Genomic DNA, 144,179 nt, shown 5'->3' on the forward strand with positions numbered 1-144,179 from the left:
GCAGTGGGCCTGCTGCTGTGGAGACCCAGAAGACATGTTGTAAGCTGTTGGTCCAATATAAAGATGACTCAGCCTGTAGCTTGCTAATCACCCATATGTGAGGACTAGCATCCTGCTTGTTCTGGGATAAAGCAAAATTGCTTACCTTGTAATAGGTGTTATCCCAGGACAGCAGGAGATAGTCCTCACGAAACCCACCCACCACCCCGCGGAGTTGGGTCCGATAAGTTTTATTATTTTATTTTTGGCTAACGCTAATTACTACAAACGAGACTGAAGGGAGACCCCTGTGGCTCAAGGGATCATGGCATGCTGGGCATGCTCAGTAGGCTCAGGATGCCAGTCAAAAGTTTCTAGAAATTTTGACAGAAAGTTTTCCGGAATAGGGCTCTGTCAGTGACGTCACCCATATGTGAGAACTACATCCTGCTGTCCTGGGATAACACCTATTACAAGGTAAGCAATTTTGCTTTCTCTCTACACACCCACACACCCACATACAAGCTCTCACTCTCTCTCAAACACCCCCCAGGCTCCCATTCTTATACACACACAGACGCACACCCAGGCTCCCAATCTTATACACACAAAGCGCATACTCAGGCTCCCATTCTCACCCACATCCAGACCAGCTCCCATTCTCATTCACATATACACATTCAAGCTCCCATTCTCACTCACATACATATATCCAAGCTCCCAGTCTAATCCACACACACACCCAGGTTCCCATTCTCACCCTTATATACAATTTCAAGCTTCCATTCTCACCTACACACACGCAGGGTTTTTTCATCAGGCACAGACAAGCTCCTACTTCCTCCGCCACATGGATGAGATCCCACAACTGCATTGAAGTAGAGATGTGAATCGGAACCGGAATTGGTTCCGGTTTCGGATTCGTGGACCATCGGGAAATTATTTTTCCCACGGTCCAGTCGTTTTTTTTTTTTTTATCGGCTGCCGGTAAACAAAATGGTGCCGATGGCCCTTTGCTCTTAGCATGTGACAGGGTATCCTTGCCATTGGCCGGCCCCTGTCACATGGTAGGAGCACTGGATGGCTTGCACCATTTTTAAAGATGGCTCGCACCATTTTTAAAGATGGCGCCAGCCGTCCATTGCTCCTACCATGTGACAGGGGCCAGCCAATGGCACGGATACCCTGTCACATGCTAAGGGCAAAGGGCCATCGGTGCCATTTTGTTTACTGGCAGCCGACGGCCTGAGAGCGAGAGAACGCTCCCAGGACCCCCACTGGACCACCAGGTACTTAAAAATTTGGGGGGGGGGGTTGGAGGGGTCCGGAGGGTGGGGGGATACTAAAGAACTAATTTTGGAGGGGTCCGGAGGGTGGGAGGATACTAAAGAACTAATTTTAAAGGGTCGGGCTGTGTTTTTGAGTTACTTTTAAGTGCCCTTTCTTCCTGCCTCCCCCCCATAACGATAAGAGAACCCACAAAATTAATCGTGGGGTTTCCTATCGCTATCGGGGACCCCCTGATATCTGACGAGATTGAAAATATCGTCCGATATTTTCAATCATCAGATAAACGATTCACATCCCTACATTGCAGCACTGGCCCTCCTCTTCGCTGTCGCAGGGGTGGGATCCAACAATGGCATTGCAGCTCCAGCCCTTCTCTGTGCCATCACAGGGACAGGATCCCGCGATGGCTTTACTTCTTCTGAGGCCCTCGTCTTCAATGTCATGGAGATAGGATCCCAAGACGGCATTCCTCCAACAGGTCTCTTCTGGTGTGAAATAGCCCTGGTTGGGAGGGGCCTGAGCCCAAAGTGGGTGGGCCATGACCCACCCAGGCCTACACGTGGCTATGCCACTGCTCTCAATGCTAGAGCTGCCAGTTTTCAAGAGAGATTTTGAGTCAATGATATTGAATACCACCATAACCTCCTCCTTCCCCTTCCTCATACGTCCAGTACTGACTTATCTGGCTGTCTTGACAGCTTTTCCCACTGCCAGATAGCTAAATAAGACAGTATCTAACAGGTGCATGGGTTGACTGCTGAAGTTGGTGGTGCACCAGAAAATTTGCTGCTGCTAGGTACCATAGAACACAATCCACCCTCCTACATTTCCTTGTGAGCACTACTTTCTTTGATTGAAAAAGCCTATCAATTTTATGCTCACAGCAACCCAATCCTTAGAGGGAAAATTAACTAAGTCCATCCCTTAAAATAATTACCTAATCTACTAACAGCAGTTACAATAAAATATGTGAATGAAAAAAATATTTTCTGCAAGACATTCAAAATCTTTTTCTACATTCAAATTAAATTATTAAAGTGCAAACTTCTGTTAAAATAGAAATGCCATAAAAGCCAGTGATGATAAAAGTACCATAATTTTCACAGCAAGAATTCCAGTTACACAAGAACTGCACCTTTAAAATATAGACAAACCCTCACCAAATACAAAATAGAAATGTGCCAACAAAATCTGTACTGGAAACCATAAGCCCGACTGCATTATGCAGTGCAACAAGAGAAAAACAGAAAAATCATCATTCCTTGTAAAACATCAAGTAATAATTCAAGATATATAGCATCATTCATAATATTAAAACCATGCTAATAAAAAGAATACATCAACACAGTCGACGGACATCCAATAATTTTTTTAAAAACTTGCATACATTTGTTTTAATATTTCCCAAACATCAATAAGATATTTCAAAACTTCTGATGAATAAAACTTGCAATAATTAAAATATGTTCTAATATTCCCCCCCAAAAAACAAATAAAATATTTCAAAATAATATAAACATCAAATTGTACCCAATAATTAAAATTAATAAGGATTAAAAAAAATCTCCTGCTCTCCATATCTAGGACCTTTTGATTTCCACTCACCCTGAGATCATCATAGATTGAAGGAAGTAGGGCCACACAAACTATCTCTTCTCTCTCTCTCTCATTCACACACATATAAACACATTCTTTCACCACTCCCTCTCTCATATACATGACAATGCTCTAACACACACTCCCTCTCTCTCACACATTCACTCCCTCTCTCTCCCAGGCATGTGCCTGTGAGAGCCTTTGTGTGAAACACAAGGCCCTAGAACACTAATAGACCACCTACTGGGAAAACAGAACAAGCCAGACTGCTACAAATCCCTACAGAGAAAATATACGCTAGCCAAAATACTGCACCTCTGTCACACATGTGCATCACAGACAGACCCTTACTTAATACAGAATAAGGGACTACAAATTAGAAACAGAAATATGCAGGCAAAACTGAAATGGAAAGTCAGAGAAACCAGACTCTGTGGAATACTGAAGAAAAAGAAAATACAAATATATAATAAATGCACATTCCCAAAGATGGCATATTCCAATTGCTGAAAGGCAAAATATTTTTCTTTTACCTTTGCTGTCTGATCTTATTTTTCAAATCGGTTGGTCCCAGTCTCCTTTTCCCCTTGTCTGTCTTTTCCTTATTTTGTTTCAGGGTCTCTTTTATTCCTTCTGTTTCTTCTCACTTCTCCTGTCTTCTTTCCTTCCTCCATACATACACACAAGCTGTCTCTCACATGCGTGTTCTCATACACAAGCTTTCTCTCACACAGGATCCCAGTCTTGCATGCTGTCTCTCACATACACACAGGCTCCCACTTCCACACACAGACTCCCACTCTCATATGGTCTCTCACATATAGGCTCTCATTCTCACATGCAAGCTCCCATTCCCACACACACATTCAAGCTCTCACTCTTATATGCTCTTATTTACACACAGGCTCCCACTCCCACATACACACAGGTTCTCACACTCACATGGTCTTACACGCATGTTCTCATTCCCACAAACACACACAAAGGCTCTCACTCTCACATGCTGTCTTACAAACACATAAGGTCTCACATGCAAGCTCCCACTCCCATACATACTTACACACAAAGGCTCTCACTCTCACATGCTGTCTCACAAACACATAAGGTCTCACATGCAAGCTCCCACTCCCATACATACTTACACACACAGGCTCTCACTCTCACATGCTGTTTTTCTCATGCAGGCTACCATTTCCCTCACAGACACATACATTATCTCTCACACAGCTTTATATTACCACCACACACATAAGCTCTCACATGCTCTCTCTCACATGCAGGCTTCCACTCCCATATTTACATACACACACACACACACACACACACACAGGCTCTCATTCTCACATGCAGGCTGCCATAATTACACACACACATATCCAGGCTCCCACTCTCACATGCTCTCTCTCACACACAATCTCCTACTCCCAGACACCCATACACACCCTCACACCAACACACAGGCAATCACACCCACATGCTGTCTCTCTCTTGCAGACACACACTCAGGCAGGCTCCCATTCACATTTCTGCCCAAGCAGGCCCCCATTCACATACACACACAAACATATCACCAGACAGGCTCCCATTCACACACACACACACACACACACACACCCAGGTTGGTTACCATTCACACGTACCCAGGCAGCTGACCATTCTTTCTCTCACACACACCCAGATAGGCTACCATTTACACACACATATATCCAGACAGGTGGAAGGGGGTGCACAATTGTGCACCTTGCACGTGCCGAGCCCGCTCCAAAGCAGCGCTGCCTTCCCCCGTTCTCTCCCAGGCCGCTCCAAAATCAGAGTAGCCTTGGAGGGAACTTCCAAACCCCCCTCCCCCCACCACCACCTTTTTTGAGTTCTTTGTTTTTGTTGCTAAACTTATTTCAGCCCTGGGGCTGAAGTAAGTTGCCCAGTGTGCAATCCCAAGCACAGCGACAAATGGCCACTGTGCCTGGAGCCTCTGGTCCCGCCCCCAGACAGCACACACCCCGCCCCCTCCCGCCCCTTTTTGCAAGCCCCTAGTCTTACACGCGTCCCGGGACTTTATGTGTGTCGCCAGGCCTTTTTAAAATAGGCCCAGCACGTAACCTTTTTAAAATCCGGCCCTATGGGCACTATGCCCATAGATAAAACTACCTGTGAACTTTGCATCACCGTGGGAAGATTTGAAAATTGTTCACATTGATGCGAAGTCCACTTTGTTAATCATTCTGGGAATTTAAACCTATTCAAATATCAAAGCATTGCTGAGAAAGATCAGAAAGACTAATTACAGTTGATTTGCCTATGTTGCATTGTGCAGGATGCAAACAAGCTTTGGTCTCAAAGCAAATTATTTCATCCTGTATGATTAGGCTTGCTAACTTTACAGCATTGTTCTGGATTCTCCAGAAATTAAAAATTAACCGCCAGGGGACTGCTGCAAGCAACTTTGGAGAAAACAAACAGGGAATTCTGAAATAATAAAAATGAATATTACCAAATGGTGAATCAGATCTATCTTGTTAGTTTCGCATTAGTTTCATATGCTCCTGGAGAACCATCCCAGCTAGTGTTTACAATATCAAGGTTTAAGAAGAAAGTCAACAAAAGACTCAATTACAGCAAACCCTTCTATTGTGAGGTAAATAGAATAACAATTATTTATATTTTTAGTCTAATTAATGCATTTTAAATGTATTAGCCACTTTGTAACAGAATACAATTTTATTTTTTTAAGGAGCTGACTGGAATTAGCACTAACATAATGACACCCCCATACATACAAACCATTTAAACATGCATTAAAAATGTAATGTTCACTACATTTACAAATGATTTTTCAATATTAGTTTGCTTATCTAACACTGAAACCGTGTGTACATAAAACAAATCTGACTCACACACACACATTGGTGCTTATGTCACACTGAGAACAAATGGCAACGAAGTTTACCCGCACTGTAATAAGTGTTTCAATAGCCTTGTCCTTGGAGCAGTGCCTTATGATGAAACCTCCAGGAATAAGTCCAACCAGTTTGGCAACCCTATTTTAAGTTTTGCATTATCTAGAAAGATTTCGGGAGGCTTTACTTCTCTGCTGAAGACCAGTAGGAATTGTTAGCCAACACATTTCTAGGGACAACCACAGATTCGAGGGTTCTCTGCAGCAAGACAACTCTAGGTCTACATTTGATAAATATGTGCAGAGCTTCCTCTGACTATTGCCTAATCCCTGTAGATGTGTTTTCTTAAAATACTCATATCATTAAGTGAGAGCCAATTTAGATATTATTTTCACTGTGTGAAGACCATTAAATGATCTATTCCCTAGGAATTAGTCCTTCAAAACTTCTGTCTCCAAATTCACCCCATCATGATACCATTATATGTCGATGCTATGTGAAAAAGAGAATTAGGAACTGAAGCACATAAGGAAGTAGGGGCAAAGGTACTGTATAAGAGAAGGAAAGCTAAACGTAAGACATCAGCAGGCAGTAGAAAAAAAAGTGTAGGACACATTTCTTATCCTCTTTACATAAACCTGGGGTCTTCATTTATTATTCCAGGTTAGATATTTTTTCACATATTCAGTTTTTATTAACATTACCCTCCCTGACACCTGAATCTAATGGGCGGAGACAGAGAGATTAACTTCAAGATGCTTCTAATTAAAGAACTCACTTCTTTTTTTTTCTTCCTTAGTTCTGGGAGGACTGGCCAGAAATCTCTATAAAAGGCAGGAGATCTTTCATTAAGATGTTCTTATTAAATTCCTTTGGCTGTATTAAAGAGGGATGAAAGAGATTACTGGATCTGTCTTCTCGATAGCTGTGAATCTACCTTGGGAGATTTATGAACAAACAGCATCAAACTTTGGAAATGCTTTTCTTGCATGCTTCAGCTCCTCTTGTTTTCTCTCCAGTCATCTTCTCTTCCCCATTAGACATCAGGAGATTTAGCAAAATTAAAAGTTATGTGTAGCGTTTTGTTTTCCCTATTGGTTTTAGTTACATTACTTGGCCAGTATACTGTGCTATATAGCTGTGTCATGTCAGATCATAATAGTGCTAGAAATATTTTCCACAGGGCCCTTAGCAGAGCAGTAGTTTATGAAGTATTACTCAGGAGACCTAATGAAGTAATTCTTGAGTCTGTGCCTCAGGCCAAATGATTTATTTCTTTTTAATAAAATGACTCGTGAAAAACTCCTTTTATTAGGATTCTGCAGCCTCATTATTTAACATGTATGCAAATAAAATATGTGCATTGTGCAAGGATTTGACAAAGTTCATTCATCTCATTGACATATGAGATCATGTGCATACTGATGTTAGAAAACAAAAATGCCTCTGGTATTAGGCATAGCCAGTGACAATGCAGTTTTCTGTGTTTGATGATATCTTAGAAATGATGCTAGACTTTACTGAAAATAAGCAAGGAAAGTATGCAGAGGCATGGTTTCAGGAATGCTTTCCAACATATATTTGTAGAAGGAGGTATGATGGCGGTAATATACTGTGTACTTATATGTGTGGCGTAGTATGAGGTATATCGGAAGTATATATGTGTGTGTGTGTGTGTGAGTATGTGGCGTGGTTCAAATACTTCTGACGCTCCTTATGACATAGAAACTTAGAAATATGATGACAGAAAAAAAACATACAACCTATCTAGTTTGCCACATATCACCTATTCAGCTTTACAATCCCTAACACTGCCTTGGAGATCTGTGTTTATCTCATGCTCTCTTGAATTCAGATACTATTTTTGACTCCATCATCTCACAGGGGGGGCTGTTCTATGCATCCACTACACTCTCTGTGAAGAAATATTTCCTTAGACTACTCCAGAGTCTAACCCCTTTCATCCATGATCCCTCTTTCTAGAGGCTCTTTTCCTCTGAAAGAAGCCAGCCTCCTATGCCTGGAACCCTTGGAGATATTTAAATGTTTCTATCATATATCCTCTATCTCTTCTTTCCTGAGTGTAGAGTATATATGTTTAGATCTTTACGACTGTCTCCAAATGCTGTAGAATGAAGACCATGGTTCATTTTAGTAGCCACCCTCTGGACCTACTCCAACCAGTTTATATCCTTTAGAAGATGCGGTCACAGAACTGTACACAGTTTTCCAAATGAGGTTTCACCAAAGACTTATATAGTAGGGATGGGAATTCATTTGCAAAAAAATAGGAAATAAAGACAATATTTCCTATTTCATTGCATTTCGGGAATAGAAATAAATGATAGGAAAAATATAACATTTTGTGGGTTTTCCTATCATTTTTTGGGTGGGGGAGCCAAAAAAGTATATTTAGAAAAATCTAAAACCTGCCCCAATTCTTCCCATTTATTTAAATATAAAGCTCCCCCTCAAACCTTTCTCCTAACCCCCCCCCCCCCCCCCCCCAGGATTCACCCAACATTTGTGATGTTCTAGCAAGGGGCCTGGAAGCAACCTCCTGCTCCCAGGTTGGTAGCTGCCATTAGTCTAAATGACCTCAGCCACCCTTTTCCCCTACCATGTGAGATGGGCTGCCCAATGGCACCAGTATCATCTGTCACATTGTAAGGGCAGCCAACGCTATATTGACTAATGGCAGCTGCCAGCCCGGCAGTGGAAGGTCACTCCCAGGCCCTCCTCCCCCTGCTCAACCACCATGGATTTTGGGTGAGTCCTTTGGGGGGCTTTATATTTAAATAAATGGGAAGAATTGGGGTGGATTTGGGGTTTACATAAGAAGGTTTACATAAGAAAGTGCCATACTGGGTCAGTGGAAGGGTCCATCAAGCCCAGCATCCTCTTTCCAACAGTGGCCAATCCAGGCTACAAGGACCTGGCAAGTACCCAAAGACTAAGTAGATCCCATGCTACTGATGCTAGTAATAGCAGTGGCTATTCTCTAAGTCAACTTTATTAATAGCAGTTCATGGACTTCTCCAAGAACTTGTCCAAACTTTTTTTAAACCTCGGAGGGAACGGAGGCAGGCTGCGCGGCTCGGTGCACCAAGTTGCACAATTGTGCACCCCCTTGCGCACGCCGACCCTGGATTTTATAACATGCGCACCACTGTGTGCGCATGTTATAAAATCGGGTGTAGATTTGTTCATGCCGGGTTGAGCGAACAAATCTGCGCCCGTGCGCAGGTTTTAAAATCTGCCCCTATCTGTACTAACCACATTCTCTGGCAACAAATCCCAGAGCTTAATTGTGCGTTGAGTGAAAAATAATTTTTAAATGTGCTACTTCCTAACTTCATGGAGTGCCCCCTAGTCCTCGTATTATCTGAAAGAGTAAATAACTGATTCACATTCACCTGTTCTAGACCTCTCATGATTTTAAAGACCTCTATTATATCCCCCCTCAGACATCTCTTCTCCAAGCCTTTTCTCATAGGGGAGCTGTTTCATCTCCTTTATCATTTTGATCGTCCTTCTCTGTACCTTCTCCAGTGCAACTATATCTTTTTTGAGATGCGGCAACCAGAATTGTACACACTGCACAGTACTCAAGATGCATTATAACATTTTCTGTTTTATTCACCATTCCTTTCCTAATAATTCCTAACATTCTGTTTGCTTTTTTGACTGCCGCAGCACACTGAGCCAATGATTTTAATGTATCATCTACTATGATGTCTAGATCTTTTTCCTGGATGGTAGCTCCTAATACAGAACCTAACATCGTGAAACTACAGCATAGGTTATTTTTCACTATATGTACCACCTTGCACTTGTCCACATTAAATTTCATCTGCCATTTGGATGCTTAATCTTTCAGTCTTGCAAGGTCCTCCTGCACTTTATTACAATCCGCTTGTGATTTAACCACTCTGAATAATTTTGTATCATCTGCAAATTTGATTACCTCTCCTGTATTCCTTTCCAGATCATTACTAAATATATTAAGAATCATTATATTTGCTGGCACTGAAGTTAGGCTCACTAGTCTATAGTTTCCCGGATCGCCCCTGGAGCCCTTTTTCAATATTGGGTTTACATTGGCCACACTCCAGTCTTCAGGTACATTGGATGATTTTAATGATATATTACTAATTTTAATTAAAGGATCTGAAATTTCATTTTTTAGTTCCTTCAGAACCCTGGGGGGCATACCATCTGGTCCAGGTGATTTACTGGACCAGATGGTAGTTTGTCTTTAGTTTGTCAATCTTGCCTACTACATCTTCCTGGTTCACAGTGATTTGGTTCAGTTCATCTGACTCATCACCCTTGAAAAACATCTCAGGAACTGGTATCTCCCCAACATCCTCATTAGTAAACACAGAAGCAAAGAATTAATTAATTTTTTCTGCAATGGCCTTATCTTCCTTTAGAGCCCCTTTAACCCCTCGGTCAACTTATTGTCCAACTGACTCCTTCACAGGTTTCTTGCTTCAGATGTATTTTAAAAAGTTTTTATTATGAGTTTTTGCCTCTGCGGCCAACTTCATTTCAAATTCTCTCTTAGCCTCCCTTATCAGTGTTTTATACTTAACTTGACAAAGCTTATGCTTTTTCCTATTTTCTTCAGATGGCTCCTTCTTCCAATTTTTGAAGGATTTTTTTTTTGGCTAAAATAGCCTCTTTTACCTCACCTTTTAACCATGTCGGTAATCGTTTTCCCTTCCTTCCACCTTTCTTAATATGTGGAATACATCTGGACTGTGCTTCTAAGATTGTATTTTTAAACAATGTCCACGCCTGTTGTACACTTTTAACCTTTGCAGCTGTACCTTTCAGTTTTTTTCTATTTTCCTCGTTTTATCAAAGTTTCCCTTTTGAAAATTTAGTGTTAAAGCTGTAGATTTACATATTGTCTCCCTTCTAGTCATTAGTTCAAATGTGATCATGTTATGATCACTATTGCCAAGTGGCCCCACCACCGTTACCTCTCTCACCAAATCATGCATTCCACTAAGAATTAAATCTAAAATAGTTCTCTCTCTCATTGGTTCCTGAACCAATTGCTCCATGAAGCAGTCGTTTATTTCATCCAGGAACTTTATGTCTTTAGCATGTCCTGATGTTACGCTTACACAGTCAGTATTTGAGTAATTGAAATCTCCCATTATTACTGCACCACCAAATTGGTTAGCTTCCCTGATTTCTCTTAGCATTTCATCATCTGTCTGACCATTTTGTCCAAGTGGACAGTAGTATACTCCTATCACTATACTCTTACCCAACACACATGGGATTTCTACTCATAATGGGGCGGATTTTAAAAGGCGCGCGAATAGCCTACTTTTGTTTGCGCTCCAGGCGCAAACAAAAGTACGCTGGATTTTAGTAGATAGTCGCGGAGCCGCGCGTATCTGCTAAAATCCTGGATCGGCACGCGCAAGGCTATCAATTACGTATAGCCGGCGCGCGCCGAGCCGCGCAGCCTACCCCCGTTCCCTCCAAGGCCGCTCCGAAATCGGAGCGGCCTCGGAGGGAACTTTCCTTTGCCCTCCCCTCACCTTCCCCTCCCTTCCCCTACCTAACCCACCCGCCCGGCCCTGTCTAAACCCCCCCCTTACCTTTGTCGGGGGATTTACGCCTCCCGGAGGGAGGCGTAAATCCCCGCGCGCCAGCGGGCCTCCTGCGCGCCGGGCCGCGACCTGGGGGCGGGTACGGAGGGTGCGGCCACGCCCCCGGACCGCCCCGGGCCGTAGCCATGCCCCCGTACCCGCCCCCAAAACGCTGCCGACACGCCCCCGAAACGCCGCGACGACCGGGCCCGCCCCCCGACACGCCCCCCTCGGAGAACCCCGGGACTTACGCGAGTCCCGGGGCTCTGCGCGCGCCGGGAGGCCTATGTAAAATAGGCTTCCCGGCGCGCAGGGCCCTGCTCGCGTAAATCCGCCCGGTTTTGGGCGGATTTACGCGAGCAGGGCTCTGAAAATCCGCCCCATAGATTCTACTGAGCATTTAGTCTCTTGTTTGATCTTTATCCTGTTGGACTCTTTAGCCTCCCAGACATAAAGTGCCACATCCCCACTAAGTTGATCCTCCCTATCATTGCAATATAATTTGTAGCCTGATATAGCACTGCACCATTGGTTATCCTCCTTCCATCAGGTCTCTGAGATGCTAATTATGTCAATCTCATCATTCACTGCTATACACTCTAACTCTCCCATTTTACTTCTTAGATTTCTGGCATTGACATGCAGACATTTTTGTTATACTTACATCCCGGGCCCAGGCCGGGCCCTCCTCCGGTGCGGGTTTCTGAGGCTGGAGGGCCTCCATTGCAGCCAAATGTCGACACGGGCCTGCCGACGCGCAGAACGCCGCCGGCACCGCTCCCGGCTGACTCCCTACCTAGGCACACGTGCACCTGCTGGGGGGATTTCAAGGGCTCACAGCAGGAAAATGCCACCGGCCCTTCCCCCTTGACGTCAGGGCTCTGCCCTTTAAATTTTCAGTCTGGACGTTCCTCCAGCGACTTGGCAACAGGTCTGCTTGGCTGTGCTTCTGACGCCGTACTTGTTCCTGTGTTCCTGCTTCCAGTGTTCCTGTTCCTGTTTCCCGAGTTCCTGTTCCAGTCTTCCTTGTGCCTGCTCCTGCCTCCTCGCCCGGTTCCCGCTCCTTCTCCTCTTCCTCGGACAGATCTTCCTGGCTTTGACTTCAGACTGGACTTCACACCTCTTGCTCGCCACCTGCCCTAGACTTCAGATCGGACCTCACGCCTCTTGCTTGCCGCCAGCCCTGGACTTCGGATCGGACCTCACGCCTCTTGCTTGCTGCTGTCCCAGGACTTTGGATCATCGCTTATCGGAGCTTCCTCACAGGGGCCCACCTAAGTCCAGCTGGCCCCCAGAACCCAAGGGCTCAACCTGCAGGGAATGGGGTTGGTAGTGGTGAAGCGTCCACCTTCGGCCCCTGTTGCCCATCAGCCTCACCTCCTGACATTGGGAACCTGTGGTGGGTCCTCCTCCTAGGTACCGAACAAGCCTAACTCAGGCCAAGGGCTCACAACCCACGTCGGGGTTGCAACACATTTCAAAGTGTGTTTTTTATTTGTATTAACAACCTGCTTTTCAGTTGATAGGAATAATTTGAAATTCTTTAGCTCAGGTGATTCTTTACTTATAGGTAGATGAACTAGTTTTGCTTTTATTGGAACCTCTCTGTTGGGATGCCCTAACTCTCCTGTTTCATTAGTATCCTTCAAAGATATATTCTTACGAACCATGCACTGCTGAGGGACTGTTGGCTTTCCCCCTAGTTCTGGTTTAAAAACTGCTCTATCTCCTTTTTAAAAGTTAGCGCAGCAGCCTGGTTCCACTCTGGTTAAGGTAGAACCCATCTTTTCAGAAAAGTCTCCCTGTTCCCCAAAAGATTGTCCAGTCTTTTACAAAACTGAATCCCTCTTCCTTGCACCATCGTTTCAACCACACATTGAGACTCTGGAGCTCTGCCTGCTTCTGAGGACCTGCACATGGAGCAGGAAATATTTCAGAGAATGCCACCCTGCAGGTTCTGGATTTCAGCTTTCTACCTAAAATCCTCAATTTGGCTTACAGAGCCTCCCTCCCACATTTGTTTGATTTTGGTTTTTTTTTTAACAAAAGTTTTAACAAAAAAAATAAATCAGGGGTGGACCCGAAATGTCCCATCCCCATTACAAAAACACACACGTACCGAAAAATTTTGGGAGTACCACCCCTATTATACAAGGTCATTATCACTTCTGTTTTTCTGCTGACCATTCTTCTCCCTATGCAACAAAGCATATTTCTGGCTTTTGCCATTGCCTTATCCACGTGTTTGGTTGCCTTAAGAGCAACAGATACAATCACCCCCAGATCCTGCTCTTCTTTCATACTTGGAAGAATTTCACCCCTTTGGGCAAGTCACTTCACCCTCTATTGCTTCAAGTACAAACTGAGGGTCAGATGTATCAAAGAAAGCTTTGACCGTGCGTGCTGAAATTCAGTACACAGTTTCTTAAAGTGCTCACTAAAACATTTTTAACTTACAGTGCAGTAAACTAATGGAATGCTAATACATCAAGAGATAAAAAGTGCACTGACTTGCACAATGTATACACAAACTTGAGTTAAAATGTGCCCTCGGCCTTTTGCATAGGCTGAGCACACAAGGGGAGTCTCTACAATGAACATGTGAGGGAGTATACAGAAAACTCCCTCAGACCACCTTAAGGAACTGAGCATACCAGTCTCGTTTGGTCCTTCTTAAGATTGAGACCCACAGGGTATCCTGGGTGAAGGGAGGAGCCCTTTACCAGAGTATAAGACCTCAGGTCCTAGAAGGGTTAAGCAGACCCCATGGAAGTACTTTGGAAGTACCATGGAAGTACCTTGGTGTACTCATTGACAATGAACTCAGCATGAAGAAACATATAAGCTCAATAATAAAGGATGGATTCTTCAAACTGCAAATCCACAAAAGTGTGAAACCACTTCTCTACACCCCAGCCAACACTGTCAGACCACTTCAACTACTCCAATATGCTACTGCAAGATCACTTTCAAACACCAAAAAATCTGAACACATCACACCAATCCTCAAAAACCTGCACTGGCTACCCATCCCACAAAGAATTCAATATAAAGTCCTAACACTCATACACAAAGCACTATACACTGAAAAATTCGTCTGGCTGAATACTGCCCTTCATTTCCAAATTTTACAGAGAACTTTCTGATCTACCAACACTGGACTCATTCCTACCTCATCACCAAGAATGGCCCACCTGACCTCAACAAGGGAACGAGCCCTAACAGTAGCAGGCCCAACACTATGGAACAGCCTACCACCCCAACTCAGGCTCAACCCTACAACCCAATCTTTCAAAAAGAACCTAAAAACATGGCTCTTCCAAAAAGCATACCCAACGACCACCCAACATACGACTACAAGTGCTCCCCCACACACTCCCCACCCCCTCACTCAACATCTGTTACGAGCGCGCGCGGGCGCGGTTGTCTCGAGCTGGTGGTGAGCCCTTGGGCCACGGCGAAAGCTAGGGAGGAGCCCCAGCCACACCGTGGGAGGTGAGCTGGGCAGGCATGGTGAGCCAGGCGGGTACAGAAGCAGGGAGTCCGACCCTCAGCCGGACCTGCACGCCCATGGTAGCCAACACGGGGAAGTTGACTGATGAACGGTCCTCCGACTGTTCCCGGCCCTTTCGGACCTGCCGCAGGGAACGACAATGGGCAGCAGGCCGGACAGAGGCGAGGGCAGACAGAGTCCTTACACAGAAGACGTCAGACGGGGGCTGAAGCAGACATCCAAAACAGGCTGAAGCAAGACGTTGGAGACATCAGGGCAAAGGCTGAAGCAGACATCGTAGACAAGGCAGGTGCAGACATCGTAGACAAGGCTGGAAGGAAACATGGCACTGTCCATCAGGGCGCCCTACTCAGCCCACCCGTGGGACTGAGTCGCGGACCACCCCGTCCCAGACGCGCCCTACACAGCCCAGGAAGGCTGGTCGCGGACCACGCTGAGGAAAGGAGGGTGCAGGGAAGACAAAGCGGAAGATCCATGCAAACAGGAACTCCGATGCTGGGATACTGACATCCGAAGCCCCTTCGGCTGGCAGGCAGGGAAGCTCCAGAGCCCGGGGGACGAATCCCTCCTGTTGGCCACTCCAGGGCCCAACAGGACAGAAGGCTCAGGAGCCAGACGAGGACATCAAGGAAAAGCAGGAACTGGATCAGGCATCAGGTAACACATCAAGGCAGACATCAGAACAGGACATCAAGGCAGAGACACTGGACAGGGACCCATCAAGGCATAGGCGATCACGGGGGACCTGGATCGGCAAGGTTACAGACAACTGTAGGGCCCGATCCGGAGGCCTGGACTGGAACAGACATCAAGGCAAGGTCAGGAACAGAGAGCCATCAACGCAAGGCAGACCACGGTAGACCTGGATCGGCAAGGTTACAGACGACTGTAGAGCCCAATCCGAAGGCCTGGACTGGAACAGACATCAAGGCAAGGTCAGGAACAGAGAGCCATCAACGCAAGGCAGCCCACGGTAGACCTGGATTGGCAAGGTTACAGACGACTGTAGAGCCCGATCCGAAGGCCAGTTGCAAGTGACAAGAAAGTCCTTATATACTGGAGGTTGTAGGCAACTCCCTGGGAGGAGTTTGCCAGGACCGCCCCTCGCTGGTCTTATAAGTGGTGTAGAGAGCTGCGGGCTGGCCCCTAGGAGAAGGGTGTCGCCAAACAGGAAGTCCAAACGCTGGCATGCAATCCACAGGCACAGCTAGGCCTCTCAGGCCCTGGAGCAAGTCCCGGGTGGAACACAGGCGAGGCCCTGGCTTCGGAGCGGCCTCCGGAGGAAGGTGAGAGACCACCTGTAGCGCAGCAACAGGGGGGATCGTAACAACACCCATATCAAATCCTACCCAGACTAGACCCTCCCCTCACTCACCCCCATGCCCTCCCTACACTCCCTTACTCACTACTCCTACGAGTTAATGGCCATCTGGATCTCGCACCTTCCTGTTTACATGAATCATGTTTGATACGTGAATCGTGTTTATTACTGCTACCTGTACATAATATAATCTTTACCTTGTATATAAGTTCCTAACTGCCCTCTCGTTCAACCTCTTCATATAAATTGTTATCTCATTTGTGAGTTATGCTTTACTTCAACCTGTTCTGCACGCTCTCGTTTCAACTGCACGTTTTGTTCCCCTCCCCCTGCCCTGTTCATTGTACTTTGTTTCTAAGCTGTCCGTTATACTGTAAACCGGTATGATGTTTGCACACTAATGCCGGTATATAAAAGCCACAAATAAATAAAATAAATAAATGTAAAGCCCCGCTACATAATGTCATAAAGCCACCACATAATGTCATAAAGCCCAATATAACATGTTATAATACAACAGGTCACAAAATTAAATGTAAAATGTTCCATGTAAAATATACAATGCAAAATGTTCAATGTAAAATATCACAAATTTCAATGTAAAATGTTAAAAATGTTTAATCGTAAATGACACAATGTTCCATTGTAAAACAAGAAGTCCACTCTAACAGACTCCTGTTTCCAATGTAAACTGGTGTGATATGTCCGATGAACACCGGTATAAAAAAACAAATATATAAATAAATAATAAATGGAAAAGAGAGAGTCCCACCGTAGGAGAAGACCTGCTACGTTTAAGGTTTGAGATTAACCACTGTTAAGACCTACTAGCTTTAAGTTTGGAACTTTGCCTGCAGTCACGGTGAGTTGCATACCAGTGATTGCTTTGCTTTGCACTATCCTTTATTTTTGTGAGCTTCTGTTTTTGGCTATGCACTGCACTTTCATTTGTTTTCACTGTAAATAAACTGCACTTAAGGAACAGCCAGAGTCTGCCTCATGTTTTCCTCTGGCTGTCCCCAAGTCCCTACCACTCAAGTTACCACATATGGTGGCAGCAGTGGGACATCTTGCTTAAGTGGGAAGCATTGTCAAGAACCCACAGCCGCAGAAGGAAAAAGAAATCCTGCAGAGTTTTTTTTTTCTTTTTCCTACGGCCTCCAAATTACACTCACCAAACTTTTTCATAACAGGCCAAGGGGGCTATCTCCATCTGAATAGTCAGGGGTCAAGCAGTGAGTAAGGGCTAGACAAGCTAGCAGTTTTCTTTTGTTTTTTATCCCCTGATCTCAGGAGGTAGCTCGCTAAGCAGCAGAGATGGAGCAGGTGATCCAGGTCCTTGCTACAGAGCAGCAACAATTACAAAATGCCTTGCAAACACAGATTGATCAACAGTAGGCATTGCAAGAGCAGGTGTGCAGCAACAAAGAGTGCTAACACAGATAGCCCAAGATGTGCAAACAATCATAACCAGCCCACCTTCAGTGCCACTGACATTCCTTAAAATGATCCCCGGAGAAGACCCAGATGGGTTCTTGGAAAACTTTGAGCACACAGCTAGCCAGAGGAGAGGAGGGCTACTTATCTGGGGAATCTACTCATCAGGGTTAGTCAAGATGCCTGCCAAACAGTGAATCCAGGAGGGCCACCTACCAGGAAGTCAAAGACGCAATTTTCGAGTGAGCAGGACCTTACCAATAGCGATTTTGGCGGGGAGTTCTTCAGACTGGTGAAAATCCTAGGAACCTCTTCCACAGACTAAAAGACATTGCTTGGAAGTGGCTGTGCCTAGAAGGGAAGTCTGGGGTGGAAGTAGCCAAAATGATTTTACTGGAACAAATCTAGGACAGCCTAGAAAAGCCAATGCAACAGTGGGTCTGCCAGCACCTGGACCTTACGCTGAAAAAGGCCCTGGAAGTGGCAGAGGCCTATTACCAGGCCCAATCCATCCCTGAGGCACCACGGTTCCAGGAGAAGCCACTCGACCTAGGGAGAGGATGACAGAACTAGGGCATCCATTATCTGTAAATAACAGGGACCAAGGATCTAACAGGTATGGAGAAACTGTGGTTAACAATAGAAGGCAATAAATCCCTTTGTAGGCGACTTGGCTTTCTAAGGAGGTAGCATAGAAAGTAAGTCCAAAAAGATTTGCATTCAGAAAATACAAAAAAGAGAAAAATGAGTAGGACTGGCTAAACTAACAGGAAAAATAAAAGAGAGCCAGGGAGGGTAATTAGATAAGCAAAGCTCCAATCAGTAAAAGAGAAGACAATTCTTCAGATATGTATATGACTGGCTAGGCAGTTTGGATAAGATTTTCCTTCTTTATAGATCCGTACCATCTTGGTAGCCATTAACTGCATTTATTTCAGCTGTGCTTCAGATATCAGCTAAGTACTTTAGGACTTATTTTTGGTCACTATTTTATTTGCAAGATTACTGAAAAAAAAGAAAGATATTGCTATTTAAATAGATTATATATTTACACTGGTACATGATTATAATTTATGCTTGAAGCCATAGTTGATCTGTGGAGATTGGTTGGCTCATGCACACAGCTTTATGAGAGTGATAGGACTAGATTTTGACATCTTTCCTTTGTTTTGCCTGACTTGTTTGATTAATGGTATTGGCTTTCTGGTTTGATATAGAGTGTATGGATGTTACAGAACTTGGTGGTAAATAGAAAAGAGCCTGAATATTGAATTAAATAAGATGTGCCATGCTGGGTCAGACCAAGGTCAATCGAGCCCAGGATCCTGTCTCTGGCAGTGACCAGTCTAGACCACAAGTGCACATCAAATCCCAAATAGTTGATTTAATTCACTCCCAGAGATAAGCACACAACACTCAAGATGCAGTCGCACCATGGTTCTGTTTGAAAGTATTATGATATTCTAAGTTTTGTAATCTATTCCTTTCCAAGTAATTCCTTACATTCTTTTGGTCTTTTTGACCATTGCTGTACTCTGAATTGAAGATTTCAGGTATTGTTCTTTTCATGGTTGGTGACTTTTAACACATAACCCAACCTTGTGTGCCTGTAGTCGGGATTATTTTTCCCTATGTGCATTACTGTGCACTTATGCACACTAAATTGCATCTGCTGTTTAGATACCAGCTTTCCTATAAGAATCAAAGACAAAGATAGCAAGGCTTGGAATGGCCTACCAGTGGAGGTGGGAGGGAGGTCAGTATTTTCCATGGACTCCAGACATGCTTGGCTCAGATATGAAAGGCAGTTGTAGGAACAGGGTTGAGAGGCTGAGTAAACTGGTGACACAGCAGGCCATGGGGGAGTAGAGTTGGTACCAGCATGTCACGTCTCCCCAGAAACCGACCAGATCTGTTCCAGAAGGTTAGTGATAGCCGGGTGCTGTCCAGCAAGATCAAGGGGACGTAGGTGGCTGGATATTTGGCCAATAGTCTCGCTGGTTTTGGTGGCTGCTTGGATTGTTATTAGGTAGGGCTTGGGAGTGAGATGAGAGAGGAAGAAGCTGATGCAAATAGGATTGGATGTGGAAACTTGTATACTGAACTTCAGGGAAGGGTAGAGAACCAAAGTAGAAGACAACAAAAACTGAGTTTGTTAGGGAGTAGTATCCTGCAGGAGGTCAAGCTTCTGAGGCTGGTGACAGGGATATAGTCTTAGGCTCGTGGACCAGAATAATCAAGCAGACTGGGTGGGCCTGGAGGCCTTTACTGTCATGTGCTTGTGACTATATGCATGTCTTTTATTCACAGCTGCGGTGCAGCTGCAAAGATGTACTGGACTCTCTGCTCAAAATAAAAACAAATGAGGAAAAATACCATGAAAAAAAGTGATGGTGAAGAAAAAGTAGGTGAAAAGAGGTAAAGAAGATTAAGAACAAACTAAACCTATTCCTATAGCAAAGAAATAAAATAACACACAATGGAAAATTAAGATGATCTATCTTTACAAAAAAAGTTAGTAAGTGTACTTTTCGACGGGAAGATCGGTGAACTGGGCCTGCGCAGCCGGCGCTGAAAGCCCGTCGGGGTAAGGCCTCCTTGTTCCGCCTTCCCCAACCGGGCTCCCACGCCGGCCACCAGCCTTTTCTTACCCGGCCTAACTTACCTGATTGCCCGCAACGCGTCCCGCGATCCGGCCTGCTTCCTCCGTGAACCGGCCTCCTCAGACGGCAGGGCTGCGAGCCCCCACCCCCACCAGACCCGACGCACCGAGGCCCGCCCCGCCGGGCGCAGGGGTGACGTCAGCGACCAGGGACCGGCAGGATTTAAAAGGACCTGCAGTCCACGGCGTCGCGCGCCGAAGGAGCGCGACAAAGGGGCCTGCCCCTTTGTGCGCCCCTTAGTGCAGACCTGAGTGCAGACATCTGGAGCATCACCATCCTACTAAAGCAACCATTGGACAATTGCAGTAAGTACAGAACAACTCACAACATCAACCCGTACTACTGCAAGCCTTCAGCAAGCATATTATATCTTCATCACCGCCAATCAGAATCTACACCCCAGGGTTATCATTATACTATCCTACCACCAATTCAAAGGACCTCATCTAAATTAAGCACAGCGAACCTAAACTATACTACTCACACAACCAAACATGACTTTATCAACTATTCCCATCATCCACAATTTCAGGAGATTCACAACAAAAAAACAAGCTACACCACAATCCTTACAAAAAAGACTCATTCCTATCATCATTTCACCCCTAAACCAACTACTCGGCCTCTCACTCTTCACCTTATCACTGTTGAACGCACAGTCTTTGACTAAGAAAACCCACCTACTGCATGACTACCTGCTAGAAACAAACACTGACCTTTTTGCAGTCACTGAAACATGGTTAAAACCAGAAGACATCGCCATTATCAACCAACTCCCTACGCACTCGCACAACATATTCTCTATTCCTAGACTCAAAAAACGAGGAGGCGGTCTCCTCCTTGCAGCAAGAAAATCATTGGGAATGGAGCTAAAAACTACTATATCATCACACTCCCTGGAATTCGCAGTATTTAAAGCTGCCCACATACAAATTGGTCTCATATACGCTACCCCAGGTTACCTAGAATCTGATCCTTCACCTTTGATTGAAAATATAACCAAGCACATTAATACTGACACACCAGCGATACTCCTGGGGGACTTTAATCTTCACGTGGATGTATCTCCGCTCTCTCCGAGCTGTGAAACATTCCTAAATACACTAAACTTCATGGGTTTTAAACAACTAATTAAAGATCCTACCCACAAAGCAGGCCATACGCTGGACCTCATTTTCATAAATCAGCAACTTTCTTCCTCCTCTCACCCCACATGCCTCACAATCCCTTGGTCGGACCATAAACTGATCAACACTGTACTAAAAATAAACCTACCTACTCCTCCAAAAAAGCTAAATAACACTATCCAATTCAGGAAAATATGCAGCCAGGAGACAATCAACAACAGCCTAACTACTGAACTTAACAATCTGGACCTCACAAACGCGGACTCAGCCATATTATCCTGGGACAACATCACCAAAAAAGTGGCCGATACTTCATGCCCAACTATCACCAAAGCTGCCCGAACAAATAAAGACAAAAAAACCCCCTGGTACACACCACAACTAAAATCCATAAAACAGGAGCTCAGAAAAAAAGAACTTCACTGGCGTAAAAATCCAACAGCTTCTAACCTCTCGACATTCAAGTCCACGATGCACCTATACAGAACATCCATCCTCCAAGCAAAAAGAGATTTCTACTCACAAAAAATACACCACTTCATCTTTGACCCCAGAGCGCTCTTCTCACTTATCTCATCCCTCACGAAACCGCCATCGACAGACATACCAGATGATAAAGCGGCAAGTAAAGCAGAAGAACTTGCAATTTACTTCAAGAATAAGATCCCAAACCTACTAATGCAGTCCAAGAACAACAACAATTTTACACCAGTCACACCACATATTACCTCCCCATCACAAAAGACATGCCTGAGAGAATTCGAAATGACTGCCTCTTTAGAGATAGAAAATATCCTAAAAAAAATCAAACCCTCCTCACATCCTCAGGATACCATTCCCATCAATCTCCTCATCTCATGCGCTAAAACCATATCCAAACCCATTGCACAAATCATCAACTGCTCCCTATCCCAAGGGCTAGTCCCAGACTCTCTCAAAATGGCAATCATAAAGCCACTCCTGAAAAAACCCAACCTCTCACCAGATATACCTTCCAACTTTCGCCCAATAGCTAATCTACCGTTCATCGCTAAAATCCTAGAACGAGTAGCAAATAAACAACTCACAGAATACCTAAATGATAACAACATTCTCTCTCCAGCCCAGTTTGGTTTCCGCCAATCTAGAAGCACAGAAACCCTCCTAATCTCCTTAACGGATTCCATATTACTGAATCTTGAAAAAAGATGTCCTTGTCTACTCATCTTACTAGACCTATCAGCAGCATTTGATACGGTCAATCATAACACATTAATAGATCGTCTGTCAGACATTGGAATTAGAGATACAGCTCTCAACTGGTTCAAATCGTTCCTTAAGAACAGACAATATAAAGTCAAGGTCAACAAGGAAGAATCTCAACCAATCACCTGCGACTTGGGAGTCCCTCAGGGATCATCACTCTCACCAACCTTATTCAATATATACCTCCTACCACTCTGCCAACTCCTGCTCAACCTCAAACTCATCCACTACTTATACGCAGACGATGTACAGATTCTAATCCCCATCACCGAATCACTCCAAAAAACTCTGGATTTCTGGAACACATGCCAACAAGCCATCAATAACTTACTCACAAGCCTAAATCTTATCCTCAATCAAAACAAAACAGAATACCTACTCATTTCTCAAGATGGAACCTACTCACTTCCCAGCACCAACTTATCCACCCAAATAACTTTTTCACCACAAGTCAGAAATCTAGGAGTTATACTTGATCACCAAATGAATTACAGAGCGCTCATCAATAACATAGTAAAGGACGGATTCTTCAAATTACAAGTCTTAAAAAGACTCAGACCACTACTCCATTTTCAAGATTTCCGATTGGTTCTACAAGCGATCATACTCACGAAAATAGATTACTGCAACTCTCTTCTAGTAGGCCTACCAGCAAACGCCTTAAAACCATTACAGATGTTGCAAAACGCTTCGGCAAGGATCCTAACCAAGACCAACAAAAGAGACCACATCTCACCCATTTTAAAAAGCCTACACTGGCTGCCCGTCAATTTCAGAATACTCTTCAAAGTGCTCTCATCAATACACAAAGCACTACACAACCTAGCCCCACTCATGCTCAAAACCCCTCTCCAACTCCACACCTCTACTAGACCAGTGAGACATGCCTACCGAAACAATCTCCAGATACCACCAATGAAATCAGCTTTAAGTAAAAGAGCATTCTCCACAGCTGGTCCGAAACTCTGGAATACGCTCCCGCCGGAACTCAAATCAGTGCAATGCCCCATTATTTTCAAAAAAAGGCTTAAAACTTGGCTCTTCCACCAAGCTTTTCCATAACAGACAGCGCAAGCTTCTCTGCCAAGGTCCCCCTTTAAATCATCTTCTATCAAACCATAAGAGAACTATATAAGAACATCAGCTATTGTCAACAACCTATAAGAGAACTACACAAGAACTAGACAAGTTCAATTCTAAAAACTCTTTGAACCCCTATTCAATACCCCATAGAACAACACAAAGAACTCCATAGATCATCACAAAGAATTCCCCAAAGAATTCTTCAACTTTAACTCCTTGGCAGCCCAAAAGTACAAAATGCAATTCCCAACCTCCTGACAGTCTTAAAAGCTATAATCAACCCCACACAGAAGTTATCTGCCTCTGCCTATATTAGGCTATGTATATTGTATTTCTTTGTTTAACCCCATATATTCATTTCCAAGTTATTCTTCCTGTTCTCTGTAAGACATTTGCTTGTCACTGTTATTGTTCAAAATGTAAACCGAATTGATCAATAATTCTGTTATTGGAAAGTCGGTATAGAAAAAACTTTAAATAAATAAATAATACTTACTCCTCAATGTAATTAGAAACTGCAGATTCAGATCATCGAAGCACGATGAAGAACGATGTTAACTACTAGATGAGCAACAGTAGAGACAGCATAAATCCTAAGTGCACAGAAAAGGGAAAAGGTAAAAGAAGACAAGTATTGCTACAAAACATGCCACACAAATGCATGCTGGGGTCAAAGGAAGCAAATCATCACCATAAAATGAACTCTTTTAGATATGTTTTCATCTTTCTGCACAGTATGATTTTGTGCACATTTTAAATTCTGGCTCTCCTACTGACAGATCCTATCTAGTTTTGTTTTTTTTGTTTGTTTGTTTTTAACCAGACAGCAGTATCTCCCAATATTTCTTCTTTGAGAAAGCAATCAACTGGCAATATTCAAATTTATGAACATTAAGGAAAGCAAAATGTTAACAAGAGCATATGGTTAAAGACAGATTCTTCTTTAACTTAGATTTCTAAGTTCTGATATGACTTCTCAGCCTAGATATGTGCAATGTAAACATATTTGTATGTTCATTGAGATGCCAATGCAAAACAGCCACACTTTATTATAAGAATCAACACTCTCCCAGCATATGTACTGTATTATATTTCATTCACTACACTCGGCACAGTAGAATTATGCCAGCCTATACACACTACAGGTTGTGCTGTAGTGTGTGTAGGGCATGAATTTAAGCAGGATTAGAAGACAACACATAGGGCTTCCAATGAAAGTCAGATAGAGAAGGGGTTATGAAAAAGGTCTTGTCAAGGAAAATACAAAAAAAGAAAAATGTCTAAATTAATTCAGCTTTGTTCATGAGAAAGGAATATAGCCTCAGTTCTTCCAGGCCACTGGCTGAATGCCAGGATCTACTTTTATAAGATTTATTTATTTATTTATTTATTTTCTTTTACTATACCGATGCTCAAGACCAGGTCTTATCGTACCGGTTTACAATGTAACTGAGGGGAAACCAATTAACATCTAGGTAGAAAGTAAAGTTACATTAAACAGGGAACTCTACCTGGGCAACAACAAGCTAGGTGGAGAGAACATTGTCCAAATCTCATCTTGGAGTGAGTTTCCTCACTCCGAAGGCCATCAAATCTTCACAAGAGACCACTGTTCTGTTCGTACGTCTCATGTTGAATGTGAAAGTGGCCCCCAACCCCCTACACTAATACCTAATCCCCACCTCGAGTTACTAGGTGGGCCTCTCATAGGGATACAAATACCTGTCTAGGGAAGAGACACTATAGCAAGTCAGTCTCTCTCTCTCTCTCTCTCTCTCTCTCTCTCTCTCTCTCTCTCTCTCTCTCTCTCTCTCTCTCTCTCTCTCTCTCTCTCTCTCTCTCTCTCTCTCTCTCTACATACCGCAAATGAAAGAGGTGTAGCTATTGGCCGTGTTAACACTGTGGCTGTTTCGTGGCACACGATAACTCTTTCCTACTTTACATATGCTCCGCCCCCTGAATACAATTGCAAATCGCGTTAAAAGCTGTTAGCGTGATTTGCGGAATTATCTCCTGCAGTAACTTCTTGGAAAATGACCCCCTTAGTGATTAAATATGTCTGCTCACAGCAGGGCTGACCCTAGTACCCCCTCCCCCCCAGGCTGAAGAGTTGGGGAGGGAGGGTAAGGTGTGTCATTCATTCCTTGCCTTCTCCCCCTCAGACACAGGGCCAATAACTTGCTGCTAACATGGAAATGTCCGCTGGGTCACAGTTATGAGCAACTCCGCCAGAGGAGGAAAAGAGAGAAAGTGGCAGCAGCTTCAGGCAACCAGCATAACCAAAGTGTAGCGGCAGAAGCCTTGCGGACAGCTCCTGCCATATCGTCTCTGTTCTGGGTGTTGATGAAGGGCCCAGTGCAATCATGCCGGTTTGCCAGCCCCCATGCAGTGTGTATGCACACCTCAAAAACAGGCAGCTTCTCTTACTAACAAACCAGTCAGTACCAGGATCTAATGTAGTGCCTCTTCACATAACAGACTGGGAGAGTTATCTGTCACTAATGAACCATTCACAAGTCTAGTACTTAAGTATGTCTCTATGGGTCATAGAGATCTGGATTCAATTCTTAAGTTTGTTTTCTGCTTTTCGGGGTAATTGGGGGCTGCAGATTCTGTAGCAACAACATTGACAGCCCATGGATGAGGGATCCCCCAACCACTGTACCCCATTGCAGGGCAGATTTTCAGTGGGTGTTAACTGGCTAGGACCCAAGGGATAAAAATTACTCCTCCCCCTCCCTGAAGACTAGCTAAAATTTGATGCTTAGTGAAACTAAGCAGCTAGAGTTAGCTGCTCTAAAAATGGGTAATCCTGGAGGTGGGATTTGCTCATAGTGGGGGAGTTAGCCAGTTAGTGCTGATTCTCAGCTTTAGTGGACTAATTTAGGGCCTGATTAAGAAGCATTGTTTCCCCTAGACACAAAACAGGAGAAAAAAACTTAGTAAATTGGGCCCTTAGCCAGACAAAACTAGTTGTGGCACTAGCAGCCCAAAATCTAATTTTCCAGATTAAGGCCAGCTAGATATAGACAAATTTTCAACCACAAACCTTAGCAGCTAGAGTCTGCTGTAAAATAAATCTTCTTCAAACTAGCTAGTGATAATTTAGCCAGTTAAGGGCCTTGCTTTTTTTTTCATTCTGTGTGTCTGAGAAGAAAGCTTAGTCAGTGAGTCTTGTCCCTGGCAGTCAGATGTAATAAGGCACGCTCAGCAAAATGCACAGTTTTAGCTGAAGCTTTGCATGCAAATGTTACTCCTAATGCAGCAGGGAGTCCTGCTCACAAAAAATGTGCATGTAAAACTGTGAGTTCTGCATAGTGCCCTCACAAGGAAATCTCATGCTAATGTAGTGGGACACCAGTTTGGGTGATGGGCTGCATTCAGGGAGCTACATTGTAGGGGTTCAGCCAGCAGGGGAGAATGAACGTTAACGTTCTGGACCCTTAGCGTGGACATGTCCATAGAGTCTTTGTTGTGATCCTGCTGCTTTGCAGCCTCCTAACCACCAGAGGTACCCGTGGAGCTACTCCTACTCTCGCTCCAGTCATAGTCTCCATGAACCCATGACTCAGCAGGGCTCAGCCTATTTAACCCTGCCTCTGGCTAAGTTTAGGGCCTTATCATTGCTTGGCTCTCTGCTTGGCCTTGTCCTGTCTTGGACTATTCTTCTGGCCTCCAGGCTTTCCAGCCTTGCTTTGCTTTGCTTTGTCTTGTGGCCTTTTCTAGCCTTCTGTTCTTGCCTTGCCCTGTGGCCTTTCAGGTCTTATGCTCTAGCCCTGCCTTGTGGCCTTTTCAGGCCTGCTTTCTAGCCTGTTGCCTTCGGGCTTTTGTGTGCCTTCTTCTGTTCTATTTAGTCCTGTCCTTGTCTTGTCATGTCCTGTCTGTTCCAGTGTTCCAGTCTTACCCACACTCTGTTCTAGTATTCCAGTCTTACCTGTACCCTTTTCCAGTCCTGCATTGTCTTAAGACTCCACCCTAGCCTTGCCTTGCCTCAGACTCCAAGTTCCAGCCTACACTCAACTCCAGCCAAGCCTAAGTTCTGCTAGCTGCCAGAATCAAAGGGCCCAACCTGCAGGGGAGGTGGCTGGTATAGGCCAAATATCCTTCAGCTCTATCTGTGTCTGTCCTGAAGTCCTGGCCTGGGGGGGTTCACCAGCCCTGGCCAGGCCCTCAACCATAACAGTCTTTAATCCAATCACCAACCACAGCTCCTCTTTGCTGTGCAAGGGGGTCTTCAGGAGGGGCCAGAGAGACATAAAGGAAAATAAAGAAAAATGCCAGCACCCTCTCAACTCACTGACCAATGATCCAAAGGAAAGAGTCTCTGAGTTCAACAATTCTTCCCCTCGAAGGGTAAGATATCCCCATTGCAATTCCAGCATCCAAACTGCTGGGGAAAATGGAAAAATCCCCTCAGTCCAAAAAACTAGTCCTTCAGAAACAAAACGGTTCTGGCACCTCCTACTGGAATGTCCAAAAATCTCAAAACTCTCTCTTCTCCAACTCTCTTGGTTTATCCACCTGGGGAATGGCAAAGATCAAACCACAGCAACTTTTTGATAGAGGTGTTTAAAATCATGAAAGGTCTAGAACGGGTAGATGTGAATCGGTTATTTACTCTTTCGGATAATAGAAAGAGTAGGGGGCACTCCATGAAGTTAGCATGTGGCACATTTAAAACTAATCGGAGAAAGTTCTTTCACTCAATGCACAATTAAACTCTGGAATTTGTTGCCAGAGGATGTTGTTAGTGCAGTTAGTATAGCTGTGTTTAAAAAAGGATTGGATAAGTTCTTGGAGGAGAAGTCCATTACCTGCTATTAATTGAGTTGACTTAGAAAATAGCTACTGCTATTAGCAATGGTAACATGGAATAGACTTAGTTTTTGGGTACTTGCCAGGTTCTTATGGCCTGGATTGGTCACTGTTGGAAACAGGAAGCTGGGCTTGATGGACCCTTGGTCTGACCTAGTATGGCATTTTCTTATGTTCTTATGTTTTTACTCCTTTCTTCTTCACTCCTTGCCTTCCCTCTAAATTTGAGCATGTTCCATGGATATTTATAGACCATAGAAACCTCCCACAGAAAGGTGGGGATAATTCAAGGGGAAGATTCCAAAAATTTAAAAAAAAAACAAAAAACACTCCCTAGGCTAGAAAAACCTATGAGAAAACTCAGTAACAGGCAAAGCCGGGTCATACTAAAGAAGGCATTAGCTAATATCCCCCAATGCAGATATGAGCTTTGGCTTAACTCATGGTTTCTTAGCACTAGAAATTGTACTTCTAGTCAAAGATGGCATAAAGTTTCCAGCGCTAATATCAGTCTATGGGTAGAAGCAGGAGTTTTGGCGCTGGGATATGTAATCAGAATTTATGTACAGAAAACATGGAATGCGCACAGTTAAGTCTTTCCAGCTAATTTGTGCAGCCAGATAGCAGCTGAATATCGGCCCCAAGGTTTTTTTCCAGCTGTTCCAGGTAAGTGTTGCACAATGTGAAACTGAAAGGGTTATGTGTGCTGCTGCACATTACCTGACTGTCAATAACCACTGCAGTGACAGCCCCACCGAACACCACAGCTCTTTCTGCAGCTACTGGACTACCTCCCTTCCTCCATCCAGTTCTCGCAGACTAATACTGGGTACATGAGAGTATCCCTATCAAATTCAGGAAGTAGCCATTTTTTCCCCCATATCATTGTGCATGTGAAATTTAGGTTCTCGTACCTTTGCTTATTTATTTAAATCATGTATTAACTGCTTCCCAAGCTTTTAAATAAAAGTAGCTCAAGGTGGTGTACAATTTAAAAACTGAAACTACAAATCTAGCTCGTAACACAAAAAAATAAAACTTTAAAACTAAAAGATAAATTAAACATACATATAGATTTAATCCAAAGCACATACAACAATAAAACTTAAGAGCTATTTCACCATCACAGAAGAACTAAAACTGACAATCAGTAAGACGTACATAATATAATTCCCCACCTTACGTGAAATGTATTCAGCCCCAGGCATATCAGAATCACCCTTTGAATAATGGGAATAGCCACATCTCCATCTTTTTTCTGAAGTGCAAGTAATTCAGCTTCATTCTAAATTCCAGCAAATAACTGTTCCACAAAGGTAAAGCTGCTGAAATAAATCCCCTAACTCATACCTGGCTTTTACAAATAGCCTGCTATGTAGGAACCTGGAGCAAAGCACCCTGTGACTTGAACGCAGCCCTCACCTTGGAGAGAACCATTTCATTCCCCTTCATAAATCTGAAAGAACGAGCCAAAATCTTAATCTTTGCCCGTGCTTGAATAGAAAGACAATGAAGGATCCACAAGAAGGGGGCAGGGCTCACTACTGTGTATTTCAAGGTTTTCCTAGTCTCAAAATTCTATAGTACCTGACGTTTTCTGGTGAGCTTCAAAGAGAAGCCTACCAAAAAGCCATTACAGAATTCCAGATGTGGTTTGAGTCAAGAAAAGGGTGTTACCTGCTTACCAAGCTCACATTATAGTTGGATTCATAGTGTGCTGTGAGGATGAGAATAACCAGAAATTGTGTCAGTGTAGTGTGCTTTTGCCTTTTTTAGGCCATGAACTAAATTATATTTTTTCTTTCATGTTTTTCAAACTAACCCAGACCTCATCAATAATCTAGTTCTTGTCTGGGGATCACAGTAGGGTACTCTCCCTCCTGGCTTTCAAGAGGGGGAGGTTTGTGAATTGTCTCATGCTCTAATGGCTGTTGGAGGGCCTGGAATGAATGGTATAAGGGACAGTAAGAACAGCTGTCGTAGATTCTGCCTGAGCCCAGCTCAAATAGTCTACTGGTATATAATTCAACAACGTCAATATAGCCACATTCAATATATAAATATGTATAGTACAGTATATTATTTATGTAGGACCCACACTTCACGAGTTTGTATGTCATCAAACTCAAAATTAGTAATAGATTTGCGATTCTGAATTGCGATTTTGAAATCAGGTCACGTAAGAAAAATGAGAAGATAGCCGATATTGAGCTGATGGAACATTTCTCCGTAGTGAAGATTTAAAGAAAAGGATTCCCCCTGAGGCAGAACTTTGTGGTTCGAAACATGATCATGTCGGGGTTGGACTATTGATAGCTGCACAGAGATGAGTATTTACCGTTTTGAAATGAGCATCTACTTTGGAATGAAATGAGCATCTACTTTGGAGTTTGTCAGCTTATGGAGAAATGATTTTTAGAAAAATTTATCAAATATAAAAAATACAAAAATTGATGAAAATAAAGCAGAGAGACCTAGTACTAATTTTGAGTTTGATGACATACAACTCAAAACACGGTCCAGCTGAGACTCAGGGGACCGTGAGACGACAACTGCAAGTTCGGCACTCCATGAGTAGCTTTTCCTGAGTTTTTGGGTGAGTTCTTCCATCCTCCACCCAAGCCAGCAGTTATCACCCTTGATACCTTATTGGACCTAATAGTGGGATTTGGAGGCCCTATGAAAGAATGCCAAACTAAGGCTGAGAATCTTGCTACTAAGGTAGACTCTATAGAGGCCAAATATGATGGTCATATTTGTGATCTTAAATCTCAAATAACGGTAACGGAGGCAGCTGTTTCCAAAATTCAGTTTTGTAATGTTAAATTGATTAAAGATCTTGGCAATTGCTACCATAGGTTGGAGTTTTGGAGAATTACACAAGGTATTTAAATCTCTGCTTCTTGGGGGTGGAGCAAGTTGGCCGCTACCCACTAGGTCGGTGAGGAACACCGAGGAAAGGCTGGTTATTTCTTGCTTCAAATTTCCTAAATACCATGCCACACACAAAAAGAAAGGGGAGACTGAGGGGGTAAATGATAGCTTACCTGCCCCGGAGCCCTCCCAGCCCCGAATCGACAGATTCTTTGCCGGTGCAACAGCCTCCACGCCGGTGAGATTAGTCGCTGGGATGGAGGCGCTGGAGCGAGCAATCTCACCCCTGACCTCTGACATCTCCCTGAGTCCTGGAGAGCCGAAGCGGCCTGCACCCTCAAATGACAACGGCGCGGAACCAAGCAGCTTGGTCACAATGGAGGCTCCCCAGGCAGTGTATCTGGGTGGAGCGAGTATGGCGACACGAGAAGGAGAGAACACCGGAACGAGAGAGGAGACAGCCTACCCGGGAAGATCTGCAGTGGAGGCTATACCACGTCTGACGGAAGGGCAACATCAGGGAGAGTTAATCTCTATGCTGCAAGGATCCGTGCAGTGTGAGCAAGGTAATATGGAGGAGGGAGAAAACCGTTTAAGGGCTATGTCTGCAGGGATTGGGATTTCCACAGCAACTACTAACACACTAGAAGGGATTTGGGCTGCGCTGAAATCTATAGAACAATCTATTAAATCCCTTTCACAAATAACTCTGGATACAAGAGAGCAAACAATAACTAACAATAAACTAATAAGGACATTTAATGAAAAAATGGATGGTTTGGAAAAAAGAACATAAGAGCATAAGAAAATGCCATACTGGGTCAGACCAAGGGTTCATCAAGCCCAGCATCCTGTTTCCAACAGTGGCCAATCCAGGCCATAAGAACCTGGCAAGTACCCAAAAACTAAGTCTATTCCATGTAACCATTGCTAATGGCAGTGGCTATTCTCTAAGTGAACTTAATTCTATAGAGAAAATTCAACAGAAGTTAATAATTTCTGAAAAAATAACCAACAAAAGACTAGAGGGAATAGAGAATTCATTGAGAGCTCCCAATTTGAGAGTTCTTAATTTTCCGGTTCAGCATTTAACATCTCCCCAGGATATGTTCAAGATCTATATGAATCGTGTACTAAAGATTCCAGAAGCAGCAACACCCGTTATTGTCAAGGCCTATTATCTACAGCAAAGAGATGCAACTACGGAGCAAGCTATAGCTGGGCCTCAAGTGGAGAATTTGGACTTAACTAACTTTTTGGAAACCTCACTGGATTCAGAGATCAAATTAAGGAAGCCTATGCTTATTTCATTTGCTTTCCTTTCTGAAAGAAATTATATATTAAAATTGTTCCTAAGAAATAGGCAGGTATCCTTTTTTGGTCACCCTATTTGGATTTACCCGGACGTCATAAAAGCAACCCAGATGAGACGTAAGGAGTTCTTATCAATGAGATCTGAGGTTACCCAGCTAGGTGCAAGCTTTGTATTAAAATATCCAGCAAAATGTTGTATAAGATACAGGAATGTACAATACGTATATTTAGAACCAGACCAACTCAGAGCTTTTTTACGGTCGTCCTCCCGGGAAACCCCTATTACTGCTTCAGCTATGTAGAAATATTGGCTTAGCACTAGTGGGTAAGGACCTAGATATGTAATACAGAAATTTACCTATACTTGACGCTCCTTTCTTCCCCCCCCCCCCCCCCTCCATTTCTTATAATTTTGTTGTTGGACATTTTGAAGTTAAATGTAACTGTTATTTTTTGTATTATTTTTACTTTGTAATGACAACAGCTTATTTTCTGTACAAACTTGATATCTTGGGTATATTTTCAAAAATTTGAAAATAAAGAATTAAAAAAAAAAAAAATCTCTGCTTCTTGAATTTTCCCAAAGTGATGGGAGAAGATCCCTATCACACTTTGAAGAAGTATTTTCTAGAAATTTTGAAATTCGAAGTGGAGAAAGTTCCCTCTATAAATAAAATGTTTTCCTCCCGGTTACAAGTAAAGAGAGACAATCTCGTGATTTATGCCCTGATGCCACTGTGAATTTAACTCAATTTCTTGAAGATTCTACAGTTGAAATTTATGAGCGATCAACTCTTCTTGTCTCTTTCATCTCTGAACAAGAATTGAGCGAAGTAATGAAAAGGTACTTTAAGAATATTTCCACTCCCTTTTATGGTCAGTTAGTATGTATTTTCCCGGACTTCGCAAGAGCTACTCAAGAAAGGAGGCGTGATTTTCTAGCTTTAAGATCACAGATTACTTCTTTGGGGTTCTTATTCATTCTCAGAATGAATGTTATGTATTCTTTCTCCCTGAGCAACTTAAATCCCTTATTAATTCCAAGAGTATACTATCTTCTCCTGGGAAATAATAGGTTTAATGATCCATGATATTTGGTTTGCTGTGTACATGTTAAGCTTGTTCCTGGTTAAAGATTTCCTTTAATCTCCCATATTTTGTGGCCCACTTGGCTCTTTGAATTTACTTTTGGAAAAATGACTTATCAATGATTGTAGTTTTCTTATTTGTATATTTATTGTTTCTTTTCTGATCATGTCTTCTTTCTTTTCTGGAAATAAGGAAATATCTTGCTTATATCGTTGAAACTAATACAAATAAAGTTAAAAAAAAAAAAAGCAACCTACACATGTAAATGTTGGCTTCATCCTGGAATGCCCCTAGACCGCCCCTTTTTAGGCGTATATATGTGCACATGAAAGCAAAAATACGTGCATCTGTTTGATGTTTATAAAATAGCAGGTATATGAGAAGATGCTTCTTATGTGCATATATGCTCATTTTTATGCAAATAACTCTTTGAGACTTCATCTCTGTATGTCCATTCTTTGTATCTATGTCCTTTGTGCATGCTGTAGTCTGGTTACCATGTTAGTTCACTTGAATACATGAAAATAAAAATAAACAAAAACTATATAAAATAACCTTTTTGTGGACTAAATAAATTACTTGACTAGCTTTTGAGGATTAACATTCCCTTCCTCAGGCCAGAACATATCATAGCTTTGGTTTTGCATTCTGGACATGGCTCACCGTTGTATACATTGGCCACCCTCCAGTCCTGAAGACTGGAGGGTGGCCAATGTAACCCCAATATTTAAAAAAGGCTCCAGGGGCGATCCGGGTAACTATAGACCAGTGAGCCTGACTTCAGTGCCGGGAAAAATAGTGGAAACTATTCTCAAGATCAAAATCGTAGAGCATATAGAAAGACATGATTTAATGGGACACAGTCAACATGGATTTACCCAAGGGAAGCCTTGCCTAACAAATCTGCTTCATTTTTTTGAAGGGGTTAATAAACATGTGGATAAAGGTGAACCGGTAGATGTAGTGTATTTGGATTTTCAGAAGGCGTTTGACAAAGTCCCTCATGAGAGGCTTCTACGAAAACTAAAAAGTCATGGGATAGGAGGTGATGTCCTTTCATGGATTACAAACTGGTTAAAAGACAGGAAACAGAGAGTAGGATTAAATGGTCAAGTTTCTCAGTGGAAAAGGGTAAACAGTGGAGTGCCTCAGGGATCTGTACTTGGACCGGTGCTTTTCAATATATATATATAAATGATCTGGAAAGGAATACGATGAGTGAGGTTATCAAATTTGCGGATGATACAAAATTATTCAGAGTAGTTAAATCACAAGCAGACTGTGATACATTACAGGAGGACCTTGCAAGACTGGAAGATTGGGCATCCAAATGGCAGATGAAATTTAATGTGGACAAGTGCAAGGTGTTGCATATAGGGAAAAATAACCTTGCTGTAGTTACATGATGTTAGGTTCCATATTAGGAGCTAACACCCAGGAAAAAGATCTAGGCATCATAGTGGATAATACTTTAAAATCGTCGGCTCAGTGTGCTGCAGCAGTCAAAAAAGCAAGTAGAATGTTAGGAATTATTAGGAAGGGAATGTTTAATAGAACGGAAAACGTCATAATGCCTCTGTATCACTCCATGGTGAGACCGCACCTTGAATACTGTGTACAATTCTGGTCGCCGCATCTCAAAAAAGATATAGTTGCGATGGAGAAGGTACAGAGAAGGGCAACCAAAATGATAAAGGGGATGGAACAGCTCCCCTATGAGGAAAGGCTGAAGAGGTTAGGGCTGTTCAGCTTGGAGAAGAGACGGCTGAGGGGGGATATGATAGAGGTCTTTAAGATCATGAGAGGTCTTGAACGAGTAGATGTGACTCGGTTATTTACACTTTCGAATAATAGAAGGACTAGGGGGCATTCCATGAAGTTAGCAAGTAACACATTTAAGACTAATCGGAGAAAATTCTTTTTCACTCAACGCACAATAAAGCTCTGGAATTTGTTGCCAGAGGAGGTGGTTAGTGCAGTTAGTGTAGCTGGGTTCAAAAAAGGTTTGGATAATTTCTTGGAGGAGAAGTCCATTAATGGCTATTAATCAATTATACTTAGGGAATAGCCACTGCTATTAATTGTATCAGGTGCATGGGTTCTTCTTAGTGTTTGGGTAATTGCCAGGGTTCTTGTGGCCTGGTTTTGGCCTCTGTTGGAAACAGGATGCTGGGCTTGATGGACCCTTGGTCTGACCCAGCATGGCAATTTCTTATGTACTTATGTTCTTAAGTTGTGGTATTTGTGCAGAGAATGAGTATCATTCCCAATGCCATTAAAACCTTTCCTATTTTTTATTCCACTGTCTTCTTTTTTCCTCTTTGAAGCCTAAATTTTCTTTTTCAGTGTTTGTTTTATGTATAACATTTGCTGTCTCTTTTTCCTTGCATTTTCCTTTGTTCAGTAATGTCTGGGACATCTACAAAGATCATGCAGCTACCCCTCTAAAATGCCAGTATCTTCCAGTTAAGGGTTTTCCCAAGTGGATTCATTATAGGGATATACTCCGGAATGGAAGAGATGGACCTATTGGATGTGAAGCTATGCATGCTACTTTCTAAAATTGTGTTTGAGCATGAATGATAGATATGAGTGCTGGAGTATGTATGTACGTGTGTACTTGAAACTAGGAATGTGATAATGAGGTTAGATTGAAAGGACTAGGCATATGGGTTAAGCGTGCTAGCCTGGTTGTGAAAGATGTAGAATCTGACAAAGTACTTTTAAAAGACAAGAACCTTGATTCGTTGTCTCTTAAAAGAGTATTTTTATCATAGGAAAGTGCAGCCAGTGGTTTTCTTGCCAAGAAATGGTTTTGTCAACTTTCCCTTAGGGCCTGATTTACTAAGGCTTTCCTCCCACTCTGTGTCTATGGGAAAAATGCTTAGTAAATGAGGCCCATAATTTGTTACATTTGTTACTTCAGCTATGTTTGTTTATCAATTTGTCCATAAGAAGAAAAATAAAGTTATATAATTGCTTCCATAGACTATAATGATCACAGCTGCAATAAGGCACCTTTCAGAAATGATCCAGCCTTGGGCATGAGTAAATATATGTGGACTGAGGGTTTTATGTGTGCATGTTGTAAAATAGACAGACCGTAAGCTTATGTGCATGCAGTTTTAAATGGGTGGAAGCCTATTCCTCTAAATGCCACTTCAACCACGTAAGTGGGGAGGTTTTAAAAGCCACTCTCGCCGACGCCATTGGCCATTTTCCTAGTCCGTTCCCAGTTCGCCCATTTAAAGGATAGGACTTCCAAATCCCCCAGGTTTAATAGCCTCTCTTCCCCCCTGTTAGCTCTGACCCTGAAAACCCTGCTGACATGCCTAGATTTTTTTTATTTTATTACTTAACCGCCATCCATAGCAGGAGTAAACTTACGTGGCAGGGGAACCTGTTATGCGCTTCTGCACATAAGTATTTCAATGTGAAATCCAGGAATGCCTATGCCCTGCTCCACCCCTTTTTTGGGATAATTTTGGTGCGCGTCACGCGTCACGCTTTTAAAATTCACATATATATATATTATATTCAGGATGTGGAAAATGTGGATAACCACCATGAGATTAGTTTTACCCATGCAAAAAGATGAATTTTTTTTAGTCATCCAACTTTTTCCAAGAACTCTTATGAGCTTCTAATTAAAGATCAAACTTTCCACACCATTATTAGAAGTAAGAGACCTAGGTGGTATTCTTGATACCAAGATAATTTTAAATATACATCAAAGTGGCCCCAAAACTAACATTTTCTAAACTTAAATTAGCTAGGCAACTTAGATATGTGCTCAATCAAAATGATTTCCCATCTATGGCACGGGCTTTGATTTTATCAACATTGGACTACTGTAATGCTGTTTATTTTTAACTGGCAAAAAAGCATTTGCAGGTGCTGTAGAGTGCCCGCTTCAGTACAGGATATGAAAGATGGGAACATATTTCACCGAATCTGTTTAAGTTGCATTGGCTCCCTATAGCTGCTCAAGCAAAGTTAAATTTGTGTTGTTACTGTTCAAGGCCTTATGAGACAATGGTCCTTACAGTTTAAGAAAATTGCTGTCACATTACATCCCTTCTCGGGCATTATATCAACTGACAAGTAGCATCTGGTGATTCCGGCCACTAAAGATAACTATTTACAAGTGACTCAAGCACAAGCATTTTCATTTGCAGGTCCACAACTATGGAATAACTTACCACTTGCTCTCAGACTTGTGTAGCCCCCATCTTGGTCAGATCATGAGCCACGGACAACACAAGATCCCATGACTGCCCCAGGGTCCCCGCACAGAGAGAACAAATAAGTTTTCAAGACCCTTAGGGCTTGTTTGACTCATGGGGACTTCTTTACACACCAGTTAGTTAACAACAAAGAATCACTCTTAACTCACAGCCTGTTGTTCAAAATAAAGTTTTTCTCAAAAAAAATGGTGACAAAAACACAAAGTTCAAAATAGTACACTTATGGCCAAATTTTCAAAGGCCTACGCATATAAAAACTGGGGTCTAGCAGTAAGGATAATGAGAATCGGATAATGGAAAAAGCCCTTTATTAAAATTTGCCCGCCTCTGGCCGAGTTTCGCTCTTTAATCGAGAGCTGGCTCAAGGGCAATCAATGTAAGCAGGACTTATTGTACGCCTGCAGGGCCGATGCCACAGTATTTGTGCATCTACTATAACATACAACCTGTTTGATTATAAATCTCTACTTTGAACGAATGGTAATGCCATGTATCACTAATTGTGAAGATCACTTCATTTGATTTATATCGTCAAAAGACAGATAGGAAATATGTGACTGCGGAGTGTGTCATTGAGGATTCAGCCGCAATCGATTGCCAAATACTGTGGCATCAGCCCTGCAGGCATACAATAAGTCCTGCTTACATTGATTGCCCCTGAGGCAGCTCTTGATTAAAGAGCGAAACTCGGCCAGAGTCGGGCAAATTTTAATAAAGGGCTTTTTCCATTATCCGATTCTCGTTATCCTTACTGCTACACAGCCAACTGGATTGGCTTCCGATTTGTTTTCTGGGTCCATCCCTTAAACTGGGGTCTATACACGTGTCCGGGCCTTGAGCCCGCAGTGAGCATTTTATAATGGACCCGGGCATGCGTAAACCCCGGCACATGTACAAGTGCCGGGCCCTGAAAATGGGGTGGGCCGGGGGAGGGTGGTCTGGGAGGGGCAGGATGGAGGCCAGCCGGGACAGTGGCCATTAGCCGGTGCGCGGAAGCTACTTCTGCTCCGGAGGAGCAGTAAGTGGTAAGATAAAAAAAATGTGGGTAGCTAGATAGGGGTTAGGGTCAGTGTGCAGAGAGGAAAGAGAAGGAAGCTTAGGCCCCCTTACACACACACGCTGCCTGCACATGCGCGGTTGGAGCCATCAGATTTTATAACATTCGTGCACTGGCTCACGCATGTTATAAAATTGGTGCTTCCATATGCGCGCACCGGGAACCGTGCACACATGGACGCACATGCGGTCTTTTTAAAATCGACCCCTTAGAGCAGTGCACAGTACTACAAAAGAGCCTTCAATACCAAAATAAAAATCATAGTCTCTTTCTAACACTCCTTCAAACTGGTCAGCTCTTTGGGGAAAGTACCCTCCTCCATCCTGGGCTCTTCCAGTACCTGTTTGGCAGAGAGAATCTGTTTCTCCAGTGTCCTTTTCTCTCCCTTTCACTTTCCTGTGAGTCTTTTTAGCTGAATCAGGTCTTGACTCTGGAGAGCTTTCCAAGTCAGGTTACCTTTTCTCCTGGCACCATCCAATTCACTAGTCCACCAAACTCTGTTAGAACTTCTCTTTTTCTCTCTCTCTCCTGAACTCCCAAGAAGTTCCACCCTGCAATTTTACTCCTCCTCTTAAATCTCTCTGGGAGCGGGGCTCTAGACCCAACTCAGGACTCTAGGGCTTAGGATACTACTCCAAATAATCCTCAAAAAAACTTTCAAATACTCTCCCTACTCACATGGAATCAGGGTTTTTTTACATCACTACTTTACCCCTCTCAAGGGGGAGGGATGCACCTCCTTAACATTCTGACACCAACCTGACATCACCAGCCGGCAGGGTCACACTGAGGGCACTCGAACCAGCCGAAGCTTGTAAAGGGCAGAAACTCCCTGTTACACTGAATACTGGTTGTTTTTAAGAAAAAATTCAAGGATTACCTTTTTAACGATTTGTTTTTCTTATATGAATTGAATTAATCCTATTTTGTTGTGAACTGTAAGATTTTATTTTATTCCGTTTATTATTTTCTTTTTTCATATAGGGGTAGATTTTATAAATCTGCGCCCGCGCATACTTTTGTTCGCGCACCAGGCGCAAACAAGAGTACGCGGGATTTTAATAGATACGCGCGTAGCCGCACGTATACATTAAAATCCGTGGTCGGCGCACGCAAGGCTGCCCAAAATCGGCAGCCTGCGCACGCCAAGCCGCGCAGCCTGCCTCCGCTCCCTCCGAGGCCGCTCTGAAATCGGAGCGGCCTCGGAGGGAACTTTCCTTCCACCCACCCCCCGCACATTCCCCTCCCTTCCCCTCCCTTCCCCTCCCTAACCCACCCCCCAGCCCTATCTAAACCCCCTCTACCTTTGTTGCACAAGTTACGTCTGCTCGAGGCAGGTGTAACTTGCGCGCGCTGGGCCGGCCGCCGGCATGCCATGGTTCAGTCCGGGGGCTGGTCCGGAGGCCACGGCCACGCCCCCGGAATGCCCCCGATGATGCGCCAGCCGCGACACGCCCCCCCCGACACGCCCCCGGAACGCCTCTGATGATGTGACGTCGCGACACGCCCCCGACACCCCCCCCCCCCAGGAAAGCTCCGGGACTTACGCGCGTCCCGGGGCTTGCACGCGCCACCGAGCCTACTCAACATAGGCTGGGCGCGCGCGGGGGGAGATTGGGCCAGGTTTTCAGGGGATACGCGCGTATCCCTTTGAAAATCTGGCCCATAATGTATGTTAGTCATTAACTGATGTTTTATGTTTTATTCATGTAATCCACCGTGCAGAAGGCTATTGATAAAGTGTTTTAAATAAATTAGATAAATAAAATAGCACCTAGGGGTGCAAGACTATAAGCAGAGGCATTATTGGAGCATCTATGAAAGCTCTGCCTCCTCCATGTCCCAGATTTCCTTTCTTAAACCCTGTAGCACCTAAATTGACCCTGGTAGGTAATTTTCAAAGCCACTTACATGCACGAAACCAGGTTTCGTGCATTCAAATGGATGTCACAAAATCAGCCGGGGGCCCCCTTCTCCTAAACGTGCGCACAGACACGGTTTCACAGCTGGAGTTGGGGCAGAGTCGGCGCTTTTGCGCGTATTTTCTGATTTTCAAAAGCATGGCAGAAGTGATAACTGCACGAGTAGTCCTGCCTTCTAAAGAGGAAGCATAATGTTATGTGAATGGATCTCTGCACTTACCCAGCCTCTTAACCATAGGAACTAGGGATGGTAACTTTTAAAAAGAGACACGGGCGCAGGTGTGCACGTGTTTGCTGGCTCGCGCCCATGGGCATGGCTATTTTATCACATTCGCCCATATACGTGTACATGTTATAAAATATGTTGAGCGCGCGCACATTGCCACACAATTTTAAGTGGGTGCACACCTGCGCGCAAATCCCACTTCCTCCGTGCAAGTGGGGGGAGGATTTTAAAAGGGGTGCATGTCCACACCATGCCACTTTCACCAGTTCATTCCCAGTTAGCCCAGGCAAGGGATAGGATATCCAAACCCCCCTAGTTTAATAACCTCCCTTTCCCCCTGTTAGCACCAACTCTTAAAACCTCATTGACTAGCCGAGACTTATTTTATTTTATTACTTACATACCATCCATAGCAGTTGTAAAATTACATGGCAGAGGACCCCAGCACACACCCGTGCATGTAAACATTTATCTGCACATCTCTTGGTCATCCTCCAACACGCCCAGCCCATGCCCGCGCCCCGCCCCCTTTTTAAAGCGTTTGACTTGTGCATGTAGTGGGAGATATGCACATACGTAGGCAACTTATAAAATACACTCAGCGTGTGCCAGTCCCACTTGTGCGCATATCTCTCAGCTTTGCTGCGCACAGGGCTTTTAAAATTCGCCTTTATGCAAGCGGAGTTCACTTTGAAAATCCTCAGTAAAGTCCGCCGAGTCAATGTAGACTTTCGCACCGTGCGAGCTGCTTTGAAATTGCCCTCCCCATGACAGGCGTTGTCCACAAAAGTTAAATGTCCGTAGCTACTTTCTGGAGCCCATAAAGACCCAGGGCAAATCAGCCTTCCAAAAAATAATTTTTGACCCCATAATATTCTTTATTTTTTGCTACCAAGTGAATTTTTCCCACTATTATGATCCTTGTTATTCCCATTAATCATTGCCTTGGTCACACACACTGTTTCATCCTCCTTTTATGTATTATTGTTCCATGGCATCATTCTGCACAAAAATCAATTGCAGTCGTATTAATAAAAGAGCCCCATGGGACATTTCATGGTCTATCAGACACTTTGTCCTTTCTACACCACAGCTGAGCAGTTTCTCAGTCCGAGAGAGACCTTGCTCTGTGCTGGTCCTTACACCACGCTTAGGTGGCCAAGGAACAGGGCACAGATTTATAGCATCACCGGCATCAAATTTCTCAGCCTCCTCAAGCTGGGAAATGAACAACATAAATCACAACAGCTTTAGTGCCATGCTGTGATGGACAGAATCCATGTCCCAGGAGGGCCTTTCATTTTGTAGCAAAAAAAAAAAAATAAAATTCTGGCTGTGCCGTGAACAAACTGTGAAATCAGGGGAAAGTGGGAAGGGACAGGCCATTTCTTCTCTCTTTTAATAACCTGCATGTTGGACAGGGGGTCTCTCGGGGAGCATCATTCCCTGTATCATGTTAGAACAAGTACCGTGAGCCTCCGTATAACAATAATGCCCAGCACTTATATCATTGTTATAGGAAAAAAAAAAAAACAATCTCAATGCATGAAAACTGACTGTAGCCTTTCCCAGATGGGGCACATAAAATGTGAGAGGATCTGGCACCTGAGGAAGCCCAAGTGCCAATCTCTCAGGAGGGTTCATTGCGAATTGCAGTCAAGCAGATGATATAGTGGACCCCGGGCACAGATTTTGAACTGGACAAGGAAACCCACCACTGGAATCTCCTCTCTAGGAACCCTGTTCCTTTCTATCCCAGTTGGTGCTGATCTTCCACACATATACAAAATAAGATCCACTCCAATGTACAGTAAATTCCAAACAATTAACATTTTATTTCTGGGGATAACAGCAATCAATTTTATGAAAAAAAAATAGGAGATGGTAAAAATCACTGATTTAATCTGGGTTCACAGCTTTCACAGCCAAAATACAATTTTAGTAATATTAATTTAACAGTTACCAAAAATTCTTACAAAAAATGCAGACTTGTTTCCAATATTTCAACAATACACTCAAATACTTTTCACACTTCTGCTTCATAGCAAATATGTTACTCACATTGGGGCAGATTTTTAAACGAGTGCGCGCGGGGTACATTTGTGCGTGCTACCCGGCGCGCACAAATGTACACCCGATTTTATACCATGCGCACACTGCTGCGCGCATGTTATAAAATCCAGGGTCGGCGCACGCAAGGGAGTGCACACTTGTGCACTTTGCGCATGCCAAGCCCTAGGGGAGCCCCGATGGCTTTCCCCGTTCCCTCCAAGGCCGCTCCGAAATCGGACCGGCCTTGGAGGGAACTTTTCTTCCGCTCTCCCCTCATCTTCCCCTCCCTTCCACTGTCTAACCCACCCCCCAGCCCTACCTAAATACCCCCTACCTTGTTTTATTTTTTATGCCTGCCTCTGTCAGGTGTACCTTGCGCGCGCCAGCCAGCTGCCGGTGCGCAATAACCCGGCACTGCCGCTATGCCAGAGGCCTCGGTCCCGCCCCCGGACCGCCCCTGGACCGGTGCCATGCCCATGACCCCGCCTCCTTTCCGCCCCTTTTTCAAAGCCCCAGGACATTCGCGCATCCTGGGACTTGCACGCACCACTGAGCCTATGAAAAATAGGCTCGGCGAACGTAGGGGCAGGTTTTCGGGGTTACGTGCGTAACCCTTTGAAAATCTACCCCATTCTGTTTCTGCCTCACATTCTGGAGTTAACATTAGCTCAACTCTTCCATTAACTAGAGTACATTAATTTTCTCTCAATACTCACATCACTTCCTCTATCTCTTTTCCACTCTTCAACCCACTGAAGCACTGGGCATGCTTCATAAGTCTTTATACCCCAAAAAGCCTATTCCCCCAAATCGTGGGATTATAGCAGTGGGAGGAATGTGAAGAGGCTACACCGGTCACTAACTTTATCTCTATGTGATTTTGCTTCCTAGGGGCAGTAGGAGGGGTTTTGATATTTTTGATTCCTCCCATTGCTATAACTCCCACCTTTTGGAGGAAAAGAATTGGAATGGACCCCACACAGGGCCCAAGAATATTTACTGGAGATTTGGAGAAGAGGAGTAACAGGCATTTCATTCTGATGCTGGAAGGGAAATGAGGAGTATACTTGGTGGTGTTCTAAGGAGTTTAGAGGAGTGAATATCAGGATGAGGTAGCAGATTTGAGTTGGGTAGTGAGTTTGATTCATCAGTAATTTCTAAACAGTCTACTTGGTGTCCTTCAGGTCCAGATGATCCCATTCTCTTAGCCTTCCAATGCCTTGTTGAGAAAGAGATTGGTGCGTTGGAATCTACCCAACAACGTTGGTCTATGAATTTATCGTATGATGAACAGGTAGCTCTATGGAAGCTGACCAATGATAACACCATTGTAAATAAACTGGCAAATAAGGGGGATTGCAAGGTAATTTTGGACAAGGCATCATATTTGCAAGAGGTGAATAGACAATTGGACAATTACTGTGTATTATATAAAGTTATATTCAGATCCTGCTCAGTTGCTAAAAGAAAAGATATCCTCTTTACTGTTAACAGCTTTAGCGGAAGGATTTATTACTAACAAACAGGGTCATTTATTTGAAGTCCTATTAAAGACTGTGAATGTTTCAAAGAAAATCTCATCAGATGGACAACATTCAATTGCATATGTGAATGCCTGTTTTCTGGTGTGATAAGATTGTTTGATTGGGATGTATTTGTGAGCCCTGTTTGTTTTTTGTATTTCTGATTTCATTTGTGAATATTTTTCCAGTGAGAATATGTTTGTAATTAATTTTCTATTAACATTTAAATTTGTTATAGAAAGTTTTTATTTGTCTTTATTATAGTGCTTTAATGATTATATGTATCTTTTCTTTAGTGATTTAGGGGTGAGATAAAGACATGTTTATTTACCCATCAAAGAAAACCATATTTGACCAGATATGAATATAAGAAATGGCTTGCAGACCAATTTGAATGTTGATGATGTGGCCCAAAACATCATTACGGCCTATCCCAATACCTTGTGTATCACATGGGGAAAAAAAGGACATTATGGCCATGTTTACAGATCTTATCCAATTTTTTGCCATCTCCAACAGACAAAGATGATTGGAATTCATGAAAATGATAAAGACAATGAAGCTGATATAGGGGCGGATTTTAAAAGGAGCGCGAATAGCCTACTTTTGTTTGCGCTCCAGGCGGAGCCGCGCGTATCTGCTAAAAACCTGGATCGGCGCGCGCAAGGCTATGGATTTTGTATAGCCGGCGCGCGCCGAGCCGCGCAGCCTACCCCCGTTCCCTCCAAGGCTACTCCGAAATCGGAGCGGCCTCGGAGGGAACTTTCCTTTGCCCTCCCCTCACCTTCCCCTCCCTTCCCCTACCTAACCCACCCGCCCGGCCCTGTCTAAACCCCCCCTTACCTTTGTCGGGGGATTTACGCCTCCCGGAGGGAGGCGTAAATCCCCGCGCGTCAGCGGGCCTCCTGCGCGCCGGGACGCGACCTGGGGGCGGGTACGGAGGGCGCGGCCACGCCCCCGGGCTGCCCCGGGCCGTAGCCACGCCCCCGGGCCCGCCCCCGGAACGCTCCCGACACACCCCAAAAACGCCGCGCGGTTCGGGCCCGCCCCCCGACACGCCCCTCGACACGCCCCCTCCGAAAACCCCGGGACTTACGCGAGTCCCGGGGCTCTGCACGCGCCGGTAGGCCTATGTAAAATAGGCTTACCGGCGCGCAGGGCCCTGCTCGCGTAAATCCGCCCGGTTTTGGGCGGATTTAGGCGAGCAGGGCTCTGAAAATCCGCCCCTTAGTGTAGATTTTGACTTTTCATGTAAGTAAAACATAAAAGCAGCCAGCCTGACATACAGAACTGGGCACACCAAATGAAAAATTAAAGGCAAACTTGAACTCAGGTACAGATGTTAGTATTATTTCAAAATCACTCATTGAGTACTGGAAGATCAGTTATACTCCATTTAAGTCAGGAGTAAATAATCAGACTACCTGCATTGGTGAAAATGCCACAGGTAATTTTTATCCATGGGGTTTGAACTAATAAAACAAAACTATGTGGGTAGTTTTGCTTTAATTATCGCACCCTCAAAAATTACCCACAGAGATTTGTGCCTGCTTTTTCTGCAGGTAATTTTTTCACTTAAAACAAAGTGGACATTCTTAATAATCAAAATAATGCATCAGAGCCATAGCTAGACAATTTGGCACTTACGGCCAAGTGAAAAATTGTGCTCTCATCCATTACAGAACACATGACACCAGAGTAGGGAGACTCTGTTAAATGTTGCACAGCAATGCCAAAAGGCCAATGCATGGGTATTAGGTGCCCCAGGCAAATCTTACGGTCTTGCACTCTGACATGCTCTCCCTACATACTATTAAAAGTTATGCATTTATTTATTTATTTATTTATTTTAATTTTTAATTTTGCAAATTTTCAATAATTCAAAAACATATACATGTTTCAGCAAATGAACATAAGTATTCCCATTTGAGGCAACCTTTTACATCATCCATTCTCAATAGTACAAACACAAGAAAAAGGAATTATATTTAAAATGGAAAACAGAAATATAATATTACTACTTGCTCATGGTCGGGGAGAGATCCCTTCTACCTAGAGCAATATTAACAAACATTTTTAACCAAAAATCTGAGAGTAAGGCAGTCTATACATTTAATCGCTGATTTAACCTGGATCTAAAGTCCACTGATGTGACTGTATAAAATTGCCGAGCTGCTCCGGTTCATAAAAAACATACCTATTCCCGGCCACTTTCATGATACATTTGCATGGGAATCTCAGAATAATCTGAGCTCCATGACTTCTAGCTAGAGGCAACAATGACAAAAACTTTTTTCTTTTCCTTTGGGTTTCCTTAGAAACATCAGGGTATATCCATACCTTCTGGTTTAGATATAAAACAGATCGATTTTGTAAAAACTTCTTCATAATATTCTCCCTATCCAATGATGTTGAGAATTTTACCAATAAAGTACCTCTTCCTTCTATTTGCTGTTGTTGCGTAGTTTCTAAGAATTCAGTAATGTTTAATACATTTTCACCAATTTCCATTTGATTCCCAGATGTTTCTTTAAGGTCTGTCACAAAATAAGCTTGGATTATATTAGGTTGTTCCTCAAAAGAGATCTTAAGAACATCTTTCAAATAGTTTTTAAATTGTTCCTTTGAAGATATCAAATTGCACTTGGGAAAATTCAATACTCTAATATTGGCATTTCTCAGTTCATTTTCAATTATCTCTAACCTCCTGTTTGTAACAGTTTCAGTTTATATCAATGTATTTTGCACTGCCTCAATTTTATTTATTTTCTCCTCCAAATAAGTTATTTTCTTCTCTTGTCTGTCCGCAGACATTTTTAAGTTACCAAAGGATTCTTGCATAGTTTTCATAGGTCCTGATAAAGTCATTATAGAGTTTTGAAGTGTGGCTATAGCAAGCCATAAAGATTCCAGAGTAATACTCTCAGGCTTTTCTAGCGGTTTCAGTTCCGGGAAAGCAATTGTTTGAATCACAATGTTTATATTTTCCTCAGCTCTAGACAATTCTGTGGAGGTTTCCAGGGCCATACCCTCTCCTCCTACGGCTCCAAAGCTTTCGGAAGGTTCCCTTCCCCCCTCCGGGGTTGACACCAATAGTCCGCCCTCCATAGCCGGTGTTAAGCTCTCCCCTGCGAGACACCCCTCGGGTAAACTCACCCCATTCAGCGTCTTCCGTTGTTGAGGCGTTTGTTATGCATTTATAATAACAGATTTTACATGAAAAAGAATTTTCAAAGTATAGCCTTCTGAGGTAAAATATCACATGCAATGCTGTGGTGCCAGCCAAAAAACCCTGCACAAAAGTAAAACAGATACTTGGAACCCATATTACATTAGGCCTACTGTAAAACGCCATGGGCATGGGCTTGGCCCTCAAAAAGCCAGGAGAAAACAGAATTGCAATACAATAAACTTTCTATATCAGAATAGCACAAACTGCCAGCATTCAAACAGCAACAACCTCCCTATGAAAAAGCAACACTGCAAATATTACACCAGAGGATGTGGTTAGTGCAGTTAGTATAGCTGTGTTTAAAAAAGGATTGGATAAGTTCTTGGATGAGAAGTCCATTACTTGCTATTAATTAAGTTGACTTATATAATAACCACCACTATTATTAGCAACGGTAACATGGAATAGACTTAGTTTTTGGGTACTTGCCAGGTTCTTATGGCTTGGATTGGCTACTGTTGGAAACAGGATGCTGGGCTTGATGGACCCTTGGTCTGACCCAGTATGGCATATTCTTATGTTCTTATGTTCTTACAAATACACCTCCTATTAGGAAAACAGATTAAGGCAAACTGCTATAGATCCCTCCACAGAAACTGCACTCTAGTTGAATACCTCACTTTAGTCCACATGCAGAACATAGACCTTCAAAAACAGAATAAAGAGACCATAAAATAGAAATAGAAATGTGCAGGCAAAAACTGATCTGGAAATTGCAACAAGCCAAATTCTGTATGCAGTGCAACAATGGAAAAAAATAAGCATTACTATTCCTCATAAAACAATAAAATCAAGTAATATAAATTGAATTAATACTAGTAAAACCACACCAATAAAAATTATAATTTATAACAGCTAATGAATAGAATAATATCCAATAATTAAAGACTCAAATATTTTCCAAACACCAATGAAATACTGTGCAGGTCTCTCCAGAACTAATTCTGCAGACACAGCTTCCAAGGAAGAAGTTACCAGAGTCTTATTAGTATTCATAAGAACATAAGAACATAAGAAATTGCCATGCTGGGTCAGACCAAGGGTTCATCAAGCCCAGCATCCTGTTTCCAACAGAGGCCAAAACCAGGCCACAAGAACCTGGCAATTACCCAAACACTAAGAAGATCCAATGTTACTGATGCAATTAATAGCAGTGGCTATTCCCTAAGTAAAATTGATTAATAGCCGTTAATGGACTTCTCCTCCAAGAACTTATCCAAACCTTTTTTGAACCCAGCTACACTAACTGCACTAACCACATCCTCTGGCAACAAATTCCAGAGCTTTACTGTGCGTTGAGTGAAAAAGAATTTTCTCTGATTAGTCTTAAATGTGCTACTTGCTAACTTCATGGAATGCCCCCTAGTCCTTCTATTATTCGAAAGTGAAAATAACCGAGTCACATCTACTCGTTCAAGACCTCTCATGATCTTAAAGACCTCTATCATATCCCCCCTCAGCCGTCTCTTCTCCAAGCTGAACAGCCCTAACCTCTTCAGCCTTTCCTCATAGGGAAGCTGTTCCATCCCCTTTATCATTTTGGTTGCCCTTCTCTGTACCTTCTCCATCGCAACTATATCTTTTTTGAGATGCGGTGACCAGAACTGTACACAGTATTCAAGGTGTGGTCTCACCATGGAGCGATATAGAGACATTATGATATTTTCTGTTCTATTAACCATTCCCTTCCTAATAATTCCTAACATTCTATTTGCTTTTTTGACTGCTGCAGCACACTGAGCTGACGATTTTAAAGTATTATCCACTATGATGCCTAGATCTTTTTCCTGGGTGGTAGCTCCTAATATGGAACCTAACATCGTGTAACTACAGCAAGGGTTATTTTTCCCTATATGCAACACCTTGCACTTGTCTACATTAAATTTCATCTGCCATTTGGATGCCCAATCTTCAAGTCTTGCAAGGTCCTCCTAATAAGAACAGGAGATTCCATCAAAGCAGGTTCCCCCACTTGTAGAGGAACAGTCTGAACATCTTGAAGCTGCAGAGAGGCCTCTAAAGAACCTGCTGAAGCACGAGATTTCAAACAAGGTGGTGTGCAAGAGTCAGGGCTTTTAGAAATTGAATTTCCAAAAGAAGCGACATGGAAATCCATACTAAACTGAATTGACCCTGTTGGAGTGCTAGTGCTGGTGGGGAGAAATGAACAGTTCCCTTCTTCTTCCCCATTAGACCTGAGGAGATTTGCAATAAGAGAAAAAAAAAACAGAAAGAGAGACTTACTTCAGAGGTTTCAAGATGTCACGTTGGGTAGGCTGAAACAAAATTCAAAGCCACGTGCCCCTTTGGCGCGCGTGGCTTCGGCATCAAGTCGCTGCAGAGATGATTTTGTAGCCCCATCCTAGCATCTCAAAGTAATGATGTCAGACGCTGAGTCTCCCGCAGGAAAACTAACACTGCTGCGGGACAAAGAAAACTCCATGGCAGCATCCCAGGGCTCTCCCTGCAGAGACGGTGACTCCCTTTCTCCGTCGATCCCAAAGAGAAGCTGATGACATCAGATGCCAAGTCCCCTATAAGGAAATCAACATGCTGCAGGACAAAGAAAACTCTACGGTGGCATCCCAAGATTCTCCCCGCAGAGACGATGACTCTCTCTCTCCATCGATCCCTTCGACACACATATTCTATTAGGGATGTGAATCATTTTTGAACGATTAAAATTATCATCAGATAATTTTAAAATTGTTCTAAATCATTAGAGTGCACGATACATTACAATACATTCCACATCCCTGCAATCTGCCTTCAGATCCTACCTCCACTCCTATAAGGAGGCCACTGACAAAGCCAAGAGGGACTTCTATGCCCAGAAGATCCACCACCTCCAATTCAACGCACGGGCCCTCTTCAATTTCGCTGCTTCCCTCACCAAAACCAACACCACCCTCCCCCCTGACACCAACCACCCCACCAAATGTGAAGAACTCGCGCAATACTTTCACAAAAAAATTGACACTATCATGTCACGCTTCCCCCCCCACACACAATCTATACTCCTCCCAATACTATGCTGAATAACCCCTTAGCCCCCTCACCCAGCCCGGCCGCCACACAATTAAGTAACACATCCGCCACCCTCAGCTCATTTGACACCACAACCTACACAGAGATAGAAACTATACTTAAAAAAATCAACCCTGCCACCCACCCCACTGATACCATCCCCACCAAAACCCTTCTCTCAATCCCCAACATAATCTCCAAACCTATCACCGACATTATCAACTGCTCAATCTCCACTGGCACGGTACCTAGCCTACTTAAGCAAGCCATAATTAAACCCATCCTCAAAAAACCCACCCTTGACCCAACGGACCCAGCCAACTACCGCCCAATCTCCAATCTTCCCTTTATCTCAAAAATTCTAGAAAAAATCATCAACAAACAATTAACAACCTATCTTGATGATCACCACCTCCTATTCCCTTCGCAATTCGGCTTTCGCCGTCACCACAGCACAGAAACCCTACTCACCTCCCTCTCTGACCACATCCTAAAGGCCCTCGACAAAGGTCAATCACATATCCTCGCCCTTCTGGACATCTCCGCAGCATTCGACATGGTCCACCACACCCTACTAATAGAGCGCCTAAGAGAAATAGGTATAACTGACACCGCTCTCTCCTGGTTCAAATCATACCTTTCCAACAGGCAATACCAGGTAAAAAGTGGGCCCTGCCAATCTAAACCTGTCAACCTGTTACAAGGCGTTCCCCAAGGCTCCGCCCTCTCCTCTACCCTGTTCAATATATACCTTTTACCCCTCTGCCAACTGCTATCAAGACTCGGCCTCCCACACTTCTTATATGCCGACGATGTTCAGATTCTCATTCCTGTAACTGATACCATACCCAATGCCCTAAAAATTTGGGAAACCGCACTTGCAACCATCAGCTCCCTGCTCACCAACAATTACTTAGCCCTCAATACCTCCAAAACAGAGCTCCTCCTCATCTCACCCCTCCCACATCAACCACCACTCCACCCTCAACCCACCACCCCCTCCACATTCACTCAACAAGTGCGAAGCCTTGGTGTCGTCCTCGATAACCACCACAATTTGAAGAAATTAATTAACTCAACTTTGAAAGAGGGTTTCTTCAAGCTCCACACACTCAAAAAATTGAAACCCCTGCTCCACATCAATGATTTCCGCACAGTACTGCAAGCTACCATCCTTGCCAAGCTTGACTACTGTAACGCCATCCTCATCGGCCTCCCAAAAAAGCACCCTCCGGCCCCTTCAGATGCTTCAAAACTCAGCAGCGCGCATACTCACCAATGCCCACCGAAATGATCACATCACCCCCATCCTCAAGCTCCTACACTGGCTGCCAATCAACTCCAGGATCATTTACAAAACACTTACCCTGATCCACAAAACCACCTACAACCATGACATGTCCTGGTTCAAAGATCAACTCTGAATCCGCACCCATAGCAGACCCACCAGGGCTCAACACCTTGCCACAATGCACACCCCCCTCTCCAAAGCTGTCCAAACTTAAATCCACCAGGGGACGTGCCATCTCCCTCGCCTGACCCACCCTCTGGAACAGAATGCCCCCAAACCTGCGCCTAGAATCTTGTCATAAAAGATTCAAACAGAACCTAAAGACCTGGCTCTTTAAACAGGCTTTCACCTAAACCCCCCCCCCCCCACACACACACACACACACAATCTCCCCATTACCACCTATAATAGCCCGATTTTCCTGTGTCGCCTGTTACATTCATGTCAACCTCCTTAACTCACACGCGACAATACGTTCTCTGCTATACTCTTTCTGATACCTACCCCAATCAGTCATGATGACCTCATTTTAATGTACACTTTGTAAATAGCTCGTTACAACATTTCAATGTACACTTTGTAAATAGCTCGTTACAAAACCTGTTGTGTTACCTGTTTGCATTTCTTTGTTACCTTTATTATTAACCTTCACTCTATTCCTTGTTCTTTGTAAAGCTTGTTGCTATTTTAAGTTATCTGTGAACCGAGATGATGTTCCCATCGTATCCCGGTATACAAAAACACTCAAATAAATAAATAAATAAATAAATGCCCCCGATTTATCATCAGGGGCATTTGTATTGTATCGTTAAATAGGGCACGGGAATTATTTGGGGGAGGGCGGGAAAACCGGCACACCAAACAACCCCTAAACCCACCCCGACCCTTTAAAACCAATTCCTTACCTTCCCCCAACCTCCCGAACCCCCCCAAAATGTTAAGTTACCTGGTGGTCCAGTGGGGGGGGGGTCCCGGCGCGATCTCCCGCTTTCGGGCCATCGGCTCCATTTTGGCTGCCACTAATTAAAATGGCGCCGATTGCCCAATAAAAAAAAAAAACCCACTCGACCCTTTAAATTGACCCCCCTTAGCCTCCCCCACTCTCCCGACCCTTTTTTTTTAGGGAGGCCCATGCCGCTAAAAAAAAACCCCACCCGACCCTTTAAATCGACCCCCCCTCCTGAACCCCCAAAACCTTTTAAAATTACCTGGTGGTCCAGGGGGGCCTCGGGGAAAGATTTCCCATTCCCAGGCATTAGCTGTTCTAAAAAGAAAATGGTGCCGATGCGCCTTTGCCCTTACCATGTGACAGGGTATCCGTGCCATTGGCCGGCCCCTGTCACATGGTAGGAGCACTGGATGGCCTGCGCCATCTTTAAAGATGGCACCGGCTATCTTTACTCATCAGCCCCTATTATACTATACTCTATAAAAGAATCTTTGAGGCAATTAGAGAGGTCAGGTACATCCGCCGCAACTTGCACACTACTTGCACTCACGTTGGATGAATCCTTTCCATCCAGCTGACCTTCTCCTAGCTTCTTGTGTGGTTGAGGGGGAGTTACTGCATTGCCTGGACTCAGCGAGGCTTCAGAAGAATCTCGCAAACTGTCCATCTTTGGCGGTCCCTGCCGACTCATGTGGGCATCCATGGGTCCGATTCTCGTTGTTGTCGTTGCTGGTGAAGAAGTGGCAAATCTAGCTTTCCTCTTATGGCCCATCAATCCGTTGATGATTCCAATTCCCAGTCAAACCCCAGTCAAAGCCGGTCTAAGCCGCGCGCGCCTTCGGCACTCGCGGCTTAGGCTGCGCGCCGGTGTTGCCTGCGCGCCGGCGTATTTCGGGTTTTAAAGACCCGGGCTCCTGGTGATGACGTAGGGACTCGGGCTCAGCTGTTGGTAATTGCTGTATTTCGGCTACTCACTGCTCGCTTTTGGATGGAATTTAGCAAGCGTTTTTACTCCCAAGTCTCTAATCAGGGCGGCTAGTTGTCCCTTCTGCTTTCAGCCGGACCCCGCTGGACTGCCAGCGTATCTCGGGTTTTAAAGACCCGGGCTCCTGATGATGACGTAGGGACTCGGGCTCAGCTGCTGGTAATTGCTGTATTTCGGCTATTCACTGCTCGCTTTTGGATGGAATTTAGCAAGCGTTTTCACTCCCAAGTCTCTAATCAGGGCGGCTAGTTGTCCCTTCTGCTCTCAGCCGGACCCCCTGCACACTGCTGTTCTTACTCAGGCTGTGCTGGCCATGGCACTACTCGTCTTCCTTCCAAGGCCCCACCGGCAATTCCGTGGGCCTTGGTGCTGTTCCTCTGTTTCAGAGCAGCTCCGCTAGTGATTGCAGCGCTCCTCCCTCCTAAGGCCCCGATGGCGATTCCATCAGGGCCACAGTGCTCTTCTTCCTTTTCAGGGCAGCTCTGCTGGCAATTGCAGAGAGGCTGCTGCACTCTTCCTCCAAAGGCCTTGCAAGCGATTCCAGTGGAGGCACGGTGTTTCCGACGACAGCAGAACTAGGGTGCCCTTCCAGTAGCGGCGCCTATGGCTGAGGCCATATTGGCCATAGGCATGCTATGGCTCTGCAATGCACGTTGTTTGAGTCCCCTGCTCCCAGGAATACCTGTACCAAACTCAGAGAAAACTATGCATGTTATAGATCAACTTGTGTATTTTTCCTTGCATTGAGGGTGAGCAATTTTTTTAAAAGACCATCTCTACAGATAAAATGCTTTTTAACCCACAGAAATGGTTTTCATTATTTCCCTCCCTAAATCATAAAAGATTAAATTCTACATTATTGATGATGAAGAAGAAACAATTTTAGGACAATGTGCTTACAGAATTTAGCTACTTTTGCCAAATGAATAGATAATTCAAGAGTCACTCAAGGTGAATTCTATAAATGAAGAAATATTGGGGCAAATCTTTAAACTTACGTGAGGGTGCAGATTTGTTCGCGCAACCCGGCGCAAACAAATCTACGCCCGATTTTATAACATGCGCCCGCTGCCACGCGCATGTTATAAAATCCAGGGTCTTCGCGCTCAGGGGGGTGCACAATTATGCAAACTGCGCACGCCGAGCCAAGCAGCCTGCCTCCGTTCTCTCCAAGGCCGCTCCGAAATCGGAGCGGCCTTGGAGGGAACTTTTTTTTGGTCCCCCCCACCTTTCCCTCTCTTCCCCTATCTAACCCCAAGCTCCCCCTGCGCCGCCGAGCCTATGCAAGATAGGCTCGGCGCACGCAGGGGGAGCTTGGGGCAGGTTTTCGGGGGTTACGTGAGTATCTTACTCGCATACCCCTGTGAAAATCTGCCCCATTATGGGATAGATTTTAAAAGAAGCACGCGCGGCCTTCATGTGCATGTGCTACCCGGCGCGCGCACATGTATGCCCAATTTTATAACGTGCACACAGGCATGCGCATGTTATAAATTCAAGGGTTGGCACACGCAAGGGGGTGCACAATTATGCACCTTGAGCGCGCCGAGCCACGCTGCCTTCCCCCATTCTCCCTAACCTAACCTTCCCACCCTTTCCCCTAACCTTTCCCCCCCAGCCCTAATCTAACCCCCCCAAATTAGTATCTTACCTTTTGCGCCTGCCTCTGGGCAAATTGTGCGTGCCAGCAGCTTGCCGGCATGTGATCCTCCGACACAGCGGCACACTTCGAGCTATTAGATGGTCCTCCTATATGCAAATAAATACTTGACTACTATGAAGGCCTTAAGGATAGGTTCTCTCTCTCTCTCTCCCTCCATCCTACATGGAAATTGTTTAGAGCCAGTCTACCTACCAATCACTTTTGTTGATGTTGTGCTGCTCCTAGGCATCTCTATCCCTTGTTATTTACATATCCCTTTATAAATACTTTTTGGCAGGCAGTATGGAATATTATAAGATTTAGAATTTTAGTTGACCCATTACTTCTGCATCCTTGGCGCCAAAAACAACGGCGCTGACACCATCTGCGCGCACGGTGTCAATGACTTTTGCACACAAGTCGATATATGTGCACAACTTACAACAAACATTGGCACACATGGCGCCGAAGACATTGTTTCACTCGACAGCATACAGATCAACGCACAGTGGACTACAAAAGTCCAAACAAACATATCATTCAATATCACATGGGGTAAAACGAAGACATCAGTCTCGAGATGTACCTCATTCCACCTCTTCAGACTCTAATCCTACAGAGGTGATCACTGTCGGGAGATGGAACCCACACAGGATCATCATCACCATAGATGATCACGCCACTCACATCAAAAAGCGACAAAGACGAGAAATACATGGGCAGTGAGCCCTTCTACTTCTAGGTCATCTCACCCACGAAGTGTAGATTCCTTATCTCATAGACAATAAAAACCACTTCCTCTGCTGCATCTATGTCTTCAGATAATTCTGTTAAGACTACAGAGGGCAAGATGAGGAACAAGTATGATGTGCCAACTGTTTCCCCTAAAATTTCTATGGTACCACCTAAAACAGGTGAATTACCAAAACAATCTGGTCGTTCAGCAATGCCTCCTCAAATGAAAGAGGCATTTCTTCAATTATCCCAATCATTGGCAGGGTTTTATGAAACTCTTCGATCATCCTTTAAGATGTCCAACGAACTATCAGTGAGTTCCCCGGAACACAGTATACATACTTCCAGAGAACCGTCGGTGGAGCCTCCGGCATCCCCAATGACGAAACGACCAATTTCACTAATTAAACATCAAGATACCCCTATAGATTCTCTGTCTCCACAAACATCCCCATCGTCATCTACTGGATTCCTATCGGATCCACAGGAACAACCACAGGAACCATATTCTCCTCCAGAGGACCTGACATACCAAAATTTTTAGAAAAATTGGGCACAATACTACATCTAGAGGTCCAAAAAGAGATAGACCCTAGATCAGAAACCTTTGGTTTTCTAATTTTCAATGCTCCGGGAGAACCAACATCTCTCCCACCACACGAATTATTACACACTGTCTTAAAGAAGTCATGGGAAACACCTTATTCTCTATCAGCGGTTTCCAAGAAAACGGATATAAAATTCCGTATGCGGAAAGCATCGCCTTACTCTATCCCACAACTACCACATGCTTCAATTGTGGTAGAGTCGGCAATGCAAAGATTGAAAAAAGCAAAGTTGCATGCCTCTTATCCACCGGGCAAAGACAACCGGTATTTAGATGACTTTGGCAGGAAGATGTATCACAACTCAATGTTGAATGCCCGCATTATGCACCATCAATTCTATATGGTACAATATCTATATGAGTGCATACAAGCCACGAAAGGTATACTTTTCTCGACGGCAGATCAGATACCACTGCCTCTTCATGACATGGAGGAGTGTTCTCGACACCTTCTGCAATTGATCTATGAAGCATTTGAAACATCTTCTAAGGCGTCTGCGACAGCCATTGCAGCTTGTAGGATGGCATGGATACGATCTAATACGATACGAGAAGATTTGCACGAGAAGCTGGCGAACATCCCGTGTACAGGAGACAACCTGTTCAGGGAACGGTTTCAAGAAACAGTTGGAAAACTAAAAGAAGAAGCTTTAGCAGTCCAATCCTTAACGTCACAATCTCACTACTCGACCACGCGTCATTATATGGGATCTACACGTAGACAATCCTATAACCGTAGGCCTTACAGGTCTTATTAATCCTTTCGTGCACAGACGTATCCATCTTACCAGCGTCCTCCGTCGCAACAAAACAACACAACTCAACGTAGGGGTAAGCCACGTAACCAGAGACAGCAAACACAGCAACTGGCTACTGCAGTGAAATCAACACCGTCTTTTTAATAACCCAGCCACCACCACTACATCAAGTACCACCGGGCAGAATTCATTCTTGCCTGGCAGCCTGAGAGAAAATAACAACCGATCAGTGGGTTTTAGAGATAGTACGACACGGGTACCAACTGCAATTTACCACAAAACCCATACTACCTCACTTTTCCACTCTAAAGAGTCAAAGCTTCCAACCACAACTAGGGGACGAGATTGCTTTGCTTCGCAACAGCAGGCCATTTGGCGAATTTTCCCGAAAACCCAAAAAGCAGGGTTTTATTCCCCATACTTCCTCATCCCCAAGAAGTCGGGTGGACTTCGCCCCATATTAGATCTACGGGAATTGAACAAATTCCTGATCAAAGAGAAATTCAAGATGTTATCATTGAAATCGATCTTACCTCTGATTCAGCCCAGCGATTGGATTTGTTCCATCGATCTGAAGGATGCGTACACACATATTCCAATCCATCCATCCTCTTGGCATTCCCAATGCTTTTGCTATGGCCATCAACACTACCAATACAAGGTTCTTCCTTTTGGACTGTCGGCTGCACCGAGGGTTTTCACCAAATGCATGGTTATGGTGGTGGCTCATCTGAGACAACAGGGTATGACCATCTTTCCATATCTGGATGATTGGCTAATAATAGCATCGACCCCAGACATCTTACTAGATCACCTCCGATGGGTGATACAGTGCTTACAGGAATTGAGGCTAGTGATCAATTTTCAGAAATCACATCTCCAACCAACACAACGACTACAGTTTATAGGAGCAGGCCTGGACACTGTTCGCAACCGGGCATATCTCCCAACATAAAGAATAACACAACTACGTCAACTTCTCTACTCCTTGAACAACACTCAAAGGCCATCGGCAAGACAAATTCTGGTAGTCCTCGGCTACATGGCGGCGGCTATCTTCACAGTGCCCAACACCAGGCTACAATTGAGATGCCTGCAATGGGGACTAAAACGTCAATGGAAACAACACTCACAACCATTGACACAGAAGCTATCGTTGACTTCCGAGATGAAACAGGACATAACATGGTGGCTCCTACACTTCACCCTGTCCAAAGGAGCAGTATTCAGTCCTCCTCCTCACAACGCAGTCTTAACCACAGATGCGTCTCGCAAGGGATGGGGAGCACATCTCGAGATTTATGAAACACAAGGGTTATGGACAATCTACGAGCAAACCCTGCAGATACATTTATTAGAGCTCAGAGCAATTCGAAATGCATTACAAGTGTTTCAAGATCATTTAAAGGGCCGCAGGGTCATGATCTACACAGACAATCAAGTGGCAAAGTTTTATATCAACAAGCAAGGAGGGTCTGGTTCATGGCCCCTTTGCAAAGAGACCCTGACAATCTTCAAACATGCTCACCAACATTGCATACATCTGCAAGCAACTTATCTACCAGGAGTAGCAAATGCAAGAGCGGACAGGCTCAGTCGCATCTTTCACCCTCACGAATGGACACTCAATTCGGAGATTGCCCAAGGCAGCTTTATGCCATGGGGGACGCCAGCGATAGATCTATTTGCAACAGAGATCAACGCTCAGGTTCCCAAATTCTGCTCGATACAACCAAGTCAATTCAGGATCGCCCAGGATGCCTTCCTCATTCCCTGGACGACAGGCTTCCTGTATGCCTTTCCTCCCATACCACTCATAACACGAACAATTCAAAAGTACATAACAGACAAGGCTCAACTGATACTGATAGCTCCAGCCTGGCCAAGACAACCGTGGTACAGTTTCCTTCTCCGACTGTCCATCACGGACCCCATCCGATTACCGAATCGCCCAGATCTTCTCTTCCAAGTTCAAGGAACACTTCTACACCCACTACACGCATCTCTCCATTTGACAGCGTGGAGATTGAGAGGCTCCTTTTAACAGAACAGGGAGTTTCCACTTCATCACAATCCATTTTGTTAGAATCCAGGAAACTCTCAACAAGGAAAAACTATAGTTATAAATGGAAACGATACTCCACCTGGTGCCCTTCTAACTGTGTACCATCATTAGACTGTTCACCTGAATTACTCATGGATTATCTACATACACTGTACATGGCTGGGCTTGCAACTTCATCCATTAGAGTTCATCTCAGCATCATGGGGCATATCATAGAACAGTTAACAATATTCCTATATCCAATCACACCTTACTATCTCGTTTCATCAAGGGGTTAACTCACCTTTGCCCTCTGATCTCCAAACCTCCAATTCCGTGGAACCTCAATATAGTTCTTGAACAGTTTATGCTTTTCCCATTTGAGCCCATGGACTCATCACATATTAAATACCTCACATTGAAGGTGGTGTTACTAGTTGCAGTAACATCAGCACGACGATTCAGTGAATTACAGGCCTTGGTCCATTATTCTCCGTATTTACAGTTTCATCACCAAAAGGTGGTTCTCCGAACTCACCCGTCCTTCCTACCAAAAGTGGTTTCTCAATTCCATCTCAATCAGACCATAGAATTACCCATCTTTTTCCCTAAACCTCATGCAAATGACAGGGAAAAATTACTGCATACACTAGACTGCAAAAGAGCGTTACCATACTACAAACAAAGAACAAACTCGGACTCCCGTGTTTCTCAACTCTTTGGGGTAGATTTTCAGACGAGCGCGAACAGCCTACTTTTGTTTGCGCTCCAGGCGCAAACAAAAGTATGCTGGATTTTAGTAGATACGCGCGTAGTCGCGCGTATCGGCTAAAATCCTGGATCGGCGCGCGCAAGGCTATCGATTTCGTATAGCCTGCGCGCGCCGAGCCGTGCAGCCTACCCCCGTTCCCTCCTAGGCCGCTCCGAAATCGGAGCGGCCTAGAAGGGAACTTTCCTTTGCCCTCCCCTCACCTTCCCCTCCCTTCCCCTACCTAACCCACCCGCCCGGCCCTGTCTAAACCCCCATCCTACCTTTGTCGGGGGATTTACACCTCCCGGAGGGAGGCGTAAATCCCCGCGCGCCAGCGGGCCTCCTGCGCGCCGGGCCGCGACCTGGGGGCGGGTACGGAGGGCGCGGCCACGCCCCCGGGCCGTAGCCATGCCCCCGTACCCGCCCCCAAAACGCTGCCGACACGCCCCCGCAACGCCGCGCGCTCCGGCCCCGCCCCCCGACACGCCTCCCGACACGCCCACTCCGAAAACCCCGGGACTTACGCGAGTCCCGGGGTTCTGCGCGCGCCGGTGAGCCTATGTAAAATAGGCTTCCCGGCGCGCAGGGCCCTGCTCGCGTAAATCCGCCCGGTTTTGGGCGGATTTACGCGAGCAGGGCTCTGAAAATCCGCCCCTTTGTCTCTTTCGACCCGAAGGCGCTTGTACTACCGGTGGCTAAACGCACCATCTCCAGCTGGATAGCACAGTGCATCAAGTTCTGCTACGACAAACAGAACCTACAGCTACATTCTGTTCCCAAAGCTCATCAAGTTAGAGCAGTGGCGACCTCCTTAACACACCTTAAACATGTACAACCCATAGGCATTTGTAAGGCAGCGACATGGTCATCGCTCCATACCTTCACATCCCACTACTGTCTTGATCAACAAGCAGCCACTGATGCGAAGATAGGACATGCAATCCTGCAATCTCTATCCTCTCGTACACAGTGAATGCCACACTTTTCAGGATCACGTACAAACATATATACCATAAACAACGTGATCGGGAGCTTGGGACTCCCATGACAACATGATCGGGAGCTTGGGACTCCCATGCTATCGACGGGAAAAAGCAAGTTTGCTTACCGTAAACGGTGTTTCCGTAGATAGCAGGATGAATTAGCCATGCTGACCCACCCTCCTCCCTGGCAGTCACTGTCTTTCCTAACTACAGCTTAATCACAGACTAAGGAGAATCTGTTACTTTCCTGCACGGGAACACACGCACAGCCGCAGAGAGCTAACATCTAAATCTCTGCTTTGTAAAGTTCCGTCTCCCGGACCTGATTGACAGATCCTCCCCATGACAGCATGGCTAATTCTTCCTGCTATCTACGGAAAACAAGACCTGGTTGTTCAACCAAGCTTTCTCTTAACTCAACTCTCCCAGCACAGATCCCACGGGTAGACCCCGCCCATGGCAAATCTCCAAGTTTTTCCTGTCGCCCAAATAAACCTGCCGCAGTAACGCCCCCTCGAAGTCTGTTCTGACTCCATCTGCTGGACGGGGGACATAACCCACCGTCTGGAATGATCCTGGTATGTACAGGGAACTGGGTATAAAAAACGTTTGGATAAGTTCCTAGAGGAAAAATCCATAAACTGCTATTAATTAATAAGTAATAGTAGCTTGAGATCTGTTTAATATTTGGGTACTTGCCAGGTAATTGTAACTTGGATTGGCCACTTTGGAAACAGGATGCTGGGCTTGATGGACACTTGGTCTGACCCAGTGTGGCATATTTTATGTTCTTATGTTTATGTTCTTTATCTGTCCACTAGGTAAAAACAGCTCAGTGGCATTAAAGGAGTTATGAAAACTATTTATTGACTAATTATTACAGAGTAGGTTGATCTTAAATGAATTAAAGATGGAGATCCTGGTTGTGGGTGATAGGGACTCTGCTTTTACAATTATGGTGGATATTGCAATCAGTAAAGTAGCTCCAGTGGAGCAAGTGAAGTCTTTTGGAGCAAGGCTTGATTCTTGCCTGGATGTTAGAAGGCGATGTTTTGCACTTAATGCAAGTGGCATTTTTCAAAGTTTGTCAGGTGTGCCACCTCATTCATATTTGGACTTAGTCTTGTTTTTGGGTCATAGTTCAGGCATATGTGCTGACATACCTGAATTATTATAATGACCCGCTGATCAGCCTCCTGTTGGAGGCTGATGCACAGGTTCCAGGCAGTGCAAAATGTTGTGTCAAGATTGATATGGGGGATGACCCTGGAGTACGTCTGTCCAACCTTTGCTGCATCAAATCCATTGGTTGCCAATAACATTCAGAGTTCAGTTTAAGATCATATCCTTGATTGTTGGGGGAGCCCATTTCCCCTCAGCTACCTATTTAAAAGATAAATTGCTAGAGTGCTGTGTTCCTCCCAGACTGCAATATTAGCAGTCTCATCATGTATGGCAGTTCAGAAAGCTGAACTGTGAACTGCGAGTTGATTGTTTTCCACTGTTGCTCCCCAACTTTGGAATAAACTTCCCTTTCATATTAAGACTGAGTCAAATTACCTGAGCTTCCAGAACAAGTTGAATGCATGGTTGTATCTGCCAGAGGGTTAAAGGATTTGGATAATATGATTGTTGGGTTATGCTTTCATACTGAATTATTTGTCTGTTTTGTTTATTTGTATTGTTGGCTTTAGAGGATCAGTTATACATTGACCTTTTTATTTCTAAAATTCTCCATAGATGTATTCTGACCATGTCTGTGATCTTATTTCTAGTTATAATTACCACTTCCTCTAGTTCCCCTTAAATAGATAATTCATATCTTTTCTCTGCCTCACCTAATAATCTTGTTAGTATGTATTTATTTATATCTGCACCTGTTGCGGAGCGCTCGGAGAGCGATCCCACTTCCTGAGAGAGGTGTGTCCTTGGGCCGCGGCTCGCCCCAGAGGATTCCGAAGAGGGCCGCGGGAGGCGTGGCGTGCCCGAGCATGGGTAGGACGGAAGCAAGATTGGAGTGATGACCAGGCGACAGGCCCTCCTCCGGACCTGCACGCTTCGGAAGACCCAACAACGCAATGTTGGTCTTGTGAACAGTCCTCCGACCGTTCCCAGCCCTTTCGGACCTGCCGCAGGGTACGGCACGAAGCGGCAGGCCGGACAGAGGCCAGGACAGCGAAGACTGGAACATAGATTCAGACGAGACTCAGAAGCAGGGAACTGGAAGTGCAGACGTAGACTCAGAAGCAGTGTACTGGGAGTGCAGACGTAGACTCAGAAGCAAGGTACTGGACGTGCTGACGTAGACTCAGAAGCAAGATACTGGAAGTGCAGACGAAGACTCAGAGACAAGATACTGGGCGTGCTGACGTAGACTCAGAAGCAAGGTACTGAAGGTGCAGATGTAGATTCAGAAGCGAGGTACTGAAGGTGCAGATGTAGACTCAGGAACAAGGACTGAAGGAAGACATGAGCACAGTCCCTCAGGGCACCCGGCTCAGACCACTCCTGGGACTGAGACACGAGCCACCCTGTCCCACGTGTCCCCGACACTGCCTTGGAGGGCAGGTCACGGACCACGCAGAGAACGGGATAATGCAGGAGAGAACCAGGTGACGCGAACTCCGATGCTGGGATACTGACATCCGAAGCCCCGTCGGCTGGCAGGGCAGAAGCTCCTAAGCGCAGGGACGAATCCCATCTGTTGGCTACTCCAGGGCCCAACAGGCCAGAAGGCTCAGGAACCAGACAAAGACGAAGGGCAGCACAGATAGGACTGGATTAGGAACCGGATCTGGCACCGACATCAAGGTCACAGGGGAGAAGCTGGATTGCTGCGCACTGGCAGCCAAGGCAGGATACAGGGTCAGGAACAAGGACTTCTCAGACTTGGAAACGAGGTACATGGCTTGCATCACAGATGGCCCTAACCAGCCCACCCCGAGGGTTGGTCACAGACCACGGCGTGGCTTGCCGCGAGGTACCAGGACATTGGAGGACACAGGATCAAGGTGCTAGCTTTCAGGAGATTCAAGGCAAGGTACTTAGCTTTCAGGCGAGTTTCAGGAACAAGGTGCAAGGCTTGTAATATCTGGACTGGATCATGGATACCGGATTAGGAATCAGACCTCAAGGCAGGAACAGGGACAAGCGAACATCAGGACTGGAACAACTGGAAACATCAGGACTGGAACAACTGGAAACATCAGGACTGGAACAACTGGAAACATGGAACACTGGACCTTGCAGAAGGCTGGAACTCAAGGCAGCTCCTGGAACGAAGATCTCAGGAGTGACCAACTCCTTGTGAAGGCAAAGACAGACTGAACGTTGAATCCCTTTGTAGAGCTGAGGTGGACAACGCCCAGGGAGGAGCCAGCAGGGGCCACACCTGGCTGGCCCTTGAAGAACAGACGAGAGGCGCGCGCTCACACCCTAGGGAGCTGGAGAGATGAGTGCTGGAAGCTGGTGGCGTTCCCAGCCACGTGGAGGAGCCATGGAAGCCAGGCAAGCATGGGGGCAGCCCTGCCCTGAAGCTGGAGAAGTGGCAGGCTGCTGGAGCGGCTTCCAGCCGTGAAGTCAGAAGCAGGAGAGAAGGTAAGGCTGGCTGCAGGGGCTGTAAGGCTGAGTAGACTGCAGGCACCGGCAGGGACGGCCTCCCCGCCGGGCGAGGACCCGGACTGCAGCACGGGCACCGGCAGGGACGCCCTCCCTGCCGGCTAAGGACCCCGGGAAGGCAGAGGCACGTCGGGGAGAGCTCGCGGTGGGTCGGCCCCGCTTCACGGAAGAGATGGCAGCCAGGGAGGAGCTCGGACACCGCGGAGGGACCGCAGCAGCGGCAGCAGCGGCAGCGGCTCGGCTAGCCGCGAGAAGGTGAGGGCCTGCCCGCGAGGACGGGCAGGATCATAACAGCACCCTTGGTCTGAAATTACCTACTAATGTGTCTTCCTCCTACTGATTCTTTCAATCTCACCTCAGGAATCATCCTTTCTCCTTTGCCAGTGAAGTCTAATTGTTGTTTTTTCTTAAAGGTCAGTAATTTATCATCTTGAATTTTATTGTCTTCCTATGTGATTGTAAAGCATTCTGTGATTTCTGAGGAAGATGCTACAGAAAATAAAACAGCATTTATACAATAATAAGGATGGACCAAAAGTTAGTTCCCAATTTCATGTTTTTTTATTATCACAGATTACATTACGATACAGTAAAACCATCCCACAGGTAAATGCATGGATTGGAGGTAGCATTAATAATCATGGATTGCAATCAGTTTCAGCCCATCTCTATTAACTGAGTATATATAGGAAATTATTCCCTGCAAAATGAGATCTGAAAATCTTTTGCAATCAATATATTTTGCTTCACAGAATCTTTAACCAATTCAGATTCAACTGAGGGTGATGGCTGCTTGTGGATATACTAAGGGGCCAAGTCAAATATAGGCAGCAGTCAGTATGCTATTGATGTAGCAGAAGTGAAAACCCACGCAACATCAGGAATGAACATGCATGCAAAATATTCAAGTAGTGTGATAATGAGCTCATTAATTTTTATTATCCTATTCTATTTCAAATGCTAAATTTACCAAAGCAGTCCGGCCCTGGTAAATGTAGCACCTGCTGCCACACTAAACATTTAACAGGTATGGGGAGGTTGTGTCCTTGGGGTCCTCTATCCCCTTTTCTCAGACAACAAACCTACCTCCATAATCCCTCCTCCCATTTGCTTGACTACTAAAAATGAACTCCAAGCCCCCAATCCCTCTTCCCTATGACAACCAAAATTGGCCTATTGCTCCCTCTTTCCTCTCATCCATCAATATCAAAGTGGGCCTTCAGGTCCCCCTCTCACTTCTCCAAACCAGAAATTTAACTACTCCCTCTTTCTCCAAATAAAGCCTGAAGATTTCATCAGCAGGAAAACATCCATGCACCTCTTGCCATCTCCACAACAAATCACACTGCAGCAGCAGTGATGGCAAGAAATGTCCTTCTGCCAGCAAAGACTTGGCGGTTTCTTGGGAGGGGTAAGTTTCATGTTCAGAGGGTGAGAAGGTGGCTTCGAGGTCCAGTTTTGTGTTGTAAGGTCAAGAGGCTGTTTTTGGTTGTCAAAGGGTGGGTGAAAGGGACTATGAGAGAGACACCATTTTTGGGTGTCTAGGATTGCAAGAGAGGAATGGGGGATTTGGAGACTATTTGTGCTTGAGGGGGCAGTTTGAGTGGGTGGAATCAGAGAAGATGTGCCTGAATGCCGTTTTTGATTGTCAGAGAGGTGGGAACAGTGATTGGTGGTGTAGCTAAAAGGCCTTTAATGCTTTTCAGAAGGTGGATAGACTAACACTTTGAGATAGTAAACAGGGGGATTTAAAGAAACAGAGTGCACACCCATTAGAAGGTTCATGCTCCCTTTAGCACAGCCTTTTAACTTTGCCACTAATGTTGATTTTAATGTTTTTGCTAATAAAGGTTTAGCATACCCTTATGACACAACTTTTAAAGAGTTTTCCCCTCTCTCAGAGCATGTTCTTTTTCCTATCAAAGAAAGAGGCTGTGCAGGTGATTGGTGTTGGGATTTTGCCTTCTATGCAGCCTCATCCTACCCTGCTGCCTCCTGCTATGACACCTACTCACCAGTAGAGGCCTCTAATGAGCTCTGCTCTGAACCACTGGAGCCAGCTCCTCAGTGACCAACCTGACTCAGCCTGTGGTACAGCCTTCTCTCCACTAGGAGTCCTCAGCAGACTTAGCTTCCAGAACTTTCCAAGTTCCTGCTTCCAGCCTCCACCACACACAGCCCCAGCCCTATTTAGACTTGCCTTACCAGAACCTCCTCACTGGCTCATTGAGTCATTCTTTGCTCTTTGACCTGGCCTCTGTTTCTTGTTAATGCTCTTGCTCTGTGGCCTCCAGGCCTTCTCACTCCTTGTCTTGCCTTGACTTGTGGCCTAAGGGCCTTTTCACTCCTTGCCTTGCCTTGTGGCCTAAGGGCCTTTTTGCCCCTTGTTCTGTGGCCTATCTAGACTTTATCCTGTGTTCTGGTCTATCTAGGCTTCACCTTACTCTATGGCCTATCTAGGCCCTTCCTGACCTTGCCCTTTGGGGCCCCTTGCTTAGTGACCTTCGGGCCTTCAAGCCTTGCTGCATTAGGGCTTATATGCTCGGTGTTCTGAGTGAGCCTTATTGATTCCTATCTTGCCCGCCTTGTCTTGGTCCTGCCCTAGTTTGCCTTGTTTGAGTCCTATCGTTGTCTCTTGTCATGCCCTGCCTGGTCCAGTCTCCAGTATCCTGTCCACAGCCCCTGTTTGTTTCAGTAATCGGTCCATTGCTCCCTGCCTGTCCTATTACCCAGTCCTCAACTCCTTGCTTGTTTCTGCACCCAGTCATCAACTCATTGCCTGTTTCAATCTGTCTCTGCTCACTACCTTCAGCCTGTGTCTGCCCGGCCCTGATTAGCTTATCCAGCCTCTCCATCTAAGTCCTACTGACCCCCAGAACCCAAGGGCTCAACCTGCAGGGCAGGGGGCCGACTAGGCAGAAGACAGATCCAGCTCCTGCCTTGAGTTCCTTGTCTGTTCCTGAGAGGGTATTCCTAAACCCCATCATTTCTGACAGTGGGGTTAGGATAGCCTGAATAAACTATACACAAGAATTTCATTTTCAAATCTCCAAGTAATTTGTTACCCCACATGCTTTGTACCTGCAAAGTATGCCATGGTAAAAAAAAATCCCAGCAACCATAGCTATTGATTTTCAAAATTGGCTTCCTCAGGATCCCGCCCCTATATCTTTATTTATGAATGTTAATTATTAAAAGTAGATAAAAATGTTGGTTTGGAATGAAATTAGCAGACTTCTAAATCTATGCTCATTTTATAAGAGTCATGCCATCCTTTTCTATGATTGCACTGAATGAATCTTTGTGTTTTTGGGTTGGCTGTAGTTCAAAGCTGTTAATCAGGAGGCAGATCTCTCTGACTAATGAGGCTATTAAGTGAAACTACAGACACCTTTATTGCTTTTTTAAAGAAAGAATTTTGATAGATATATAGACATATTATGGGAAACTGAATTTAGAGAGGTTGCTTCAGTAGTTTGCTTGACCTGTCTCTGGCAAGCAGCCTGGTAGTTTCCCCAAAAGATACATTATGTATATGTCAGGTAGAAAGGAAGCTCATATTCACCAGACCCTAGCGTCCTTTTAAGTACTATAGGCATCAGGCATGCATGTAAATTCTTCCAATAAAATTGTACTGAGCTTGTATGAAAATCAGGTAATTGGAAATGACAGAAATCTCTTTCTTTATTTTATTGGACTTTCTCCACTCTTTTTTCACTTGTACAACCTTGCACTGTATGCAACAGAGATACTGTTTTGTTGTGTCTAGAATATGTAATATTCAAGGCCACAAGCCCTTTCAAACCCAACATCAGTAGTGCCCCATTAGATGCATATGAAAATCATTCACGTATACTAGAAATGAAACAGGTTGTTAAACTTGTTCATAAAACATGTTGAAAGGATTCATAAATTTATGCAATATGTTTACTTGCAATTTGGCAAGTATGATAGAAGGCACTATTTTTACATACTATAGGGATGTCACTAGATAGCAAACAACCAATGTCCTAAATACAATTGCCCTACCTTGTTGCCAATCCAAAACACAAAATGATAGGAATGCTTGTTACTGCAGCTTGTGATGAGTCTCTTGGAAAAGCTCTGCTCCAGTAGTTGATAGTGAAAAGGGTCTCCCTGCTCCAGGGAGGACAACTGAAGTCTTAACAATATACTAAACTTTAATTGCAAATAAAATAAGAACATCTAGGGAGTCAATTTTCAAAATATGTATGTACTTTTAACCTACAAACATTGCATCAATTTTCAAACAAAAGTACAAGTTTACATTTGCTTTGAAACTTGCCTGCAGTATTTTGCACCTGCTTATAGTGCAGCTGAAATTTTGTGGAGAAGTTCATGCTTAAGAGTTGCAGGTGCAAGAACATAAGAACTGCCATATTGGGTCAGACCAAGGTTCCATCAAGCTCAGTATCCTATTTCCAACAGTGGCCAATCCACGATACAAGTACCTGGCAAGTACCCAAACATTAAATAAATATCAAGCTTCTATTGCTTATTAATTAATAGCAATTTATGGATTTTTCCTCTAGGAACTTATCCAAATCTTTTTTAAACCCAGTTACACTAACTGCTATAACCACATCCTCTGGCAATGAATTCCAGAGCTTAACTATGCGCTGAATGGAAAAGAATATTATTTGATTCTTTTTAAATGAGCTACTTGCTAACTTTATGGAGTGCCCCCTAGTCCTTCTATTATCTTAGAGCATAAATAACCAATTTACATTAACTTTTTCAAGTCCTTTCACGATTTTGGAGACCTCTATCATATCCCCCCTCAGTTGTCTCTTTTCCAAACTGAACAGCCCTAACTTCCTTAGCCTTATCTCATAGGGCAGCTGTTCCATGCCACGTATCATTTTGGTTGCCCTTCTCTGCACTTTCTCTAGTGCAACTATATCTTTTTTGAGATGCAGCTACCAGAATTGCACACAGTATTCAAGATAACGTTTTCACAATGGAACAATACAGAGACATTATGAAATCCATCCTTTTATTTGCCATTCCCTTCTTAATAATTCCTAACATTCTGTTTGCTTTTTTGACTGCTGCAGCACACTGAGCCGACAATTTCAATGTATTATCCACTCTGATACCTAGATCTCTTTCCTGGGTGGTAACTCCTAAGATAGAACCTAACATTGTGTAACTACAGCAAGGGTTATTTTTCCCTATATACATCACTTTGCACTTGTCCACGTTAAATTTCATCTGCCATTTGGAAGCCCAATCTTCCAGTCTCGCAAAGTCCTCCTGTAATTTATCACAATCCGATTGAGATTTAACTACTCCACATAATTGTTTGTCATCTGCAAATTTGATCACCTCACTCGTCATACCCCTTTCCAGATCATTTATGAATATATTAAAAAGCACTGGTCAAAGTACAGATCCCTGAGGCACTCTACTGTTTACCTTTCTCCACTGTGAAAACTGACTCTCTGTTTCCTATCTTTTAACCAATTTGCAATCCATTTCAGACATCGCCTCCTATCCCATGACTTTTTAGTTTTCTTAGAAGCCTCTCATATGTGGGACTTTGCAGAACACCTTTTGAAAATCCAAATACACCACATCTACCGGTTAACCTTTGTCCATGTTTATTCACCCCTTCAAAAAAATGTAGGAGATTTGTGAGGCAAGACTTCACTTGGGTAAATCCATGGTGGCTGTATCCCATTAAACCATGTTTATCTAAATCAGTTTTCCATAATTATTCCCGGCACTGGTCTATAGATTCCTAGATCACCCCTGGAGCCCTTTTTAAATATTGGGGTTACATTGGCCATCTTCCAATCTTCAGGTACAACGGATAATTTTAATGATAGATTACAAATTAATTGAAATAGGTCTGGGGTGTATGCCATCTGGTACAGGTGATTTACTACTCTTCAGTTTGTCAATCTGGCCTACCACATTCAGTTCATCTGAATCATCACCCTTAAAAACCATCTCCAGAATGGGTATCTCCCTAACATCCTCTTCAGTAAACACCAAAGCAAAGAAATTGTTTAATCTTTCCATGATGGCCTTATTCCCTAAGTGCCCCTTTAAGCCCTTGATCATCTAACAGTAAAACTGACTCCCTCTCAGGCTTTCTGCTTTGGATATATTTTTAAAAGTTTTTGCCTCTATGGCCAATTTATTTTCAATTATCTCCTAGCCTGTCTTATCAATGTCTTACATTTAACTTTCCAATGCTTATGCCTAATCCTATTTTCTTCTGATGGATCCTTCTTCCAATTTTTGAGTGAGGATCTTTTGGCTATAGCCTCTTTCACCTCACTTTTTACTCATGCTGGCAATTTTTTACCTTCCTTCCACCTTTCTTAAGGTGAGGATTACATATGGGCTGTGCTTCTAGGATGGTATTTTTTAACAATGTCCACGCCTGTTCCACACTTTTTACCTTTATTAGCTGCACCTTTCAATTTTTTTTTAAACTATTTTTCTCATTTTATCAAAGTTTCCCTTTTGAAAGTTTAGTGCTACAGCTGTAGATTTACTTACTGTCCCCCTTCCAGTCATTAATTCACAATATGGAACAATATGCCGTTAGAAATCAGACTGCAAAGTAACATCAAAACCTTCAAAAAAAGTTTAAAGACATGGCTATTTAAGCAAGCATACCACAAAGCAAATTGAGAGCAGAAACCAGGGAAATGTTGGCTGCAGTCAGTCAAACTCCCACTCACATACCTTGTTTCTTTAAGTGTGTGCTTCTCATTTCTATATCCTAAACTATTCCTTTTATTTTTTAACAACAAAGAACCAAAGTAAAGTAGTACGATATCTTATAGCCGAGTAAGAGGAAACTGGACATGACTTATAACACTCACCAAATAATATTTATTATGAAATTATGTTACAGTAAATTAACGGCACTTGTTTAAGAGTTAGAATTCCAGATACTGTATTTAACATATAGTTTTTGTGCCCTATTGTGAATCATTGTGATGGCACCCGCTTAACAGCGGTATAGAAAAGATTTTAAATAAAATAAATACATCACTATTGCCAAGATTTCAACCTTGGCTATTATCCTTTCATGCATATTCTCCATACATAATTCAAACAATAAAAAATCTATCTAACGTGCTATCTAACATATCTATCAAAGCTTATTTACTTACTGTTGCAGTTGTGGATCCTTTGACCAAGGTGGCGTTGGCTCACCCTGCAGGGTGGAGCTCTGCAGGTACCCACTGTCAGCTGGCGAGCTGGCTGAGCCAGAGGCCCAACTGGAGCTTCACCTATACTAGCCCTCATTCCCCTTAGGTTGAGCCCTTGAGTGTTAGGTTTGGCAAGTCTTAGGCAGGGACCTCTGCTGATGAGCTGAAGATCAGTAGAGATGGTTTGCTCACAGGCCAGGGTCCAGGGCTAGCTAGGTTCGGGTGTAGTCAGAGAACAGGTGAAGGTCGGTGGCAGGCAGAGGTCAAAAGTGTTGAGAGTCCGGCAGTGGTCAGTGGCAGGTGGAGTTCAGGCATGGTCATGTGTCAGGCAGTGATCAGTGGCAGGCGGAGTTCCAATCATAGTCAAGTGTCAACAGCCTGAAGTCAGAACCAGAGATCCATCCAAGGGAAGGCAGGATGGATAGGTAGGCTGGGAGAAAAGTAGCAGCACAGGCAGGTAGGCAAAGACACAGAAGAGCTGAAGACTGACCATGAGACGAGAACCTGACAAGAAATTGGATGCTTACCACAGGACGAAGACCAGGAATGCTGAGGCAACTTGCTCTACTTTACAGTAGTGGACCTATTGCTGAGGCCTGGATTGCAGGGAAAAAGGCCCTTTTATGGACCAGAGGTTGTGATGTCATCTGTGGGCACTGCAGGGGATTTCCCGCTGCAGGCCCTTTAAATAAATGGAAGTCGGGCTCGCACATGCCTTGGAGCAGCCCAAGAGAGTTGGCGGTGTCCCACCACGTGGTACCAGGCTGAGCAGAGCCTGGTGCCACGGGGCTGGAGGTAAACATGGCAATCCGCAGCCTTGCCATGCAGACCGCCAAACGGAACAGTACCTCCCCCCCACTTAAGCCCCCTCCCTGATGATCTTGGCTTCTTGGGATGTAGCACATGAAATTTCTTTAGCAGGTTGGGGTCCAGAATATTGGAAGCAGGTTCCCAAGTGTTTCCTCAAGATCATATCCCTTCCAGGAGAGGAGGTATTCCCACTTCTTGCCTCTGTGCCATGAATCCAAAATTTCTTCCACTTCGTAGACCGTGCTGTCCTCACTGGTAACTTCTTGAGGTTTGGGTGGTGTCCTAGAGGGCTAGGTGAGTATAAGTGGCTTTAATAAAGACACATGAAATACATTGTGGATGCCAATTGTGGGTGGCAGCCTCAGCTGATAGGTCCGGCGAGCTATAGTAAAGGGTCCAATGTATCAAGGAGCGAGGCTCATGTAGGCCACTCTCAAGCAAATGTGACGAGTACTCAACCAGACTTTTTTGCCCACCTTAAATTGAGGAGCAGGCATCCAGTGTATATCCGTTGTTTTTTTGGCTTTCTCAGCCGCCCTTTGAATGAGGGTGTTGGTACAGGTCCAAAGGTTCTCAAGCTCCTGGGTGGACAACTGGGCTGCTGGTGAAAGTACTGCCATGGGGAGAGGCAGAGGTGGTAAGGTTTGCTTTCCATAAACCAACTGAAATGGTGAAGAACCTGTAGCATCACAGATATGGTAATTATGTGAGAAATCCACCCAGGGTAAAAGAGAAGCCCAGTTATCTTGAAGCTCATTGACGTAGGCACTGAGGAATGTTTAGAGTGTGCAGATAATAAGTTCAGACTGTCCATTCTCTTGTGGGTGGTATGCCAATGTGAAATCCAGGGTAATTTTAACTTTTTGCACAGTGAATGCTAGTATTTCACCGTGAATTGTACTCCTTGATCAAATAGGATATGCTTGGGGAGACCGTGTAGCCGGAACACATGGAAGGTAAACAGAGTGCTAACTCTAGGGTGGAAGGGAGCCCGGGAGTAGGAGAAGTGAGCCATTTTTGAGAAGCGATCAATAACACAAATTATGGTGGCGCTGTCTGAGAGGGGGAGGGCCATGATAAAATCAGTGGACAGATAGAGTGAGGGTTCCCTGGGGGCTGGCAATGGCTGTAATAGCCCCCAGGGTCAGCCCAACAAAGCTTTCTGCTATGCATAGTTGGGGCAAGAATCCACATAGGCCTTGAATTCCTGCTTCATTTGAGGCCACCAGTAGAATTGTTGTAACAGTGCAAGGGTTTAGGCCCAGTCAGGGTGTCCTGCAACATGGGAGTCATAGGACCATTTCAAAACCTTTTCACGGAGTCGGGCAGGAATGACCTTCTTCCCTGGAGAGATGGTCATGGACGCAGCAAGTAAAATCTTGGCTGGATCGATGATGTGCCCCAGAGGCTCTGGTGCATCCTCTGTTTGGAAGGAGTGTCAGAGGGCATCCTCCCGGAGATTCTTGAAAGCAGAACAATACCTCAGTTCAAAATCAAAACAAGCAAAGAACAGGGACCAGTGAGCATGTCTTGCATATAGTCACTGGGCATGATGAAGGTGTTCAAGATTTTTATGATCTGTATATATAGTGATTCCAGCAAATGGCTGTTATGAATCCAAACGTGGACCCCTGTTCCGAGGTAGAGTCAGCGCTACCAAAAAAAGGAAGTCAACCCTCTTCGGTCTCTACCGTTGGATGGCAAGGCCTGTTGAAGATGTACCAATGAAGGCTTCACCCTGGAAGCGCGTGATCCCCCCAGGAGGAGCCTGTAGGGCTACAGCCGCTGGGACTTAGGAGACTCCCTGAAGAGTGACGATGGTCTGGATGCAGGCGTCTCCTGCAGGTCGTGGATTCCAGACGGCTGGTACTTCCAGCAGGTCATAGTCAGTCAGGGAGTATACGTCGAAGGATAGTCCCAATCCAGTCCAAGGGTCGAAGTCCAGTGAGAGGTCGAGAGCCGGTGCAGGAGCAGACGGGAGAATAGTCCGAAGCCAATCCAGGAGCAAGAAGGAGAAGGGTCCAGAGCCAGACCAAGTCAAAACCAGAAGAACACCACCACCGGTCCGAGGGTCAGGAGCCAAAGAGTCAGTCCAACGAGGAGAAAAGCAGAAGCGGGACGGAGAGCGAATCCGGAACACAGACTCAGGAACCAAGCACAGAGCCTCAATACCAAGGCAAGGTCTGAGTATCAGACCTTGCCTTATATACAGGAACTGGAAGGAGGAGTCCCCGGGGGAGCCATGACAATTTCCTGTCATGGCTCCTTTAAATTTCCTCTTCAGCCACGAGCGCAGCTCCTAGGAGGCTGAGGGGGAGGAGCCGGACCGCCGAGAACCATGTGGCTGGGTTAGGCAGCCATGAAGAAGCTGAAACAGAAGGCTGCCTGCCACTGCAGGAGCCTCTGATGCTCCCGGTGAGTTTCCTAATGCTGTGGCCGCCAGCCCGACCCTGGTCGCGGCCCGCCGCGGCTGGTGGCCATGACACCCGACTGCGGGGCACCGCGGCCAGCATTTCTAACAATGGCACCACTCTTCTAGGGCTAGTTTGATGGCTAAGAGCTCCCTGTCTCCAATGCCATAGTAACATTCTGTGGGTGAAATCATCTTTGTGAAGAAGAGCAAGGATGAAGCACTCCCTTAGCCGAATACTGGCTGATTATGGCCCCTATACCCAAGGTAAAGCGTCCCATCTACCTCTAGGATGAATGAGTGTGTCGGATCTGGTGATGAAAGCAGGGTTTTTTCAAGAAGGCGTCTGTTAAATCTTGGAAGGCTGTGATAGTTTCAGAGTGGCCAGTCCTTCATGTTATCTTCCTTGTGAGTAAGGACCATGAGTGATGTCACCTTAACAGAGTAAATTGGAATAAGTTGGCGATAATAGTTGGCAAACTCCATAAACATCTGCAGGGCTTGAAGTCCTACTGGATGGGGCCAATCCTGGATGCTTTTCACTTTCTCGGGATCCATATGGAAGCCTTTCCTGGAAACAATTTCCTTCTCGAAACTTGTTCACTTTTCAATTTAGTGAACAAGTTGTTTTTCTGCAGCTGCTGTAACACTAGACATATGTCCCGAATATGTGCACTGAGATCCCGAGAGAATATTAGGATGTCATCGAGATATATGACTGTGCAGACAGAGTAAATCCTGAAGGATTTCATTCATCATTTTTTGGAAGACGGCCGGGGCATTACACAGCCCGAAGGGCATCACTAAATACTCATAATGTCCATCACATGTATTGCGTGCTGTCTTCCATTCATCACCAGATTTGTTCTGGATTAAATTGTAGGCTCTTTGAAGGTCTAATTTGGTAAAGGTACTGGCCCCTTGAAGCCAGTCAAAAATTCAGAGATTAACAACTGCGGGTACCGATTGTTTCTGGTAATAGCATTTAATCTGCGATAGTCAATACAGGACCTAAGTAAGCCATCCTTTTTGGCCACAAAGAAGAAGCCAGCCCTCGTAAGGAATGAAGATGGTCGGACGAAACCCCAATCTAAATTCTCCTGGATGTAGTCTGACTTTGCTCGGGTCTCAGGGAGAGACAAAGGATAAACTCTTCTCCAAGGAGGCTTGGTGTCAGGAAGCAGCTCAGTCCCACAGTCATACGATCAATGGGGTGGTAGAGTTTTACCTTTTCTTTTGGAGAAGACGCCCCGAAATCATTGTACTGAGGTGGAAAACCCAGGAGTGTGGCAGCCATTGGTAAGCATAGCAGAGGTTCCACGTGTTCCAGGCATGAATCAAGGTATTGTGATCCGAGTGGGTGAGCTACAGTGGCCCAGTCAATCTGTGCAGTATGCTTCTGGAGCCAAGGTCCCAGCACGATTAGGTGAATGGCTCTAGTGATGACGTGGAAAGTTATACATTCTTGGTGGAGCACTCTAGTGCATAGAGTCAGAGGTATAGTTGCTGGGGTGATTTGGCTAGGCAAGGGATCTCCATAGATGAAGGATATAATTAGTGATGATTTCTTCTGAATGGTGGGGATCCGCAGATGATCTACCAGTTCCTTCGGAACCAGAGTCCAACAGAGCTACGGTGGGGAAGTTCAAGTGATCCATGGATATGGTCACAGGAAGTATTAGTTGGGGAGCAGGTGTTATGAAGCCTAGGATCATCTACCCACCAGATCCTAGGCGTGGAACTTTCCCGGTTTCACTGGGCATATAGCGAGTAGGTGACTCTTGTCAAGTCTCTCTTCAGTAGCAAGGTGGCCATAGCAAGTTGCATCGGTTCATCCGAGAGTCCGATAGAAAAGGAGGCTGGAGTTGTGGAGACAGTAGTCACTAGAGCAGAGGAGCTAACGTAATGGCCTTGTGTATAGGTTGAGATTCCTTGGCTCATTGCTAAAGGTGACGGTCTATCTTCCCCATCAAGTCAATAAGCCCCTCCAGAGACTCCGGAAGCTCTCGAGCTACCAGCTCATCTTTGATCCTGGGGGACATGCCCTCCAGGAAAATAGTGTGGAGGCAGTCTTCAGATGAGTTCATCGCCAGGATCTGCAACTTGATGGTGCATTCTGCCAAAGAGAGAGTACCCTGGCACAGGAGTTTTGAGCCTATGTTGGCCAGCCAGCCGGGCTCCTCAAAGACCTTCTTGAATGCAATGGTGAATTGCTGTAAGTCTCTTAAGAGAGGCTCCAAGTGCTCCCAGAGGGGAGAGGCCCATGCCAAGGCCTTAACATCTAGAAGCAACAGAATGGAGGTGGTTTTCATGATGTCATCTGGGAATATATCGCCGCTTGGAGCATAAAATGTACATAGCACTGATTTAAGAACCCCCAGCAATACTTGGGATCCCCTACATTCTGAGATGGAGCCAGAAATTATGGAATGGGGTGACTTAGAAACACAGGAGCGGCATGTGCTGTCAGTGGAAGCACCAGAGGAGCTGAAGCTTCAGCTGCATTCAGCCACATGGTGAAACGTTCCATGGAGGCTGGTAGCAGTTCCAGAAATTGCTGCTGCTCTTAGAGCTTGTGTGCGAGGCCCAGAATGGCCTGAAGAGTGGTGACGTCTGCCGAGTCCATAGCCTCAACAACCCTTGGACTAAGGTGGAGTTGGAGCAATCTGCAGAGTGGAGCCATGCAGGTTCCCATTGTCAGCTGGCAGGGTTGGCTGAGCCACAGGTCCAACTGTAGCTTCCCCTTAGCTTGAGCCCTTGGGTGCTGGGGCTGGTAGGTCTTAAGCGGGGGCCTCTGCTGATGAGTTGGAGATCAGTAGAGATGGTCAGGCAGGTCAGGGTCCAGGACTGGCTAGGTTTGGGTGTAATCACAAAAAAGAGAGAATATAGACCCCCTACTCTTTACACAATACACATATACATAGGGGATCCAATGATATTGATCGTGATGAAAGAGATTATACTACGGGGTACGTGTATGTTTGGATGCAGGCAAATCGGAGAGGTAGGAATAGAGGCAGGGATGATTTTTCATCTTCAGATGATTCCTCTGATGAGGATAAGGATGTGTATAGACATAATGATAATGGGAGGAAGGTTGAATTTGAAAGAATTCAGGCCTCTGAAGAAGTGCCGGACAGCGTTCATGAGAATGAGAATTTAGGGGGAAGAGGCAGGTACAACAGAGGCACATACAACAACAGAAGCAAAAGACCATCGATGAATCGGGACCCGTACAATTTCAGGAGGTGAAAAATACTGAGAAATGTGATGCAAATATTGTATTTAATTTGTCATCTAAGGATTTATCGAGTGCTATGGTCACGGTACTCAATAGGGGTTTATCATTCATAAACTGTTGGGCAGTTTATTGTTATATGTAAACCGGAGTGATTTGTAGTCTCTATAAGAACCTCGGTATATAAAAAATTAAAAATAAATAAATAAAATAAATAAATACCAACTTATAAGTATGATCCATTCTCGACTAGGGTAGAACTTAAAAAATTCTTTAGAAGAATCAGGCTCAAGGATTTTTTTCAAGGTCAACAACTTGAACATAGTAAGTTTGTGAAAGCTTCTGGTTGGATGCCTAAGGATCCTATTAATCCATTGATTCTGGCCTTTGAGACTATGGTTTTTCAGGTTATTGAGAGATTAGAATCTTCTCGTGAGCATTTGGAATTTAATATATCCAGAATAGAGATAGATGCTATTCGAGATCTGAAGTCTGATGAGACGTTGGTGATCAGTGCGGCTGATAAGGGTGGGGCAGTGGTGGTGCAGAATAAGTGGGATTATGATAAAGAGGCGTTCAGACAATTAACGGATAATAAATATTACAGTGTATGTCCTATTGATCCAGTGATGGACTTGACTGTTCGGGTTAAGGACATACTGGAGAGCGTTATGCGTCATAAAGCTATTTCTAAAAAGGAATATGTATATATGCTGCCAGACCATCCGGTGGCACCATATATATATTTCCTTCCAAAAATTCACCAATCTTTGTCTACACCCCCTGGCCATCCGATTGTGTCAGGGATAGGCTCTATTTTTTAACCCATTGCCAAAGTATTGGATAGTTTTTTGCAGGATAAGGTTACCAACATCAAATCTTATATTAGAGACTCTACCCAGTTTTGGGGATTTTTGAATGAGATTTATTTATTTCTTTCTTTATTTATTTAACAGTTTTTTTATACCGACATTAAAATACACATCATATCGGTTTACAGTTTAACAAAAGATGGAAATTACAATAAAACGGGGGGGGGGGGTAAAAACAGGATGGGTGATATGGGAGCTGATCAAATGTTTGTTACGGCAGATATAACTGCTCTTACACCAATCTACCCCAGATTGAGGCCTTGAAAGTGGTGACGCAGGTGTTGACTGAAAGGGTAGACAAAAATGAAATTTCTTCAGCTGAAATGGGCTATTTGGTACAACTGGCAGAGGTCGTGTTATGTCAGTTTTATTTCACATTTCAGGGGACTTTCTACAAACAGGTTACTGGGATCCCTATGGGATCTCCAGTAGCCCCTTCAATTGCTTGTCTCTATATGTTACAATTTGAAGAAAGGTGTATTTATTCTAGTCGTTTCTTTTCTCAAATTAAGAGGGTCATTTATCAAAATGCAATTTTGCATGCGAAAATGTGTTTAATGCTATTGCACAGCTGTAATGCTGATTTTAACTACACCTCTCTGGATTGCATTAGGCTGTGTGGTAAGGTTTCATTGCCATGTCTCCTGTAAGTCCTATTTCAGAGAGAGAGAGAGAGAGAGAGAGAGAGAGAGAGAGAGAGAGAGAGAGAGAGAGAGAGAGAGAGACTGACCATGATGTCATGGCCCATAGGTAGGTATTTGTATCCCTATGGTAAGCCCACCCAGTAACTCGAGGTGGGGTTTAGATAAGAGTGTAGGGGTTAGGGGCCACTTTGACATTCTACGTGACACCTACGAACAAAACAGTGGTCTCTTGTGAAGATTTGCTGGCCTTCGGAGTGAGGAAACGCACTCCAAGATGAGATTTGTGCAATGTTCTCTCAACCTAGCTTGATGTTACCCTAGGTTGAGAGAACATTGCACAAATCTCATCTTGGAGTGCGTTTCCTCACTCCGAAGGCCAGCAAATCTTCACAAGAGACCACTGTTCTGTTCGTAGGTGTCACGTAGAATGTCAAAGTGGCCCCTAACCCCTACACTCTTATCTAAACCCCACCTCGAGTTACTGGGTGGGCCTACCATAGGGATACAAATACCTACCTATGGGCCATGACATTATGGCCAGGCTTGCTCTCTTGCTCCCTTCCCCCCCCCCCCCCCCCCCATGTCTAGGACCATTAACAATGGTCCCCTGGTGGTTGAATGAAGGAAATACAACAGGTCTGGCACTTATCACAGAATCTGAAAATGGTATCACAATTTGCACTAACTTAGCTCTTCACATAGGTAATTAGTGCAAATTGCGATAAATGCTATATTAGCATAAAACACACCCCTTTTGCTATCGCATGCGGTACTTACCGCATTTTGATAAATCCACCCCTAAAATTAAGTGCTATAAGAGATTTGTTGATGATCTCTTTTGGATTTGGATGGGTGATGAAGTTTCATTGCAGGAATTTGAGGTTTGGTTAAATGCTGCTGATATTAATCTCAAGTTCACTTCTCATCATAGTAAAGAGGATATTAGCTTCCTTGATGTTAGGGCCCAATGCATTAATCAGAAAATTGAGACCTCAGTTTTTGTAAAAAAAAAAACAGAAATTCCATCTTACATTTTGAGAGTTTCCATCCGAGGAGACTTAAAGAGAGTGTGCCTGTTGGCCAATTTCTCAAGTACAGGAGATTTTGGTCTTCTGTCTCTGAATATAAGGTAAAAGCTGAATCCCTATCCCAGAAATTTTTAGCACGAGGGTATCCTAAGAAAGTTATTAGACGAGCTTTTAAGCGGGGTTTATATGCCCAGAGAGAGAATTTATTGTTGAATAGTAAGAAAGAATTGGTGGAGAGGCTTGTGTGTGTATTGCCATATTCTGTAAGATGTGATTCTATCCGAAAAATTATAAATAGACATTGGAACTTGTTGAACTCTATTCCAGGATGTGAGGAACGTCTGGTATTTGCTTATTCTAAAGGTCAAAATCTTAGGTCCCGTATGACTAAGATGGTGGATAGACAACTTGTGGTTGTGGATACAGATGAAGCATGCTCTGGGTGTTCAGTGTGCCCCAATAGGTTACGATTGGAGAGTTATCAATATGATAAGCATCGAGAGCCATATATATTTAAAGAGGACTATATATGCACTACCAAGAGGGTGGTGTATGGTATATTGTGCCCTTGTCAATTGTTATATATTGGCCTACAAAACGTCAAATTAGAACTCGTATCATCGAACATAAAAGTAACTTGAGGATTAAAAAGGATGGAGCGCCATTGGTGGCACACTGGAATCAAATGAAACATGGGGATGATCAATTGAAATTTTTTGTTATCACTCATGTTAGGGCTAATATCCAAGGTGATATTTCTAGTATGTTATGGAAACTTGAACAGAAATTTTTATTCTGGTGGCGATCGGTTCAACTGCATGACTTCAACATGGGTGTTGATTGGGAAGCATTTTATAAATAATACGTGTGTGGTGTATATTATGCGGTGGGTGAGTGTGTGGTTGGTTGTCTCTTGTGGTGTTAAGTTGAGCTATGTGGGTTGGTGTGCATTGTATGATCTGTGTTGGTCAGTGATTGGTCGGGTGAGTGGTTTTGTCTGTGTATTGTGATGTGTGTTGTGTTGGGTTATGATTGGTTGAGTGAGTGATTTGGTTGAGAATGTGTTTTATTTTTAATTTTTTTTAATTATTTTGATTTTTGCTGGTTGTGGAGATCATATTACATGGTCGGGTGTGAATGGGATGTATCTTGTTTTAAAGAATGCTGTATTAGTTGTGTATTGTGTTGTGATTGGTCCTGTTGTGGGACGCATATGGATGTGGTGTGGTAGTGGATGACGTTGTTGTTTGATTGGCGTGTGTGTATGTACAGTTCTTAACTGTACAGCCTTTACTGTACAGCTTTTATACTGTTTGTTTCACAGAAACTTCCAAAGTTCCCTCATCCAAAGCAGCTAACATTCCTCTCAATCAGTCTTCAAAACAAAGATGTTCTTAATGTTTGAAATCATTTATTGTAAAGATAATTTCTGATTACTTACAAGTGTTGTTTTCAAACGTCTATGCCTCTGGCAGAGATCCTTGTGGCTGTAGGAAGGCAGGGGAAGGTAGGTGAAGTTTCTTAGGACGCAGGGAAGGACAACGAGGGGTTGAAGCTGATTAGTCTTTCTAATTAAAGCAGTAAGAGGAACGTAAAAAGCTGTTCATGTAACCGAGGTTACAGGCATGTGAGTCTTCTACTGGCTTAGCTGAGACAGACCCTCCGTCTTGGAAAGTTAACATAGGAGAAAATCTCCTCAGGCTGAAGTAAGGGGCGAGAACCAATCACAGCGAGCCCAGGACCTAAGGGACTCAGGAGGGAACATGAAGAGCAGTCCCTTCAGCCAATAAGGCACCTGAAAGGACCCAGGTTATATTAAGAAGGCATACAGATCCTTTTCCCAATGGGAGGAACAGAAGGGAGGGGGCTACTGTTAAAGGCAAACTCCCTTTAAAGGCAGGGCTCTCAGACTTTTGTTCTGGGTTATATAAAGTGTCACAAGTATTAGGAAGGAGGGGCTGTGGAAAACATAAGAGGGCTGCACTTTATACAGACACAAATATGTACCCTTTACTGGGGACAGAACAGTGTATGTGTGGATGTGATTGGTCCCGTTGAGGGACGTGAAGGAATGTGGTGAGGTAGCTGGAGTATGTTGGTGTTTGATTGGTTTGTGTAGTTTGGGAGATGTGTTGGGTGTGGCGTGTGTGGATGTGATTGGCCCCATTGAGGGACGTGAAGGAACGTGGTGAGGTAGTGGAGTATGTTGGTGTTTGATTGGCTTGCTTAGTTTGGGAGATGTGATGGGTGTGGTGGTTTGAGTCGGTTTATATGTGGAATTTCTCGCCATGCGGTTAGCTGTGCCTTCTTCTGAAGAAACGTTTGGGTAATGCTGCGTTTGGATTTCGAATTGCTATACTTTTGTAAGTGTTGGATATGCTGTTAGGTAAGGATTTTGAGTATTGGTTTCTTGTCAACATGAGCATTTTGGAATTTTGAGAAAGAGTTATTTATGGATTATGTACCTTGTTTTGTAATAGGTACATACAAGTTGGATTCGCGAGAGAAGATGGAAATAGTATATTGAAACACGTGCAGCGTATTAAAGTTTTGGTGAAAGGTTGGTTTTGAGATCGATATAGAGGTGCGGTCAGGTGACTTGCATAAAACATTTTTTTGGAGTATATTTTTTTCTTTATTTCAGGTGGTGAGTCCATATATGTGATGTGCAGCTTTTTTTCTAATTTGAATTGTGGAGAAAGTGAGTCTTTTCGCCTGTTGAGATTGTGGGAGTTAATGTGGGGAAGATGTTGCTTTGAACATTTGTTTGTTTGATAACCGGTCTTTTGTTTTAATTTTTTGAAGGACATAGTAACCGCTGGTTGCTTGTAGGTGTGATGCTTCAATGATTGGAAGACTGGAGAGCTTTACTAATCTTTGGTTGGATCAGGAGTAAAACGTCCCCTGAAGAAGCTGCGGCGAAACAGGGATTCTTGTTGGGACGTGGTGGATTGCCCTCATATGGAATGAATATATATTAGAGCATACCCTAATAAAGATAGCTTCAACCAAAAACGTTTTGGGGATTTTAGAGGTGTGAGGGATGTGTTTGAGTGCTCCCATATTAAATTAATTTGTGGTGGAGCATACTGGAATAAAAGATAGCTCTAAGTTCAATAGGTTGGGTGGTTTTAGATGTTGGTTTTTAGTGGGTGGGGAGTGTGTGTGAGATGTATGTATGAGTTTGGAGGGGGGTTTTAAGTTAATGCTGCTATGGTGGGGTGGTAATGCTAGTTTATTGGTGCTATGATGGGGTGATAATGTCTATAAGGTTGCACATATGTTTATGTATTAATGATGTAATTATGGAAATATCTGTGAATTTAATGTGTATGTAATATTATTAATACATGTTTGAAATATTCTGATAAATATGTTTTGAAAATATGTTTATTGATTAACTGATATATTAATTTATAGATCAATATTATTGGATCCCCTATGTATGTGTGTATTAGGTTTGGGTGTAGTCATAGAGCAGGAGAAGGTTGGTAGCAGGCAGTGGTCAATGGCAGGTGGAGTTCCAAGCATAGTAAGTGTCAATAGGCTGAAGTCAGAACCAGAGATCCATCTGAGGAAAAGTGGGACAGACAGGTAGGCAGGGAGGTAAGGAGCAGCACAGGCAGATAGGCAAAGACACGGAAGACACTGAAGAGTTGAAGACTGACCACAAGATGGGGACTTGATGATGAAAAACTGAAGGCTGACCACAGGACAAAGATGAAGACCAGGAAAGCTGAGGCAACCTGCTGTACTTTATAGTAGTGAACTTATTTCTAAGACGTGGATTTCAGGGAAGAAGGCTCTTTTATAGGCCAAACGTTGTGATGTCATCTGTGGGCGCTGTGGGGGATTTCCCACTGTGGACCCTTTAAGTCAGGAGAAATCAGGCACATGCACACCTAGCAGCAGCCCAGGAGAGTCAGTGGCTTCCTGCCGTGTGGCGTCAGACTGAGCGCAACGGCCTGCCACATCGTGGCTTGTGAAACCCAGGACGGCAGCGAGAACTGGGAAGCCTTGCTCAGGGCTGGAGGTAAGCTCAGCAGTCCGCAGCCTTGTTCCACAGACCACCAAACGCAACACTTACCTCAAGCCTGGATCACAAAGGACTGGCCAGCATGCAGACTGAAACCCTTAAAGAGCTTCCTTGAGGAACTGAAATATTAATAAGTGAATAGTTTGGTTGTGCAGGGAAGGTCTGGGGGGTTGAGGAGTACCGAGAAAAAAAACACTTCTTTTTAACAATAGCTGGGATACAGTCCTATGGAATGCTTAAAGTAGGAAAATACAACCTATGACGGTAACTTTGATACCGGTGCGTGGGCACACATGTATGCTTATATGCTGGCTCGCACCAAAGGACGTGGCCATTTTATAACCTACACACGTATATGCACACATGGTATAAAATAGGCTGAATACGCATACATGTGCACACAATTTTATAAGGATACATGCATGTACATGCAAATGCCACCTCTATCGCATGAGGGAATTTTATAAGGGACGTGCACCGACGCCATAGGCGGTTTTCCCAGTTTGTTTCCAGTAAACCCAATTAAGGGATAGGAATTCCCAACTCCTAGTTTAATAGTCCCCCTTTCCCCCTGTTAACCCTGACATCATGCTCACTAGCCTAGATTTTTTTTGTTACTTACACACCATCCATAGCAGTACTAAAATTACACGGCGGGGACCCCAGTGCATGCTTTTGCGCATAAATACTTATGTGCACATTTCATGTTAAAGTTTTGGAATGCCCATGTCCCGCCCTTGCCCCGCCCACACCCCTTTTTGGGCTTTTCACTTGTGCATGTATCAGGAGATACGCATGTATACAGGCAGCTTTTAAAAGCCGCTCGGCGTGTGCCTGCTAGACATACTCTCTTATCTCCCAGTTTTCGCACACACCAGGCTTTTAAAATTCACCCCTCTGCGTTTACCTTTCCTTCCCTGACCTAAACGTCCCTGGGAGCCCCCCTCTCAAAGTATGAGTAGTTTTTGCCATGTTAAGGGAGAACAATTTTCAGACAGACAGTTTTTATGAGTCACTTTTTACCCACATAAGTAGCTTTGAAAATTGCTGTCTTAAGTACTACATAAGAACAGCTGTCTCTTGCAGCTACTGAAAACTGCTTGCACATGCTCAGTGCAGTTCACATGATTTCCACCAAATTTATCTTTTATACAGAGGAAGCCTAATTTTCAAAAGTGTGTGCAAGTACGTGGGCCCACAGAGATTTATGCTAGTATTTAATAAACTTTGAAGCAGAAGCAGGGGCGGCAATCTGCTGCTTGAGGTGAAGGATGAAATGGCGCCCCCCATGGCCCGGTGCAGGTGAAATCACTGAGGGCCAAGGCAGGGGGAAGGCAATGGAAGGTGAAGTGACTTGCCCAAGGTTACAAGGAATGGCAATAGGATTTGAACCCTGTTTGCAGCCCACTGCTCTAACCACTCAGTTTTTGGGCCTGTTATTTTTTTGTTCTCATTCTTCGACGTCCGCACTAGGGGGTGCTGGAGAAATGTTTAATGGCCGCCCCACCCCCTGGGACTAAAAATAGGACTCCTCCATTCCCTAATGCCTGCCCCCCATTTCTCCAGGATCTGCCCCCTGGGGGTGTGAGAGATTGGTGAATGGTGGGAGTCTGTGTGTGACACACTCTCTCTTAGGGCTGATACAAGAGTATTAGATGCCCTAGACAAACCTTACAGCCTTTCATTCCCCCTTCCCTCCCCTCCCCACATAATTAAAACTTATGCATTCTTTTCCATTTTAAAATGTATTAACTTCCCCAACCTAAAAAGGCAGATAGCATATGGAAAATAGACATTCAAAGTACAATCTTCTGAAGTAAAAATATCACTTAAAACAGCATATATATTTGCTAAAAAAGCACACTTTCAATAATGATAGTTTAATAGACTTAATAAACTACTTTGCTCATAGTAATCAAGGTGGTTTACAGGGTCTCATGTGGTATTGGGCCTATGGTAAAGTGCACTGGGTGTGGACTTGACCCACAGAAAGCCAGGAATAAACTGAACTACAGTTCCAATATAGTAAGCCTTCCATATCATAATTGCCAGCACTCAGCCTATGAAAAAGCCCTTCTGCAAATATATCAGGCCCTAAACACCAATACACCTTCTGTTAGGAAAACAGATTAAAGCCAGGTTGTTGTAAATCCCTACACAGACACTACATGCCAGCAGAATACTTAAAGCCTCGGTCACACAAGCAGAACACAGATAGACTCTCACCAAATACAGAATAAAGAAATCATAAAATATAAATTGAAATATGCAGACAAAAACTGAACTGGAAATCTCAAGAAACCAAACTCTGTAAACAATGCAAATGCAATCAAGAAATATAAAATATTAAACATACCAATAAAAAGAATATCAAATCTGCTGATAAATTCAGCCAATTAAAAACAGATAAAAATGTTTAAAATATTATCAAATACTAATAACATATTTCAAAACAGCAGATACATCACATCTAATAATTAAAACTGACAAAGATAAAAAAAAGAATCTCCCACTCTCCATACTTGAGAATTTTAGATTTCCAGTCCTCCTGAGATTGTCATAGATTGAAGGAGGGTGCATAAACTTTAACCTCTCTCACACACATATATACAGGCACTCTCTCACAGACACACACATACACATATACATACACAAAAACCCTCTCATATATACACAGACATACAACACACCCACATCTCATACACACACACATACATACATACACACTCTCTTATATATACATATACATAGACACCCTCTCATATATATACACACACACCACCCTCCACCTTCTCATATATACACATACAAACAAACACCTCCACCACCCTCTCCTACATATACATACACCACCCACTCATATACTCACACACCCCCCTCACCCAACCACACATACATACACACAGGCTCTCAACCCCCCTCCAACACACACACAAGCAGTCACCCATCTACCCAGGCAGGCAGTCACCCACCGCGCACACACATACACAGGCAGTGTATACACCTAGGCCTTTTTTTTCAGCCGTCAATAAGATGGGTTCCGCTGTCAGCCACCGCATTGACCTCCTCTCTTAGGTCGCCAGTTGTGGGGTGTGTGGCAACAGGAGTCGCATTTATCCCGATGTCATCTCCTGCTGCCGGGGGGCCAGTCTCGCAGTAGACTGGCCCGCCTCGATGTCATCTCCCTGCTGCCAGGGATTAGGGACGTGTGTGCTGCCACTGAGCGCATCGGGGAGGGGTTTGGTTTATTCCTGCCCAATCCGATGTTTGACTTTGGAGGCAGGGTGAGGCGGTGGCTGCGGTAGAAGTTTTTTGAAGGGCACTTTTTGCCGCTTCAGAATTCTGCCGCCACCTCACCCTACCTCATGATAGAACTGCCCCTGGGCAGAAGCTACTTATTTCTGCCCTGAAAGTATGCGCATGTTTCAATGTACACGTATATTTGTACTACAGGAAAATGTATACTTTCTCTACCCTTTTTACACAAATAATAAAACAGATGCAGGTATTTTATAAAGTATGCCTGTATTAGCTTATGAAAATACTTACATGTTCTTGTGCTTGGAATCACCAGCTCACCAATAGCTCCACCAATTCACCTAGACCTTCCAGTGTTTCATCTTGAGCCTCAGCTAGTTCACTCAGAGTTCCTACTGGAAAACTACAGACAACAGGCAAACGATTTTAATTGTACAAGTCAATTAGTAGGTGTAAAGGCCTAAGGACAAATGCAGTAATGTAAGTGCATTTACCATTTACAAAAGACCATCTTGTGCATGTCCTTCCGAATCCCATCCCAGAATGCCTTTAAACCACCACTTGCATTTCTCTCAGCTTCCCATACTTTCTCATTGCTCAGCCTTCAATCCAGATCCATGTCACTCAGTGCGACTCCGCCTAGAGGTGAAGTCGCTTCTGAATCAGCAGGCAATAGAACCAGAATGAGCAAGGGCTCTACTTCCACTACTTCCTTATCCCCATGAAAACCAGAGGATTGAGACCCATCCTGGATTTTAGAAGCTTAAATAAGAATATACTCTGGAAGAAAATCAAAATTAATTCTCTTCACGCAATTCTCCCCTTCATCCAGAGAGGGGAATGGATGTGTTCTCTGGATCTAAAGGACACTTATGCTCATATACTTATCCATTCCTCCCGCTGACAACATCTGAGCTTTGTGGTTGACTCCTCTCACTGTCAGTACAAGGCAAGGGTGGATTGGCATACCTGGGAACTCTCCGGATTTGACCCAGAGACTCTGGCATGCTAATGGAATTGCCGGGTCTCTAGGCCAACACTTACAATCTCCAGGTGGCCTGCTGCTGCTGCACTAGTGAAGAAACCAGACTAGAAGACATCTGATTGGCCTACATGGGCCAGTTGAATGCCTCCTTCCTTTTCCCTGCCCTGTGACCAATTGGAGGCCTCCTTTCTTCTTCCTGCACCTGTGGACCAATGGTATGCCTCCTTCCTTTTTCCTGTCTGTGCTGGCAGAAGAAGGGAGGAGACCTCCGATTGGCTTGTGGGGACAGGAAGAAGGGAAGAGGCCAACAGCTGAAAGAAGAGTCCTCCCATCAACCACAGGAGGAGGTTGCTGCTACTGGTGAGTTTGGAGCGGGGAGAGATAGTGAATGAGGAGGGAGGTATGTGTGCATGTGTGTATATATGTGAAGGGGCATGTATGTGTGCATATGACGGAGGGTGTGTGTGTGTGTGTGTGTGTGTGTGTGTATATATATATATGTGAATGAGAGTCTGCAAGGGGGAGGGAAAAGAGTATGTCTGTGAGAGTGAGTGTGTGTGTTTATGTAGGAGGAAGAGAAGTGAAAGTATGGATGAGCATGGGTGTGAGGGTGAGTGGGCATATGTGTGGAAGAGGGAGAGAAATGAGTGAGTGAGCATGTATGTGAGAGTATGTATGTGGGAAAAGGAGAGGAGTAAAGGTATAAGTGAGCATGTGAGAATGTGTCAGAGAATGAGGCATGAGAGTTAGCATCTAAGAATGAGCATGTGTGTGTGTGAAAGTGATCGTGAGCATGTGAGTGTGTTAATGTGTGTGTGTGTATTAGAATAAGTTTGTACCCCCTCGCCCCTCACCTGCCCCGTATTCACGGTAATCTCAGGGTGACTGGAAATCAAATGTTCCCAGGTATACAGATTGGCCTAGCGGGGCTTCAGGCATGCCCTTGTGGGAAGTTCGGGTCAGTCACATGCTGGTCACAACAACAATCCCTTCCCCCAGGTCTGTGGAGATGCCGTGACCAACTCATGGTCCCACAGCATCCTTCTCCATTGCTCTCTGCACACTGTCTAGTGTTATTTATGTTCCCCATGGTGGTAACCTGGGTCCACCCCTCTCTCGGGCCCTCTACTCACTACCACCACTTTCAGTCTCTCTGACAGAAATCTGGATGGCCGGCACCTTCTTGTGCTCCTACCATGTGACAGGGGCTGACCAATGGCACCGGTAGCCCCTGTGACATAGTAAGGGCAAAGGCTATCGGCGCCATTTTGAATACTGGCAGCCGACGGTCCGAGTGCAGGAAGTTACTCCCGGACCCCCGCTGGACTTTTGGCAAGTCTTGTGGGGGTCAGGAGGGTCCCCCAAGACTTGCCAAAAGCCCCTGGTGGTCCATCGGGGGTCCGAGAGCGATCTCCTGCCCTCAGGCCATCGGCTGCCAGTAATCAAAATGGTGCCGATAGCCTTTGCCCTTACTATGTCACAGAGGCTACCGGTGCCATTTGTCAGCCCCTGACACATGGTAGGAGCACAAGATGGCGCAGGCCATCCAGTGCTCCTACCATGTGACAGGGTCTGGCCAATGGCACGGATACCCTGTCACATGGTAAGGGCAAAGGGCCATCGGCGCCATTTTGATTAGTGGCGGCCGATGGTCACCACTAATCACTGTAGTAGCAGCTCATCTTCATTGATGAGGCATTTGTGTCTTCCCTTATATGGATGACTGAATTGTGCCCTTCCAGAGAAGGTGGTGAAGACAAAAATGTCAAAGAATTCAAAAGCGTATGAGATAAATACTATGGATCCCTAAAGGCTAGAGGATAGAAATAAAGAAAAGGGTACATGGGGATAACTTGCTGGTGCAGTGGTTACTTCACTTTAGTAGCAGCTCATCTTCATTGAGCTGCTACTACAGTGAATGCCCCTGTGATAAAATATATGTGGGCAAAATGAAGCGATCCTTGAAAACCCGTATAATTGAACACCGGTCTTGCCTTGCCCACGATCGGGTCAATGCACCGCTAGTCAGCCATTGTCAAGATCTAACTCATACATTTGATGACCTACGAGTGTGCATTCTTGAACTTATTCGCCCGTCATGGCGGGGAAGTGATTACAATCGCATCCTCCTTCAATCAGAACAGCGCTGGATACACCGTCTTGACACAGTGCAACCTCAGGGGTTAAATGCAAGTTTGGACTTACAGGTGTTCCTGTGACTGATTTTGAAATCAGCACGTGATGACTTCATTTGTCTTCCCATTGGTTGCGCAAGAATTAAATCCGCTTGATTTAAACACAGTTTGGTGTTTACTGTGTGGTTTCTGCCCATCTTGAAATCAAACGGGAGACCTGAGGGTCCCAAGTAAGGATTCTACATTTTGCTCCTTTGGACAAGATAAGTACATTTTAATTCTCTAATACTATTTTTGTTTTCTTTATATTAGTTTTCAGAAGTGACAGAGAGTAATTATGTGAATACATTGAAAAGAATGCAACATTGATAGGTTACTCAACCTTCCTGCATGCAAGAGACAGAACTGTTTGTTTGAATTCCACTGTGTCGGTAGACACCATGAAATTTTGTTATTCTTGGCTCCTGATGAAGCTTATTTTAGCGAAACTTCAGCCGTAGTAGAGCCTGTTTTCATAGTTGCAATACCGTCCATGAGTTTTGCCTTTACATTTTGCAATACCGTCCATTTTGCTTTCAAGCCAGTATCTATCTAATTGTCTATTTTGGCATTCAATAAGGACTGTTTTTTGAGTTCACTGTACTGTTAAATAACTGCAAGTGATTGAGAAGACCGAGTGCTCTCCTGAATGTAGGAGAGACGCTGACTGGCTTGCTGATGCAGTTTACTTATTCTTTCAAAAATTTTGTTGAAATTTAAATAAAAATGTAAAAACCATAAAAAGATAAAAAGATAAAAAATTAATAGAGTGAGCATTTTTCTGAATGTGTTAATCTGTTTTCCCTTTTTGCTTGTTGTATTATTAATCAAGCCATTGTGTTACCTATGTTCTTCATGATGCCACATGTACATGAAGGTGAAATGTTCCTCCTTTTCTTACAGCTCGATACAGTAACATTCAGTTGAAGTTTTCTCGTCTGTAACGAGCTCCCTGCGCACAATTCGGACGCGTAAGGCAAATCAGCGATACAGTTTCCAGTTTCGCGCGTCCGTAGCGCTTCTTAAAACAGACGCGTAACCCTTCCCGCACCCGGCATGTAAATGAACGAATTAGCTGTATAATGAAGGAATTAGCTATTCCCCTCCGATACCGTAACGCGCGCTCAAGTTATCTCATTAGTAACGCACTGTTTTGCCGCGGCCCTAACGTGTTAGTTTACCGCCTCCCCCTAGTAGGAGTTAGGACTGTGAGTCTAGTAACAAATCCATCGACACCGCTTAAGACACTCAAAAACAATAAAACACAATTAAAAAAAAAAGCGATACAGAGATGATCGAGAAAATGTAATGATGTGGGACACATAAAACCTGTCAGAAGAAAAAAAAAATTTTAAATACCTGTCTGAGGGCCGCGTCGGTCCAGGCTGCCGGCGGGATCCGGGGGGCCGGTGGTCGCGTGTTAAATCTAGGCCGCGGGCGGGTGGGCGCCTGTTCCAGGCGGCGGCGGCAGCGGCGGCGGGGGGACACGCGTTAGTTCGAGACGGCCGGCGGGTGGTCGCGTGTTAAATCTAGGCCGGGTCGCACAGACGCGCATTCATCCAGGCGGAGGAGCCGGCGGCGAAAGCCGCCGGCTCCTCCGCCTGGATGAATGAATGCGCGCCTGTGCGATCCCTGCGTTTCGGCGCTCAAGGCAGTCACATGCCGTGACGTCACGCCTTGAGCGCCGAAACGCAGGGGTCGCACAGGCGCGCATTTATTCATCCAGGCGGAGGAGCCGGTGCCGAAAGCAGCCGGCTCCTCCGCCTGGATGAATGAATTCATTCACTGCCGGTGGGGGTTGCCTCTCCGGCAGCCCCCACCGGCAGTGAATGAATGCGCGCCTGTGCGACCCCTGCGTTTCGGCGCTCAAGGCAGTCACATGCCGTGACGTCACGCCTTGAGCGCCGAAACGCAGGGGTCGCACAGGCGCGCATTCATTCATCCAGGCGGAGGAGCCGGTGGCGAAAGCAGCCGGCTCCTCCGCCTGGATGAATGAATTCATTCACTGCCGGTGGGGGTTGCCTCTCCGGCAGCCCCCACCGGCAGTGAATGAATGAATGTGCGCCTGTGCGGACCCGGCCTAGATTTAACACGCGACCACCCGCCGCCCGCCGGCCGTCTCGAACTAACGCGTGTCCCCCCGCCGCCGCTGCCGCCGCGCCCACCCGCCCGCAGCCTAGATTTAACACGCGACCACCGGCCCCCCGGATCCCGCCGGCCGCCTGGACCCACGCGGCCCTCCGACAGGTATTTACAAATTTTGATTTTTACACTTCCTGGTGCCTGTCATTTCAAATGTCATTTGAAATGACAGGTACCAGCGCACCCAGGTTACTGTATAGGCGCTGTATTAAGCGCCTATACAGTAAAATGGGTTACGCGGCCATAACCCTTCCCTACCGCTTTAAAGCCGCGGCATGCATTTGCATGCGATTAGAGGAGAGTATCGGGGAGTTAGTGAAGAGAACTGTGCGTGCGGGGAGGAAGGGTGCGCCTGACACTACCGCACTGTTTTTACCGCGTCCTTACTGGATCGAGCCGTTAGACTGCAAAAGTGTCTTAACTTACTACAAATGAATAACTCAGCCACATCATCAGGCCTTGCAACAATTTATTTATTTATTTAAACATTTTTATAGACCGACATTCATTGGGAACATCATATCGGTTTACATAGAACAAAATGCAGCAAACAGGCTTTACAGTAAACTAGAAACTTGAGTATAAAAAGCAAGAACTATCAATTCAAAATATATAGCCATGTATAGAGATAAAAATTGAACATACAAAAGGATGAGGTGCCAGGGTATTTACAGTCAAAGTATATCGCCAAATGTAGTGACAGGATATTTACAGTCAATAGGCTGTGGAGAAGACAGAATTACGGTCAAGGGGATGAGGTGACAATGTATTAACATTCTAACAGGCAGCTCGATCCAGTAAAGTCCGTGGGAGAGCGGACTAACGCCTGCTCTCCCGGCGCGCGCACCGGCCCCTCGCCGGTGCGCGCGATCCAGTATTTAAATTAGGCGACGCGGTGCAAACGAGGAAAAAGAGGCGCTAGGGACACTAGCGCGTCCCTAGCGCCTCCTTTTGGCCTGGAGCGGCGGCTGTCAGCGGGTTTGACAGCCGACGCTCAATTTTGCTGGCGTCGGTTCTCGAGCCCGCTGACAGCCACGGGCTCGGAAACCGGACGCCGGCAAAATTGAGCGTCCGGTTTTCGGCCCGACAGCCGCGGGCCGAATTCAAAATTTTTTTATTTTTTTTTTTACTTTTTTTTTACTTTTGGGGACCTCCAACTTAATATCGCTATGATATTAAGTCGGAGGGTGCACAGAAAAGCAGTTTTTACTGCTTTTCTGTGCACTTCCCTGGTGCCGGAAGAAATTAGCGCCGACCTTTGGGCGGCGCTAATTTCTTAGAGTAAAATGTGCGGCTTGGCTGCACATTTTACTTACTGGATCGCTCAGGAATACCTAATAGGGCCATCAACATGCATTTGCATGTTGAGGGCGCTATTAGGTGCCGCGGGTGGGCCGCGTGTTTTCCTCCCCTTACTGAATAAGGGGTAAGGGAAAACACGCGTCCAGAGCAGGGTGACAGTGCGCTCCGACGGAGCACACTTTACTGGATCGACCTGAGGGATAGGATAGGAGGAGCGGTGAGTTAACGGGGTAGGGGCTGAAGGCAGGTCTGCAGGCTTGCTGGTGCGGCATGAAGCTAACGACGGAGGATGAAATGTAGGAGATAAGGGGGGGAGAGGAAAGGGGTATATTGCGAAGGGGGGTTGGAACAGGTAGTTCAGGTATAAGCCTGCTTGAATAGCCAGGTCTTAAGGTTCTGTTTGAATTTCTTTGGGCACGATTCTTGGTGAAGATCAGTAGGCATGGTGTTCTATAGAGCGGGGCCTGCTATGGAAAGTGCACGGTCTTTGGTGGACATAAGTTTAGTAAGTTTAGGTGAAGGTGTGTGAAGTGTTGCCAAGTATTTGTTTCTGGTGGGTCTGGCAGGGAGTGAAATAGGAGATTCTCATTGAACCAATGCATGTTTTGATTGTGAAGTGATTTGTGGATGATGGTGAGAGTCTTGTATATGATCCGGGATGTGATTGGCAGCCAGTGCAGTTGTTTGAGGACAGGGGTGATACGATCATTTCTGTGGGCATCGGTGAGAATACGGGCGGCGGCATTTTGGAGCATTTGAAGGGGTTGGATAGCGATTTTGGGAAGGCCTAGGAGAATGGCATTACAGTAGTCAATTTTCGACAGTATGGTGGATTATCTCTTATGATCTTAACCAAATGGGCATAGCAGTTACCAAATATACATTATCCAACTGGTTAGCGGACTGTATCGCACAAATTACGTACATGATCATAAGAACATAAGAAGGTTAGAGCCACCTCATCAGTGACTCATCTGCAACCTGTATCTATTGAAGATATCTGCAAAGCTGCAACTTGGTCATCAGTACACACCTTTACAACCCATTACTGTCTGGACAGTCTTTCAAAGAGTGACGGTGGAGTCCACTTACTTATAGAATAAATGCTCTGCTGCAACTCTCAGCTTGGAACGCCCCACATGTCATGACTAATTCAGCCCTGCTTATTGATAAAGAGAGCAAGATTGCTTACCATAAACAGTATTCTCTGTAGACAGGACGATAAATTAGCCATGCTAAATATCTGCTCACCTCCCTGGAGACTCGACTACTTAGCTAGACATAGCTGTAATATTGACTGAGGGAACCCACAAGGCAGTGCCTGTGAGGGAATTCCTGCACATGTTCAGTAAACCAAAAGCTCTATGAGCTTAGAGAGAAAAGTCTGTTTGGCACTGTTGGATGATGTCACCCACATGTCAGAGCTAATTCATCCTGCTGTGTACAAGAATCCTATTTACTGTAAACAAACGTGCTTTCTCTACAACCACCGAGTGGCAGCATAACACAAACAAAATCTGTGCATACAGAACATGGAGAATGCAAAATAGCAATATAATGTATAATTCCTGAGTAAACAGAACAATTTCCTTGGTTAAATACATAACCAGCATTTAAATGCAATTGCAAATGTAAAGTTAAATGCATGATTTGTATCCTGTTTCCACAGGTGTTTTTCTATTTATTTATTGTTGTCCTGTTTTTACAGTCCTGTTTCAACAGCAGCATTTCTATTTCTGTGCTAATGCTGTGTTCATGCTTTTATTTATTTATTTATTTATTTATTTATTTATTGTTTTTATATACCGACATTTGATCTCAATTGAGATATCATACCGGTTTACATTCAGGTACTGTAGGTATTTCTCTATCCCCAGAGGGCTTACAATCTAACGGCTCGATCCAGTAAGGCCGCGGTAAAAACAGTGAGGTAGTGTCAGGCGCACCCTTCCTCCCCGCACGCACAGTTCTCTTCACTAACTCCCCGATACTCTCCTCTAATCGCATGCAAATGCATGCCGCGGCTGTGAAGCGTTAGGGAAGGGTTATGCCCGCGCAACCCATTTTACTGTATAGGCGCTGTAACAGCTCCTATACAGTAACCTGGGTGCGCTGGTACCTGTCATTTCAAATGACATTTGAAATGACAGGCACCAGGAAGTGTAAAAAAGTTTAAAAAGTGTAAAAAACAAAAAACCTGTGTGTTATATAAAAAATAAAACAATTTTAAATACCTGTCGGAGGGCCGTGGGTCCAGGCGGCCCGGTGGGCGGCGGGCAGCCATCAGCGGCATCCGGTAGTCCCTTCTCCCTTCCTCCCTCCCTCCCCTGCCTGGATGAGCGCCAAAATCGCACGGGCGGGTCGGCAGCGGGGGGGGGGGGGGGGGGCGGCAGCAGGATCCGGGAGCGGCGGGTAGGCAGCAGCGGGGTCCGAGGGGTCCGGGGCAGCGGCACCGGGGGGGCGGCAGCAGGATCCGGGAGCGGCGGGTAGGCAGCAGCGGGGTCCGGGGGGTCCGGGGGGGCGGCAAGCAGGATCCAGGAGCGGCGGGTAGGTAGCAGCGGGGTCCGGGGGTGGCAGCGAGATCCGGGGAGCCAGCAGCGGCAGCATGTTCGATCGCGCAGGCAGGTAGGTGGCAAAGTAAAGATGGCCGCCTGCACGGGAAAATCGTGCAATTGGCCGCTGAAGACGTGACGTCACACCCTGTGACGCCAAACGTCGTGACGTCACGTCTTCAGCGGCCAATTGCACGATTTTCCCGTGCAGGCGGCCATCTTTACTTTGCCACCTACCTGCCTGCGCGATCGAACATGCTGCCGCTGCTGGCTCCCGGATCTCGCTGCCACCCCCGGACCCCGCTGCTGCCTACCCGCCGCTCCCGGATCCTGCTGCCGCCCCCCCCGCTGCCGCCCCCCCGGACCCCGCTGCTGCCTACCCGCCGCTCCCGGATCCTGCTGCCGCCCCCCCGCTGCCGCTGCCCCGGACCCCCCGGACCCCGCTGCTGCCTACCCGCCGCTCCCGGATCCTGCTGCCGCCCCCCCCCCCCCCCCCCCGCTGCCGACCCGCCCGTGCGATTTTGGCGCTCATCCAGGCAGGGGAGGGAGGGAGGAAGGGAGAAGGGACTACCGGATGCCGCTGATGGCTGCCCGCCGCCCACCGGCCGCCTGGACCCACGGCCCTCCGACAGGTATTTAAAATTGTTTTATTTTTTTATATAACACACAGGTTTTTTGTTTTTTACACTTTTTACACTTACCATAGCAGGCCCGAGCCTTGCTACTTTTCGTTTGTTTTTTTTTCGCCCTGGTCCCGTCCGGTCTCCTGCAGCCCCGTCCGGACCGGACGGGGCTGCAGGAGACCGGACGGGACCAGGGCGGGTAAGCAATGTTTTTACCCTACACTACACTACACTAACTCCTACTAGGGGGAGGCGGTAAACTAGCAGGTTAAGGCCGCGGCAGAACAGCGGGTTACGGAGGAGATAATATCAGCGCCCGTTACAGTATCACAGGGGAATAGCTAATTCCTTCATTATACAGCTTTTTCGTTTATTTACATGCCGGGTGCGGAAAGGGTTATGCGTCTGTTTTCAGAAGCGATACGGACGCGTGAAACTGGACACTGTATCGCCGAACTGCCTTGCGCGCCCGAATTGTGCGCTACGAGCACGTTACAGACGGGCAATCCTCGAGCGGACGATACTGGATCGAGCTGTAAGTTTTTAGTGTTAGTACAAATTTGTAACCTAGCATTTAAATCATCCATTGTACCTGAAGATTGGAGGGTAGCTAATGTAACCCCAATATTTAAAAAGAGCTCCAGGGGCAATCCTGGAAACTACAGTCCAGTTAGCCTGACTTCAGTGCCAGGAAAAATAGTGGAAAGTATTCTAAATATCAAAATCACAGAACAAATAGAAAGACATGGTTTAATGGAACAAAGTCAGCATGGCTTTACCCAAGGCAAGTTTTGCCTCACAAAGCTGCTTCACGTTTTTCAAAGAGTTAATAAACATGTAGATAAAGGTGAACCGGTAGATGTAGTGTATTTGGATTTTCAGAAGGTGTCTGACAAAGTTCCTCATGAGAGGCTTCTAGGAAAAGTAAAAAGTCTTGTGATAGGTGGCGATGTCCTTTCGTGTATTACAAACTGGCTAAAAGACAGGAAAAAGTAGGATTAAATGGATAATTTTCTCAGTGGAAGGGAGTGGGCAGTGGAGGGCCTCAGGGATCTGTATTGGGACCCTTACTTTTCAATATATTTATAAATGATCTGGAAAGGGATACAACGAGTGAGGTAATCAAATTTGCAGATGATACAAAATTATTCAGAGTAGTTAAATCACAAGCAGATTGTGATAAATTGCAGGAAGACCTTATGAGACTGGAAAATTGGGCATCCAAATGGAAGATGAAATTTAATGTGGATAAGTGCAAGGTGATGCATATAGGGAAAAATAACCCATGCTATAGTTACACAATGTTAGGTTCCATATTAGGAGCTACCACCCAAGAAAGAGATCTAGGTGTCATAGTGGATAACACATAAAAATCGTCGGTTCAGTGTGCTGCGGCAGTCAAAAAAGCAAATAGAATGTTGGGAATCATTAGAAAGGGAATAGTGAATAAAACAGAAAATGTCATAATACCTCTGTATCGCTCCATGGTGAGACCGCACATTGAATTCTGTGTACAATTCTGGTCACCGCATCTCAAAAAAGATATAGTTGCGGGGGCGCTAGCACCGTGGAGTAGAATGGTCGCTTAAACGAGAGCTCCCTGACTCCCTGAGCAATAAACAGCGAAAAACCCTATCTTTCTTGGCGAAACTCTCTCCTGTGGCATAAAACAAGGCAGCTTCTTACTGCAGGATGGCTCTAAAGAAGAAAGGAGTTGATTTCAGACAATTTTCATACTGTAAAAACAAGTCAGGAGAAATGAGGCCTACAGACCAGGGGGAACCCAACAGCGTGGAGGTGTCCGACGATGAAGGAGAAATTGATTGCGGCACCGGAGCGGCGAGCTTGCATGCCGCGCCAACCAGAGAGGAATTTCGCCAATGGTTCGGGGGCCTTAGAAAAGACATGAAAACTAATAAAAGAGAATTACTGGACATGATGGCGGAATTAAAAGAGAAAATATACGACATTGGCAGACAGGTCGACGAACTCGACGGCAGGCTAGATGCTCAGGCTCTCAAAATGGAAGCGTTACAAAATCAGGGTCAACCGCTCTCACAAGAAACGATTGAGCTGCAATATAAATTAGAAGACCTTGAAAACCGAAGTCGACGAAATAACCTGAAATTTCATGGCATCCCCAAGACCGCAGATTACACTGATTGTGTGGAAACAATTAAAAAACTCGGCCTGTTTTTCCTGCAGAAGTACCCAGCGCTTCCAGCAACCCCGCTGGAGATAGAAATAGAAAGAGCTCATAGCTCCCTGGGACCAAAGATCGGGGACAAACCCAGAGACATTGTTGTGTGTTTTACTAGATTCCCGGTAAAAGAAAAGATATGGCAGGCAGCGAGACAGCAAAAAGAGTGGGAGTGGCAAAACAACACTATAGCTGTTTTTGCTGATCTTTCCCCTATCATGCTCAAGAAAAGGATGGAATTCAGAGACATTACCTCCATCTTAAGAAAGGAAGAGCTACGTTATCGCTGGCTCTATCCATTCAGCCTGGCCATTACAAACAACGGGACGACTACCAAAGCACAGTCAGTCAACGACGCGGCGGCCATCTTGAACGATGCAGGCCACGTGATGAAGCTTCCCCGCACCAAAAAGAAATTCTACAAATCCACCTCATGAAACACTGAAATGGCAAAGGGTGATGAAAGGCGGTCGAAGGCTGTACACCGCAGAGGAACGGACAATCAAGCAATGGCTGATCACTTGAGTATTTCAGCTGCATATAGCACTAAGACTGCTATTGCGGCGCTAAGCCGCTTTATTAGAGAGTCGAACGAATTGGTCACTACATGAATAAGTTAGATGTGGTACTAAATCGAATGTTCAATGTAGGATTTTACTAGGGTTGTCGTTGTTTATACAGTTACTTATACTTGATGTTGGATCAGAGGGGGAGGGGAAGCATGCTCCGATGGTGCTACTGATCCCATCTGCTATAGCAGATCTGCCCGGTTCTCTAGGCAGAATAATAAAGGTGGGGGGGGGGGGTCTGGGATATGGTACATATTCATCGTGTCATCGATGGGGTATTACTCAGATCTCCTTGTGGTACATAGTGCTTTCATTTGCTAGTCTACTGATATTCTTTACATCACACAGGGTGGGCAGCCATCAGATGTTGGATCTAGACATGGAAGGCAGAGAAGGGACAGGTAGTTGGGATAGGGAAGAAACACAATCCAAAAGGTCATATGCAACCAATTAGTATCCGATCTCTTAACGTAAAAGGTCTAAACACCCCGAGGAAGCATCAGTTACTACGGGAAGAAATTATGCATTGGGGGGCTGACATTATCTTTCTACAAAAGACCCACCTGACCAAAAAATATGAACTTTTACTACCTTGGCCCATGTTCCCTCATTGTTTTAGTGCCTCAGCCTCAAAAATACATAAATACACAGGAGTTAGTATACTATTGCACAAAAATTTACAATGCCATGTCAAAAAACACCAAGCTGATACGGAGGGGCGATATGTGCTATTGCAAATCGAAATAGGTAGTGAAGTATATAATCTCATCAATGTTTATGCACCCAACGCTCTTTATGGTACATTTATAGACCACCTGGATAAATTGATGTCACAGCAGGAGATGGGAATATGGATAGTAGCAGGAGATTTCAATATGACTCTCCAGCCACTTCTGGACAATTCCACGGGAGGAGGGCTAGGGGCCAAAAAAGAGAGAAAATCTCTTAAATCGTTCATCTCTAAATGGGGTCTCATATGTATATGGAGATCACGCAATCCGCAAGTAAGAAACTATACCTTTTATTCTAATCCCCATAAATCATATTCTCGGATCGACTATTTCCTTGTTGACAAAACCTGCTCTCATTACGTAAGGGATCCGACAATAAGTCAGATCACATGGTCCAATCATGCCCCGGTGGGTTTGACATTCAATATGGTGGGGGAGCAAGGGTGGACGGAAATATTGGAAACTAAATGACACCTTGTTAGACGATGAGGCGTTCTGCCAAATCATAAAGGAAGAGATAGAGACCTATAAAGCAAATAATGGGGAAGCAATGGCCTATCCCCCCTTATATTGGGACTGCCTAAAAGCAGTATTAAGGGGAAAATTCATCTCCCAGGGAGCATACCAGAAAAAAGTAAAGGCTATCCAACAACAACAACTGCAAAATGACATTGCATTGTTGGAGGCCAAACATAAATTGAGTCCCACAAACACTGTTCTCCAAAAATTCAACAGGCCAGGTCTCAATATTGTACGCTATCGTTAGCAGAGGTTCCTCATAAATTGAACATGATAAAGCAGCAACACTTTGAATGGGGGGACAAAGCGGGTAAACTATTAGCCCAGAAGCTGAAACATTGTATGGCTCAGACACAAATCACCAGCATTCGGGGGGAAGACAGATCTCTTTTAGTAACCGCAAAAGACATTCATGAGCGATTTCAGAGATTTTATGGGGTTCTTTATGTGAAAGAAGGCTCAATCTGTGATGAGAAAATAGAGGAATTTTTAAGCCAGGTAACACTTCCACAGCTTTCTGAGACTGAACGACAAATTCTTGAACGAGAAATTTCTCTGTGCGAGGTCCTCCAGGTTATTAAAGACATCAAGGTAAACAATGCTCCCGGACTAGACGGGTTTACCGCTCATTTTTATAAAAAGTTTTCCTTTGATATTGCTCCAATACTTTGGGAGATGTTAAACTCCTTACAAGATCTCTATACAAGGGGTCATATATAGCTGGGATTACTATATTGGCCAAACTGGGTAGAGACCCTGTGGAATGTGGTTCCTATCGCCCCATATCCCTCATCAATATCGATCTGAAAATGTTGGCAAAAATCCTGGCCAATCGCTTAAATTTGGTATTAGCAAAATTAATCCACCCCGATCAGACCGGCTTCATACCTGGCAAGATGGCAGCGGACAACGTCCGAAAGATTATAGATCTTATCTGGTGGGCTAAGAAAATGCATCTTCCAACCGTCCTATTATCAATTGATGCTGAAAAGGCTTTCGATATGGTGGATTGGTCATATTTGTTTAAAACAATGGGGCAAATGAACTTTGGGCTGCTCTTTCTTCGTTGGCTCCATGCACTGTATGAAGACCCCCAGACTTGTGTTAAAGTAAATGGAATGTATTCCGAACCCTTTCTGATTGTGAGGGGCACCAAAGCTGCCCTCTGTCCCCACTGCTATTCGCCTTGTTTCTGGAACAACTAGCCATCAAAATCCGGTCCATGGCGAATATCACTGGCATAGAAGTGGGTGGAGTTGACTACAAGATGTCATTGTTTGCAGATGACGTCCTGTTCACTCTATCTTACCCATCTGGGAATTGGTTTCAAATATCATACAACAAATATTTAGACAAGCCATTTCATTATTCCCTGAACAGGCGTTGCTCAGTGTCCCGGTATCCAGTTGTAGATCTGATTGGTTGTTGATGCATCAAATTCTAATTGCTTCTAGGTGTGTGTTAGCAGCTCATTGGAAAAATTGTGTTATTCCCACACTACCTATGCTCATTCGGAAATTAGACACAATGAAGGAACTCTATAAACTGACAGCACAAAAGCATCATAATCAGCCCAAATACTTTGCCATATGGCAGCCTTATCAGGTTTGGAGACAAAGTACAAGTTCGTACCACCACTAAAAGGAACCAGGTGCTTTTGTATTGCATGTTGAGTTTTATTGTACTCATGGTCGCATTCACAATAATCCATAGTGGACGATCCACCATACATCTAGACTGGTATAGACAATGGAAGTGAATAACATTAAGCCTATGCACGAGGACAAGCCTTATCGTCGTTGAATAACTGAGTGACTTTATCTGTATATCCCGGAATTCTTCATATTAATGTATGTATAACCATTAATTCGTGTTGTTGTTTGACATCTTGTATTATATCAACAATGGTTGATAAAATATAAATGACACAAAAAAAAAAGATATAGTTGCGATGGAGAAGGTATAGAGAAGGGCAACCAAAATGATAAAGGGGATGGAACAGGTCCCCTATGAGGAAAGACTAAAGAGGTTAGGACTTTTCAGCCTGGAGAAGAGACGGCTGAGGGGGGGTATGATAGAGGTGTTTAAAATCATGAGAGGTCTAGATCGGGTAAATGTGAATTGGTTATTTACTCTTTTGGATAATAGAAGGACTAGGGGGCACTCCATGAAGTTAGCATGTGGCACATTTAAAACTAATCGGAGAAAGTTCTTTTTCACTCAATGCACAATTAAACTCTGGAATTTGTTGCCAGGGGGTGTGGTTAATACAGTTAGTATAGCTGGGTTTAAAAAAGGATTGGATAAGTTCTTGGAGGAGAAGTCCATTACCTGCTATAAATTAAGTTAACTTAGAAAATAGCCACTGCTATTACTAGCAAAAGTAACATGGCATAGACTTAGGTTTTGGGTACTTGCCAGGTTCTTATGGCCTGGATTGGCCACTGTTGGAGACAGTATGCTGGGCTTGATGGACGCTTGGTCTTACCCAGTATGGCATATTCTTATGTTATGTTCTTATTCTGCATATTTTCCTTTTTACTATTATACTACCAACTGGTGGTCAGACTGCATCTTCACTGCTTCTGCTTTATTCAATGTTGTTGGCTCTAAAGAGTTAACCTCTGACTTGGAAGCAGAGGATCCTGTGTGTTTATGGTACTCAGTCAGCTATGGGCGGCCTGCAGTGGCATACCGAGGGTCTCTGGCCCCCAGGGGCCAATGCATTTGCGTGCCTCTCTAGCACCCCTCGATCCTTCTTGTACTAATGCTTAATGTCACAGAAAATCAGTGGCATCTCTAGACAGAATCTGAGGGGGGAGGGGATCCAAAATGGCATTTGGGATCAGTGTTAACATGCACGACTCAGCAACAGTAAACGAGAGAAGAGGAGGAGGACATACTCGAAGAACAAAGGTAGCTGGACTGGAGCCAGGCAGGGAAGGGGAATTAGTGAACTGTGAGAGGGCCAGAGCTGAGCCGGGAGGGGAGGGGAGGGGGAAAGAGTTTGAGGGGGACCTGGACTGAGTTGGGCTGATAGGGGGGGAGGGGATGAGGGAATGAGTATGAAGGGGGCTAGAGGCAGGCTTGGAAGGGAGGGAGAATGAGTCGTGAATGGGGCCAGAACTGGGCTTGGAAGGGGAGGGGGGGAATGAGTTATGAGGGTGGATCAGAGCCAGGGTTGGAGGGGGAGGGGAGAGGGGGGAATGAGTGTGAACTGTAAGAGAGTTGGAGCCGAGCTTGGAAGGGGAGGGGAGTGGGGGAGTAAGTGTGGGTGGGTCTGAACTGAGTTGGAGTTGGAGAGGGTGGGGAGAATGAGTGTGAGAGGGCCAAAGCTGGGCTGGGAGGGGAGGAGGGAATGAGTGTGAGGGGGGCCAGAGGCAGGCTTGGAGGGGAGGGGGGATCGAAGAGGGAGGAATCTGAGTGAGGCTGTTTGGGACAGGTCGGTGGTATAGGGCAGTGTTTCAGAGTTTCAGGATTTCCATAATAAATATGCATTACTTAGGCTTGCATGCACTGGGTCTGCAAGGTATGCAAATCTATCTCATGCATAGTCATTGTGTCAATCCTGAAAACTTGTCTGGTTAGGTGTGCCTCCAGGCACTTGTGTAGGGGATGAGAGTTTTATTTCCCATGCCGCTCCTTGACCCCTACAGTCTCTCAAGTGTACCTTCATTCTCTACTAGGAGTTCTCACACTCTCTCTTTCTCATCATGGGAAAGAGGGCTGTTGATAGACACCTAGAGGGACAGTGGTTGCCAAAGTTTCTATAATTACTGTTTCTCCTTTCTTTATGTAGGAGAGGATGGATGTGAGGTACTTTTGGAATAAAGCAGTATTATGTTTATCTTTGCTAATGTATTTTTAGATATTTTATTTTTATTATTTTACTTATATTATCATTGTACTGCTTTGGGTCTCCTTTGGGTGAGGAAGGCCATCATAGAGAAGAGTGAATATGTTGTTCTCCCAGGAGTTTTTCCTACTCATTCTTTTAGAAGAAGTGTGGGTTTTTTTTATCAGTTTGGAAAATGTGAATCTTTGATATTTTTCTTTGTATTTTACGCAGTACAGGAAAAAAAAAGGCATTTCTTTTTCTCTAGTTTTACACTGCAGGCAGATTCTGGCTTTTTAGGGTTTCCAGTTCAGCATATTTCTAATTTGTGGTCACTTATTCAGAATTTGATAGGATCTATCTATGGTTTGCATGTGTAATCAAAATTAGGTCATCTGCTTCTGCTAGCATGTTGTTTCTGTGTAGGGATCTGTAACAGTCCAGTTTATTCTAAGGAGAAAGTCTGTGTACATCCCCACCCCTGACTAATCCATGACAATCTAGGTGGCTAGAATCAAAAGTTTCCAGGTATGGAGAGCAGGGGATTGTTTAATCCATATTCATTTTAATTGTTGGTTGGTGTTTAATGTATCTGCTGTTTTTTAAAATATGTTATTGGTATTTGAGTGTTTTTAAAAATTGCATGTTTTTAATTATTGGATATTCCATTCATCAGTGCTTTTGAAATAGTTATTATTTTTTTTAGTATGACTTTATTGTTTGATTTATGAGGAATGATTGTGTGTGTTTTTCCATTTTGCACTGTATACAGAGTCTGGCATCTTGCGGTTTCCAGTTCAGTTTTATCTGCACATTTCTATTTATACTTTATGATCCCTTATTCTATATTTGTTGAGGGTCTGTTTTATATTTGTGGTATTTCCATTTATTTCTTTTCGGATAATCACCATTAGATCCAAACTTCATTTTAGAAAACTGTCAATGTGCGTGTCTTCAAAGAAAAAGTATAGCTCAAAATTTAAAGCTGAAGGCTCAAGTAACTTGTGAACATAAGACTACCAGATTCTGTGTCAGAGCAGACTGTGAAGCTAGGTAAAATCTTTATGTATCTATCGTGAAACTGGCGATGATGTTTACAAAATCTGTCTGACAGTGAATATAGGAGGTGAATTTTCTGCTGGAAAAAGATGGGAAGATAGGAAGCTTGATTATCTTAAACGACATATCAAGCAGAAGGTACAAACTGATGAGAGACTTTGGTCCTTACAGTCAGGAAGCTGCGAATGCTGCGAATGCTCACAGAAAGTGCTCTTGATCAAGAAATGAGGCAAGAAATAGTGCAACATAAAAGTGCAAAAGCTGATCAGGTAAAAATGTTGATTGACAATGTTCTCTTGGCTATCAACATAACTGCTTCTGTGCTCGCAGTGCAAGATATACACAACCACATAGCGAAGTATACAGTACCTTACTCCCTGACAGTCGGCACAGTAAGAATTATGTTTTTGAGTTTGTCGTCTGTATAAATTTTGTACTTAAGAATGATAACATGAGTGAACTTTACAGCACAAATTTCCATACACTAGCAGTAGCTGAGAGAGCACTGACATATCAATTACAAAAACGCTGATCTTATATGCCAAGTTTTGGCCACAAGACAACAGTGTTTACAAGACAGAATTTAACTACATGTGACAGTAGTTCCATAGCAGCAGCAATAACTGTGTTTTACAAAGAACACTCATTGAACATGCAAAAAATGGTTATAATTACATCAAATGGTGCTTCATTTATGCTAGGAAAGAACAATGATATTGCTGCAAATCTTTGTCGTAGTATTCCACATCTGCTAGAACAATACCGTGTTGCTCATTGGGAAGATTTAGGTATTGAAGATGCTTGCAAACACTTATCTTTAAAGGCAGATATTGAAACATTTGGTAGGACAGTTTACATATTGTTCAGTAGGTCATCTGTAAGGAAAGTAGAGTTCACTGAATTAGCTGAAGTGTTGGAATGTGAGTCTGTAGCCTTTAGACCTTTGAATGAAGTAAGGTGGCTCTCACAACACTGCTTTACGAGTACTGATGAGAAACATAAAAGTTTTGGCTGAATACTATCAGAAGCAGGTATATCTTGAAAGCCTTTCCAGACACCAACTGAACCCACTCTCAACTCAAGCAACTAAGAACTCCCGTCAGGGTAATCAACAACCTTTGACAACTCAATAATGTTCTCTCTTTTTTTTTTTTTTTTTAATGAGGCAGGTTTTATTTACCTTGGTCATTCTTTTGTTATCTCAGTGTTAATCTCTCTTTTGCCTTCTCTTCATTCCAAGTTGCATTTTATCCCTGTTTTATTGTAACTGCTACCTTATTCTTCTATCACTTGCTAATGTTTTTAAGTTATTAAGTATTTATTCTGTTGTCACACCTTGTTATTTGTAAACCGGCATGATGCGACTCCCATCGCGAATGCCGGTATATAAGAAATTTAAATAAATAAATAAATAAATATCTGCATAATGATCCAGTCAATAAATATTCTATGAAAAAATTAAGAGACCCGCAGTTTCGAACTGCCTTGCTTGTTCTTGAAAAGACGTTGGTGAACTGACTGAATTATGCAAGCTGCTACAATGAAGAAATCTTACAATTGAGGCATTTCAGTTTTAAGAGCAAAGATCACTAAGCTCTGTGCCCAGTACCTTGGTAAAAATGTGCACTGGAATGAAGAGGTTGCTAAGATGATCACCAATAACAAGGAGATCAACATGAGTTCCATCCTAAGATTCATCAAACGGCTGTATTTGCATCTAAAGGCTCATTTTCCTGAAAGTGAGTTAATGCAATGGCAAGTGTTTGAGATGTCAGCCTTAATCAACATCTCAGATTTTGATTTTGGTCAAGAAGAACTTGCAGTACTGATTTCCAGATAATACAACATTCTTTAATAACTCTGAATACCTTAAACAGAAAATTATGCATCAATACCATGACATCAGGATTGTGATTGCAAGAAAAGATTTAGATAAGTTCCTGGCGAAGAAGTCCATAAACTGCTATTAATGAATAGGGAATAGCCACTGCTAGTTGCTGGCATTAGTAGCATGGAATCTATTTAATGTTTAGGAACTTGCCAGGTGCTTATGACTTGGATTAGCCACTGTTGGAGACAGTATACTGAGCTTGATGGACCCTTGGTCTGACCTAGTATGGCATATCTTATATTCTATTGTTCTTATCTTAAAAGATGAAATGTGATTTGAAGAAGACTTTCGATGAGAAGCTTCAATTTGAATTGAATGAAGAATAATATGGCAACCTTGCACTTCTGTTAGATATATGCGCTGCATTTCTTGCGTCAAGCACATAATGTGAACATGGATTCAGCCTGATGAACACTACAAGAACAAAGTCTCAAAATTGACTGGAAGTGTTACATTTAGATATGGTTGTGAGGGTAAAGTTGTATCAAAATGATGGATAACAGATTAATCTCGACAGTGAATATAAATGATAGTTGTCCCTGAAAGGCAGATGCCAGAAATGATTAACTGAACATTTACTGTTTACAAGCATCAAAGTGGCATTTAAACTGAAGTTGATAGGAGGTATTTGAAAATTTGTGATGTTCAGTGATATATTGATAAAGAACTGTTGAAGTTTACTCTTAGTTGAAAATGAGAACTGCAGCAAATAAAAAATTCATTGGTAAAACTGTATGAAATTTATTAAATTAGACCTAGTGTAATTAAAAACACCTTTTAACATTGCAGAGTATCTCATGAGAATATTTCGTTGTGCATCTTGCACAACAGCTTTTTGATGCCACTCAGGCTAATGGATTATCTGCACGCTAGGAAAAAAAAATTAGAGGGAACATTGCTGCCAGACATTATGTGAGCTAACACAAAACCCCACAAAAAAGACATTCAAAATCTATACAGCAAACCTATCATAACATAACAGTAGTAACACCAAGGACTCAAACAACAAGAATCCTACCTGTGAAAAAGCAGCACTGTAAATATTACACATTTAGCCCCAGAATACCAATACACCATCTACTGGGGAAACAAAAAAACCCCAATTGTTATAGATTCCTACACAGACACTATGGGCCAGACTTTAAAAGAGTTACACGCGCCGGCCCTATTTTAAAAAGGTTCAGTGACGCGTGTAAAGCCCCGGGATGCGTGTAAGTCCTGGCGCTTGCAAAAAGGGGTGGGAGGGGGCGGGACAGGGTAGGGCGGGGTCAGGCTCCCGGCACAGTGGCCATATTTGCCCCAGGGCTGAAGTAAGTTTTAAAACAAAAAAAAGAAAAAGGAAAACGTAGGGGGAAAAGGGCGAGGGAGGTAGGGGAAGGGAAGGTGGGGTGTGGGGGAGGGAACGGGGGAAGGCTGTGCGGCTCGGCACAGGCTCAGCACGTACAAGGTGCACAATTGTGCACCCCCTTGCACGCGACGACCCCTGATTTTATAACTTGCCCGCGCCTGTGCATGCAAGTTATAAAATCGGGCGTACATGTGTGTGCACCGGGTAGCACGCACACATGTACTCCCGTGCACAACCTTTTAAAATCTACTCCTACATGCTAGCAGAATCTCTTATCTTGATTACATGTACAGAGCAGAGATATATCCTCACCAAGTACAGAATAAAGGATCATAAATTAGAATCAGCTGTTGTGGAAACGCGGTTAGCGGTTCCATCTGATGTTTTCGTGTGCCTCTGGACCCCGTTACAGCCGCAGAGGAGCTCCGGCAAGTACCAAGGCAGGTGAGAGGTGCCCCAGCATGGGCTGAAGATAGAGATGATGACCTTAACCACAGCCACACCTTTACGCAGCAGAAAGAGACCCAAACAACGCAATGTTGGTCTCATGAGTGGTCCTCCAACTACTCCAAGCCCTTTCGGACCTGCTGCATGGAGCAGCAACTGCGACAGGGTGGACAGTGGTCAGAGGATGAGGACATCGAAGACGAAGACTTGAAGTGAGACAAGACCCAGGATACGTGAATTGGTACATCACTCTGGATACATGAAATAAGATGAGACTTCAGAACTTGAAGAAAATGAAATCTGGATACGTGGAGTGAAGAGGAACTCTGGTCATATACATGAAGGAACTCTGGAAGGCCATGAGTTGCTTGAAGAGGACTTGGTCGGTACTGGCCATCATGTGCCCTACACAACCCAGCCGGACTGGTCTCAGACCACGCAGGAGGCGTGCCCTACACAGCCGGGGTAGGCTGGTCATGGACCACGCTAGTGGTTTCCCACACAAGTTGGCAGAGCTGAGTCGATTCTGCACATCACGCACCCATATACTCAGCCAATGAAGACAGGTCACGGACCACGCTGGTGGTTCCCCACACAGGGAAGATAGGAAATGAAGTGAAGACTCCGATGAAGCCTGTTCCAAAATGCACTCTGCCCAGCTGATAAAGGCCAGGCAGGGCCATGCTGCAAAGGATAGGATAATAGAGTTCATTTGTGAAGAGGAGGCAGGGTGCAGACTCCGAGGATCCAGGCAATGTTTAGGATTCGAGGGGATGCCTCTATGATGACAGTTAAAATAAGAAGCTGGAACCTTATGGAGACTTGCGCTGCCAAGACGAAGATGAACCGGATAAAGGAGACATCAAGACGAGACATCTGGAGACCTTGAGATGTTGAAGACGAAGACATAGTGTGAGGACATCACAAAGACACAGGCTCCAACATAGAATGAAGTGTCTTGAGAAGCAGATGTCGAGAAGTCCTAAGGAGGACTGGCTCCTTGCGAAGGCAAGGAAGGAATGAAGACTGGAGGTGGAGAAGGTGATGGCCCGCAACCGCCTGACAACCAGGATCTACGAAATTTCGCTTGAAGGTGGTGATGAACTGGGATAGTTGCGTGAGGATGGGGTCAGAGCACTCCAAAGTGGAGAAGCCCATGCCAGGGCCTTCCCCTCAAGACGAGAGAGGATGAAAGTGATTTTTGTGGATTCCTTCAGGAACAATGACGGCTGAAGGGCAAATTGCATGAAGCACTGGTTGAGGAAGCCTCGGCAGAGGCGTGGATCCCTGTTGAAACGCGGAGGAGCTGGCAGCGCCAGTGATGCTCTCGGAAGCAGGGTAGAAGTCAGACCTGTGGAATTAGCCACTACTACCTCCTCCATTTGAGAGCGCAGTTCTTCTACTGAGGATGAGAGAGTCTCTAGTACTCGTCGTTGCTCTTGAACAGTTGTGGCCAGACCCCGAATGGTCCATATGGTGGGAGACTCCTCTGAGTCCATGGCCTTGGCAACCTGATGCGCCGGGAGGTGGACCCTTGGGCCTAGTGTAGGATTGGTAGGCTCCCTGGTCTCCTCTTGTGCTCCCAGGAGGCAGAGCACAAGAGGAGACAGAGGCTAGCTGGAACTTCACCAATAGCAACCCAGGGTTCCCTCAGGTTGAGCCCTCAGTTACCCGGACCGCCTGGTCTTAGGTGGGCCTCGCAGGATCTCCTTGAGAGAAAGTTCAGAGGTGTGCCCACTATGATCAAGGGTGTGTGGTCGATGTTCAGGCTAGAAGTCCGGGGTGCCAGAGAAGGCCAGAATAAAGTCTCTGAATGTATGGCAAGGATCAAGGCCAGAGTCAAGGTAGTGTAGTCAGCCAAAGCAGGGGTAAATACCAGTGGTCAGTCCGTGGATAGTCAGCCAAAGCAGGGGTCAGGTTCCAGGCAGCATACAGACATGGTCGAGGAAACAGGCAAAGGTCAAATCCAGGCGGCGATCAACGTAGTCAAAAACAGGCAGAGGTTAGTACCGAGAAGACAGTCTGAGAGGTACTACCTGGGGAGAAGAAGGAACAGGAGCATGCTGGAACAGAAGGATGCTGGAACAGGAGGACCCTGGAACAGAAGGACACTGGAACGAGACTGGAACAGGACTGGAACAAGGCTGTAACAAGACTGGAACAAACACTGGAAACACAGAGGCAAAAGAGAAATCACAGCATGATCGACCCGAATGCCAAGGCAAGAAAGTGCAGGCAGGCACTTCCTTTTCAGCAGCGTTCAATTAGGCCGCGTAGCTACGATCCGCCCCTGGCCCTTTAAGGAGCTGGGCGGTCCGTGCGTGCCTGGCTGGAGGTGGAAGGCCCGGCGACCACCACCGCGGGACGCCAAGGCCTGGCTGAGCTCGTTGCTGAAGCAGGGGAGGATGACCCGGGACCCATGGGAGTCTTGATGGGGTGAATAGGCCCAGATGCGGGCCAAGCACGGACGGGATGCGCAACAGTTTCTTCATCAGCCTCTATTACACAATCCATTTACTTTATAGCTCATGGAGCAATATGGATGCCGATTAAGTTTGAGAAATTTACAAAGAATAGTGATATGTTCTGTTGTTCTTTTTCATCAAATGTTGGTACTTTCTCTCATCTATTATTTTTTTGTCCTAATCTTGATTCTTTTTGGTCTTCAGTCTGGGAGAAAATATATCATATTTTTGCTTTCAAGATAACTTTAACTTTTCAAATAATTATTCTGAAATCTTTGGTTATTGATGTTGTACAATCTAAATTTGAGAGAAAATTGTTAGATTTGTTTACTTTCCTTTGCAATTAAGTTGATTTTAAACAATTGGAAAAATAATGGGGAATTTGATTTCAATATTTGGTGGAATACGGTTTGTATATATTCTAAATACAAACTTAAAGCAGCTGAACATAAAAGGGGTAACTTTAAAAGGAGCATGTGAGCATGCATATATGTGTGCACGAGTATATATGCACTGGAATTTTATATTGTGCGCACCATGCCTTGACCCAGGCCCAATGATATTGGGAGCGCTGCTGCGACACTGGAATCTTCAGCATAGCCAGTGGGGTCTGAGTAGGAAGAGGGGTGGTGCATCCTTTCCTTAATTGGCATTGTGGCTGATGGGGTCTGAGATGGAATCGCTAGTGGGGCCTAAAGAGGAAGAGGAGCAGTGCGGCCTGCTCTACAGGAAGAAGCACTAGGCCAGAGCTGGGTCAGCTCCCGTGGGCCGTGGGGGCTCAAGAAGGAGACTTCTGCTTTAAGATGGAGAAAAGTGAGAGAGAGCATGTGTTTCTGTGTGCCTGTGTGTAGAATGAGAGGGTAAGAGAGAGCATGAGTGTATGAGAGAGGAGAGAGTTTGTGCACACCTACTCCCCTTATTGTCATCATGCTAATCCATGTCAATCTCAGGGCAACTGGAAATCAAAAATTCCCAGGTATGGAAAGCAGGGGATTTTTAAAAATCCTTATTAGTTTTAATTATTGGATGTTATTTGATGTGTCTGTTTTGAAATATTTTAATGGTATTTAGAAAATGTATATATGAGTTTTAAATGATCAGATCTTATTTTATTTGTTAGCTGTTTTTAATTATTCTTTTTATTGGTATGGTTTTACTGCTATTGATGATATTTATATTTCTTGATTTTATTGTTTTATACGCAATGATAATGATTTTGTTTTTCCTTTGTTACACTGCATACACAATTTGGCTTGTTGCAATTTTCACTTCAGTTTTTGTCTGCACATTTCTGTAATATTTACAGTGTTGCCTTTTTATAGATAAGATTGTTGCTGTTAGTGCTATTTTGATATGGAAAGTTTATTGTATTGTAATTTTGTTTTCTTGAGGCTTTCTGATAGCCAAGCTAGTGCGTTACAGTAGGCCTAAAACTATATGGGTCCCAAGTGTCTTTTTTGTTTGTTTTTTTTTTGCAGGGTTTTCTGGTTGGCACCATAGCAGTGCATGCGAATATAATATACATATTGTAAGTGATATTTAACTTCAGAAGACTGTACTTTGAATATTCTTTTCATGTAAAATCTGTTATGAATGCATAATTTTTAATTGTGTGTAGGGAGGACATGACAGGGTGGGATGGGGTGTAAGGTTGTAAGGTTTTCCTAGCACATCTAATACCCTTACATTGGCCTTCAGCAATGCAGTACAAGCATTCAGCAAAATCTCACAACTCATGATGTCATGTGTTGTGTAATGGATGAGGGTGCAGTTTTTCACTTGGCCATAGGTGGCAAATTGCCTGGCTGCAGCTCCACTGCATACAAAGTCTGTTAAGGCCACAGATCCAGTAAGTTTGTTTCCCGCAGTACCAGCAAAATTGTAAGGCAAAGACAAATTGCTCGATATGAAGAACAATAGCAGTTTCTTCTCCTCAGTACAGTTCTCATCTCACATTAAAACTGCAGGGACCATCACATGGCTTGACTTCTATCTTGTGTTGCTCAGTCCTGTAAAGTTTGTTTCAGTGGCACATTTCTTTTAGGATGATTGGAGCATCCCTATAGTCTCTGCGCCACATTTTGTATGCTTTTCCCTTTAATGCTCCATTTGCCCTTGATTTGGCTTCTGGCTGTCCACCTAGAAACATAGAGTATGATGGCAAATAAAAGCTGCAAAGTCCATCTAATCTGCCCAATATTGCTTCCTTTTACAATATTGCAGATTCTACCTTACTCTGCCTTTTCCACCACCCCTAGGGGATTAATATCCTCCAGGGAAGCTGTAAGACACCATCAAGAGGTCAATAAGAGGTGATATATGAGTGCTTTTTCGATGTTCTCGGCTCAAGCAAGCCTGAGGTATAGAGAGTCTAATAGTAATGTCAGTGCCTGATTTCCCATGTGAAAGATTAATGCTCTTAACCATTAAGCCATAAGGTCAGTGAGTTGGTGCTTAGTTTAAAATGTCTGTTATAAAAACCTGAATCCTGTCTGCTGCTTGTCCAGTGCATCTGTGCATTAGACTTTTTCAATCAGACCACTTTTTTTTCCATATTGATCCTTGTATTCGTGCCCTCTTTGTACATCTGGGCTTGCCTTTTTATGCAGTAGAAACTGGAAGCCAAATTACAGATCTCCCTGAATCAAATCAGGGACAGCAGTTGGAACATCATTAGGGATCTTGGTTTTAGAATCACAGGATAGTAATGGTGTTCAGCCTTCACCACATTGAGTCTTTTCAGTAGCATCTAAGCTGTTCAAATACCTCTCCCGAGGTTTGTTTTTGCAAAATGTAATAATTTGATTATTTCATTTACATCACAGGCCCTGATACGGGCTCTATAAGGGGTCTTTCCATGGTGGAGGGTGGGGAGCCCATGTTCCAGAGCCCTTGTTCTGCTTCTGCAGTGTATTTATATATGTATTATGCTGCCACCCTGTGTTATCTTATGATAATTGCTTAGCTTAAAGTCTATAGGATGTGGAGCTCTCTTTTTTTCTTATTGGAGATTGTTTGAAACTGGCTGAACTCTTTTTGCATATGTTCTTGTTTGCTCTCTATCTCTGTCAGTGATCTCTCTCTCCTTCCTATTGGTCCCTTGACTCAAAGCAATCTGGGACTGCCTAACCTTCTGCTGAGGTTTCATTTGGGAAGCAGGTTCTTATAAGCTAAAGCTCTCCTATATCCTCTTCAAGCTCCTAAAAAGCCATCATCCTTTCACCTTTCCCTCTCTACATCTATTTTCCATCTGCTGTTAATCCGCCCTATCTACTAGTAGCCACAACTTCTACTACACCTACAGTGGTCTTCGACTGACTGGTGAGCCTCAGAGACTCATAACAGGAGATGCATACAGATGTAGCATCCATACTTTATCACTGTTGGAGGACTGATAGCAGATGGTCATCCTCCAGCCCAGGCAGCTTCCTCAGCCATGTCACTTGACCCTATATGAGAATAGGTTGAACTGCAAGGATATCTAGATAGGATGTGTAACCTGTACTAATGAGCTGAGTCTCCATCTTTCTCCTGGCCTATTGTGCTAGTCATACCAACACAATCATCTGTACAGAATCATGTTAGTATGTATATTATGTTTATTGTTTTTTTATCTCAGTTTCCCAAGTAAAGGATCCTTGCATGCTGCCACAGAAAAGTTTTAAGTAATTTCTGCTTCATGGCGACTGTTTCTCTTGGAGACAAGGCAATCCTCACTGTACACACCTGGTTCTGATCCTGATTCAGTAGATTGGGCAAGAATGCCATCAGAAAAGGAGAGAAAAATTATATCAATCAGTAGGTACATAATCTTCAAACAAAATCTCCTTTCAGGTTGCAGAGGAGAATTAAACTGAAATAGTTTGCACTAAAATGATCATTTCAAAATGGAATGGCAAGCTCACCTTTTCCAGTCCCAGCCCTGGAGGGCATTTCATACTTAACATGCCACTGAAAGCTCTTGTTGTCTCCAGTAACCATTTAAATTTACCCAGCTAGCACTGATCTTCAGCACTTTTTGAATAAAGTTATCTAGCTAACTCTGGCCAGAAACATTTTTTGACCTAAAGTTAGCCAGATAGAAAAAAGTAGGGGTAATCGGTTGCCTCATCCTTCCCCTCAAGTTCCAAAAACATTAACGGGGCATAGCTGTCAGGCAAGGGATCAATCATAGGTCTTTTTAGCTGGCGTGCCGTGAATAAATTAATACTTAAGTGCTAATAACTGCCAAGTGTATGGGCACTAAATATAAATAATTAGCCAAGTGGGAAGAGGTAAGAGCCTCTGCGTCTTTCGCTGGGCTTACTGGGCACATTTGGCGAGAAGAGTGGGGCAGGCTTTGCTGCCAACTATTTTTGTAAGATAGGTGATGGGGAGGAATTCAAGCCATTCGGGCCCCACAATTTGTTTGGGAACTTGGGAGGGGGTGGATGGTAGGGAGAAGTTTAGGGCTGTTTAGCCTATGCCACATTTGTTGTCGGGTCTGGGATAGAGGGCTGCTCGACTTGCTATTTTTTTTTTTGGCAATATTCTTTAAGTTTTGCCTCTTAGACAGACAAACAGTAAAACATAGCAGGAACACCTCAAAGGAGGGACTGCTATTGAATTCCTAATGTGTTTGGGTTAAAGTTCTAGTCATTTCAGTGTTCGTTTCTTTCCTATATCCCTCAGAGTGATGGGACTCTATTCTTGGCCAAGAATGATTTGGATTTATTAAAGAATCTATGACTGTATTTTAAATCTGCTTTGAATTTTGATTATAGTTATATGTGATTCATGAGTCCAGTTGCTTTATTTTGCTCCAGACATAGACAGTACAACACAACAGGGACTTCTTAAAGGACTTCAAGAGGACTGACTTCTAGATTATAAGTGATTGTGTTGAGGAGGATCTACAGGGATTCCAAGAGCTCAGAGATACAAAAGCACTCTGGTCAGCAACAAAAGGGAGCATTGAGAAGGCAACAAATCTTTGTGTAAGGCAGTTTAACAAAGGTAAAAGGAGAAAGAGACTGATATGGTTCCCTGAGGAAGTAACAGAAATGGTAAGAGTGAACAGATCAGCATTCAAAAGCTACAAAAAAACACAGGCAGAGGAGGACAGGCAAAATTAACAGGAAAAACAAAGAGAGGCAGTGAGGACAGTTAGGCCCAAACAGAGGAGAAAATTGCCTAATCAATAAAAATAGGAGATAATTCCTTCTTTAGATTTACAAGACAGAAGTGAAAACTCAAAGAGAATATATACATATGATAAAGGGAGAAAGTATGATTTGTAGAGGAGGACTAGCAAAAGGTAGAAATCTTAAATTAGTTCTTCTGCACTGTATTTACAGAAGAAGAGAAAGACAATGGATTTAAAATGGATACAGCAGTAATAAATGAGGAATGATTATAAACCAAACTATGAAAAAGGAAGTACTTCAAGTACTTAAACAAGAGTGCATAAGGTCATGGATACTAAATGAGCTCAAGAATGTGCCCTCATAACTCTATTCATCTTAGCCTTAAAGACTGAGGTGGTCTCATAGTACTGAAAGAGAGCAGATGTGATCCCGCCACACAAAAGTAGTGTTATGGTTATTGATGTTTGGGTGGATCCTTGGACATTGTGGCAGCTGACCACACCGACGGGGGGCAGTCCCATGAGGGACCACAGTGTCAGGCTAGACTCTGAACACACAAACACAGATTTGAATCTTTTATTAAACAGTTTTGGAAACCACCAGAGGTGGCAGTAGTGAGTAGTGGATATTGAGCCCGGCTGGGCAGGTCTCCCACAGAACGCTGGAACAGCAAGTCCTCTGCTAGGCAGTGCTGTAGTGGAAAGAGACTGAGAATTATGAGTACACAATAAGAAGCATTCAGAGTCCCAGGTAGAATTAGAAGAAGCTCCGAGACAGGGAGAGCAGGCCCTCGAGGAGCGAGTACCTGATCCCTTAGAGCAGAGAGACTCAGTTGTATTATACTCATGTAGCAGTAACAGAGATTCCACTAGACAAGAGGTCTGGCACCGGAACAGAGGGCAGGCCCTCGAGGAGCGAGTACCTGGTTCCAGTGAAGCAGTACTGTGGAATAGATGGTAGTTGTATTCACAGATGGAAACTGTTAGTGAAGTAATAATGGACCCAGAAATCAATCTAAAACAGCACATATCACTAAAAGTAAAAGAAGGCTATGCAAAACTCATGGTACTCAGAAAACTAAAACCACTACTAACACTAACTGATTTCATAACAGTACTTCAAGCACTAGTGTTCTCCAGCACGGACTACTGTAATGCCCTTTTACTAGGACTCCTGAATTCAACATTAAGGCCAATTCAAATACTTCAAAACTCAGCAGCTAGAATACTAACCGGAAAAAGGAGGAGGGACCATATAACTGAAACCCTGGCAGAATTACATTGGCTACCTATTGAACACAGAATTAAATACAAAACCCTATGTACCATACATAAACTTGTAATTGAGGGGGTGATTTCGATAGTTATTTACTACGTAGAGAACAGAGATGGATATATTTCTTTGACACGGTGGATCCTAAGGGTCTCAACAAAGAAATTGACTGGTCAATTTTTTTAGATTTTGATGTTGAGTAGTTTCGCCTGCATCATGGGAAATGTAGTTCTTTTTGGTAGTAGTTTGATGCGGATTTCCAGTGACGCAGGGTCTTGGAGATAATTTAAATTTAGTAGTAAAAGGGAGGAGTTACTCACGTGAGACGCGGTGGCGCCATTTTTGAATTATGCTAAGAGACGGGGTTTGTCGTCCAGGTGAGCTTTTATCTATAACACTTTCTTCTCTATGTTGTTATAGGAGGTGTGGTGTTAAATATTGGAGTACTTTTTTCCCGTAAGTTTGTGGGTGTGATTTTATTTTTGTTTTTAACTTGTAGGAATGGAGAATATTTGCCTATACAAGTTACATTAAAATCCTCTGAAGAAGACTGATGTACAGTTGAAACACGAATCATGTTGGGAATTTTGAGAATTATGGTAGATAAGCTGTTTCTGCTGGTTTAAATACTTCAACTATTTGGGCTAAGTATTCTATCTTTAACTACATTCCTCAGAATTATTTGATGCTTAAAAATTGGAAGTGTTGAGATTTATAAAAATAATCATTGGTCTAATTTAGATTAGGAATAAAAATGCAATAAAAATCTTATAAGGAAATATCTTTTTCACGAATGACATTAAATGATTAAAATTTTAGACTGCTCTAAAAGCTGAATACAGCTTGCGGCCCATTACGTGGCGAGAGGATGCAGATTAAAATATCTTGGAGCTGTTGTTTATGATATTGTCATTTGTGATTTAAAAGATTTAAAGGATTGTTTTTATGGAATTTGGACTTTGATCCTTTTCCCTCTCTGTTTATTTCTATTGTTGATTATTCTGAGAGGTGGTTTGCTTCTGATTTTTGTGATTATTACCATACATAAACTAATACATGATGAATATAAAGCCCTATATACCATACATAAACTAATACATGACGTGCACTCGCAATGCTAAACACAGAATTGCGAGTGCACGTCCTACACAGAAACCTTCGATCGGCAAATAAAGCACTCTTAACCATTCCCTTAGTAAAAACAGAGAGACTAACTCAAGTGAGAGAAAGGGCCTTATCTTTATCAGGCCCCATACTTTGGAACACAATGCCATTAGAGATCAGATTGCAAAGAGATCTCAAAACCTTTAAGAAAAGTTTAAAAACATGGCTTTTTAAACAAGCATTTTATAAAGAGACTGGAGAATGAAAATATACAGGAATAGGCAGAAGAACACCAGCACTCAGCACTATTCTAAGAATGTGCATTTTAATAATCTATGAACTCTACCTCACAATAAACGTAATTGTAATCACTATAAATATGATTTTTACCCATGAACTGTACCTTACAGGTACACTTGGTCATGACCTACTTCACTAAACAATTGATTATATGTAAACAGTTGCGATGGTATATAACTTAGCAACGGTATAGAAAAGAATTTAAATAAATAAATAAATAAATAAATAAAGGTCTTCCAAGTAGAAAGGTTTGAAGATTCAGGCAACGACTCAGGGAACATGGACCTTCGAGGAGCGAGTATCGGTTTCCTGATAGCACCTGAAAGAAGCAGAAGAGGCCCCCGAGGAGCGGGTACCCCGTTAGCAACCCCGAAGAGTGAAAGAGTTCCAGATAGCGCTGGAGTGGCAGAGCAGCTTCGGTATGGAGAGCGAATCCCATCCATAGAGTTACCATTGCTAACTCGATGAGCTAGCAAATACTGTAGGCTTACATATCCGGGCAGCGTGACATCATATCAGGGGGACGCCCCTAATGTTCACACCAACGTGGAAACAAAGATGAGGGCGGCGTACGTCCTCTCCGGTCCAGTGATGCTGGAGAGGACGGCAAACAGACGCCGCGGCAGCCAGTAGTCCGAGGTGAGCGGAAGGAGCTGCAATTAGTGAGAGGTAGATGGGGCGAAGCTGTCGTAGACCGACGGTCACAACAAATAGACACAAGGAGAAAGCAGGTAACTACAAACCCATTAATCTAATGTCAGTAGTGTATAAAACTATGGAATCACTACTAAAGAAAAATATAGCATAGCACCTTGAAATAATTAGAGTAGGACACCAGACAACATGGTTTCAGAAAGGGAAGATGCTGCAAGGCCAACTTGATTAAATTAATTAATGAGGTAACAGAAGTGGTAGATTAGGAAGGTATGGTAGTCTCAGCCTATCTGGACTTCAATAAGTCTTTTGACACTGTTCCATATAGAAGGTGGATGGTATGGAGTAGGCCAGACAGTTATAAACTGGGTGAAGGACTGATTGAGCAGCAGGATCCAGAGAACTGTGGGACCGTATTTGCCTGATCAAAATAACATTTGAAAGGGAAATGGCAGAATGTTACTCTGGGGGATATTTCTTCCACACCAATATGTTTTAATTATGGACAGTGTCTTGTAGGGTTCAACAATTATATTACATCTCTTGTTCAACATCAGCTCTTAGCCAAACTAATTAGGAATCAGAGTCTATTTTTACATTTACATGCTGACGAAGCATAGATCTGTTGTGCTTGGAGGTGGACTCTTGTCCTGGAGCAGTGGAGAACGGCTCCCTGGTAGGGACCAAGAAGCACCTGCCCCCAGGCGGTGGAGCACAGGAAGAGACAGAGGGTAGGATGCACTTCACCACTGGAAGCCTGAGGTCCCCCCGGGTGGATCCCGTAGGGACACGGGCTGCTTGGACTTAGGTGGGCCTCACAGGGTCTCCTGGAGAGGTAGTAGAGAGGCGTGCCCACGAGCAGGAAGGGAGCGCAGTCGGTCACTAGGCTGTAGGTCTGGAGGAGCAAGGAAGGCCAGTACAGCGTAGATGATGACAAGGCAAGGGGCAAAGCCAGAATCAGGAGATGTGGTCAATGACAGCCGGGGTCAGAATCCGAGGATCAGTCCAAGGAGTAGTCAACTAAGCAGGGGTCAGGATCCAGAGGTCAGATGAGGTCACAAGGCAGGCAGAGGTCAGGATCCAGGCAGTGAACAGAATGATCAAGGAGCGAGCCGAGGTCAGTACCAGAGAGACAGTCTGAGGGTACTACCTGGGGAGACAGGACAGACAGACGCTGGAACAGAAGGATGCTGGAACAGAAGGACGCTGGACAAGGCTGGAACAGTAGGGCACTGGAACAGTAGGACACTGGAACAAGGCTGGAACAAGACTGTGAATGCGGAGGCAAACTAGTACACTTACAGTGCCGACCCGATTGCCAAGGCAAGGAAGTGCAGGCAGGGACTTCCTTATATCGTACATTCAATCAGGGCACGTCGCGGAGCTAGGACCCGCTCCTGGTCCTACAAGAGGCCGGGCAGTCCATGCGTGCGTGTAGGTGCGTGGCCAACACCACTGGGGACGCCGAACTCCAGCGTGAGGCCTGGTGCGCAGTGGAAGGCCAGGCGACCACTGCCGCGGGACACCGAGGCCTGGAGGAGCTTGTGGCTGCTGCTGGGGAGGCCGACCTGTGATTTGCAGAGGAGCTAGGGAGGTGAGCAGGCCCATGCATGGGCCAGGCACGGACGGGGCGTGCAATATGATCTTTGCTCCTGTAGATAATGATGCCATTATTACAATCTCCTGATTTAATATCTGTCTCCAGGAGATTAAACACTGGTTGCTGATGAATAAAATACTATTTAATGCTGCAATATCAGAAGTCTTATACATTGGTCCTGATGTACAAAATGATTTGTCACTCTCCCTAATTGAAATTTTGTTGAAAATGAAAAGTCAAGTACAGAATTTAGGAGTCGTATTTGATTCTAAACTTAGCTGTGAGAGTCAGATTTCCAATACTACTAAGGTTGCTTTCATCTCCTGCAATATCTGCTCTGGGTGACTTCACAGACTTTACATTATCAAGGAGGAGGGGATACTCAGGTGGACTGGGAGGAGGGGGGAGGTGGCCTGAAGAAGGGGCTGGACAGGAACAGGAAGGAGCCCTACTAGAGGCAGAAGGAGATTTAGAGGAGGTGGAGGTGGAGGTGTTGGAGGATCCTGAGCCAGACCCAGAGCCAATGGATGTGGTAGAGGAATGGTGGAAACCTCCTCAAGGAGGACTGCTAAAGCCATACAGGTTAGAGTCTGTTAGACGAAACTGCTTTGGGTGATAGTAGCTGAAGTTGGCAAGACAAACGGTATAAGTTTCCCTCTGCAAGCTACACTGAGTGGTGGCAGTGGGGCTTGATTTCCTCAAACCAAGCCCGAGGCATTAAAATCAGTGTTGAAAAGACATTTCGGGTCTCGGCTAGGAAGAGAGTTAAGCCCTGTGACAGAAGCCAGAGACTGTGTTTGAAACAAGTAATAAGCTCTGTGGTGGAAGCCAGAGACTGTATCATGCTGGATAGATGAAAGTTATTGGATAAGTCTTGCCAGGATCTGGAGCATTAATGTAGAGGGAAGAACTTTACTCCCTGATGTTGAGCTTGCTGCAGGGATAAACTATCTGCTAAAGTATAGGCTGTGTTTGGAGTTTACCTCACCACAGTGAAGACTACTGCCAAGGAGAATCGTTTATTCATGCATCGGCTGTGTTGGGGAACATTACAACTTTATTTCAACCGGTGAAAAGGTTGGGATCAGCACAGTATGTCAGGAGGAGTTCCTGGGGCAGAGTTGGGGAGGAATTTTATACATACATGCATACTTTTGAATTTCAAAGTATGCAGGATGGTAATTTTAAAGTGAACACACATGCGCCCATACACGTGCATATGGGCATGTGAGCAGAGATACGCTGGAATTTTAAATCATGCATACACTTGCATTATATGATTTAAAATATTCCTATCATACATAAGTATGCTCCAGATTTTAAGAGGTAAGTTGAGCAAACCTATTTGCGTATCTTCCATAGGACTTTGCCGGCTTTAACGCATCTCTGTATTCCTTGTGGCTCTCTGTAGCCTTCTGCCTCGAGGCTTCCCTAAGCTTTCCTGTTTCCAAGCTTGCCTCGTGGCTTCCCTAAGCCTTCCTGATTCCAAGCTTACCTTGCGGCTTCCCTAAATCTTCCTGTGTCCTAGCTTGCTTGGTGGCTACTCTAAGCCTTCTTGGTTCCAAGCTTGCTCTGTGACTTCCCTATCCCTCCTGTTTTGAGCTTGCTCTCTGACTTCGAAGCCTCTGTTTCAAACTTGCTCTCTGGCTTCTAAGCCTCTGTCTCAAGCTGGCCCTGCGGCTTCCCTAAGTCTTTGTCTAAAGCTTACCCTCTGGCTCCCTAGCCTTCTATCCCAAGCTTGCCATATTAGTAACCTCTGTTTTGTTCCAGTGTTTCACCCCTGACCTTGGTTCCTGCTTGAGCTCCAGACCCACCAGACATCAGCCTCTAGCCCTGCAGCCTGCATCTTGAGTCCGCTCTGACTTCTGTCTCTAGTCCTGTCTGACATCAGTCTACAGCCCTGCAACATGCCTTTTCAGTCCTGCATGACCTTTGTCTCCAGCCCTGCAGCCTGCATCCCCAGGCCTGTTCAGCTTGACCTGAGCTTGCTCCTCTCCCCTCCGGATTCCAGTCCAGCTTTAGCCTTAGGTCTCCTCCCTTGTTTAAGTCCTGCCAGCCACCAGAACCCAAGGGCTCAAACTGCAGGGAAGGTGACTGGTATAGGCCAAAGATTCCCTCGTCTAGTCTGCCTCTGGAGTCCTGGACTGTTCCCATGGGGGTTCCCCAGCCGAGCTGGATCCTCAACCCTAACAACAATGTGTGTAATTGCCAAGGAGGCTTGTATATACATGGTGAACTGCTTAGCCAAACTGCAGAGTCATTATGCAATAAATTGAAAATTATGGTTAAAACTTTGAATTGTACTCAGAAAGCAATAGGAAGCCAATGTAGTGAGAAAAGTACAGATGTTATATGATTTCTTAATCGGTGTTTGACAAAACACAGGTAGCAGAATTCTGAATTAATTGTAACCAACCTAAAGTATTGGCCTAAACACCTAAATATAGTGAATTACAGCAGTTTTAAGTTTGCTAGTATTAGGGATTAGAGGACCATACGGAAATCATGAGTCACAAGTTCAAGTAACAGTTATAGATATTTTAACTGTTGTGTGCATCAGATGAGCTGCTGAAACAGATTTTATGGAATGGTTTGCTGTATTCTGATCAGTGTAGAACATGACCACATCTGGTTGAATGTCCATTTCACTCAGTATGAGCTCCACTATCTCTGTGGCCAATACTGCTCATTATAATTCAAGACGTGGTATGGTGTGGTCAGGCTGAGATACTATTTTAGCCTTCCCAAGGATGAATCATATGGGATCTGCCTTCTGCATCTGTCGTCTTCACATAGATCATGGTGGCTTTAGCCTTTAAGGAAGCATTTGAAAAGACACAACGTTCTTTGTAATGAGCTGCACAGTGAGATATGGAGGTATACATATGTGGAATCTGGAGCTGCTCAAGGTTTTTTCAGGGAATCTTTCTACATTTCCCATTATTGTTTCTTCTCTGAAGGCAGCGGAGTGTCGCACTCTTTTGTCTCTGATGAAAGTTCTCTTAACAAGGCCTTCCCTTGTATGGTGACTGGAGCCACAAATCCAAGTGGACAATGACTTCTGAAGCAGTAAACTTCAGGTGATATAAATCTTAGATGGGGATTAGATATTTTTGTTGAAAGATAATTAACCAGCTTCAGAGTAGCAAGTTTAGGTGGTGAACTTTGTTAATTAATTTTGGGTGAAGTCCTATTTTATCTCCTTATGAAAAGGGTGGTGCCATATATTTTATTATTTGTTTGTATTTGGTTACAGAGCCTGGTAGGTGAAGGAATCCACTAAGAGTCTGCTGTATACGAACTGAGAGCATGGGAAGTGGAGTCCACTAAGAGTTGGCCCATTTGTACCTTATAATTATAGCTAACTAGCTTGGAGATTAATTCAAGGCATTATAGGGATGTGAATCGTTTTTCAACGATTAAAATTATCGTCCGATAATGTTTATATCGTCTTAAATCGTTATAGAACACGATACAATAGAAATTCTAACGATTTATCGTTAAAAATCGTTAAATCGTGTTAGTGTGCACTAAATCGAGTTAGTGCGCACTAACTCCCCGTTAGTGCGCACTAACTCGATTTAGTGCGCACTAACTGAAAATGATACAAATAAACACTTTCCAGGTCACTGAAGGTCAGTTAGGAATGAATATGTGTTCCTATTGGCTGGCTGCCCTCTTATCTATTGATGTTACCAAGGTTACCACTGAGGTGATGGTTGGGGGGATGGGAAATGGAACTGGAAACTAACGAACACCAACAGAAAATGAAACAAAGTGTTCACACTTCCCAGGTCAGTAAAGGTCACTTAGGAATGAATATGTATGTATGTATTCCTATTGGCTGGCTGTGCTCTTATCTATTGATGTTACCAAGGCTAACACTGAGGTAATGGTTGGAGGGATGTGAAATGGAAACAGTTGGAAGCTTGACAAAAAAAGTAATGTAATGATCAGCACTCACGTGACTAGAACTTGTTTGTTTATTATTTTTGTTAGCAGGCACCTGAAATGCTAGTGCATGTTGAATTTGCCAATCACTGTGCATTTTAGAAAGGTGGTCCTGGCTGGAACTGTACACAGTTCAAATATATGTAATTGATTGTTGGTAAGTGTATTTTTTAAGTAGCCACACTGGCACAAGTATGTTTACTTTTCCTCCTACTTAACTCACTAGCTCAGCTTTGTAAGAAGGGCTTCTCTGCTTGTGTGTTGTTTTTGTTTGGTGTGAGGAGAGCAGAAACATCAGATCTTTATTCAATCTACTACAGTCATCTCTTACAGTGCCCTATCCCTATTAATACCAGGAGTGTTGTGATCTTCCTGCACACAGTGCCCTAACCCTGATACCAGTCTGAGACAGCTCCCTCCCTGCATTACTAGTGAGAGGCTGGCTTCACAGACAGGGGGGAGCTGCCTGACCCTCACTCCTGACTTCCCCCATGTCCCAGCTAGTGAATGGTGTGTGGGTGAGGGGGGGGGGGAGGAGGATGGTGAAGTCTGAGACAGCTCCCTCCCTGCATTACTAGTGAGAGGCTGGCTTCACAGACAGGGGGGAGCTGCCTGACCCTCACTCCTGACTTCCCCCATGTCCCAGCTAGTGAATGGTGTGTGGGTGGGGGGGGGGGGGGAGGATGGTGAAGTCTGAGACAGCTCCCTCCCTGCATTACTAGTGAGAGGCTGGCTTCACAGACAGGGGGGAGCTGCCTGACCCTCACTCCTGACTTCCCCCATGTCCCAGCTAGTGAATGGTGTGTGGGTGAGGGGGGGGGGGGGGGAGGATGGTGAAGTCTGAGACAGCTCCCTCCCTGCATTACTAGTGAGAGGCTGGCTTCACAGACAGGGGGGAGCTGCCTGACCCTCACTCCTGACTTCCCCCATGTCCCAGCTAGTGAATGGTGTGTGGGTGAGGGGGGGGGGAGGATGGTGAAGTCTGAGACAGCTCCCTCCCTGCATTACTAGTGAGAGGCTGGCTTCACAGACAGGGGGGAGCTGCCTGACCCTCACTCCTGACTTCCCCCATGTCCCAGCTAGTGAATGGTGTGTGGGTGAGGGGGGGGGGAGGATGGTGAAGTCTGAGACAGCTCCCTCCCTGCATTACTAGTGAGAGGCTGGCTTCACAGACAGGGGGGAGCTGCCTGACCCTCACTCCTGACTTCCCCCATGTCCCAGCTAGTGAATGGTGTGTGGGTGAGGGGGGGGGGGGGAGGATGGTGAAGTCTGAGACAGCTCCCTCCCTGCATTACTAGTGAGAGGCTGGCTTCACAGACAGGGGGGAGCTGCCTGACCCTCACTCCTGACTTCCCCCATGTCCCAGCTAGTGAATGGGGTGTGGGTGAGGGGGGGGGAGGATGGTGAAGTCTGAGACAGCTCCCTCCCTGCATTACTAGTGAGAGGCTGGCTTCACAGACAGGGGGGAGCTGCCTGACCCTCACTCCTGACTTCCCCCATGTCCCAGCTAGTGAATGGTGTGTGGGTGAGGGGGGGGGGAGGATGGTGAAGTCTGAGACAGCTCCCTCCCTGCATTACTAGTGAGAGGCTGGCTTCACAGACAGGGGGGAGCTGCCTGACCCTCACTCAAGCAGAGAAGCCCTTCTTACAAAGCTGAGCTAGTGAGTTAAGTAGGAGGAAAAGTAAACATACTTGTGCCAGTGTGGCTACTTAAAAAATACACTTACCAACAATCAATTACATATATTTGAACTGTGTACAGTTCCAGCCAGGACCACCTTTCTAAAATGCACAGTGATTGGCAAATTCAACATGCACTAGCATTTCAGGTGCCTGCTAACAAAAATAATAAACAAAGAAGTTCTAGTCACGTGAGTGCTGATCATCACATGTCAAGCTTCCAACTGTTTCCATTTCACATCCCCCCAACCATTACCTCAGTGGTAACCTTGGTAACATCAATAGATAAGAGCACAGCCAGCCAATAGGAATACATATTCATTCCTAAGTGACCTTTACTGACCTGGGAAGTGTGAACACTTTGTTTCATTTTCTGTTGGTGTTCATGAGTTTCCAGTTCCATTTCCCATCCCCCCAACCATCACCTCAGTGGAAACCTTGGTAACATCAATAGATAAGAGGGCTGCCAGCCAATAGGAACACATATTCATTCCTAACTGACCTTCAGTGACCTGGAAAGTGTCTATTTGTATCATTTTGAGTTAGTGCGCACTAACTCGAGTTAGTGCGCACTAATCGGAAAAAAACGATTTTTAACGATTTTTCAATGAAATAATCGTGCCAAACACGATTTTCTTCTCCTGCCACATGATTTCTATCGTTAAGACGATATGGAAAACGATTCACATCCCTACAAGGCAATAGGAATCCAGGATTTTGAGATGAGTCTTTAAATTTGTGTTCCCTGCATTTTTTTCACCTTATGCGTAGCATGCCATATTTTCAGATATTGTCTAGGAAAGAAGGGAAAACTAATGAATAATGAAAGAGCCCTTTCCAACAAACAATTGAGAAAGGATGAGGTGCATATTCAGCTGCTATACAGCTCAGTAAGTTAGCCAGATAAAAAGTGGCCCGGCCGTGCAGCTAAATATACCTAGTTATCCTAAGGTTAGCCGGATGAGACTATCTGGATAACGTTAGGACAGATCTTCGAGAGGACCATCCTTATTGGGTGATTCATCAAGCCGTGTTAGACCATTATGGCATGTTAAATGGGGTCTATCATGTGATAAAGTGATACTAACATGTGATGCTTATTGCAACGTGCATTAGTATTTAAATATGATAATAGGTATACAAAAATCAAGAAAATTATGCAAATGAGGGGCTTCTACCGATTTTTGTGATCAAATATCACATACTAACATGAGATTTAATGTGAGAAATAACATATTTTTTATATGCAGTAGGGTGGCAAAAAAGTTTTTATCATGCCATAGCAGCAGTTATCGTGGGATGGCAGCATTTATTAGGCATGATAAAATGAGGCCTTCTCTCTGACACATACACACAGTCTTGGTAGGCCAATAAAACCACCTTTTCTTACCTGCCCTGTCTTTCTAAAGCCAGAATGTTAGGTGGAAGTGTACTAGTATTGACAAACTGGATGCTTAAGGCTGCTCAACAACAACAACAGGGGAGGGAGATTCAAATGCCTCCTAGGGAAGTACCTGCACTGGAGCCAGAGCTACAAGCTCCACTGGTGGAGCAGGATGACCCATGTCAGGGCTTGCCATACAGGAAGGCACATAAGTGGTACAGGGAGTGTATCTTTCATCCCCGCACCACATTGTTAGGAGGTATTGCCTGAGCTCTCAGGCTATCATGGATTTACAAGATCTCGGAGGGGAGCTGAATCCAGGCACTGAAAGGTCCTATGCTATACCAGGGCTTACCAAACTATTGTACACCCTGGTTCATTCCAAACAACAGTTGGGTGTCATTGAAGGATTGTCACAAACACCTTTTTCTGACTGTCTGAGCCAAGTCCTATAAATACTACAGAGGAACTCAGCAATATATAATGCCCAAATTTTATTATATATACACATTTACCCAATGTATTTAACACACTTATTTCACAAATCCTGCTATGTGTGATTATAATCTCCCTAACATTAAAACAATATCATCCATGCCTTACCTTCCATTCATCATCCATACACTTCATCCATACCACTCCAACCAACCATATCACTCATACCACCTAAAATTGCTAACAATCTCCTATGCTTGCATAATTGTTACCTTTTCATGTAACATCATATAAATATTCATATGTCATTGATATACATCTTATTTAAACAGCCAACACAAATAAATGTGTCAAACAATGAAAAAATGGCCTCTTTTCCTTTTCAATTACTTGAAATTCATCTTCACTTAGAGCACCATCATTCCCATGCTCCCTTTGCAGATCATCTTGAGCATGTATCCTATTAATAGCATCTGTTATGGCCGCCGACTGCGGCAAGCTGCGACCGGGCCGACCGTCATGGCCACCGGCTGCGGCGCACTGCGGTCGGGATCAACAACTCACCCGAGACATCGGGGGAACCCGGAGGCTCCTGCAGGAGCAGGGAGCCTCCTCCGACATAAGAACATAAGAACATAAGAAAATGCCATACTGGGTCAGACCAAGGGTCCATCAAGCCCAGTATCCTGTTTCCAACAGTGGCCAATCCAGGCCATAAGAACCTGGCAAGTACCCAAAAACTAAGTCTATTCCATGTAACCATTGCTAATGGCAGTGGCTAATCTCTAAGTGAACTTAATAGCAGGTAATGGACTTCTCCTCCAAGAACTTATCCAATCCTTTTTTAAACACAGCTATACTAACTGCACGAACCACATTCTCTGGCAACAAATTCCAGAGTTTAATTATGCGTTGAGTAAAAAAGAACTTTCTCCGATTAGTTTTAAATGTGCCCCATGCTAACTTCATGGAGTGTCCCCTAGTTTTTCTACTATCCGAAAGAGTAAATAACCGATTCACATCTACCCGTTCTAGGCCTCTCATGATTTTAAACACCTCTATCATATCCCCCCTCAGTCGTCTCTTCTCCAAGCTGAAAAGTCCTAACCTCTTTAGTCTTCCTCATAGGGGAGTTGTTCCATTCCCCTTATCATTTTGGTAGCCCTTCTCTGTACCTTCTCCATCGCAATTATATCTTTTTTGAGATGCGGCGACCAGAATTGTACACAGTATTCAAGGTGCGGTCTCACCATGGAGCGATACAGAGGCATTATGATATTTTCCGTTTTATTCAACATTCCTTTTCTAATAATTCCCAACATTCTGTTTGCTTTTTTGACTGCCGCAGCACACTGAACCGACGATTTCAATGTGTTATCCACTATGACACCTAGATCTCTTTCTTGGGTTGTAGCACCTAATATGGAACCCAACATCGTGTAATTATAGCATGGGTTATTTTTCCCTATATGCATCACCTTGCACTTATCCACATTAAATTTCATCTGCCATTTGGATGCCCAATTTTCCAGTCTCACAAGGTCTTCCTGCAATTTATCACAATCTGCTTGTGATTTAACTACTCTGAACAATTTTGTGTCATCTGCAAATTTGATTATCTCACTCGTCGTATTTCTTTCCAGATCATTTATAAATATATTGAACAGTAAGGGTCCCAATACAGATCCCTGAGGTACTCCACTGTCCACTCCCTTCCACTGAGAAAATTGCCCATTTAATCCTACTCTCTGTTTCCTGTCTTTTAGCCAGTTTGCAATCCACGAAAGGACATCGCCACCTATATAGCAGTAATGGAGAGGCCCATCAGACAGCTTTCATGGCAGGCAGGAAGAGAGAAGGCAAAGAGGCAAAGAGTTTGCCCTCACGAGCCTCTTCCTTTTATTGTACATTCATACAAAGGCAGATGATGTGTCATTACATGATTGGCTACTTTCCCATAGCAACAGAAGAGTCATTACACCATTGGCTTTGGCTCCGGGGGTGTGCACGGATCATATCATTGGCTGCTGAAATCTATACCTCCTGACTTTGTCCTGCCTCTGACTAGGGAAAACCCAGCCCCTCCCCCAGGAATTCAGGGCCAACAGGTATCCTTTCCCAGGCAGAGACTTAAGCACAAGTGATGCTTTTATTCAGGCAAATGTCAGGGAGAAGGGAAGTTAGTGTTTAACCCTGATGAAATGGCTTGCTGGCAAGCGCATATTTCCCACACACCTATCCCATGACTTTTTACTTTTCCTAGAAGCCTCTCATGAGGAACTTTGTCAAACGCCTTCTGAAAATCCAAGTATACTATATCTACCGGTTCACCTTTATCCACATGTTTATTAACTCCTTCAAAAAAGTGAAGCAGATTTGTGAGGCAAGACTTGCCCTGGGTAAAGCCATTCTGACTTTGTTCCATTAAACCATGTCTTTCTATATGTTCTGTGATTTTGATGTTTAGAACACTTTCCACTATTTTTCCTGGCACTGAAGTCAGGCTAACCGGTCTGTAGTTTCCCGAATCGCCCCTGGAGCCCTTTTTAAATATTGGGGTTGCATTTGCTATCCTCCAGTCTTCAGGTACAATGGATGATTTTAATGATAAGTTACAAATTTTTACTAATAGGTCTGAAATTTCATTTTTTAGTTCCTTCAGAACTCTGGGGTGTATACCATCCGGTCCAGGTGATTTACTACTCTTCAGTTTGTCAATCAGGCCTACCACATCTTCTAGGTTCACGTTCTTCACGTTCACGTTCTTCTCGCGGCCTTGGCCGCTGTCCGGGCCAGCCACGGAGCCCAGCGGGGCTGCGATGACTCCTCCCCCTTCCTGGCTTCTTAGAGCCGCGCGCGCGGCTGAAGAATAGATTTAAAGGGGCCACGACAGGAAATGTCGTGGCTCCCTTCTGATGCTGCTTCCTCTTCCAGGTGTATAAAGGTAAGGTCTGCCTCTCAGACCTTGCCTTGGTATTGTGGTTCCTGCCTGAGTGTGTTCCTGGCTCCTGATTCTTGGTTCTTCGTCCCGCTCTTCTCCCCTGCTCCGTGGATTGATTCTTGGTTTCTGACCTCTGGACTGGTGGTCGTGTCTTCTCCTGGCTTGATCCTGGTACGGCGTTGGACTCTTCTCCTGGCTTGACCCCGGTACGGCTCTGGACCCTTCTCCTGCTTTGACCCTGGACTGGACTCGGACCCCGCTGGTATATTGATTCTCGGACCGGCTTTGGACTCTTCCTCGACTCCGTCCTCGGACTGTCTCGACCTGCTGGAGGCGCCAGCCATCTGGAACCCACGACCTGCAGGAGGCGCCTGCATCCAGAACTTCTACAGTCTTCAGAGGAGTCGCCTAAGTCCCAGCGGCCGGACCCCTACGGGCTTCTCCTGGGGGGGTTGCGTGCTTCCAGGGTGAAGTCTTCTAGCAAGTTTCTACAGTCCAAGAGGCCTCGCCCTTTGACGGTAGCCATCTACCTCAAAACAAGGGTCCACTTTCATAACAGAATACCAAGGCCATGGACCTGGCAGAAGCCTCGGCTCAGCAAGCCATTCCAGGACTAGCCCAGAAGGTCATGGAACAACAACGTATTCTAGAATCCATGGCTTCATCCCTGGAACGACTTAATGCACGCCTGGATTCCATGGCGGCGGCTCAAGCTGCCTCTGCCGCCATGCCAGTGTTGACATCAAACCCCGTCCGAACTACAATTCCACTACCCATACCTCCACGCTATGCAGGGGATCCTCAGTTGTGTCCCAGCAGCCGGACCCCTACGGGCTCCTCCTGGGGGGGCCGTGTGCTTCCAGGGTGAAGTCTTCTAGCAAGTGTCTACAGTCCAAGAGGCCTCGCCCTTCGATGGTAGCCATATACCTTGAAACAAGGATCCACTTTCATAACAGCATCTCCATTTTGTGTTTCTTTCTCAAATACTTCCTATTGGTTCTGCCTTTTGCTATGAACACCTCATTTATGGAAGACTTTTTAGATTTTTTCCAATCAACTAGATTCCTCTGATTTTTTTTCTTTCTCTCTTTTAACTAATCTGTATACATAGCGTCCTTCGTTTTCAGTTTAAACTGATTTTCACCCATAAATTCCCTGATTTTTCCAAAGATGAAAATTGATTTAAGCCAATATTCACCCTAATTTTAGGCTGATTAAAAAGCTGCTCTGAAGCTGCAGATAAGCATTTCAAAGCCTCCAGGTACTACTAGAAGCCACTGGGGTCAAAGCACATGCTGTGTTTCAAGACCCACCCGCCATCAATGAAAACACTCGCCCTTCTGTGCCGCCTATGTCATATTTCAAGTCCCGCCTCCTCACCCTTCCCCCCTCTCCCCCCCCAAGCAGCCAAAGTGCCCACTGTCTGGTTCCATGAAAACATTTCAGGTAGGCTCCCTGGCCCTGCATAAAAGTAGAAGTACAGTGTTGCAGAGCGAATGAGCCTCAGCAAGCATGCTGCCATGGGAGAGAGAAGAAGCCTGGAGCCACCACCAGTAAAGATGAATGCTGTTGCAGTTTGTGTGGCAGGGAAATGGGGGTTGAGGGAGGTAGATGCTCGATGGAGTGGGAAGAAAGAGAGAAGGGCATGTTAGGCAATTCTGGAGTCTATACCTTCAAAAAGATATAAACTGGATGGAATTGGTCCAGCAGGTGGCTACTAAAATGGTCAGTGATCTTTGTTGCAAAGCATACAGGGCCAGACTTAAAAATCTAAACTTGTATACCCCAAAGGAAAGATGAGTTAGGATGAGATAGGAGAGATATGATAGAGACATGTAAATACCTCCAAGGTAACAATACACAGGAGACAGGCCTCTTTCAACAAAAGGAGGTTTGGGAATGAGGGGTCAGGGGATGAGAGTGACAGGGGATAGACTAAGGAGTAATCTAAGGAAATATTTATTTACAGAAAGGGTGGTGGATGCAGGGAACAGCCTCCCGATGGAAATGGTGGAGAGAAGAGCAGTTTTAGAATTTAAGAAATCATGGGACAAACATAGGGAATCTATGACGGAGTGGTAGGGATTATAGAGCTGAGCAGTTGGTATGGATGGGCAGACCAGATAGGTCATTCGCTCTTTTTTATGTTTCTATACTGAAAGTCAATTTTTTTAAATGGTTACAGAGTTTCCATTTCAAAATCCTGTGGCCAGTGCTAATTCTCTGTCCCACATATTTTGCAGGTGTAAATTACACAGGGAAAAGCAGGCACAGGGTTTTCAAACTGAAATCTCCAACATACTTCACCCGGCCTGCCCAAACTGTCTCTGGTGCTACCTCTTTTCCTTACAAGAAGGCAGGAAGGAGAAATTTTTAAAGGCATTTATTTCTGTGTGGTATCTCTCATTTACCTATGAAAATCCATTTGAATATTGTCCTCAGTATATGTAACATACTGAGAAAACTTTAAAAAGTTCCAGTCACAAATTGCAAACGTCTAAGCGCACTGTTTAAGCTGTGGTTGAAGTTGCGTTCTCAGCCCCTTATGGTATAAGGGGATTAATGCGTCAAAACGCACATCCAACCCCCGGCGAAACTAATAACGCTCATCACATGCATGTTGATGAGGCTATTATTTATTCACCCCAGATGTAAAAAACAAATGTGCGCCCAACCCACACATTTTTACGCTCAGAAAGTTGTACAGAAAAGCAGATAACATTGCTTTTCTGTACATCCTCCAACTTAATATCATGGCTATATTAAGTCAGAGGAACAAAAAGGTTTAAAAATTCCCAGTGAATTTTTTTTTTAAAGTGCTGGCGGTCAGTTTAGGGAAATGGACGCTCAATTAATGAGCATCCATTTTCCTAAACCGTGGCTGTGCACCGGGTAGGAAAATGGACACTTGTAAAATTGAGTGTCCGTTTTCCTAACCCACTGTCAGCCGACCTCCCGTGGGCGCCCGCTGCCAAGGAGGCACTAAGGGCACGCAATTGTCCCTAGCACCTCCTTGGCAGTGTGACCCCCTCACTTAAATATTGAATTGCGCACCCAGAAGAGGTCCCTGGGAGTGCGTTAGTAAAGCAGGTGCTCAACACTAAAAGCCCATTTTCTGTGCTTATTTCTTGCATTGGCCCCTAAGAGTCCCTATACACCATCGCTCATTCCCTGAAATATGAGTGACTCATCAAGTCCTCAACCTATGTTTTCTCCCATTACCCTTCCATGGTCTCATAAACACTAGGCACACCACTCCAGCCAAAAGCTCCTCCATCCATTAGATTTGTATCCTCCTACAACCTTGAAAGACAAGTTGAGGCCTGTAAGACAAACCTGCAAGGAACATCAGTGGACTTTTGTGGTATGTTCCAGTGTGCGGTTTTGTTATGCAAGTAAGTCATCAGCTTATCCCACCATTTTGTGGATGCTACCTTCTTAGACGTAGTTGGGTCACTAGTGACCTCAGGACCCAATGACTCTGCGAGGCATTGTGCCAGGAATGTAAGGCAAACTGAGCAGACATATTTCCCATCTTTATCTGAAAGGCTTGGATGTTAGTGAACTTTTCTTGATAGCGATGTTTGATGTGTTTGATGGTCCTGTCAGTGACTTTGAGGCTGCTGACATCTGATACTATTCTTTGTCAAATGCATTTCCTCAAAGAGCACAATGGAATTTTTGAGTATCATCTCCAGAATCTTGTTATTCTCGTGTCGAGTGAAGCAAAGCATCCATTAGCCTGGTGATCTTACCTCTGTCATACTTTAGCCAGTCATCAATTCTGATTCCTCCTGCTGCTCGCTGTCACATTCATCCTGCTCCTCCATCAGCACCTCCTCCTCCTCCCTCTATTCTTGCTGCTCCTAACAAATCCCACACACCTTTGTTTGTTCATGGTTGTTCTTCAATGTTCATCTCTCCTGGGGTCCAGTTAGTCTTCTGCTTCCTGGGGTCCAGTTAGTCTGCTTCCTGGGGTCCAGTTAGTCTTCTGCTATAGCGCATCCACTGAATCACGAACGAAGAGATCAGAATCGCGCAAAAGAAACACTCTGACCACGGAAAGGCTGCATCTTGCCATCAGCTTATGCACAGCGCTCGAATTAAGGAGCATATTTTGCCCACGCTTATCGAGTGGGTTTCATACAGCCGAGACACATAAGTATATCCATGCTTAAAAGTGCTACCCTGAGGAAGAAAATTAATTCAAAACATTGCAGTGTCGGGATCATCACACTTATCGCATGAATTTGAACAGGTGGCCTCTACTCAATTAGTAAGCACTATAGCGAATCTCAACAATACTATGTGTCCACTTTTAAAAATTTCAACAATTTCTTTTAAAGAGATTTTTGAGGTACTGAAATCTTCATTCACTTCTCTTGTTAATTCCTCTCTTAGCACAGGTATAATGCCTCTAATGTTGAAATCTGCTGTAGTTAAACCTTTGTTAAAAAAGCCTGCATTAGGTGCATCAAAGGTTGAAAATTATAGACCAATTTCTTCGCTTCCTTTACCAGCTAAAGTTATTGAAGGGATTGTGCTTCAACAACTTACTAATTTCCTTGAGAAATATGACATCTTAAGCCCCCATCAATTTGGTTTTCGGCGAGGCCTTAATACAGAGCTTCTCTTGATCTCTTTGGTCGACTCCTTTAAAAGAGGTCTCGATCGTGGTGAACAATTTATATTAGTCTCATTGGATATTACCTCAGCTTTTGATTCTATAGATCATGAAATTCTGTTGTTTCGTTTGAGAGAGTGTGGCATTACAGGAACAGTGCTTAGCTGGTTTCAGAATTATCTTTCAGATCGGTCTCAGACGATTAAATTTAACAACTATGCCTCTGACGCTCAGGCTTTGAAGGTTGGGGTCCCACAAGGCTCTGCTCTTTCTGCTATGTTGTTTAACATTTATCTGGCCCCAATAACTAAACTTTTAGCCATCATCACTGATGGCTTCAAGTTATATGCAGATGACATACAATTTTATGTCAAAGTAAAGAAGTCCTGGCAGGAAACAGTAGATTCTCTCACCTTATGTTTAGACACAATCAATCGCTGGCTGAAACATAATAAATTACTTCTCAATATTAATAAGACGACTATGTTGTTAATTCATCGATCATTATCCATTCCTATTCAGAATTCTTTGTCTATCAATAATATTTCATATTCTCTTTTGTCTCCGATTAAGAGTTTGGGTTTCTTGTTGGACTCCAACCTATCCTTTAAACCTCAAATTAGAATGCTTATCAAAACTGGTTTTTTCAAATTGCGTTTACTTGTTGGATTACGTCATTTGCTCTATGAGAGGGATTTTTTGACCGTTGTTCGTGCGCTCATATTTCCGCATATCGATTATTGTAATGGACTTTACATTGGGTTACCAAAATGTCAAATTCATTCTATTCAGTTGTTATTAAATTCAGCTGCTCGGTTGGTTTCCAATCTAAAACGTTTTGAGAGAATTTCACCAGTGCTCTGTCACCTTAATTGGTTACCTGTTTGCGACCGGATTTCCTTTAAAATTGGTTTAATTGTCTTTAAACTATGTAACTCCAACTCGTCACATTGGTTTAATGCTTTATTGAGAATATATAAACCAGTGAGATGCCTGAGATCTTCACAATTAAATAATCTTGAAGTCCCTTCTATTCGTCAAGCTCGTCTGTTTAGTACCCGAGAGACCTCTTTTTCAATTGCGGCACCCTCTCAATGGAATTCAATCCCTATAGAATTGAGATCTATGGATGATTTATTTATTTATTTATTTATTTATTGTTTTTGTTATACCGAGTTTCATGATAGGCATCACATCAACCCGGTTTACAAATAACAAGGAGTGTAAAGCATAACGTAACGTAAAAAACAATATTTTCAATAAGAACCTTGAACTTTAAATACAGTGAATCAGAAAAAGGGAGAGGGAAAGTTACAAAAAAAAAAAAAAAACAAGGAAAAATAAACTTGGGATGGAAGGGGAGAAATTGAACAGCACAATATTTACATTTACATGTTAAGAAATTTAAATCATCCTATAAAGAATTTCTCCTTGCCCGTGCGTTCAGGTTGTAATGCATTGTATTGATTCTCATTTTGCTTCTGTGTTTGTGATTATTGTATTGAAGTAAAAATGTTTATTTTATATTCAGATGTGTTATTATTGCATTTTTATTATTTTATATAATTTATAATGTTTGTTTGTTTTGGTTTTTGTTAATTTTCTTGTTTTTATTATGTATGTTCATTTTGTATATCGCTTAGGCCTTTTGTGTTAAGCGATTAATAAATTTTTTAAATGAAAATGAAATGAAGTATTATATACAGTACCTTGGCGTCATAACCGTGAGTTGTGATTGGTATAACATTAAGTTTGTACTGTATACCATCATACACTCCTGCAAAAGTGGACTCATACTGGATTGTCAAGATAGTTGAACAAAGCAATTGGTTTCTCATCTTGTCCTTCCGGGGTTTCCAATGATTATACCAGCTATCTAACAACCACACTGTTGGAGTTAGTGTGTTTAACTGTATAGCCATATAGGCATCGCAATTAGCCTATTATTGGCACCATATGAGGTTTCCCCAGTTCAACCATATATAATCTCTTTAAAATTGAGCTAGCCCTATTGTTTATTGTCTATATCTTAAGTGTTTAGAATCACTGGACCTTCATTTTTTGAGTATTTCTACCACAGTACTAGCATCCAGCTCCATGTGCTGGGTTCATTTTTATACAAGTTAACCAAATAAGTCTAATCCAGCTAACTTACTGACAAGGTCATTTATCAAATCGTATTAGGGCGTTATCGCAGCCGTTAGGGCCCTAATGCCTGCGATAATGCCATAATGTATATGATAAATAACGCATCGCAAGATGCATATGCAAATTTTAAAAATGTAGTCAAGTGGGAGGAGTTTATGAAAATGAAGGGTGCTTAACCTTGCGTGCGATAAGGCAATGCACGCTATTGCAGGATTTAACACTGGAAGTAACACCTTTTTTCCTGGCGTTATGCCTGCGATACAGCCAAACCAGGATTTGCAATAAATATTGCAAATCCCATTTCGGCAGTGAGAAGGGGAGAGGAGGAGGGGGGAGGGGAGAGAGGAGAGGGAGACAGCCTCTGGGGAGGCACACATGTTAGTTAACTTATAGCACTGTAAAAGGGGGCATTCTGAACTCGGGCTGCGGTTTTGATGGTGTTCTACATTTTGGGGGCAGTTTTACATGCACAATCTGAGGTATGAACAGCGCAGTAGTCATCAGTGAAGATGTTATGTGATTTGGAATGATGAAAAAAATGAGATTTGTACATTGTACTCTCCACCTAGCTTGATAGCAGCTAGGTAGAGAGTGCATCAAGCTAGGTCAAGAGTTCATTGTACAAATCTCATCTTTGTGTACCTTTCATCACTCAAGATCACATAAAATCTTCACTGATGACTACTGCGCTGTTCGTACCTCAGACTGTGCATGTAAAACTGCCCCCAAAATGTAGCCCACCACCAAAACCTAAACCCAAGTTACTAGTTGCCCCTCTTGCAGTGGTATAAATAGTTTACTTATATGAGAGTCTTATAAAGTCTCTCTCTCTCACTCTCCCTCTCTCTCTCTCCTGCTGGGTACTTCTCAGTTTGCAATGTGAAAATTTCATGGGTGTGATAAATTTAACAGGCATTGTAGTAAAATAGCTATGCAGAACCTGGAAAATTACCCTAACCAAGCCCCTTTTATATCGCAGGCACTATATTTATAGTGATTTGATGAATCTAGGAGTTAGACAGTTATCATTGAATATCTAACCCATAAATTTTGTGTTCAAAAGTACGCTAATAAAAAATGTAGTGTATTGCACATTACCTGACATTTTAGTGTGCACATTAAAATGTTTAGCAAGCACATGCTAAAGACAAGTTTTAACGCATAGGCTCCTTAGTGCTTGAACTATAAAAAATTCTTAGCCACTGTGGGAGACTTGGCAAGGAGAGTTCAGAACAGTAAGAATGATTCGCATGATGGTATTCTTCCTGCATTTCAGATTTCATTTAAGTTGCATTCCAGCATGGCCATAAAGAATGATAAAACACCACTGCAGTTAAAAAAAAAATGACTTAGGGAAAAAATCCAATCTGGCTTTTCATAGCTCCTCAGTGCTCTGCACATACATTGCGGACATTACCGGAGACAATTTTTTTCTTCTTTTTATGTCTTTCTGGATGGTGAGGACAAACATAACCATAAATTACATTTTTATCTCTTTTTTTGTCCAAAAATTATTTGAGCCTCTTCTTAGTTACCTAAAGAAAATAAAGAGTCAGTATCACAATCTTTCTTAATCATTTGCAACTCTGTCTTTCAGAGTCCCTGGACTGTCTGAAACCCCTCTTTGCACTTGGTTCCAATATGTTAAGGGATGTGCATTCATTTGAAAGGAATGCATAAAATACAACTAATGAGCCCATATTTGTTTCATTTGTTTATGTTTTCCATTCAGGTCTATGGCCCTGCTCAAAGTAAATGTCAGAAAGCTATGTTGGTAAAACTGGTATTTAGAATAGTTGTGAGTGGATCCTTGGACCAGTGGCAGATGACCACGCCCTCGGAGGAAATCCCGAGAGGGACCACTGGTCAGGCTTAGTGTAGGAAACAGACACACACTAGTTCTTTTATTAGACAATATAGTAGACCACCAGAGGTGGCAGAAGTGAGCTGGAAGCGCCTGGCTGGGCTGTAGTCCCTCAGGTATTGGAACAGCGATCCCAGGGTGGCTGAGGTGTAGCGAAACTAAGAAAGTGAGTAGGCAGTATATGCAGAGTTCTGGAACAAGTCCTTGATGGTAACACTCACACAATAGTCTCTTGAAGCAGCCCAGTAGATGGTATGCATTAGGCCCTCGAGGAGCGAGTACCTGGACCCAGGGAAAGCTCTGAAAGATAGATGGAAACTCACTGATGTTGTAAGCAGCAATGGCCTCTTAGCAGAAGTGGTATCCAGGAGCAAGTCCAGGACATAGGCCCTTGAGGAGCAAGTACCAGTTCCAGACTGCGACCTGCAAAGAAAAAGAGAGAGCGAGGCCCCCGAGGAGTGGGTACCTCTAGTGAAGTCCGAGGAGGCAGAGTAGCTAGGGTTGCAGAGAGCGAATCCCATCCGCAGCAACCAGGAGGAAGCGAACCCCTTGCTAACTCGTCTTGTTAGCGAAAACAGACCTTAAATATCTGGAGCTGGTGACGTCATCTCAGAGGAACACCCCTGAGGTTCGCGCCAACACTGGTACATCAGTCGGGCCGCACGCGCACGCGCTCCCTTAGGCATCTGGTCAACATGGCGGCTTGCAGCATCGAGCCATCCGGGGACGCCGGAGGAGGATAGCCAGGAGACGCCGCAGCAGCCAGCCTTCCATCAACCCCGAAGGGAGTCGCCAACGAGGTAAGGTGGGTGAAGCAGAGACGTCAGACAGCGACGGATATAACAGTAAATAAATAGGTACAGATAACTGTCAGCTACTACTTCCTCCCCCACCTCAATATGCCAAGGGCCCGAGAATAACAATCTCTTCTGACACAGGCCACACCTAAAGCAGCTGGCAACAGAGACCCTTGACCCACCCCAACAAAGGAGACCATAGCGGAAATTTCTGACATGCTATCTTGCAGAGCCCATCAAGGAAATGGACACAGATGTGCTCGCACATTGAGCATACAAGTCTGCAGTCTGGCCAGACCTGGCCAATGTGGCTCTTTCCTACTCATCAACCAGTATGCCCAGTGAACGTGTCTTCTCAATGACAGGGGACATTATGAGCCATCATCGCTCAAGACTGGTGCCAGAATTGATGGAAAAGTTTGTCTTTTTGAAAATCAATCTGTCTTTGCTTCGGTTT

The sequence above is a fragment of the Rhinatrema bivittatum genome, chromosome 3 (genome assembly GCF_901001135.1).
Source record: "Rhinatrema bivittatum chromosome 3, aRhiBiv1.1, whole genome shotgun sequence".
NCBI classification, from domain to species: Eukaryota; Metazoa; Chordata; class Amphibia; order Gymnophiona; family Rhinatrematidae; genus Rhinatrema; species Rhinatrema bivittatum.